Below are 144,179 nucleotides of genomic sequence, written 5' to 3'. Positions count from 1 at the left end.
CGTTATTCATTACGCCGCTGACCCTGCTATTGTAGTGCTAAAAAAACACGTTTTCTACATTTATGTCTGTTTAAAAATCACTCTCTAAAAAAGACAAAGGGTTTGTGTGTCGCGCTAAAATTCCGCTTCATTTTGAATGCAAATAAAAACCGTTTTATTCCAAGAAATCATAAATTTGTCACATCCTACATACTATACTTTTTAGAGTCCAGACTGCAAACCAACAGCTGACACTGGTCTTTTACAGAACCGTTTTGAATTCCTCTACTTTGTCCCCGTGACGTCATTGTCCTGCTCGCAGCCGAGCCCAACACACGTCTGGTTCCTGTCGCTGGGGGTACACCCTGTGGTCCATGCGGGTCCTAATACCCCAGTACAAGAACGGGGACACTAAACTGTAAACAGGTGCCGTCCTTCGGCTGAGACGTAAAACCGAGGTCTTGACTCTCTGTGATCATTCAAGAGAATGGTGGTGGTGGAGGGGAGTCCCCATTACCTGTAAAGCGCATTGAGTGGAGTATCCAGAACAGCGCTATATAAGTGTTGATGATGATGATTAATATTATTATTATGATGTAAAATGCAATAAAAAATGAAAAAAAATATCAAACTTTGATTCAAAATAGATTAATGTAAAAACTGATAAAGCTTATGTTTTTTTCAGGGCTATATCTACTTTTTTTTTTTAAAAAAGCGAAGTCTGTCGCGATTGTGAAAGTTAGAGAAGGTGTACCAGCGGGTGCCTTCATATCGCGAGCGTCAGTCTCGCCCGTAGCTGCGAGAAGGTTAAAAGTGCACAATTGAGCTGTCTTTCGTCAAAGTAATTGCCGGAGCAGTAAGACGCAAAGCACCATCCAGCAGCTGTAGACGATGTTCGGGGAAGAGCTAATTCTGTTTTTAGCACAGGGAGTGAGAATGAGCTCAGTCCGGCTCCCAGCACAATCCATCCTGGTTTGGTTACAGTGCGTCTGAGGCTCTTTGGATCGTAACGTAAAAAAAAAACAATTGCTCACATCATGTGACTTCCACGAAAGGAAGGAAAAATATCACTCAAAAAAATCAGAACTGAAGATTTGGATCCTGGGCCTCAATTTGATCAAATTATTAAAATAATAATTATCAAAATATCAGACTGTGTTTCTGCAACATTTCGTGCACAGTACGCCATTTTAATCTAAAACAGTCACAACAAGGGCTTTACACGCAGTGTGGGGTATTTTCCCCTTTTATATTTTTGCCACTTTATATCGAACCTGTTATACTCCCAGAAGGGCACAGTAGCTTGTACTTAATAAAAATGTACAATTCACCACTGGTATAAACAGATGTGTGCCGTGTTTGCCTTTGTTAGCATTTGTTTAAAAAATAAGTTCACAATACGATAAAAACACAGAAAGCACAAACTTTATAATACAACGATACAAAATCAATACCAAATCATTATGCCAATTAAGTACCTATCCTTTGAAAACAGAGAACACCTTTATATCTACAAAAAAACTTGACATTGGTATGTATTTTTGGATTACAAAGCAGACAGTGTAGTCCCTTAATTCAAAGATCAGATCTTGGCCAAAACAAGACAATAAGACGTGGGCTGAATTCGGAACAGGAACCTCTGCTTCGTCGTTTATTGAGCTATTGATCAATGTCTGATTGAAACAGATTCGCTTTTTTAACTCTTTGATTAAAGTACACAAAAAGCACCTTCCTTCGAGCCCGAATCGAACCAGCGACCTAAGGATACCCCGCTGATTTTTCTACAGTCCCTCGCGCTACCAACTGAGCTATCGAAGGAATGTCATCTACTACTTTCTGGCACATACTGCCCAATGTAGTGAAATGTTCCGGGTGATTTAAATCCCACTTCAACATCAAGTTTCCAACTCGTTTCCTTAGTCTTGTTTACCTTGAATTTAAGCCACGAACCAGGATTCTACTGTATAAACTTCCAGGGATATTACAAAATGTTTGATGGGGCATCAATCATTCCAGTCGGAAATTGACTCCTTTTTTATTCTCGAGGGATCATATTAAACATTTCATTAGTATCGAGAGGAGGATCACCATGAGACACAAAACAAACAGTTTCTTTCTGTCTTTATTATAAAGTAGCGTTTGTGCTACATTAATAATATTTTCGTGGAAATAAAGAAGTTGTAAATTTTAAAATTTATATTTGAATCGAAATGTGGTTTTGAGTTAAATATTAGCGCGTTCATGTAATTAGTTTGTGTTTGTCATTACTATATATATATTGCCATGTTACTAGAATTTGTAACTGAAGTTTACTAGTTGTGTTTTTTATGATGATTAGACATTTGTTGATTACAATATTGTATATAATCTATAATTTGAACTACATATTTTTCATGTGTGAATATTTGTATATTTTAAGAATACATATCTAAAATAAATCATTGGCTTTATTTACTAGTTTCTACACCTATAAAAATCTTTCTTTGATGTATAATAGACCTTTAACTATATATGTATTATAATCTTCTAAATTTATCCGTATAATAGAACTCCAACCATTTATGTATAATAAACATATAATCATAGATGTCTAATTGATGTATAACGATATACGTATATTAGAATTTCATTCAAGACCAGTTACGGAGCACATTTACACGTCTAAGGTATGTGTTTAATAGTCGTATATTCTACATCTTTTGCTCACTGGGATGTGCCGATTTTAACTTAGCAAACCAAGATACACATTTTCTAATGAAGCCTTAATTAAAAGACAGTTTGTTTCTCGAAAGCGTGTTATGTAAAAAAAAGAGAAAAACGAAAATATATGGATGACAATCTTTCAAAGCTGAAGATTTTACTTTTGAAAAATTGACATTTTATGTATGCAGATGCATTCGCTGGTTTTAGTACTTTGCTGTACTTCCTGAATCATTTTCAGTATTAAAAAGTGGGTGTAGATTTTTCTTTCAGGTTAGGACGCGAGTGTGTACATGTGTTTGATTTTCGTTTCACTGATTCTCATTGAAGATTTGGGAATTGACGAAAGAATCAGTTGCCTCGGAAAGCAGAAGGTTTGGTTCTCAACGATATTGAAGACACGCCCATGTAGAGCAGCGGGTGATGTTTTGTACTATAAAAGACCAAGTGCTCAAAATGACGTCTGAGTTTACCGTTTAGACTTTTCATCTCGGGCGCACTTTTAGAAAGCAAAGATAGAGCAGTTGTGTTGAATCGCTACATGACAGCTGTCAGCAGAGTGGCGCAGCGGAAGCGTGCTGGGCCCATAACCCAGAGGTCGATGGATCGAAACCATCCTCTGCTATGTACACTTTATGCACGATTGATAAGCACACCATCAATTTAATGAAGTGCATTAAAACTGTTTTTTTTCTCTCGTGTGTATGCAAGCTTTACACTTAAGGTACTCTTTCATCTTTACCAATAGCAGATGCCCAAGTGTATCTTTGGTTGTTCTGCGATCCTTCATAGTTTCCTCAATTCCTTCAAATGAACATCCATATCAAAGCAATTATGTATATATATTACAATTAAGGTACATATTAAAAATATCAACGCACATTTGTATAATGCTCATTTAATAATGATTGTCAAGGATTGTCAAGTTCTCCAACAAATCTGTGTACTAATTTTAAAATATTTTTGCTAAGGATACAACGGGTGTATAGATGAATTCTCCCAACAGCCAGTTAAAGAAAAATTCCACACGTGAAGATGGTTTTCTTGGACATTGACTAATTAAGGTACTTAATTGTTTACTTGTTGTAGTTGCACACGAGTAAAACACGAATATTTCCTGCAACATTCAAGAGGGTTTGCGAAGAAATCCCTTCAATTTTAAGCGGAGATTATGTTTACATCATCACAATCTGAAGCGCATCCCTGAGTGCGTTTGACCCACCAGCCCTTTGTTTAACAGCTGCACAAGGACACATTCCCGTTGCTTTTTACAAATCACTCGCATTTTTTTGCAGCATTTCTTCTGTCCTGAGGAGCAAGATTTGTATTTTATCTTTCAGAAGTTGTATGAATTTCTTGAAGTTCAGAAACAGCTTGTTCCAGAAAAGAAATGAACACTTGCTTCAAAGTAAATCAAGACGTATGTGTCTCTTGCTGTGTGTGCTCTTATCTGTCCATCTCTCTCTCCTCTTCTCTCTGGCAGTCTGTGCAGAGTATCTGAAGAGGATGTAACACCACTTGGAAAAGAAGAAAAATTCTCAGGAAAAATTCTCAGGCAGAATAAAAAATCATTATTCTCTTCTCAGTCAGATTCACAGCTCAGACTCACACTCAGACAGGATCTCAACTCCGTACTGCTCTCTATCCTCACAATCCAGAACCAGAAGATATTCAGACAATCAGTGCTGCTACATGAACAATATCAGACAGAACAGCCTGGACTCATGTCACATTTCCCCCTTTTATCCTTCCTCCCAGCCCTCTTAGAGACATAAAAGAGCTCCTGGTTCTCCTCTCTGTGTACTGGGCTCAGGGGTCACTGATCTGGCAGTTGTGGGCTCTGATCCAGGTCGAAAGCAAGAAGGTTCTATTAACGCTTTCCAGGACTTCCAGCCCTTCAGTATTACTTTCTTTACTGTATGTCAGCCTCCCAAAATGTTTATAAATGTTTTATAACACATATGACTGTGGAATTATCTTATTATTTATATATAGTATTTATGTAATAAACACCAATAGTGACTCTATGATCAGTATATTGATTATTTGTAGCCGATGGTCCGATGGTCGTGTCTACAATAGTGACCATTTGACCAGTCTGTAGCTCTGAGCAGTGGGACTCAGATCACACAGAAGACCTGTCTGTGTGTGATTCCATACCAGCCCTGGGATTCAGCTACTCTCACAAATGTCTCATAGACCGTCTTATACATTTACAATTAGATGAAGTCATGTAACAGTTTTACAGATAATTTAAATAATCAGACAGCAGTTTTGGCAGTGGATACATCTCCACATGGGGGAAAGAAACTGAAATATATGTGCTCACTGTAAAGTAGGAAGAGGTGGTCAGACAAGCAAAACAACTTTGCAGATAATGTGAAGTGACATTGTTTTGTGTCAATCAGCTCACAGATTTCACTTCATGTGCCTTAAGCTGTGCAATTTGTATGGTTGTTGAATGAGATTGATTTCTTCACAAGCCCAGTCAATTGCCAGTGGAGAGCTTGCCGACACACACCTTCATGAAGACTCTCTTTAAGATTTCATTGTCACGTCGCCTCCTTTGCATACAATAGTAGCTCCGACACTAAGAGAAAGGATGAGAAATGGCGTTTATCAAGCGATTGCAGTGTTTGTTTGACTGAGGATCCTTGTGTGCTGAACTGGCCTCTTGAGAAGTGTAGTGCAGTAAAACAGAAGGTATGTGTCACTCAAGATTTTTTTAAAGCAACAAAAAAAGTGCTCGGAAATATTTTACAAGAATGAAACCTTACATTCACCTAAATAAACATTCACCCTCTACATTAGCAGAGAACAGTAGGACAGAAGGTTAGTGTCACTGGACACTGTGTTAGAGAGGCCAATCTCTTCTCCCTCATTATGCAGGCTTACCCACTCATGATGAACTGTCCTCCAGCGATACTCAGCTGCTATAATCGACACAGACATGACGTTCATGTACATATTATACCTTAATATGGCACTTATTTACAATAATTTGATCAAAACAACTGGTGAAAAAATAATAATCAAATATATCTTTCCTTCTTTTAGTAGATAAAGAATTAGTCCAAAAAAGAAGCATTTATTCCTTTCCTCTCCTACCAGCCCTTACGAGTCACCCAGTTTTTAATTTAGAGCTGGATTAAAGCTCTAGTCTCTTTGGGGGTGTGAGTTGGAATCCCACTGCTGCCAAATATCTCCAACTATCTCAGTGTTAAGAAGCAAAAAACACACATTTGCTGCAGAAGGAACAGGAGAATTTGTGCCATTCAGCCTTATAGCGTGATGTCATTTTCTCATTCTCATTTTTAGATGCTTGTGATCGAATCTATGATTCTTATGAGTGTGCTCACCCTCCATAAAGGTAGCACAGATATTATGTGCCACGTTTTCAGAGAATCGCATTAAGTGCAGGTCAGAAGAAGGCGACAAAGTGTCCGCTAGGCAGTTCAGCGATTTCAATGGTGTTTTCTGTTGTTTAGGTCCAGAATGACACCTGTTACAACCAGGAAACACACAGTGTCAGGCATCAAGAAGACTTCCCAAAACCATGATCCTCTCCAGACATTTCCTGCAACAAAGCCAGGATATGGTCTTCAACAACACGAGTGAAAAGCTAATTCCCAACCTTTGCAATCCTTTGCAAAGAAGGACCGCATGTGCTCAATGTTAAATGCACTGTTCATTATTAATAATAATAATCTTTACATTATATAGCACCTTTAAAGCTGGCTTTTCAAAGCGCTTTACAGAATCACAACAATAAAGTTAAAAAAATACACAAGATAAGCAGGATGAGAATACACAGTTAGAGGAGACAATAGATGGTGGTATTAAATGCAGTAGGAACAGAGGGGTAAAGAATAGTTCATTAAAGGCTCTTCTAAAGAAGAGGGTTTTGAGTCTGGATTTGAAGGAGTTTAGAGAAGGTGACTCTCTGATATCCTCGGTGATAAAGATCCAGAGCTTTGGGGTAAAACAGGAGAAGGCCCTGTCACCCATAGAGTGTAGATGGACGGGGGAACAGATAGGAGACCAGAATTAGAAGAGCGAAGGTTGTGAGGTGGGGAGTAGGGCGATAACCCAGACAGGTACTGAGGTGCCAAGCCATGGGGAGCCTTATAGGTGAGCATGAGGATTTTGAAGTTGACAGGAAGCCAGTGCAAGGACTCCAGGACAGGAGTAATGTGATCACAGTCCAGTGCTAATTTCTTTCTTGTGGCTGCTGGTTCATTTTCAACTGTGGACTCTTAAGAAGTCCTTTATTTGACTTGATCAACACCAATCCCTAGAGGATTTTGAAAGGTTGAATCAAAATGATACATGACTCTGGTGGGACTTGAACCCACAACCTTTGAATGACTTCATTCAATCAAGGCCTAGAAGTCCAATGCACTCACCATTGCGATATAAAACAGCTACAGAAAGCTGTAACTCATGCTTCTCCCGTTGTCTTTAAATTAAGCTCCATAAATATTGACAATGAGTGGCCTGTTGTCTACGAAGAGATACCGCTGGGATTCGCACCCAGGGTCTCCTGGTTTTTAGTGAGGCGTCTTAACCAGCTAAGCAACGGTGACAAACCTGCTGAATGTTATCCACAACTTCAAACACCTGTGAGAAACAGGCACCTGCAGTGTTTCGTCTGCTGGCTCAACAGATAATCCTTTTCGAAGTTTAAGGAGAGGATTTCTTTGTCAATTCAATTAAACATTTTAGAAATGCTGAACGATTGATGTGTTTCACGTGCAGAAATATTTTATCGTTACGTACTTTTTCTATGCAGTTTAGTTCTCCTTCAACTCCGCCCAACAACAGAGGTCATTTTAAATACAGGAGTAAAGGCACATTGCACATCTGCAAAACATCACGTACAGGTTTAGGGAGAGCGACATCAGTTATTGGAAGGTTGGAAGTTTCGGGTCACTTTTTTATTATAGATTCAAGCAGCCCTGAATACCTTTTCAAGAAACATTTCAGAATCCCAGTCACATCCTGTATGATTGCTACACAGGTCTACAGTATACAATCAGAATACTGTTTGTGCATTATATAAAACACACCGCCCAAAGCATTTCTAAAACAGAAATTACATGTTTCTGAATGCGCCCTCCTTTATAAATAAAATAAAAGGTCTGAAGCCTGCTCCAAAGAAGCACTATATTCAGAGCTGACAAAGATGTGATAGGAAACATCTCGGAAAACGAAGATGCAGTCATTTCCACGCGTCGCACAACAAGAGCTGAACCCACCCGACGTTCTCCAAAAGAGTAAGGTGTTGGGAGTGTGGCTGGGTGGTCTATGTGCTGGGTTTGTGCTCCATTTTCTTCGCTGGGTTAGGTTTGAATCTTGCCGCTGCTAAGTGTTGGTGGGTTAAGACCTTCCTTCTATTGCGACTTCAATGGGTAAAAGCTTTGCTTGACAGTCTGTCGAGAGACTGAACTAGGTGTTTCAAGATAGTCTTTGTCAGCTTAACATCAAGGCATGAAAAAGCCTCATTTTGTGTTCCCAACAGCAATGCTCTTTGGTCCCTTCAGCATTATGCAGGGAACAACATCTGCCGTGATCACTTTTGAGTCAGTGTGAATCGTAGTGTGCCGCAATTGTTTTTAAAATTGGTTTTGTAGGCATGGTGCATTTGTCTGTGAAACTTGAAGGCTGTGCTTTTTCACGCAGAATCATCGGCAGGAGCAAAGCTTATTCAATCTTTGCGCACAGCGCTCCATCAGAAATACTTTGTCCAAGTTTTGAAGAGATTGTGGGATTCTCTGCACGCGTTCACATCACGTACCTCAGACAACACCACCATTCGATGGGAAATTGATTCTGCTTCTTGCAGTTGTTCCTGTGGTTGCAGTAGTTACAAAGTCTCACTTTCCTCCACCTTCTGCTATAGTATTCACTGGGTGAGCTTCATCATTTGGCTCAGAAAGGTCAACTGTGCTTCGGAAAAAATCAGCTGCAGTGTCGTTATTTTGTTGGTGAGTATTGCTGTCTTTAAAAGCACATGAAAAACACGAGTTTGTGGATTTCTCCAAATAGCAATGAATTCAGTTGTGCAGTGCTTTACTGCTTTCAGAGGGTCTTTTATCGATGCTGCTATAGTAGAGAAGTAACATAATCACAAACGCAACCATTTGTGCTGGCTGTTTCACTAAGTATTAAGCTTTTTCAACTATCACATGATTTTAACTAATTTAACATCATCTCCAGGAGAGCACCTCGCACTGCTCACTGAGCTGATGTACAGTATGTGCCCATTTCTCAAAAATTAAATATCATCTGAACTGATTTTTTCTATTTTAAATGCTTTCCTACTCTTTTAATATTTCAGTTAAATCTTGAAGTACTTTCCATTGATATTAATCCTAGTCCCGATGAACGATTCCGGGACATGGTGTACCTTAAATAATGTTCTAATAGGTTTCAGTTTGGAAAAGTGCGCTCTCCAGAAGCTACCGAAACCTCTAATGGTCGCACAAAGCTTAATGCATTAGCAACGTTTGGGGTTGAAAAAGAATATTACTTGCTATGAATACGAACACTGTTACAGGAGGCGCGTAAGGACTATTTTAGCTCAGATCATCAATTTATCTTACATTTCTACTCCATTAATATCGCTATTGAGTCCTAAAGGTAGGTCCTGGCAATACTTCATGAGATCTTCTTAAGAAAACGTAAAAAATATATTTCCAGTGCTGAACAAAAAGTAAAAAATACCGATTATGTGCAACTGATAAAATCTCTCTTCCAGGGATGTTGTAGCCACATGCAAATTACTTTATCAGCTTTAAAAGTTTCCTTTGCATTTATAAGACGATCAGCATGACACTCAAAACATACCTCTATTCAGTAAGCGCTGAGTCTGCTGGCTGAGCTAGTTGCCTCCTCACACATAATAGCAGCCCAGAAGCTAAGATAAATGAAGAGAAATTGCTTTTAGTGGGCACTTTTCATATCCGATGAGCTTGACATCTCCCAAGGGTGACGGAGTTCTTTTGCGACACTGCTTTTCCCTTTTTTCTTCTTTCTGTACTCTGATGGAAAAAAAACGAGAAAGCATGTAAGGAAAAAATGTATTTTTTTCAAGGAGAAAATGTGCACCAGGAAATGTTTGGTTTTGAAGAAGTGATTTAACATGATACATGACCTAATTTACTGTAGCAAATGCTCACACTGCAAGGTCTGCTTTACTGCTAGAGAGAAGTAGAGTGAAGATGTCATAATTTCACTGCGTTGTTGAAGAAAACATCTTTTTCTTTGAATTCTAAATCAATCAGAATTTCAAAGTGACACACAAACCCTTTGTCTGTATTAAAGAGATGATATTTTAAAACTGATAAAAATGTAGAAAACACGTTTCTCACTTAGAAATTTTAGATGGGATGGTGTATTACTAGTTGCAGTGCTGAACTCACCATGGTGCCATTCAGTTACATGATTGGCCAGTGGTTTAATGGATAACGCGTCTGATTTTGCATCATGAGATTGTGGGTTCGACTTCTACCGGGTTCGTGTGATTTTAAATCAGACTACTCAGAAATAGATGTCCATTATGTGAATGAACCACACCTGAAAGCAAACGTTGGTCGGGTTTCCTTCTTTCCAGCATGAAATAGCAAATCGTTACAAAAAGCACCAGCTAATGTCCAATAGCGTTAGTCATTTTAATTAACATGAATATACTGTAAGGTCTTGGTACATGGGAGTGGATTTCATCCACAATTTAAAAAAGGGCAAATTATATTTACAGGCTTCAGACACTTTTTAATACAAAAGTGACCTAAAACTCTGTAACTTTCAGGTTTGTTTGAACCTGTAATGAAAAAGGGGCCTGAAACTTCCATTCTGTGATGTAACTGTCTCTAAAGTCGGATGTGATGTTTCACGGATGTGCAGTGTGCCTTTTCTCTTGTCGTGTTCAAAATGACTTGCTGTGTAATTTCCTGAATGCGTGTCCTGTACTGCTCTGTTATTTCATTTAGATTATCTATGTGGTGTACAGATAAAATCAAACTGCATGGTCTAATTTCCAGGTTCGGCACCAGCTGAACCTGAACATACATCAGCCGATCTCGACATGATTTGAGCACACAACCTTTTGATGTGGTATCAGATGCACTACTGTTGCACCACGAGGTCACTCCCCATAAGGGCTTTTAATTCCCGCAAGGAGAAAAATCAGCGTCCCTGAAAAAGATTTTTTTTTTTCATTCTCTCCTGTGAGAAGCGCCGCTCTTCCAACGAGGGTCTCTTCTTCCCAGACCACAGATTATTCTTCCTGTCCGGCTCTCACACAGAGAGCAGACACACTGTCTCCACTAATGTGTTTACTACATCTATAGATCTGACCCCCTTACAGCCCTGATATTCCTGGACAGGATCCCATATTGAGCAGTATTTCTCGCGTTCTGAACTTACAGTGTGTACACAATGTACTTTATACACAAAGTAAGTGTTTTCGTAACTCTTGGATGTTTTGTGAAAATGTTACTGGCATGCCAAAATCGCCCCCTCAACTGAACAGTCCCACCCACCTCAGTTTTGGATAAAAGGTTTGGATAAAAAGTTTTTGAACACTTTCACTTACTTAACTTGAGCCGTAAAAAATAGTTGTACTTTGTCAATGGTCAGATAACTACACTAACCCCGAATTCACAGTTACTACATCAGACTGTTTGATGTGCAGGAGGGCTATCCATCCAGGAACAGCACGTTACATAGTGTCTATGTTTTTGGGTGTCAACATTATTATGACCTTATTTGCTCAGGTGGACCAATGCCTTGCAGTAGTTTATCCTCATACTTACAATCGTTATATAACTAGGACTGTAGTTATAGAAGTTTGTACTTTCTGTTGGTTTTACAATGATTTCTTAATGATTCAGAACCTCGTTACCGTTGATGTTGTTGCAAAAATGAACACATATGGTTGATGCTCCAGGAAAAAATAATCACGTGAGTTCTGATGAACGTGGAACTGTTCTTCATCACTAAATACCAGATTGCTTGTCGTTATCTTCTAACATGAAATACTAATCAGTGGCATGCTTGTGAGAATTCACTTGGATGGTTGTAATGGCTCCGTTTAAACCGAAATATCACTGCCCCCCTCAGGATTTCAGACCCCCCCCTCCCTACAGATCATTCCCCTGGCGCCAGTCCTGGGTATAATGATGAACATAGCTGCCTTGCAAGCAGTGAATCCAGGTGTGATTCCCACCTGACCCATCGACAAACCTTTTCCAATGAATCTTTGATCAATTTAAAAAAAGTCTTGAAGCTGGTAGGCTAGGGAAGAAGCACTGTTTGAGTGCACTGAGGAAAATGTGCTACTGTGCTGTGCTGCTCCAGTAGCGCAATTTGTCAGGTTGTGGTGCTTTTATAGTGGAGTTATGCTGAGGTTGTGAGTTCACTTATCACAGGGAATAGTTTCTGTTTTCAGCCGCAGAAACTTGCTGTTTAATTTAAGGCAGTTCTTGTGTTACTTTTTCCGCTCGATGGAGCTGTATTAATGCAGGCACACCTGCTTCCACGTACACGAGGGTAATTTTCCTCTTCCACCTACAATTTCAACATTTACCTTGGGAGATGTCAAACCACAGAGCCTGTGCTGCGTGTCAGTGCCGGCTTATTGGACACCCCGTTGAACATAAAAAGCATATTGAGCTCCTTGGACATAAGCCATTTCTCGTCACTTGCTCAGCGAGCAGGCTCAGCGCACACTGAATGCAGGTGTCTCAGAGCAATTGAGATGTGTCCAAGTGGCTGTAAAAGGGATATATATGATGCCAGTGCTGTGGCTTAGTTCTCCAACGGCAGGTGTAGCGGCACGCCGGTTGGAGTATTCTCGGTCGCATTTAATGGCAACGTCAGCTCAAAGATTTGGTTCAAACCACCAAATGGAGACGGGTGTGCAGACAAGCTGACCCTGCTGATGTGGGATTAACACTAGGATGAGTGAGTGCTGTGGCTTAGGTGGTTAAAGCGCCTGCCTTGTAAACAGATGATCCTGGGTTGAATCCTAGTGGTGCCATTCTTCCTGTCTTGCTGCACAGTTTATCATTATGGACGGCAACATGCTTCTACATTAAATGTAATGGAAGTGTTCATTTAATTTTTGGAACAACTTTTTAAAAAAAAATCCATACAAATTGCAAAAGATAAAATAGTCATCTTTCTTGTCGGTGCAGAGGAATTACTGCCAGCTGGCCAAGAAATGAAACGATTTTTTTGTCTTTAGCCAAAAACCTGTGAATGTAGAAAAAAGGTGACGTGCGTTAGTTTCTATGGCACAATCAGTCATCGTATCCTTCAGTAAAACATAACGTTGGTAAATCAAAAGTCCCCACAGACGCATTTCAAATTAATCTGACCTCAACACCGTCTCCCCTAAATGTGATGGGGTTTCTTTGGATGTCCTTAAGCATCCTGATAGTTGCAGAGATTTCAAACTTTTGGCACAAGTCAAACTCCAAGAAGTTAATAGTTGAGCGCCTAAGTCAATATCACCTGGAATGTGACTATGTAAACTTAAATAGTATTCAAAATATTGCAATTTTGTTGTAGTTTAAAAAGATATTTTAGCTGGGGATTCTCAAATGATGAGGGTAGAAAAGAGAACCATTCGACACCATCAGGAATGCTTAACGTGTGATAAAAGTGTTTTTTTAATCACAAAGTGAAAATAGTGAATTTGTCTTTCATTTAGACGTTCATCAAAAGCTCTTTAAACGATGAAGGAGAGGTTTGTGTTCCGAATTCTCTTCGTGTCTCATTGTCTTGCTTTGATTTTTAAAATGTACACTGTTGACTATTCACTCTTCCTAACACAATTAAAGAGCCGAGTTTAGTTCAGAGGTAAAGCATCTCATGCATCGTATGAAGCTCTGTTTTCTATCACCAGCGTCTCCACTCTGGATTTCTTTTTAAGTGCGATATCTTTTCTGTGATTTCTTTCGTTTGAATACCCTCATGTGTGATGTAAGAGAAAACCGGCTCAGGGACGCCAAATATGTAACGTTGTGGCTCTCTGAAGGCACCAGTTCTGTAGGGTTTGGGCATTTACTGTGACAATTATTAATTGTAGCAGTAAATCACAAAGTTGTTTCTTTTGATGGCTTTAGAACCCAACCATGCGACATAACTCAAACAATGCACACACACAGGTACTAATACACGAGGATACATTTATTAATACATAGAATATGCATATAAACCTAACAGATCTTATCGAGAGGGTTATCAGAATACAAAAGATATATATTCATTCAGTTACGAAGAGTTACACATCAAGAGGACATACGTGCAGTATATCATTCATTTAGACCGTTTCGTAAATGAACTTGGTTATAACTTCTACATTAGATACTCAAAACAAGTACATAACTCTTAGGAATTAAATTGATATCAACTGGTTTGGATAACAATTGAATTCTCGAGCTGTAATGCATTGAAGTTGAATACTCATCCAATTTCTTTGGGGATTCATATCTCCTGCAGGCTCAAAGAAACAGTTGCAGGCTGTTGCTGTCCAATCCGCGCTCTCTGGCTCGGTGCCAGGCTGTGCTGTGCGGCTTGCGACGGTGCGCTGCTGATGCTCACTGACCGGCTAGTTAGTGTTGGCTTTAACTAGCAAAGTTTTCGCACAGGAGAAAAGATGACTGTGGGTCCCAGCAAGTCAGGAAGAGGACCGGTTCGGTCCTGATGAAGAGCTAGTTCTGAATAGTGATTCAGCTGTCCACAGTTCCGACCTGTTCACGAGGCCTGCTGCTGGCGCTAACCTCGGGTGGATCCTCTGGTTATTCTCTGGAAACCTCCGCTCTAGACTCTTAGAACAAAGGAAAGTTCTGGCACTCGGACACACTGGCCGTTCCGTGGTTGTCCGGGCTGAGTCTCAGGATGGTCAGGAGGCGCGCTGCGAGAATGTCCTGCCCTTGGGAGCCTTCTGCTCCTGGGCCGTCCTGCCCTGGAATTCTCCTTTGAATTCCCTTTAGAATAGTCCACAGAATCCTCTCCAGAATCCCTCTGAATCTCGTTTTTACCTGGAGGAACTTCAGCTCGTTGATTGGCTGAAAGTTCCATGGGCATCAGAGTCCCACGTGGGTTATTCAGCCCTACCAGTCCCTGATTGGTTGATCAAGGTGAGATATGAGTCATTTACTCCTGACACCTAGAAATGCAGTCCAGATGTCCATCTGGCACTCCCTAGACAGATAGGCGCCAATGGATGACCATTGATCATGATAGCCAGGCTTAGCTAAGTGCATCCCCCTTTGGGAGCTGTCCTAGGACCTTAAATCACCCTGCACTAATGGTCTCTCTGTGGCTGCACCACAGAGATGAACAGAGAAATGGGGCCTCATTTGGGAAGCTCAGAAACACTTAATTCTGCCTTATTATTAAGCCTCGCCGCTACAGTGAATTTCAGCGTTTTAAAGAGATGTAATTTTTAAAACAGACAAAATGAAAGACTTATTAACTAAATACACATAGAAAACCTGCACCTAATTGAGAAAATTTGGACTGGGGCGATGTATTATTGTAGCGGCGCAAGCTCACAGTGGTGCACTTGAGGAATGCGGTACAAGGGCCAGTGGTGCATTGGATAACGCATCTGATTATGGATCAGGAGACTGTAGGATCGTAATGCTCTTAAACCCAGTACCATAACCGCAGTGTGTTCAGTCCTACACAACCTTTCTATCGACTGAATAAACCTCCTGTTCCATCTCCATCTTCTTCCCACACATTCCGGCTATTTCACCACCGTTACTGTTGGACCACAGTCACAGATACGTAAGGGACACTATTCTGAAGAACCATCTTAAATAAATAACGTTGCAAAAGGTAACAATAAGGGTTTCTTAACGTAACCTTACATCTGGCCATACAATACAATTTCTGTACCCTCAAATAAAAAAAAATTGTACTGCTTTCTCCTGAGAAGTGTAGTGTCAAATACAAGTGTAGTGTCAAATCACAATAAATAATATATCAAATATACTAAATTAACACCCAGATATGACAGATGTGACAACACACAGCTATGACAGAACACATTGAAGACTTAAGCCCTTTAAATTTTTATTTCCTTAATTTCCATTCTCTTCCCTACCCAGGATAACTGAAAACTAACTGTAATAAAGACTGTATATGCATTACTTGTAATACAGCTATTAATAAAGATATACATGGAACCTAATTATTCATAAATAACACTTGTATTACTAAAAATGTGTTATGATAACATTCATTGTGAATATTTGTGGTGTCTGGAAAGCAATTTTGGTTAAATATAATAATAATTTTCAAGCAAGTGGTGCATAAGCTTGTTAATTAATGAGTACATTATTTCCATTACATTCAAGACAGTTCTAATGTGATCAATTGTTCTGCTTAGTCCGCTACCGAGTTGCTTAAAACCTATGAAGAGGTGGTTTAAGCTAGACTCCTAATGCAGTAACATCTAATGGGCAGCAGCTGTTTTAGGTTTGTTGCAATCGAGAACAGGTTTAGTACAGAGCTGCTGACAAATTTCAGCGGAGTTTATTGTATATAAGTTTATTGCAATTGACCCATTGTAGCTACCAATCAGCAGCAAGGAAAAACAAACTTCACTTGTGCCTTTTAAAAAAAGGGAAACAGAGTAGTAGTTTATGTGGTAATTTCAGGTACTGTACAATGTAAGAACTAAAGTTAACTACTCCCATAGTAATGCGTGGGGTCCTATCAATAGAAAAAAAAATGTTGTAACCCAAAAAAACAACAAACACAAAACGAGAATCTTCCAGGAACCTAGGTAAATCCCTGTAGTAGTCTAACAACTATGAAAAAAAAAACCAAACGCAACACCTTCAAAAGAAAAAGAACATTAAAAACAAATCTGGGGAACAACAAAAACACAGAATCTAATGTGAGAGCTTTTTCAAGTCTTCAGTGCTCCTCTCATCTCAGTAGACCTCTCTCATATATTTGTGTACAGGTCAGTTGGAGGTACACAGCTGATGGTAATTTTAGTAGGGAGCTGCGTCAAGGTTTATTCCATGCTGAAAAGAGAAGGAAACATAATGTTTCAGCTGTGGAGCCTTCTTTGATTGTGACTCAAAATAAACCTTTACTTGTTCATTTGATGTTAGTTTATCTCCATCAAATACCTAAGAGTATCTAAACTCGACAGTTGCTTTCAGTAGCTGAAAACACTGCTCCAGGTGAGGCTTGAACTCACAACCCCAGCATAACTCCGCTGTGCACTGTTGTATAAGTACCACGCGCTGATTGATTGCGCCACTGGAGCTATGCAAGTTGTGATCCTTATACAGACTGACGCTGCAGAAACACAGGGTGAAAACAGTTTCGGTTGTGGATCCATCTCCACATGGGGAACACTAAAATAGCAAGGAAAATACAAGAAAAGAAACTGAAAGAATTGTGCTAACAGCAAATGGGGACGGAGGGAGGTGGTCGAACAAGTAAATAAGCCTGGCAGATTATTTGTAGCGACATTTTTTGAGTCAATCAGCACACTGATTTCTCTTCATGTACCTTAAACTGTGCAGTTTGTATTTTCGTTGTAGATAGGTTTCTTCAGAAGTCCAGTAAATTGACGATAATGGAGAACTAGCTGACACACCCCGTCGTGAAGACCCTCTGTAAGGTGATTACACGTTTCATTTTCAAGTCGCCTCCTTTACACGCAATTGCAGCTCCGACACTGAGAGAAAGCATGAGAAATGGCAGTACAGGCTCGATGGCTTCACATCTCCTATCAATCACATAAAATTGCAGTAAAGCGCTCTAAATATGACTCTGAAGTACTGGGAAAGATGATTATTTTGAGCGTGCCTCCCAGGGTCTGCTACAAGGCTGAAGTTGGCTTCTTATTCGCGTTTTTCGTTCCGCCTTAAATGCTGCTGCTGTGATGTTATGTCGCCTTTCGCCTGTAGATGGCTCTATTCGATCAGTACTAATTCGGCTGGAAAACTGTAGACATCCTCAGTGAAAGGGAATATCCAAATAAATAGCGACTGTCCAAATTATATTTTTGTATGGAATATATTTTAGAAAATCGCAAACCAATTTTAAAAACTCACCATAACATGGACTTGCACTGGGAAAAAGGTGATTGTGCTTTCTGCTTATTGCTACGGCCCTCCCCCCTGATTATAAAAACGTCTCACAATTCTGACACCGAGGTGTGAGAGACAATGTAATAGACTTTCAAAATCCTGAAGTACAAGACATTTTAATGCACCATTTTTCAAATATGACCCTCTGATCTTGGCTTGTCAGAATACATTGCGAAAAAGTATGGCACGAATTGCAATGGCACAAATTGTTGAGAATATCACTGACCTTGCCGATATTTGCAGGGGATATGAGTGTTTTGCGCACGTTGAACTACAGCACGTAAGAATTGAGCTTCTTAGTCAATATCACCGGGGAATGTCCAATAATGACGAACATCTGTAGCTTCAAGGAAACTTCGACTCGCACATGGAGTTTTATCTTCGAATGGAGGGTGGGAGAATTCATTTATACTCTCGTTGCTCATTAGCTAAACTATTTTAAAAATATGACGCAGATTTGTTCGAGAAACTTGTAATCGTCTTAAAGAGAGTCTTCTTGAAGACGTGCACCAGGTAGCTCTCCACTGTTAATTGACAGGACTTTAGAATAAACTGTTCTCATACAAATTACTGTTTGTTCAAACATACAAATTACACATCTTAAGGAACATGAAGAGAAATCTGTGTACTAAATAACATAAAACTGTCGCTGCAAATTATCGCCAAGCTGTTTTACGTGTCCTAACACCTCTTTCTTTCCTATTTTGCAGCGAGCACAATTCTTTCTGTTTCTTCGTCGCTATTTTACTGTCTCTTCCCCCATGTGCAGATGGATCCACAGCCGAAACTTGAGGTCGGTTCCTATTACTCTGTCTGATTGAAAGAGCTGTATTAAAGGCACTCCCATCTCTGCAGGAAAGTTATTGCTGCTCTCAACACAATATACTGCAGACAAATATAGCGATACTGTCACGTGTTCCTGCTGTCAGTCTATTATGTCATGTTCATCCACACCCAGAAACATTACTGCTGTAGCACCAGAGTTATATAGGCGCAGTCCAAAGAGCAAGAATCTCTTAATCTCAGAACTGTGGGTTCAGCCCCCACATTGGGTCCCTCTGTGTCAATTTGATCCCGCCAATCCTCCTAGCATGACCTGATGGCGTAACAGTGATACCCAGTACCCAGCGTAATTCAGCTTTCTTTCCACTTGATTCAGATTTTGATCTGAAATCATCGGCCGAACAAGAGTTTGTCTAAATCGAGGGAGATTTGCTCACAAGCAAGTATTAAACACTTCAGGATTATCTGTTCGAATACCACACTTTGTCAAAACACTGCCGCTTCTTAAGCTAATAAGTAATGGTTTTTGAGCACGCATTGTATTGTTAATGCTTATATTAAAAAAGCATAAATTCACATAATGGAATTTGGACTGAACAAAGTAGTCCAGCCCCTTTACAACATTACATACCCACTGATTAAAGCTTAAAACTACAGCAGCAGGAGTAACAATAATGGCAACAACATGTTTGGAGTTCGGCATTTCATTTATACTGCGGAAACATCGTATCGGAATGAACTGCCGAGATAAAAGAGCATTTGCGGCTTCAGATCGTTTTTACAGAGCATTGCGTTGTTCTGTTCATGCTGACTACACGCTTTAAATTTGTCATTTACTGCAAGCGTTGCTTTTCCAGGTTTTTCTGAAATTCCTCGCATTTGAGCCAGCACTAAAATATTTCATTCCCGTCGCTGAATACATCGTGGAAACGGTATTTGCAACGGAATGCTGTCACACATGAAATCTTTTTGTTATTCGGTTCTGAAGTTTGAAAATGAAAATAAAACGGGGGTCACTTCATAGGCTTGAAAGAAATCCAAGCAGCATAAAAACCAGCGAACTCTCACAAATTGCATTGTGCTGCACCTTTCTTCTGCTGCTTTTATAAATCTGCCTTAAACATTTGAATGCATACCTTACTGCTGCTAATCACATTCACGTGCTTACGAAGCTTTTTTCTGTCCGTTATGTTTTTCCAAAGCGGTTTCTCCGTTTTCCTTGTACTGTGATTGTCAGCGAGCACAACAAGACTGAAATAGTGTAAAGGCAGGTAAAAAAGACAAGGTAAAACGCCTGACTGTCGGGAGTGGGATTTGAACCCGTGCTTCTATTTGGAGAGCGGAACACAAAGATTGAAAGACACAAAACTGTGAATTTGCTGTTTTAAACCGCTCCACTATCCTGAAGAAATGGGTGCTGATTGTACCAGTTGCATCCGATTTTCTGTAACTTTAGGACGATTGATACGACTGGACGAACACAATTTGTGGCGTTTAGCATGACATGGAAAACGGTACCAGAGCATTCGGGTCCGGAGTACCAGACTCAGAAACAGTTTTTACCCCCGCACTATCAAACTATTAAACTCCCAGCCTCTCTCACTCTCACCTCACCTCTCACCTATGATCTGAACCTCACAGTGCCTTCTTTCTTACCAAAAACCCAAACACATTGAAAATCTACCTCTACCATACATGTCAAAAGTTCACTCCCCATAATTTCTATCCCTTTATTTCATTCTTTTGATGCATGTTTTTGCACATAACCTGTTACCTTTTTGTTGTTTTGCACACTGCCTGTTGTTGTTTTTTGCACATCGGCTGTTGTCTCTGTCTCTGTGTTTTTTTCTTTGTACTACTTATGTCCGAGAGCTAGCTAAATAGCATTTCGTTATAATATATACCTGTATATGAGTATAATGACAATAAACTTGAATTTGAACTTGAACTTGACATAGTCTTGCAGGCAGTATATTATTTTATCGTTTACTCGTTAAAAAAACACGGTCTTCTCGTTCCAAAGTCAGATTTTTAGTGCTTTCGAACGTCACTTCCAACCTGGACTGACAGCTCACCCGATCTGTTTGTGATCAGACCATGGGGGGGTTTACCAAGCGCACGTTCCTTCCCAGTGCTGAGGCGATCATTCGGAAGATGGGTGTGAAGAGAGACAAGCTTTGTCGACTAAAAAACAAGGCAGGATATGCAAGAATAGTAATCACTGGCGACAGTTATGTTCTTTTACTATTGAGACTCCTACATTACGAGTTCTTTGAAGACATTGAAACTGAAGGAAAGCGGCGACAAATGAAACAGGCACGGGTGGGGATTGAACCGACGGTCTTCAGTTAACGAGACAGACGCCTTACCACTTGGCCACCGCGCCTTCGAGCAAATATGGGAATAATGTTGTTCAAATTATTTTTTTCTGAATCTGGTTTACATCGCCTGGAGGCAGCAACAACAATAAAAGGGATACTTAACAAGGAGATATGCTGTAGCAGTGCGAATCCAACAGATGCTCCTGAAGAGACTGGAGGTTTAAGCCAACTCCTTAGAGCGCTCGGCCGCGTTACTCTCTTCAGCTCTTGTTGTTTGACCTAGTGGTTTTATAACGCGTGGAAACGACCGCAACTTCGTTTTCTGAGATGCTTTCTCTCACGTGGTGAAATCTCGACCTCTTTGGCATCTCTGGCTATAGTTCTTCTGTAGAGCAGGCTTTCACACCTCTGCTTATAGTGCCCTTGAAGTCATTTTATTTTTACAGGAAGACGCATTCCCTAACGATCTCTCCTGTTTTAGAAATGCTTCATAAGGCGTGTTTGATTCAACGGACAAACAGTATACTAATTGTACAATGCAGATTTATGCGGCATTCGTACTGGATTTGAGTGGGATTCTGAAATACTTCTTGCAAAGGTATTCAGACTTTCTTGAACCTATAATAAAAACACAGACCTGAAACTCCCTAGCTTCCAATCTCTGATGTTGCTGTCCTTAAACTCGGACGTGATGTTCTGCAGACGTGTGCATAATGTCCTGTTTTCTTACAGTGTACACATTTTGCTGTTCACGCTCCGCATTCATCTGCTTTGTGCATTGTTAGTCCGCACCTGTAACATGTAATGTCAGCCGTCCCCTGTTCTTCTACAGTATATCTCTAGCATGACTGCGTCCTGCTGCTCGGCTTTTGTTTGAGCGAGCGCCCCGTTCAGTGTCACTTTGTCACTGTGGTCAGAAAGCATTCTTGATTCTGCTTGAGCTGCTTCATGAATTCTAGCGACTGTAAGAGCTCTTTCTAAAGTCAGCCCTTCCTCCTGCAGCAATTTATAGTCTCTTATGTGCACATTTTTCCACAAGTTGATCTCTTAACATGTCAGTTTCCAATACTCCAAAGTCACAAGATTTAGCCAGTCCTCTTAGTGCAGTCACAAAAGCATCAACTGAAGTTCTCTGCCTAAATTTATGCCGTTCCAAAACCACATTTCTCTGCGGTGTAAAGTAAGCGTCTAAGGCAGCTACAGTCTGTTCATATGTACCTTTTTCAACAGGGAGGTTGGCGAAAATCCGCTGCACGGGCACCCAGATACAGTGCAGTAATGTAGCACGTCTCACGGCATCCGGAGCTTCTGTAGATCCACTGGCTATTTAAAAAAATCTGTACGACTCCATCCATATCTTGTATTCCGCATACAAATCCGGAGCTCCGAGTTTCAGTAGAAGCGGTAGAAAAAGCTGGGCATAAGCAAAGCTTCTCGGCGCGGCTGCCATATCTTCCATGGCGCAAGCTAAACGAAAAGTCCGAAAATTCAAAAGTTCGTTTCTACCAGCAAGAGAACAAAAATCTGCAGTATTCTGCTCGCTTTGAGTCCGTCAAGCACTCATCTCTCGTCGCCATAAATGTTGTGTATCTTAATAAAGAGACGTTTTTATATTATTTTAACTATTTTGTTAACTACACAGATCACGCCCTTACACCATATATTCCCGCCTTCTACTCTCTCGTTCTGTTGTCTCGCGATTTCTACTCACTATACTACATTTAGTATGACTTCTTGTTGCAGTTGAGCTCAAAGCTGGAGATGATCTCCATATTCTACCGCACTAACTAGTCCGAAACGTAGTACACAGTACACACTTTTTAAGTGAAGTCAGGTTGTTAAAAAATTAAACCAGCGCCCTGTCACAGAAACGTACCCCGGTCTACCGCGCAACAAGCGGGGGTACTCAGCAGTATACTGTAACGCAACGGGGGCTCAGGCGGGCGCCCTTGCCGCATCAGGTCGGCCCCACACCGTCCGGGGCTCGAACCCGGGACTTCCGCGTCTCTCTGCAGCGACCCAGCCCCGTGAGCTAAAGAGAGATCTCTCCACAGCCCAGTAGCTGTAGTCCTGCTATCACAGGGAAGGGCGGTGACGTCACCTGCTCTGGTACGCCGGCTCTTACACAGTACCTGTCGGCCGTAAGCGTTACAATACTAACGAGGAGCGCTTGTCTGCAGCTGAGCGTCAGCTCTGTTTACTGTTAGCAGTCATTGCCTCATTTCCAAACACTTTTTCACCTGCTCTCAGCTTTTAAAGACAGTCATAAACGCTCAAGAAGTAATTCATGTCAGTTTGAAGTCTGTTTCTGTTGTCTCAGCTCTTGATAAAGAAAAGCCGTGCGTGGGAGACTCCCTCTCTGAAGAAGTTTGCCGTCACCCTGCGAGGGAAAAGAGCCATCAATCACCGAGGCAACCACTGAGACAGTTAACATTAAACACGTGAAATGCGAGATGTTGTGATTTTTTTCCTGCTTAAGGCTTCTATCGTTTCTATTCTAACGAGAAAGACCTCTTTATTAGAAGTGAGATTTTAACAAACGTCTCCAGGGGTAACTGCGACCTGAACGCAACGCCTTAGACCACCAGCCATCTTGCCTGTGGTACTTATAATGAAGTATATATTTTATTTCTACTCGTTGATAAGAAAAGTGAAATCATGTAATTAGGGATATGTCTTTTTTTCATGGGGAAAACTAGCCCGAGCAAATGTAAAGTTTAGAGCAGCGCTCAATAAAAATGATCAGAAACCGAAAGCGCTTCTTATACGGATCAATATATTCCGATACCACTGGTTCTGCAGAAGAAATAAGAAAAGCCGAACTCAAAGCACTGTGTTGCCATTACGGCTACTCCATCTGCAGCTGCTTTAAGATTACTCACACTGTGTTGCCATTAAGGCTACCTAGTTAAAAAAAAAAACTTATCGTCACCTTTTTGAACGTGATTGTTAGACACCCGTTAAATCTCAACCGAGGTTTCTTGAGAGATCGTTCAGCGAGCGAGTAATAAAAAACTACTTCGCTTCTAACCTCTGCTGTCGCTGTAAACTCGGACGTGATGTTCTGCAGATGTGCAGTGTGCCTTTCCTCTCGTCGTATTCAAGAGTACTCACTGTGTGAGCTCCTCACTGCGTGTTCTGTATTCTACTGTGATTTAATTTAGATGATTACGTGGAGTAGAGTGACAAGATCTATTGAACATTTTCGGTTTGTGAAATGAAACACTAAATACACTACAGTAAATACAAGTAATGGACATTTAAAATAACCACAGTACAGCTAGAAGAGTGAAAGATAAAAGACTATTTAGAATGAGATTCACAATAGACTTAAGAAAGGCACAACCGCCCGAACAGGGACTTGAACCCTGGGCCCTCAGATTAAAAGTCTGATGCTCTACCGACTGAGCTATCCGGGCTCTGAAAGAAAGTCTACACTGTCGGGATCCTCGCAAGTCACGTGTCTCTTGTGCCGAAGAGCAGTCATACCTGACCCGTCTGGGATGACCACTGACAGACTTTATCCAGAAGCGACGGCACCACTCCCAGTAGAATGAGTGAGAAATACAGCATGACATGGGTAGTTAAGGGGCTCCCACAATCCATCTTTCCTCACATTACTGATTTTTTTCAATAGCATTTTGACCTTTTTTCACATTCAGATTTTTTTCACATTTAATAAAATCTTTCAATCAACAACAGTTGGGGTTAAGGGCCTTGTTCTGGAGCCCCATGGAGTAGGATTCCTCTGCCGACCGTGGGATGTAAACCAGCAACCTTCCAGCCACAGGTGCAGATCCTTAGCCACAGAGCCACCAAATGTGCCAATTCTTTAGAAAGAAGTCCAAAGAATGCAAATTTACTTTTTTAAAATAGCTGTTGTAAATAACATCAGTGGCTATTGAAGAGTACATACAAGCACAGAGACAAGTTAATAAACTTGGAATGACTACTTACAGCTCTGGAAAGACCGAAGATATTGTTTCCGGTTGTTAAGGAACAAGTAATAGGTTTATTCCATGCTGAAAAAAAGAAAACAATGTTTCGGCCGTGGAGCCTTCTTCAGGTGTGAGAGAGAAGGCAGTAGGCAAAGGTAATGTAGTGGGAGAACAAAAGCTGGGAGGGAGGAAGGGTGAGAGGCGGGAGCAGGGGACAGAAAGAGAGGCCAATCAAGAGGTGTGAAGTCAGAATAGGTGTTGAGAGGTGTGAAATGAAACTTCCAATGAATGGAGAAAATTTAGTAGAATAGTAGTCTGTCGTTTAGAGAAGGGGGAAGTTGTGATCCTAGCTGCAGGATAAGTTTGGTTTGGTATCGGTAGTCTTTCTAATGTATGAGTTCAGAAAACCATCTTTGAGAACAAAGACGGAGAGATTAGAGTGGTCATGGCCATCAGAGGTTAAATGAGAAACAATGGTTTTTGGAGAGATCTTTAATCTTCACAGCCCTGACATGTTCTCTGAAGCGGTCTCCAAGTCCCCTTCCTGTTTCTCCAATATAGAGAGAAACTGGGCATTTACTGCAAGAGATACAGTAAATAAGGTTGCTGGAGGTACAAGATGCCATCTGGGTGATCCAGAATTGTCCTGAGGGGCCTTGAATGAGTGTGGTGTTGGATGTGTACTTGCAGGCGATACAGCGAGCTCTGTTGCAGGGGAAAGTACCTGGTGTGGAGGGTTGCTGAGGGCGGTCAAGGGAGCTGTGAACAAGAAGGTTGCGCAGATTAGGTGATTGACGATATAAGATGATGGGGCAGTCAGAAAAGAGGGCCCCAATGGAGGGATCATCCTGTAGGATGGAAAAGTTGTCGTTAACAGTCCTGGGGATAGGAAGTGTGTTAGGGAAGCACCAAAGGAATGCGGTTGTTACGGTGGGAGTTCCTGATTGGGTTGATGGTCCAAGGGGTGTTTTTGGCTCGGGCAAGGGCCCTGTCAATAACACTGCTGGGGTATCCTCTGTTGTTGAAAAAGGAGTACATTTTGAGGGTTTGGTTCTGGAAGTCGATGTCGTCGCTGCATATTTGTTGTAGCCGAAGGAACTGTGAAAAAGGGAGAGAATTTTTAGTATGTTTGGGGTGAAATTAGCTATACAAGAGATAGCTGTATGAAACCGTGGGTTTGTAATAAACAGAAGTGGAGAGTCTGGGGTAGTTGATGGAGAAGTTGATGTCCAGAAACGGAAGAGTAGTGGAAGATATGTTAACCATATATTTGAGGGACAGGTGGAAGTTGGTGAAATGGTGCAGGAAGCACTTAAGCTGATCGTTGGAGCATGTGGCGGCACTGACGCAGTCATCAATATATCGCTTGAAGAGGTCAGGGACATAGCCAGTGTAGCAAGCTAAGAAACGTTCTTCTACCCAGCCAACAAAGATATTGGCATAGCTGGGTCCCATTCTGGTGCCCATGGCAACTCCACTCACCTGTTGGTAAAAAAGATTATTGAAGGAGAATGCATTCAGTGTGAGAACCAGTGTTTCTGGTTGTTGTCCTTTAATTGATCTGCCACCAAAACATTAATCCTAAACAGTCAAACAAGTCCATGTGATGAAAACCTTTATGCTCTTTAATGTTTTTTTATGGATTGTGCATCTGCACTAATTTCCCCCCCTCCTACTCATCAGCTTTTGGATGAGAGATTCTGACCACTGTATAAGATCAGAAGCAATAGAAGAAACGGGCTTCTTTTCTGCTTATTAAACACACTCCTAATGCAAACAACACATTACAAGTACAACGCAAAGGTTGCACCAAATGGGATCAAGCAATTTAAAACATATGTTCAGGGTACAGGAAAGTTGTTATAGAGATGAATGGTATTCATGAAACAAATAATGTTGCAAAAAACTTTGCCAAAAGTCACAACCCATTTAACATTCATCAGACAGGTTGAATCAGTTGGATATCTCTTAGGTTTAAAATGCACTCAACGGCTGTATAATGCAAGCTCAAGAGTCAAAAGAACAATAGTGAACTACAGTTCTTACAATAATAAACAGCCATTTGATCTTGTGAATGATCTATCATACACCCTTGAAATGATGTTACAGATTTGGAAGTTTGCACAGCTTGTAGTCTTTCTAACTCCATGAGACACACAGACAGGGAGAGAAGCTGGGGGTCAGAGCGCAGGGTCAGCCACTGTGCTCTTGTGCCAAACAGGTCATACAAAGACCGCCATTCCTTATATCTTTCCCTGAACCTGTGCGTCACTACCTCACCTTCCAGAAGCAAAATATCGAGCTTCCACACACCCTTCTCCACAGTAACAGCTGTTGGAATAGAAATTGTAAATGACAGTAGACAATGGTCAGAGAAAAAAAAAAACAGGGGTTAGGCCTGCGGTCATGCAAGTAAAATCAAGTACCAAAACAAAATGCGTGAGCCTTGGGTCCCATTAGACTTGTGGCATGTGAAACCTGCCCTCCCCTGACTATGAAGTTTGAAGCCATCTTTCAGTTTAAAATCTTTACATAATGTTTGCAATAATATTGATGATTTATCAAATTGGACCTGTCTCTCGCCCGTTATTCTGCCTTCTCTTTCTAAAAGAGAATTAAAATCCCATCCCAATAAATATACTCAGTTCCTGAATTAGGACATATCTGTCATGTGAGCAACTCAGACAATATATATTTAAGCGTTTAAATTAGACATTCATGAAACCCAGATATACCACCAGTGCTCTCCCTGGTTTCATTACAAGGTGCTGTCGTACCTCTACCATCTTATTTTTAATTAGAACAGCTATACCATCAGATTTATTTTCTTTGGACCCACACCAGGTTGATCGGCCCAATGTCCACAGTTCTTCCATATCCTTATAGCAGTTTTTAAAGGGTAACCCACACTCCTGTAACAACACAATATCAGCAGTTACCTTCCTCACAAATGATAATATAGTCCTTGCCCTTAACTTGGAGCGAATGCTTCTCACATTTATGGACACAATATTAAGAGCCATACTTAAAGTAGGACCAGGGGAGACTAAAAGATCTGGCTACAATCATTCAAGTGTATAGACACCTACTATACAGGCCTCCCCCCCCCACTTTTGCTTTAATTGTCTCCTCCTCCACCACCCCCACAATCCATAGGATATTTCTCCACCTGCCATCCTTGAGTCTCTGGTTCTGAAGCTTGGTCAGTAAGATCACATATATTGGAGACATCTAAACCCATGGGAGAACCTACCTGAGGACTTGGAAAATGATCTTCCCTCACTCTGCTCGGAGTTAAATCATTTTCTAAATCCAATGTCTCTTTTAGACTGCACCCACTGTTCTGTACATTTCATTTGAGCACTTTCAGTCTCCACAGGTGGCAGGCTATTGGAAGAGATGCTACCAATCAAATCAGATTCCACCTCACTTTTTGCAACATTATCATTCTCTTCTACCTCAGCCTCATCTCCTTCACTCCATTCTGAACCCTCGCTCTCTTTTTCACCACTTTCTTCAACGTCAACCACATCCAGTTCCTGATCCAGAACCACTGCTCCAGCCCTAAATACCTCTTCAAACTCTTCCTGTTTTTGCATCGGTCTTACCAGTTTTGTTCTATTTGCAAAGGAATTTGGACAGTCTTTAAACACATGACCTTCACACTCACAGAGATTACATTTCCTCACGCTTGTACATTCAGTATATGCATGTCCAGTTTCCTTGCACTTACCACACACCACCTTTGTACAGGCATCCACAAAGTGACCCAGCTCCCCACATCTCCTGCACGGTTTTGGCTGCCCTTGGTAGAACACAAGGCCTCTATTTTCACATAATCCAATCAAAGAAGGAATGTGTTTAAATCCACCATAACCATTTTTTGTCTTCATGCAATGAAACAGGTACTCTCCATGAACAGTTCCAGATGCCATCATCATCCAAGACTTTCTGAAGCTCACCTTTCACTAAACAATACTTAGACAACCATGTCACAACATCTTCCTTCATCACCATCTCATTAAACATGCGAACAATCACAGTCCTATTAATCAATAATAATTGCTTACACTTATATAGCGCTTTTCTGGACACTCCACTCAAAGCACTTTACAGGTAATAGGGACTCCCCTCCACCACCACCAATGTGCAGCATCCACCTGGATGATGCGACAGCAGCAATAGTGCGCCAGAACGCTCACCACACATCAGCTCTCAGTGGGGAGGAGAGCAGAGTAATGTAGCCAATTCATAGAGGGGGATTATTAGGAGGCCATCATTGGTAAGGGCCAATGGGAAATTTGGTCAGGATGCCGGGGTTACACCCCTACTCTTTTCGAGAAACGCCCTGGGATTTTTAATGACCCCAGAGAGTCAGGACCTCGGTTTTACGTCTCATCCGAAGGACGGCGCCTGTTTACAGTATAGTGTCCCCGTCACTATACTGGGGCATTAGGACCCACACAGACCACAGGGTGAGCGCCCCCTGCTGGCACCACTAACACCTCTTCCAGCAGCAACCTTGGTTTTTCCCAGGAGGTCTCCCCTCCAGGTACTGACCAGGCTCACACCACATTAGAAAGATCCATCAGCTTCTGCCATTCAAACATTCTAATTAGGCCCACATCTTTTTTTCTCCTCTATTTTCATCCAAAATTCTTCCAGTAACTTCGCCGATTGAAACTAATGTCAAAACCAATTCCCTTCAGAAAAGTGATTAAGCATTTGACATCTAATGCCTTAATCCTTTCTGTAACACCTTCCTTAAAAAGTCCAACCGTGAAATATCACCCGAGTGAGCCGAACCCTCACCACCCTTATTCACCAAACGTGCGCAAAAGTAACGGCGCATGCCGAATCTACAGGCCGCCATGGCCGTTACAAATGTGTCAAAAGCAAACTAAACCTAAACCGAAACCTCTTCTGTGCACCAAACTCCCCAAAACCCTATTCCCTTAATCTTACACTTATACAAAAACTCCACTCTCGACTTCTGGGTTTAACCCTTTACATCGCCAACGCTGGTTAGAGATTCAGTGTGTCCCAGGCTCAGCGGTTATATAGGACAGGACTCGGTGAGCTGCAGGGGAAACTCGTTGTTCTGCGCTCCCCGTGCGGAATGCGCGTCTCCACCCTCCAGACTCGTCACACCGCCTTCATACTCTACAGCGGGAAAAAAAACTCCCTTTACTGTCTTCATACAGTACATCCCTCTTAAATCCCAGAAACACAGAAACTCCGGGGCGTTTCTGTGAGTCAGTACCGGGTTTCTCTGTTCGAGGTTACAAGCAGAAACAATAAAAGCGCTGAAAGCAGGAAGTTATTTCTGCTCGTAGGCATAAACGTACAAATAAATTTTCTGATTCCTAAAACCTAATAAAATCCATGTACAGTGCCTTGCGAAAGTATTCGGCCCCCTTGAACTTTTCAACCTTTTGCCACATTTCAGGCTTCAAACATAAAGATATAAATTTTTTATTTTATGTGAAGAATCACCAACAAGTGGGACACAATTGTGAAGTGGAACGAAATCTATTGGATTTTTGAAACTTTTTTAACTAATAAAAAAATGAAAAGCGGGGCGTGCAAAATTATTCGGCCCCTTTACTTTCAGTGCAGCAAACTCACTCCAGAAGTTCAGCGAGGATCTCTGAATGATCCAATGTTGTCCTAAATGACTGATGGTGATAAATAGAATCCACCTGTGTGTAATCAAGTCTCTGTATAAATGCACCTGCTCTGTGATAGTCTCAAGGTTCTGTTGAAAGCGCAGAGAGCATCATGAAGACCAAGGAACACACCAGGCAGGTCCGTAATACTGTTGTGGAGAAGTTTAAAGCCGGATTTGGATACAAAAAGATTTCCCAAGCTTCAAACATCCCAAGGAGCACTGTGCAAGCGACCATCTTGAAATGGAAGGAGTATCAGACCACTGCAAATCTACCAAGACCTGGCCGTCCCTCTAAACTTTCAGCTCAGACAAGGAGAAGACTGATCAGAGATGCAGCCAAGAGGCCCATGATCACTCTGGATGAACTGCAGAGAACTACAGCTGAGGTGGGAGAGTCTGTCCATAGGACAACAATCAGTCTTACACTGCACAAATCTGGCCTTTATGGAAGAGTGGCAAGAAGAAAGCCATTTCTCAAAGATATCCATAAAAAGTCTCGTCTAAAGTTTGCCACAAGCCACCTGGGAGACACCCCAAACATGTGGAAGAAGGTGCTCTGGTCAGATGAAACCAAAATCGAACTTTTTGGCCACAATGCAAAACGATATGTTTGGCGTAAAAGCAACACAGCTCATCACCCTCAACACACCATCCCCACTGTCAAACATGGTGGTGGCAGCATCATGGTTTGGGCCTGCTTTTCTTCAGCAGGGACAGGGAAGATGGTTACAATTGAGGGGAAGATGGATGCAGCCAAATACAGGACCATTCTGGATGAAAACCTGTTGGAGTCTGCAAAAGACCTGAGACTGGGACGGAGATTTATCTTCCAACAAGACAATGATCCCAAACATACAGCAAAATCTACAAAGGAATGGTTCACAAATAAACGTATCCAGGTGTTTGAATGGCCAAGTCAAAGTCCAGACCTGAATCCAATCGAGAATCTGTGGAAAGAGCTGAAAACTGCTGTTCACAAACGCTCTCCATCCAACCTCACTGAGCTCGAGCTGTTTTGCAAGGAAGAATGGGCAAGAATTTCAGTCTCTCGATGTGCAAAACTGATAGAGACATACCCCAAGCAACTTGCAGCTGTAATCGCAGCAAAAGGTGGCTCTACAAAGTATTAACGCAAGGGGGCCGAATAATTTTGCACGCCCCACTTTTCATTTTTTTATTAGTTAAAAAAGTTTCAAAAATCCAATAGATTTCGTTCCACTTCACAATTGTGTCCCACTTGTTGGTGATTCTTCACATAAAATAAAAAATTTATATCTTTATGTTTGAAGCCTGAAATGTGGCAAAAGGTTGAAAAGTTCAAGGGGGCCGAATACTTTCGCAAGGCACTGTAAGTCTCCTTTTCGTCCCCAATGCATATAACTGAATATAAATCAGTCAAGTTCAGCTACTTTTCTGATGTATATGAATACACTAGTTCTGGTGCAGCTGTTACAACAAAGATACTGAAGAACTTTTTTTTCATACGAGCTCTTGCCGTTTTTTAAATTGAATATTTTTTTCATTTCGGTAAATCACACGAAACACCAGCAACACTCATCGTAAGCATCTGACCAATCACATTCCTGAATTTTAAAACCATTTAGTATTTATTTTTAACTTGTTTTATTTATTTTTTAATTTTACACACCTGTTTTAAGTATTCTTGCCATTTTTAGCATATTGTAAGTGGATTTTTTTCAAACATTTTATTTTTTAAATCATATCAACCCATTGTAACTTCCCATTGATAATTCCTGAGCTTTATAACTGTGTATTATTTATTTTTACCTTGTTTTATTTTTTATTATTTTACAGAGCTTTTTAATATATTGTGAGCATTTTAGTGTCATTTTCAAATAGGACTATCAATGCTCTTGACTTTTAAACCTGTATTTATTCTGACATTATTCTCTCCACCTGCAGATGAGGGAGGTATTTGATTTTAAATTTGTTGATTTTGGGGGATAATGTACATTCATTTCCTTGTATGTATCACCAGTGGGAAACTTTTTTTGGATGAATTGCATTTTTGGATGAATTGCAATCTTTACTTCAAGGCCTTCAGACTGATATAGAAATGACGGGAGATTTAAATGACACATTTGATAAATCAGACAGGAACAGCATAACATCTAAAATGGCAGAACCCTCTAAAGTACTGAAAAATTTCCGGCACATTCATAATAAATAAAATGTATTGAATTTGAAGCATAAAATTTGCTTTTTTTCCCACCTCACCTCACCTAATGCTATTGCATTAACGAGGCTGAAGTTGGCTTCTTATTCGCCAGCTTCTTCGCGTTTTTCGTTCCATCTTAAATGCTGCTGTTGTGATGTCATGCCGCCTTTCGCCTGTAGATGGCTCTCTACAGTCATTTTTAAAAATACTTATCCGGATGTATTACTGTACATATCCTCAGTAAAGGGGAATATGTAAGTAGAGACTGTCCAAATTGCATTTTTGTATGAAACACATTTCAGAAACACAACTCACAATAATACAATCTGGCATGTTATTCAACGAGTAAATAAGACAAAGGCAAAACATAAGTTCACTGGCACTTTCTGCATATTTTCCACGACCTTGCCTTCTGGTCATAAAAAGTCTCAAACTCTTGGATTTTGCAAGAAATTTTAATATAGCAGTTTTAAATGGGATATTTAGAACATGGCATATGAGAATATATGGTTAACTGAGGATGAGCAGAGGGTGATCACACTTTCTGCTTATTGCTGTGAACCTACCTCCTGGTTATAAAAATGTCTAAAAATTCTGACACAGATGAGTGAGAGACAATGGAAAAGACTATCAAAATCCTGAACTTCAGGACATTGTACTGTACCGTTTTTTAAATACGACCCTCTGAACATGGCATGAGAGAATACATTGTCAAATGGTAAATGCAATGTTTGTTATATTGCTAGGGCCCTCCCTCCTGATTTTAAAATTGTCTCATATTTCTGACATCAAGGTGTGAGACACAATATAACAGACTGTCACAATCCTGAACTTCAGGACATTTTACTGTACCATTTTAAAAATATGACCCTCTGAACATGGCATGGGAGAAAATGGCATGTGAGAATGCATTGGGAAAAGGTGAATGCAATTTCTGCTGATTACAAAATCGTCTCACAATTCTGACACTGAGGTGTGAGACACAATGTAACAGGCACTCATAATCGTGAAGTACAAGAGATTTTACTGTTACGTTTTTTTTAATAATGACCCTCTGAACACAGCATGTGGGGATTTATAGTCAACAAAATAGCACACATTCTGCCAAATTGCTTTGTCCCTCCTTCCTCGTTACCAAAACATCTTAGTATATCGACACTAAGGTAAATATCGGAGTCAACCGATACTGATCAGGGTCTGCTGCTGCTGAGCCCGCAGCCTTCACCATAAGGTCCAATTCCCCAAGCCTGCTGACCATATATGTCTATCCCTTCTCGTCAAAACTCGTATTTTCACAGGGTACCCTTCAGAAATCGCAGTATAGAATGAAAAAAAAAACCTCCAATAGATCTCGGCCGCTGTTGGTGATTTTCCTTTAAAAACAAATGAATGTCTTGAAATTTTACGGAGTGTATCACTTTCACCGAGACCGAGAAGTCTCCACGACCGGTCTTGTACCGCAATGAAATACAGAGCCCGTAGGGGGCAGTAGGCTTGCAAATATAGCTCACTGTGTATATAATGAAGAAGCAGAGATTAGTTCCTCGTCTGCATGTTGCAGAGCCTTACGCTACTCGTACCAGCAGCTGGGGTTTGATCCCTGCACGGGCGATTAGTTGAAAGACCATTTAGCCGGCTGGCTTTTATGTTTCACACTAAATTGAGATCTCGAAACCAAAATAGTTAGAAATATGGAACACAACCGTTGTTCCCCAAGAAGGAAAGCTGTTTTGTACTGACGTCACTCCTTTTGATTTAACCCAGATTGTGAAGACAACTCCGCCCTATCAAAGAAAAATGTTACTCAAAAGTTGGAAAGCACACTCTTAACCCATCTTATATCTGATTCCCGCGATCCGTTCAAAGCTGCTTAGTGTTTCGCAAGCAAATCATTTCAGGGAAGAAACTCAGTTTAGTGAACTACTTTTGTATTTTCACTCATTGAATTTGATATTTGTACTCTCTTTGCATTCTCAGCAATAATAATTCAAAATTACAGTTCGGATTTATTGGAAAACTTCACAAGCATTGTTAGGTTAGGACTTTAAAATTGTATTTTAATATCTTGGTATATTTACCTTCATTTTAATATAGATATAACCATAAATGTTGTTAAGCATATTGTACTTATGTCGTACTTTTTAAACATTTTAGCTGAGGACGCACAGCGACTATTATACCTTGTGATACATGCAAGACATCTGTAAACAAAGATGTAATTACAATAAAATTGGCAATTAACAGAAAACCACAATTTGTGTAATATTATTCCTCGATATCGATGATCAGTTGAAGGATTTGAAGAAACTATCAAAGAAACAGCAGCAATAGCAGATGATTGGTTTTGAACCCATCTTTACACCTCAATAATCCATTTGTCCTCAAAAAAAGAAAAGACAGGCATGTTTCGAGTCTCATAATTATCCTCCTCTCGATCCAAAAGAAACATATACCTTTGATTGCTTCTGTAGTATTTTGGATTTTCTTACAAAGATCTCACGAAGTATTGCCAGGATCTATATTTAGCGTTCGGTAGCGATAACACTGCTGATATTGATTGAGTAAAAATCTATGATGTATTGACAGCTTTATCCGAAGCGAGAAGTCCTTGAACGCCGCTTATGAAGTGTTGGGATCCATACCAAGAAATGCCTTTTGTTTTCTCACCCAAAATACTGCTATTGCATTACACATTACATGAACATTACCAGTTTTGGTAGCTTCTGGGTGCGATTTTCCAAAACTGAAACTAATTACAAAATTATTTAAGATGAACCATGTCCAAAAATTGTAAATCAGGATTAATATAATATCAAATGAAATTACTACAGAAGAAAATGTTTAACTGAAATATGAATAAGACTATGCAAGCCTACAAAATAGAACAATTCAATATTTATAACTTATTTTTTTTATATTTTGAGAAATGGGCTCACAAACTGGAAGACACTAACGTTTCTCTTTGTTAGAGTATGTGAATAACAGTTTAACCCCAAATGTCTGTAATTGTGATTTTGTTAAAATTCCAAAAAAGCATCTATCAATACTAAGAAATTATTAAGAAAGGAAGAAATTGTATTTCATAACCTGTAAGACATGAAGACATTTACAGGTTATATCCTTTGCTTTGTCTTTTAACGCAAGCGTTAAAAACCAGCAGTACTGATGATTTTCATGGACTGATGCACACTTGTTCTGTACAACTCCAGTGATAAAACCTTGTCTGTAAAAATTGTAGAATGTAAAAGGGCGAAACAACGCTCCAACCACAGGAATGGTATCATAAAGGATCATTTTCTTATTTAATACATCCTTTTGAGATGCCTTGTCAACGCACACAGACGTTAGAGCTGAACAAATATTTTGTACACAAGACGGCAGTGCGATATTAGTTTTCCTGTCTTCTTGATGGATTCAGAGGTCCTTGCTCACCACATAACTTTACAGCTAAGGAACAGTAGCTTGGAAAATACCCAACTCAACAAGTGAGCATGTTGGTTGCTCTTGCTCTGAATGCAAGGAGCTGTTTTTTTTTCGCATTAATCATTATTAACCAGAAACAGCTGCACAACTGGTCGCATTTGTGATTATGTCACTTCTCTGCTTCAGCAAGGTCAATAAAAAACTCTGAAAGTAGTAGAGAAAAACTGAATTAAAATCATATTAGCAATTCTGAGCGATATCTGCATACAGGCAATCCAATAAGAACATTGAAATCTTTGAATATCATCTCTCTATATATTGCGCTGCTTTTTACTTGGAGTAAAACTATTGGATTGGAGGAATGCTAACCGCTGGGTTAAAATGTATTGTTGTTATTTGGAGAAATCAATGAACTCGTGATTTTATATGTTTTAAAAGACGGTCATGCACACAGAAAAAAGACAGTGCTGATTATTTTTCTGGAGACGGAGCACTGATGACCTATCCGAGCCAATTGATAAAGCCCACCCAGTGGATACTCTAGCAGAACGTGGAAGAATGTTCACCATTGTAACCAAGGCAACCACAGGAACAACATCAAGAAGCACAATCAATTCCCCATTTAAATCTTTCGTGTAAGGTATGCTATGTGAAAGTATGAAGTAAATCCTCTGATCTCTTTTGAACATGGACAAGGTATTTCTGATGGAGCGCTATGAGCAAAGATTTAATAAACTACTCCTGCCGATAATTCAGCTTGAAGAAGTAAAAGCCTCACAAACAAAAGCAGCTCGCTACCACAGCCAATATTAAATGTACTTGGTGGCACATTACCATGTGCACTGGCTCAAAAGTGATCTCAGCAGATGTTATTCCCTACGTAAAGCTGAAAGCGCTGATGAGCATTTCCATTGAGAAAAAATAAATCTGCCTTGATGTTAAACATAGAGAGCCTGTCTTTTAGACGTTCTCCCTCTAAACACCTTGTGCAGCCTCCCGACAGACTAACAAAAAGCGCATTTTCACCAACTCAATTTATAATACGCCCCTCAAAACTCACAACCAAATAACAATCCATCCGTATATTTGAATTCCAAGATCCATTCAAGGCAACTTGGCTCTTCGCAAGCAAATAATTTCAGGGAAGAATCTCAGTTTAGTCAACTACTGGTGCATTCAGCACACACCTTGCTTTTGCTTGTCAGGGTGGCCGAGTGGTCTAAGGCGCCAGACTCAAGGATGTGTGTCTTTTCAGCTGGCTTGGGTGTTCTGGTCTCCAAATGGAGGCGTGGGTTCAAACCCCACTCCTGACTGCTTCTGTTTTTACCTCTCTTGAATTGTTCCAGTGCTAGCTGACAGTGAATGACTGAAATATAAAAGCAGCAGAAGAAAGCAAGCAACTCAGTGCAATTTGTGAGTATTCTGCACTGTTAAAATGCACAGGTTTTCATACTTTTTGGAATTTGTAGCTCAAGAAGTGACTCCTGTTTCATTTTCTATTCACCAACTCGATTTGCATTCCGCCCCTCACACCTCACAACAGAATAACAAACGGCTTCATGTGCCACACCATTCCCCTGTAGATTCGGTTTGCACTATGAATTAGGCGACCCCAAATGAAATATTTTAGTGTTGGCTCAAATGTGAGGAATTTCATGAACCCTCAAAAAGGAACGCTTTCAGAGAATGCCAGCAATTCAAAGCGTGTAGGCAGCAATTCTGCAATTTATTTTATCGGGGCTGGTGCTTTCCGAGTCGATGGCTCCGCATTAGAAATGAGAAGTGCTGAACTCTAAACATGTTCTTGCCATTACTGCTACTCCTGCTCCTACTCCTTCGTCCTCGAAAAAAGAAAAGACAGGCATGTTTTGAGTCTCAAAATGATCTTCTGGATCCACAAGAAACATGTAAATTTGATTGATTCCGCAGTATTTTGGATGTACTGTACTTATAACTTCCATCGAAGAGAGATTTCATCAGTTGCATGAAATTGAAACTTTCGACTTTTTGTCTGGTATTGAAAATATGTTAAAAAAAAACATAAACAATTTTCTAATGAACAACTCATGAAGTATTGCCAGGATCTATATTTAGCGTTTGGTAGTGATAACACTGCTGATATTGACTGAGTAGAAATCTATGTTGTATTGACAGCTTTATCTGAAGCAAGAAATCCTAGAACGCCATCTATGAAGTTTTAGGATTCATACCAAAAGATGCCTTTTGTTTCCCACCCCAACTGCTGCTATTGCATTACACATTATGTGAACATTACCAGTTTTGGTAGCTTTGGGGCATGATTTTCCTAAACTGAAACTTATTACAAAATTATTTAAGATGAACCATGTCCAAAAATTGTAAATCAGGACTAATTTTAATATCAAATGAAATTACTACAGAAGAAAAGGTTTGATTTATATAACTTATTTTTTTTATTTTTTGAAATGGGCTCACACATTCAGATTCGTTCTCAGTGGTTCTTGCTCACCAAATAACTTAAAAGCTGAAGAAGAATGCTACGAAAAATACTAATCAAAATACAAAATAATAATCATTATTAACCAGAAACAGCAAAAAAACTGGTCACATTTGTGATTATGTCGCTTCTCTGCTTCAGCAAGGTCAATAAAGGACTCTCTGAAAGTAGTAAAACACTAAAGAACTGCAAAACTGAATTCAGAATCATATTAGGAATTCTGAGTGATGCCTGCTTACATGCAATCCAATACGGATGTTGTCTTTAAATAAGAATTCTCTATGTTTCCCTGCCTTTTCCCTGGAGTGAAACTATTGGATTGAAGGAATTCTTATCACAGGTTTACAAGGTGTCGTTGATATTTGGAGAAATCTATGAACTCGTGATTTTTATATACTTTAAATAACGGCCATACGCACAGAATAAAATGACAGTACTGATGATTTTTTCCTGAGACGAAGCACAGATTATCTTTCCAACACAGCTGATAAAGGCAAGCCAATAGATACTCTAGCAGAACATAAAAAAACAGAATCAATTCCCCACTTAGATCTGACATCTGAGGTATGCAATCAGGACTCTGTATTAGCTACTATTGATCCATGCAGGACACAGCACAATTTGAGCCACCACTTAGACCTGGTGCCCTCTTGTCTTGGATGAGATTGGCACAGCGATTGATTACTGGGGATCATCTTCTTCATCCCTGAACTACCTCACTCACACCGAGATCCCTGGCTGTAGTCCCCTTTACCTAAAGTGGGGTCTCCCTCACTGTCATCCACACTGTATCCAGAAGGTGCCGCATCAGAGAGGAGTCTCCCTGTGAACAGAAGAGCAGGTCAGTAATCTCGCTGTCATTCTGACACATACTGGCTTGTCAGAGACTATTTCTCTTCCAGGTAGTGTTTATTTCTAATGACAAAGGCTAATGCAGGCTGGTACAGAGTGTACTACCAAGTCTTATTTATGATAACTCACCTGACACTGTGTCTGGGCTCTGGGGCACAGTTACAGCATCATCATAGTACTCTGGAGCCTCTTCTTTCACAGAAGTCATCAGCTCTCCTGAAGCACACAGAGACAGTTTTACTGTTACACATCAGATATAAAATACAGGGGATCAGGCAACCTGATTATATAATACATTTCAAACCCATTCCATTTTTTTAAATTGAGATGGTGACTGACAACAGTGCAGCCTGTATCAGAACAGAGAAGGCAATGCTTTGTATCCTTGTGAAATATTTGAAGAGGAGCTGGACACTGGCAGCAGAATAAACAGACTCAGTGTGATGTGGTCTGCAGTACATAGAGGAGAGAGACTCAGAGTTTCTGGGATTGGTACAAGGTTTCTCTTTGGGACTGGACTGAAATAACCCACCTGACAAGGCATCTGGACTCTGAGGTATAGTTACAGCATCGTCATAGTACTCTGGGGCCTCTTCTTTCACAGAGGACATCAGCTCTCCTAAAGCACACAGAGCAGAGCTTCACTGTCACTGTCACACATCAGAACACTGATTCACTCGGCGTCAACATGACAGAACAGCAATCACTTGAAAACAATGTTCCACACTCCGTAAGCAAGAACTTCAGTGTTTGCAGTCACCCGATATGCCGATAGTCAAAGGAGCGCAAAACACGAAGCGTCAAAAGACAAGATGAGTTGATGGAAAGAGGGTTGAATTGATGAGCACAAAAGTTCAGCTCGTACAATAGGCAACGAAGGTCCCAGCGTCGTCATCGCACTTGAAAGGACTGCCTTGCAGACCAAGGGCAGTGGGCGGTGCCTGGCAAGAGGGGCAGAGGCGTTAAGACATGATGCCGAGAAGCATGAAGCGCGGGGGATTAGCTCAAATGGTAGAGCGCTCGCTTCGCATGCGAGAGATAGTGGGATCGATTCCCGCATCCTCCAGGTCTGAGTTTGGAGCTCTGGGAGCCCGGTGCTCTAATTTAGCCTCTGCGACTTCTGATAGGTGCTCCTCCGTTGTGGAGAGAATGTCCTTCAGTTGTCAAGCGTTGAAGGGCCACACCTCCTTCCCAACCTCAGTCTGCACTGAGTGCGTCTCCAGCATTTTCTCGTCCAGTTTGTCAGCTTAGCAAGTGAGAAGTATATCCGAGTGAAAACAGTGCTGATAATACTCTCACAAATTGTTAGAAGACGTGCTTTTGATCATCGATTGCTTAACAATCACATTTGTTCGACTTGAGCCATCAAGCTCGTAGTTTTCCTTCAAATCTTGAAAGCTCTCAGTGAGAACATCATAGGCTGCAGGACGCCCCGTAACTTGAGTACTTCAACAGAAAGAAGAGCAGACAGCTCCACAAATATGCGAGGCGCAGAGAGCGCAAGGCGAGCCGCACACGTTTCGGTGGCTGAGAGAGGGCAGTTTTTGCTTTTGCATTTCCCAAGTAAGGACGCATGACAACAAGCGATCGCGGTGCTCATCTACGACATAGTGGTGATGAGTTTTCAGTACGTGTTCTTTTGAACGAGCAATGAGGTTGCCGCCTTGGAGAGCTGACTGCACGCTCTCATTGTGCCACGTGATGAGAATTCGCCAGGCTCGTTCAGTCATTAGTCACATTCCATCGTTTGCCATAAGCAGACGCTGCGAAGTGATGTGGATATCAGTTCCCAGTCTTGTGGAAGAGGAGGAAAAGAGCACACGAGGGCTCGTCCGGGAGTTGAACCCGGGACCTCTCGCACCCTAAGCGAGAATCATACCACTAGACCAACGAGCCACGGCAACATTGGCTATTTCAATCTGTCAGTGAGCTTGAGGATGGGGGAGAGGCGTCATTCGCTCGTCCAGTCAGACCTTCATCAATAAGTCAAGAAAGCCGCAATTACACGGTTGCCTTGCAGACGAAGGGCAGTGAACTTTGCCTGGTAAGAGGGGAACAAGTGGCACTAGGTGACGCCGAGGCATAAGCCCCAGCAAGCGGGTTTGGCTTGTATGGTACAGCGCTTGCCTTGCATGTGGGAAGTAGCAGCATCAATTCCTGCGTTCTCTAGGTGTGTGCTTAGAGCTTGATGTGCTGAAAGGTGTCTTTTAGCCTGTGGTCATGCCTTTCATGGAGAGCATCGTGCAGCTGTCAAGCATTTCGCAGCCACGCCCCCTTTTCATCTTCTCTCTGGCTTAAGCGTCTCCGCCACTCTCTCTTGACATTTCATGTCAGCATGTCAGAAGTCCGAGTGACATTTTTAATGGCTGAGTGAGGGCACGATGCTGAAGCAGAGAGGCCACTTCAGCCAGAGAGACTTGTGCTAGGTGAGATCTGAAAGACGGACTCGCAACAGAAACAGACCAAAAAAGTATCGGTGAGATCAAAAGGCAAATGCAACATCCAGCAGAGGGCGTCGCAAGATTAGTGTATAGGTGACTGAAATTCACGTGAGGCAAACTTTCCGACACATGCACTGCAGCCGGCCTCATTGGCGTAGTAGGTAGTGTGTCAATCTCATAATCTGAAGGTCGTGAGTTTGTTCCTCACATGGGGCAGGGTTGCTTCCTCTCTTGCTCTTTTCAGACTCTTGTGCCAACTGTTCACTCATAACCACGTCTGGAATGCGTGACCTTTACACGGGCGAGAAGCAACGCCGCATCCCTTTCCTAAAGAACATTCACATTCAGAAATAAGTCAAGAAATTTGCCATTACTTTCGCTCGCGCTGCTGTCGGCCTGCCCATGTTGCCAAAGAAAGATTCACTCGGCGTCAACATGACAGAACAGCGATCACTTGAAAACAATGTTCCACACTCCGTAAGCAAGAACTTCAGTGTTTGCAGTCACCCGATATGCCGATAGTCAAAGGAGCGCAAAACACGAAGCGTCAAAAGACAAGATGAGTTGATGGAAAGAGCGTTGAATTGATGAGCACAAAAGTTCAGCTCGTACAATAGGCAACGAAGGTCCCAGCGTCGTCATCACACTTGAAAGGACTGCCTTGCAGACTAAGTGCAGTGGGAGGTTGGTGTTTTGAGACGGAGGCATTGGGATGGTGGGCTGAGATCTATTCTTCTTAAGGAATTCTTCATCGTGAAAGATCGGTCCACAGGTCATCCAAAGAACTCAGGGAATCATGTGCTACTGAAGGGAGTGAAGTGCTGAAACACATGACATGCCCCCTTGATCTCACATGCACAATTCTGCTGCAACATGCACAGCTACCGTCCACACCAGGCAGTGGGGCTTCAGCAGAATTTGCTACACCACCTGCAATTACATATCCAGCTGCACACATATACATGGCCCCTCTGTCCTTTTCAGGATCTCAAAAAAAGCAAAAAGCATAGCGTGGTTTTCCTGCCACCTGATTGACCTCATCTCCCTCAGAATATGCCCCGCCACATTCATTGCTGAAGCAGGACGTAGGCTAACGGACATGTCAGAACAGTGAGGTTCAACGATCTCTCCAAAATATTGTGGTTGTAGTGGAAGAGATATGTTTTAAATTGTACCTTGGTATTTCAAACTCTCTCTAGAATGTTTTCCATTTCTATTTTATTTTGACAGGAACTGTTAAAAGGCTAATGACACTAGATGAAAAGAGAAGAAAGAAAACACAACGTTTCAGCCGTGGAGCCTTCTTCAGGTGTGAGGGCTCCACGGCTGAAATGTTGTGTTTTCTTTCTTTTCTTTTAAGCATGGAATAGACCTATTACTTGTTCCTTTGCAGCCTACACATGGTGACGCAGCTCCCCACCTGAACTGCTAATGATACTAGATGCCTGGTAGTTTGTGGTACTTGGTTATTGTCTTATGTTTGCTCAAACTGCATATGTGTTGTAGCGGCGAGGCTTATTAATAAGAAAGAATTAAGTGTTCTGAGCCTTCCCAAATGAGGCCCCATCTCTGTTCATCTCTGTGGTGCAGCCACAGAGAAACTATTCATGCAGGCTGATTTAAGGTTTCCTTTGATAAGGGACAGCTCCCAAAGGGGGATGCACTTAGCTAAGCCTGGCTATCATGATCAATGGTCATCCATTGGCGCCTATCTGTCTAGGGAGTGCCAGATGGACTGCATTCCTAGGTGTCAGGAGTAAATGACTCATATCTCACCTTGATCAACCAATCAGGGACTGGTAGGGCCAAGTAACCCACGTGGGACTCTGATGCCCATGGAACGTTCAGCCAATCAACGAGCTGGAGTTCCTCCAGGTAAAAACAGGCAACACAGAGAGCCTGTAGTAAGATTCAGGAGAATTCTGTGGACTTTTCTAAAGGGAATTCAAAGGAGAATTCCAGGGCAGGACGGCCCAGGAGCAGAAGGCTCCCAAGGGCAGGACATTCTCACAGCGCACCTCCTGACCATCTTGAGACTCAGCCCGGACAACCACGGAACGGCCAGTGTGTCCGAGTGCCAGAACTTTCCTTTGTTCTAAGAGTCTAGAGCGGAGGTTGCCAGAGAGTAACCAGAGGATCCACCCGAGGTTAGCACCAGCAGCAGGCCTCGTGAACAGGTCGGAACTGTGGACAGCTGAATCACTATTCAGAACTAGCGCTTCATCAGGAACGAACCGGTCTTTTTCCTGACTTGCTGGGACCCACAGTCATCTTTTCTCCTGTGCGCAAACTTTGCTAGTTAAAGCCAACACTAACCAGCCGGTCAGTGAGCATCAGCACCACACCGTCACAAGCCGCACAGCACAGCCTGGCACCGAGCCAGAGAGCGCGGATTGGACAGCAACAGCCTGCAACTGTTTCTTTGAGTCTGCAGGAGATCTGAATCCCCAGAGATTGGATGAGTATTCAACTTCACTGCATTACAGCTAGAGAATTCAATTGTTATCCCAACCAGTTGATATCACTTTAATTCCTAAGAGTTATGTACTTGTTTTGAGAATCTAATATAGAAGTTATAACCAAGTTCATTTACGAAACGGTCTAAATGAATGATATATTGAACGTATGTCCTTTTGATATGTGTAACACTTTGTATCTGACTGAATATATACCTTTTGTATTCTGATAACCCTCTCGATAAGATCTGTTAGGTTTATATGCATATTCTATGTATTAATAAATGTATCCTCGTGTATTAGTACCTGTGTGTGTGCGTTGTTCGAGTTATGTCGCATGGTTGGATTCTAAAGCCATCAAAAGAATCAATTTTGTGATTTACTGCTACAATTAATAATTGTCCCAGTAAATGCCCAAACCCTACAGAACTGGTGCCTTCAGAGAGCACACTACAGTGTGATTGCATATTTTTGTGTATTTTCATATGTCAATATTTAATTCACTCACATTCCTTTATGCTTGGAAGGAAGGCAGATTGGATTTGGCACAGGACGCCTGCTCATATATGTTGATCTTTGTTGGGCTGGAAAAACAATGATAAAAAGTGAATGAAAAAAGATCTCTCCAACATTTCCCTTCTCTTGGCCATGGTTACACTGCCCTTTCTTTCCATCTTTTGTCCTTCTACAAAGATTCCAGGGCTCTTTATCCACCATAATATCAGAAGCCAAAAATAACCATCTAATGTGTAAACAGCATTTGTAATGTTGGTAGCTGGAAGAGGTTAAGTATGTTTGCAAGACCTAGTTGATTACACCACAGACTTACCTTGTTTTTTTTCTCTTTTAAAGGCTGTGCTGGACTGTACCACTATCATAGAAGATTTTTTTCAAGACACATCGCAGTTCCATAGTAGAGTTTATCAACAGTAGAATTCCATAGGACATTATTTATCAACATCTAACATTACCCAGTGTGAGACTCTGCCAGTAAACCTCAGAGCATTGAGTTCTCCACTAGTGAAGATGGCTTTCTGAAGTCATGAAATCCACTGCTGGGATGCCTGAGAGACAGTGATTGAATCCTGGCTGGAATTAGGCTCTCTGTTAGTGTTGATCTGTGGGAATTATGTGGTAAAAAGGGAAAACTCCTTTACTTTAGTCACTTTGAAAGTTCAAATGTACAGATCTTCAGAAACCCCAGTCTGAAGGGTGAAGCAGGTTCTGCTCAAGGAGTTGCCTGCGTTTTGCTCCATTCAATCCAAGCAGATAGTCCAACATTTGCCTTTTCTTGGCCATGATTACACTGCCCTTTCTTTCATCTTTGTACTTCTACAAAGATTTCAGGACTCTTAATCCACCATAATATCAGAAGCCAAAATTAACCTTCTAACATGTACAAATCATTTGCAGTGAAAGGAGGTGGAAGGGTTTAAGAATGTTTGTAAGACCTGGTTGATTACCACACATAGACATACTTTGTTGTCAGTTTTTTTTCTCTTTGAAAGGCTATAGGAGGGGTTTGATGGACTGTACCACTATCATAGAAGATATTTTTCTTCTAAGGACACTTATGTAGCGGCAAGGTGTATTTAAAATACAGGAATTAAGTTTGCTGCTCCCTTGCCAGTCCCTCTCTCCCTCATCTCAGTGCAGCTGGATACAGAGAGGCCATTCCATCTGGTTCACATTTAAGGTGTTTTGCTAGCTGATAGAGTTTCCTGATAAGGAACAGCTCCCAAGGCTGAGATTCATCAGCCACCCTAATAAATGGTCATCTCTGGCGCCTTACTGTCTGGGAGATTCCATGGGAGAGGCTCATCCCAAGGTTTACAACCCTAAGGTCAGAGGTCACTGTTACTCATCCTCCACCTCAATCAGCCAATCAGGAACTGGTAGGGCAGGGTAACCCCACGTGGGTCTCGAATGCCCGCGGAACTTTAAGCCACTGAACTACCGTAGTTCCTCCAGATAAAACAGGCAGCACAATGCCCAGAAGGTGCCCCTAACAAAAAGATCTGCCCAAGGTTAGCCCAGCTGACAGCCTCGTGAACCACCGGTACTCCACCGCCAAAGCTCGCCTGATCAACGAGTGAACTACGGTCGGAACTGTCGACAGCTGAATCTCAGGATTCAGGGCTAGCGCTACATCGGGAACGAACTGGTCTTCTTCCCATCTAAAGAGTGTGACTGGCTTGGACCCGCAGTCACTTTCCATATGCACAAGCTCTGCTAGTTTCAGCCAACACTAACTAGCCGGTCTTCAAAGAGCATCAGCAGCGCATCGCAGCAGGAATCTCTCCCTCCTCTCCTTCTCGCCAGCCGCACCGGCCACTGCCTGGCACCGAGCCAGAGAGTGCCGATTGCACACAGCAACAGCCTGCCACTACTTCTTTGTGTCCGCGGGAGATCTGAATCCACACAGATCGGATGAGTATTCAACATTCTGCATTACAGTTCGAGAATTCAATTGTTACCTCAACCACAATTGATATCAATCTAATACCTATGAGTGATGTACTTGCTTTTGAGTATCTAGTGTAGAAGTTGTAATCCCAGTTCATTTACGAAACAGTCTAAATGAATGGTATACTGAATGTATGTCCCTCTTGGTTTGGAACTCTTCATGATTTAATATATACCTTTTGTATTCTGCTAACCCACACTCTTAAGATCTGTTATGTTTATATGCACATTTTATGTATTAATAAGTGTATTAGTATCTGTGTGTGTGCGTTAATGAGTTAACTCACAAGGTCGGTTTTCTAATAGCCATCAAAGAATCATTTTGTGACTTACTGCTACAATTAATAATTGTCCCAGTAAATACACAAAACCCCTACACATTCATGGAAACCAATATTTACCTGCTAATCCAGAATGCAGCAGAGAACAGTTGGACAGAAGGTTAGTATTTGTCGATACTGCATCACAGAAGTCAGTCTCTTCCCCCTCATTATGCAGGCTGACTTGTTGAACGATGAACTGTCCTCCAGTGACAGTCAGCTGCAATCACTGACTCAGACATGGTGTTGATCCATTGATGGCACTTTGGCTGATTTGGTTAACATGCTTTCCTCTTAAAACAGGAGATGCTGAGTTCAAATCCCAGCAGTGCTTGTCTTACAAAATGAATCACTATGGATGATTACGTACAGCTTGATTTTGTTTAACGCAAGTTTTCATTTTCTTTCTGGAACAACTTGCTTTTCATGAAATTCATACAGCTTTTGAAAGATGAAATACAAATCTTGCCTTGTATATCGCAGGCTGGTAAGAAAAAAGCATTATTTTCTTTTTTTAAGCTTGCAAATGGAGAAAAGGGACACATGTGAGTCTCTGTTAATTGAAAGGTTAGTGGTTTGAGCCCACCCAGAAATGCACTTCTCATTATTGCAATGTAAACCTCATCTCTACTTATTCGGATTTCTTAGCAAAACCTTAACCCACTTGATATTTGCAAGACATGTGAATGTTTTTGTTAAACAATTAAGTATGTAAGTCAATATCACTGGGAATGGCCAATAATGACCAACATTCAAGGACATCATATTCAGCCAAGGACTGAACGGCTGGCAGAAGAATTCATTTATGCTCTTGATGCATCCTTAGTTAGAATATTTAAAATTACGACACAGATTTGTTGGAGAACTTGACAAGCAAAAAAGACAGTTGGACAGCATGATTATGTTAGGACTGTACATTTGTATTTTAATACTTTTGTATATTTATCTTAATTTTAATATACATGTAACCATAAGTGCTGTTCTATGTAAATAAATTTTGTTGTATTTTATCATATTTTAGCTGAGGGCACAAGGGGGTATATTATACCTTTCGAAACTTCCAAGACAACTACAGTATAACAGAGGCTCATACTTTAATATAATTTGCTTTAAAAGAAAACCACAATTTGTACGATATCATCCCTCAATATCGACGTTCAAATGAAGGATTTAAAGAAGCAACAGCGATAGGAGAGTACATTGATTTTGGACCAATGTTTGCATCTGAACAATCCTTCCTCCTGGAAAGAAGAAAAAACAGGTATGTTTTGAGTCTCATGATGATGCTCTTCTGGATAAAAAAAACAGTGCAAATTTGTTTCGGATGTATTTTAGATAAAATTATAACTGTCATCGAAGAGAACTTTGATCAGTTGAATGCAGTTGAAACTTTTGACATTTTATATGATGACAGGACGTACATTTAGGACTCAGTACCGATAACGCTGCTGCTATTGATGGAGTAGAAATAAGTGTATTGGCAATTTTATCTGAGGCAAGAAGTACTAGAACACCTCCTATAAAAATGTTAGGATTCAGAGCAAGAAATATTTTTCCACTTCACCCAATGGTATTGCATTAACGAGGCTGAAGCTGGCTTCTTATTCGCCAGCTTCTTCTTCTGCCTTAAATGCTGCTGCTGTGATGTTATGCCGCCTTTCGCCTGTAGATGGCTCTTTACAGTAATTTTTAAAAGTACTAATCGGGATGGATTACTGTATTTATCCTCAGTAAATGGGAATATGTAAGTAGTGACTATCCAAATAACATTTTTGTGTGAAACACATTTCAGAAAATTGTAAACCAATTTTCAAAACTCACAGTAACACAAACACAATAAGTAAATAAGACAAAACAGAAGTTCACAGGCACTTTCTGCATATTTACCACGACCTTGCCTTCTGACCATAAAAAGTCTTAAAATCTTGCATTTTACAAGAACTTTTTAATATAAATGGGACGTCTAGAACATGGCATATGAGAATATATGGTTAACCGAGGATGAGCAACGGGTGATGGCACTTTCTGCTTCTTGCTATAAACCTACCCCCTGGTTATAAAAACATCTAAAAATTCTGACACTGAGGTGTGAGAGACAATGGAACAGACTATCAAAATCCTGAACTTTAGGAAATTTTACTGTGCCATTTTTTTAAATATGACCCTGTGAACATGGCATGTCCCTCCTTCCTCATTATCAAAACATCTCAATGTTCCGACACTATGTACATTGGTAATTACAACACTTCACTGTTGCATTTCTGAGTTGTGACATTGTGAACATGGCATGTTAAAGTATATAGACAATCTAGATCAGAACAGGCTTAATGCAATTCATAGTGATTTATCATTTTCTTACTTTCTAAATGAAAAAAAAAATTCAGTGATTATGACACTTCGGTATGACATAAAATATGCTTCAATGACAGAATAAATAATCATGGAAAAAATACCCACAGTAGACATTCATATTTGTGATTATAGGAAATTTAAATATCAGGTGAGTAGCTGCGTCAGCATGCGTAGGCTGCAAAGGAACAAGTAAAGGGTTATTCCATGCTGAAAAGAGAAGAAAGGAAACACAACGTGTTGGCCGTGGAGCCTTCTTCAGGTGTGAGAAAGACAAGGCAGTATGCAAAGATCATTTTCTTTTTATCTTTGCTGACTGCAGTTTATCTTTGATGACAACATCAAAGACATTAAGGAATTCTTACGGCTAACAGCTCCACATCAACTTCCTTCTATAACTAACCTCATCAGATCTCTCAACTCCCAACTCTTCCAGTTTCTCACTTCAGAGAAGGATAAAAAACTCAATCATCCTCTACAGAGAAAAACCATCAACACCCCTACCACCTCCACCAATCCTAACCTTGTTGTTACTATACCCTCTGACCTTTCCCTTTCACCCCTTTGCATCCTCAGCTAACATATTTTAATATTACAACACAATTACAACAGATTGTACAGTATTTACAGTTTAAAATTAGGGTAAATATGTCAAAATATCAAAATCCAGATGCACAGTGCTAACAAAACAATGCTTGTCAAGCTCTCAAACAAATCTGCGTTGTATTTTTAAAATATTTCAGCAGAGGATGTGAGGGGAGTATAAATGACGATTAGACGATCATTTTCCTTGGGTGAATATGGTTTTCTGGGGAGTTGCGATGTTGGGCATTATTGGACATTTTTGACACGTGTTGAACAGTCGCATCTCCTACAAATATTAAAATGGCTATGGTTTAGCTGAGAAATCCAATCGACCTATGCAAAAACAATGTTTACATCGCAAAAAAAAACACGTCCCTGGGTGGACTTGAACCACCAACCTTACGGTTCATAGCCGAACGCGCTAACCGATTGCACCACAGAGACTGACTGGTGGAGTCTTTTCTCGAATCAAAAAAAAATCTCTTACCGTTCTTTTTGCCAGCCGGTAATATTTCTTCTGCACTGATAACCAAGAACTGAATTTCATGTTTCGCAAGCTGTGTGAATTTCATCAAAAAACAAGTTTTCCAGAAAGGAAATGAACACATGCATTTAACGAAATCAAGCCCTTTGTGAGTGCCCAAAATGGTAAGATCTATACTACAAGATAGGAAGAAATACACGGCTGGGATTTGAACATAGGTTCTTTTGTTTAATAGAAAGGTGCTTTAACCAACGAAGCTATGGTGACAAGATAACCATCACCTTTAACAGCTACTTGGACACACCGCTCTGAGACATCTGCGTTCAGAAAGCGCTGAAACTGCTCTCAGAGAAAATTGCCTCTTTTACATACAGTAGCAGCCCCGACACTGAGAAACGAAGAGAAATGGCTTTTATTGGGCATTTTTCATGTCCAATGCGTTTGACATCTCCCAAGGGCGACAGAGTTCTTTTGCGACACTATTTCTTCTTCTTTTTTCTTGCTGTACGTTTTGATAAAAAACGAAAAATCGTGCAAGGGAAAAATGTATTTTTTTCATAGAGAAAATGTGCACCAGGAAATGTTGTGTTGAGAAGAAGTGATTTAACATGATACGTGACCTAATTTATCGGAGCAAATGCTCACCCAGCAAGGTCTGGAGAAGTTGGAGAGTCTGGGGGATGTGATAATTATACGGTGTGGTGGAAGAAAACAGTCTTTCTTTGAATTCTCAATCAATCGGAATTTCGGAATCGGAATCGAAATTTTAGACGTGGCGGTGGATTACTAGTAGCGACGCTGAGCACACTATGAGGGAATTCAGGTTATGTGAAATGCCAGCGGTTTAATAAATAACGCATCTGATTTCGGATCGTAAGATTGTAGGTTCGACTTCTACCTGGCTCGTTTAAATTTTATTCGAGCTCCTCAGTAATATCTTTTATGTAATGAACCGCACCTGAAAGCAAACATTGGGTCTGTTTCCTTTGTTTTCCAGCATGAAATAGCAAATCGTTACAAAAAGTACCTGCTATTGTCCAATAGCGGGTTTTTTTTCAAATTACATTTTCAGGCTTCAGACACTTTTTAATAAAACAAAAGTGTCCGGAAACTCCCTAACTTTCAGGTTTGCTTGAACCTGTATTAAAAGAAGTTATTTTAAACTTCCGGGATTCCATTCTCTGATGTAGCTGTCTCTAAAGACAGAGGTGATGTTTCGCAGATTTGAACTGTGCCTTCTCTCTTGTGTTCAAGGGTATTCGCTGTGTGAGACCCTAACTGCGTGTCCTGTAGGGTTCTATTGTGTTTAGATTATCTATGTGGTGTACAGATAGAACTCAACTACATGGTGTGAATTCCGTGTTCAGGACCAACAGAACCTGATAAACTAATAGCAGACCTCGACGCGATTTGAACACGCAGCCTTCTAATGTGGAGTCAGACATGCTACCTTTGCGCCACAGATATCAGCAATTTTGAAATCCCCAAAGGAGACAAATCAGCTTCACAAAAAATTCTCCTGTGAAGCGCGCCGCTCTTCCGAAGAGAGTCTCTTCTTCCCAGACCACATTTTATTCTTCCTGCGCAGCTCTTGTGCAGGTGTTGTTCTCGATAACAGATCCAGGAACACTGACTGTTTTTCTATTTTTTTTAAATCAAATACCCCATGGTGCAACGGTAGCACGTCTGACTCTAAATCCCGAAGTTATTTTTCAAAGTATATCGGAGTCAACTGACACTGATCAGGTTCTGCTGCTGCTGAGCCCGCAGCCTTCACCATAAGGTCCAATTCCCCAAGCCTTCTGACCTTATATGTAAATCCCTTCTCGTCAAATTTCGTATTTTCACAGGGTACCCTACAGAAATCGCAGTATAGAATGAAAAACTCCAGTAGATCTCGGCCGCTGTTGGTGATTTTCCTTTAAAAACAAATTAACCTCCGGAAATTTTACGGAGTGTATAACTTTCACCGAGACTGAGAAGTGTTAAGCTGTACATGGGTTTTTGTGGCTCGGTTGTTAACCAAAAGGGTGGTGGTTTGAGCCCTCTCAGGGACACTATGAGCCTTTTAATGTACACACCAGTCTCACTTCATCTCCACAGCCGGTCTTGTACCACAATTAAATACGGAGCCCGCAGCGGGTAGTAGGCTCGCAAATATAGCTCACTGTGTATATAATGACGAAGCAGAGGTTAGTTTCTTACCTGCATGTTGCAGAGCCTTACGCAACTCGTACCATTAGCTGAGGTTTGATCCCTGCACGGGCTATTAGTTGAAAGGCCATTGTAAATGATGTGTAAGAGATTTATCCAGCTGGCTTTTATGTTTCACACTAAATTGAGATCTTGAAACGAAAATAGTTAGAAATATGGAACACAACCGTTGTTCCCCAAGAAGGAAAGCTGTTTTGTACTGACGTCACTCCTTTTTATGTAACCCAGATTGTGAAGACAACTCTGCCCTATCAAAGGAAAATGTTACACAAAAGTTGGAAAGCACACTCTGAACCCATCTGTATATTTGATTCCCGCGATCTGTTCAAAGCTGCTTAGTGCTTCGCAAGCAAATCAAATCATTTCAGGGAAGAAACTCAGTTTAGTGAACTACTTTTGTATTTTCACTCATTGAATTTGATCTTTGTATTCTCTTTGCATTCTCAGCAATAATATTTCAAAATTACAGTTCAGATTTATTGGAAAACTTCACAAGCATTATTAGGTTAGGACTGTACAATTGTTTTTTAATATCTTGGTATATTTACCTTCATTTTAATATAGATATAACCATAAATGTTGTTAAGCATATTGTACTTTTGTCGTACTTTTTAAAACATTTTAGCTGAGGACACACGGCGACTATTATACCTTGTGATACATGGAAGACATCTGTAAACGAAGATGTAACAATAAAATTGGCAATTAACAGAAAACCACAATTTGTATAATATTATTCCTCGATATCAATGATCAATTGAAGGATTTGAAGAAACTATCAAAGAAACAGCAGCAATAGCAGATGACTTTGGTTTTGAACCCAACTTTACACCTCAATAATCCATTTGTCCTCGAAAAAAGAAAAGACAGGCATATTTTGAGTCTCATAATTATCCTCTTCTCGATCCAAAAGAAACGTTGATTGCTTCTGTCCTTTTTTGGATTTTCTTACGAAGATCTCACGAAGTATTGCCAGGATCTATATTTAGTGTTCGGTAGCGATAACACTGCTGATATTGATTGAGTAAAAATCTATGATGTATTGACAGCTTTATCTGAAGCGAGAAATCCTCGAACGCCGCTTATGAAGTGTTGGGATTCATACCAAGAAATGCCTTTTGTTTTCCCACCCAAAATGCTACTATTACATTACACATTATGCAAACATAACCAGTTTTAGTAGCTTCTGGGCGCGATTTTCCAAAACTGAAACTAATTACAAATTATTTAAGATGAACCATGTCCAAAAATTGTAAATCAGGATTAATATAATATCAAATGAAATTACTACAGAAGAAAATGTTTAACTGAAATATGAATGACTATGCAAGCCTACAAAATAGAACAATTCAATATTTATAACTTATTTTTTTATTTTTTGAGAAATGGGCTCACAAACCGGAAGACACTAACGTTTCTCTTCGTTAGAGTATGTGAATAACAGTTTAACCCCAAATGTCTGTAATTGTGATTCTGTTAAAATTCAAAAAACCATCTATCAATAGTAAGAAATTATTAAGAAAGGAAGCAATTGTGTTATTTCATAAACTGTAAGACATGAAGACATTTACAGGTTATATCCTTTGCTTTGTCTTTTAACGCAAGCATTCAGGATCCAAGCCCATGTTCGGACGGTTGTGTTTCTCTTGTAATCATCAAATGGCATTGTTTTGTCCGTCAGTTCCTTCTCGAGTTGTACCATGGATATTTTATGCCATCAATACTTTTCATGCTCTTTTGCATTTTCCTTCACATCCGGAAAAAAACACTCAAGGCGTTCTTGTCACTGTGCTACACAGTACAGGACACACAATGAGGAATTCGCGCAGCTTTCAGCTCAGTGCGGAATCCAGATGGAGGACTCGCTCGGTGAATGATCTCTCAGGAAAACCCGGGTGAGATTCAACATCCCGGGTGAGGTTTTTCTGCAACAGCCATGACAAGTGTGAAGACGTTCTCTGGATTTCCTGAATGTGACTTTAAATTAGTTCACATTCTTTGGTAGTTAACAGAACTAAATGCTTTGGAGGTACATTTAAAACTGCAGAGAACACTGTAGCACTTCGAGTTTAATTGTGTAAACCTGGCTCTCTATGAGCACGAGCAAAGAGTTCTCACTCAACAGAAGACAGCAATGTGAGCACAGTAACATAAAGCACTTGGAGATGCCTGGGATTGAACCCAGGACCTCATACATGCAAAGCATATGCTCTACCACTGAGCTACATCCCCCACATAAAAGGCTGTGGAAGTGACTTAGAGATGTGCAGGTGCTCACAGAACACAATCCATCTTTTGCATCTTTTAAGTGCTCTTGATTAAACTATGCATAGAAAAACAGCAGTACTGATGATTTTCATGGACTGATGCACACTTGTTCTGTACAACTCCAGTGATAAAACCTTGTCTGTAAATATTGTAGAACGTAAAAGGGTGAAACAATGCTCCAACTACAGGAATGGTAACAGAAAGGATCATTTTCTTATTTAATACATCCTTTTGAGATGCCTTGTCAACGCACACAGACGTTAGAGCTGAACAAATATTTTGTACACAAGACGGCAGTGCGATATTAGAATTCCTGTCTTCTTGATGGATTCAGACTCCTTCTCAGAGGTCCATGCTCGCCAAATAAGTTTACAGCTCTAGCGGCAATGCTTGTTAATAAGACAGAATTAAGCGTTGCTGTGCTTTCCTAAATGAGGCCCCATCTCACTCTCCCTCTCTGTGGTGCAGCCACAGAGAAAGTATTCATGCAGGCTGATTAAAGATGTTTTCTTTTGATAAGGGACAGTTCCCAAACGGAGATGCACTTAGCTAAGCCTGGCTATCATGATCAATGGTCATCCATTGGCACCTATCTGTCTAGGGAGTGCCGAATGGACATCTGGACTGCATTCCTAAGTGTCAGGAGTAAGTGACTCATATCTCACCTTCATCAACCAATCAGGGATTGCCAGGGCGTGGTAACACCACGTGGGTCTCCAATGCCCGCCAAACTCTCAACCAATCAGCACACATCTGTGTCTTGGTCAAAAAGGGAGCAAAAGAGTAGCTCGGAAAATACCCAACTCAACAAGCAAGCGCGTTGGTTGCTCTTGCTCTTAATGCAAGGAGCTGTTTTTTTTCCGCATTAATCATTATTAACCAGAAACAGCTGCACAACTGGTCGCATTTGTGGTTATGTCACTTCTCTGCTTCAGCAAGGTCAATAAAAGACTCTGAAAGTAGTAGAGAAAAACTGAATTAAAATCATATTAGCAATTCTGAGCGATATCTGCATACAGGCAATCCAATAAGAATGTTGAAATCTTTGAATATCATCTCTCTATATATTGCGCTGCTTTTTACTTGGAGTAAAACTATTGGATTGGAGGAATGCTAACCGCTGGGTTAAAATGTATTGTTGTTATTTGGAGAAATCAATGAACGCGTGATTTCATAATCACGTTTTAAAAGACGGTCATGTGCACAGAAAAAAGACAGTGCTGATTATTTTTCTGGAGACGGAGCACTGATGACCTATCCGAGCCAATTGATAAAGCTCACCCAGTGGATACTCTAGCAGAACATGGAAGAACGTTCACCATTGTAACCAAGGCAACCACAGGAACAACATCAAGAAGCACAATCAATTCCCCATTTAAATCTTTCGTGTAAGGTATGCTATGTGAAAGCATGAAGTAAATCCCCTGATCTCTTTTGAACATGGACAAGGTATTTCTGATGGAGCGCTATGAGCAAAGATTTAATAAGCTAGTCCTGCCGATGATTCAGCTTAAAGAAGTAAAAGCTTCACAAACAAAAGCAGCTCGCTACCACAGCCAATATTAAATATAATTGGTGGCACTTTACCATGTGCACTGGCTCAAAAGTGATCTCGGCAGACGTTGTTCCCTACGTAAAGCTGAAAGCGCCAAAGAGCATTTCCATTGAGAAAAAAAAAATCTGCCTTGATGTTAAACATAGAGGGCCGGTCTTTTAGAAGTTCTCCCTCTAAACACCTTGTGCAGCCTCCCGACAGACTAACATAAAGCGCCTTTTCACCAACTCAATTTATAATACACCCCTCAAAACTCACAACCGAATAACAATCCATCCGTATATTTGATTTCCAAGATCCATTCAAGGCAACTTGGCTCTTCGCAAGCAAATAATTTCAGGGAAGAATCTCAGTTTAGTCAACTACTGGTGCATTCAGCACACCACTTGCTTTTGCTTGTCAGGGTGGCCGAGTGGTCTAAGGCGCCAGACTCAAAGATGTGTGTTTTTTCAGCTGGCTTGGGTGTTCTGGTCTCCAAATGGAGGCGTGGGTTCAAATCCTGACCGCTTCTGTTTTTACCTCTCTTGAATTGTTCCAGTGCTAGCTGACAGTGAATGACTGAAATATAAAAGCAGCAGAAGAAAGCAAGCAACTCAGTGCAATTTGTGAGTATTCTGCACTGTTAAAATGCACAGGTTTTCATACTTTTTGGAATTTGTAGCTCAAGAAGTGACTCCTGTTTCATTTTCTATTCACCAACTCGATTTGCATTCCGCCCCTCACACCTCACAACAGAATAACAAACGGCTTCATGTGCCACAGCATTCCCCTGTAGATTCGGTTTGCACTATGAATTAGGTGACCCCGAATGAAATATTTTAGTGTTGGCTCAAATGTGAGGAATTTCATGAACCCTCAAAAAGGAACGCTTTCAGAGAATGCCAGCAATTCAAAGCGTGTAAGCAGCAATTCTGCAATTTATTTTATCGGGGCTGGTGCTTTCCGAGTCGATGGCTCCGCATTAGAAATGAGAAGTGCTGAACTCTAAACATGTTCTTGCCATTACTGCTACTCCTGCTGCTACTCCTTCGTCCTCGAAAAAAGAAAAGACAGGCATGTTTTGAGTCTCAAAATGATCTTCTGGATCCACAAGAAACATGTAAATTTGATTGATTCCGCAGTATTTTGGATGTACTGTACTTATAACTTCCATCGAAGAGAGATTTCATCAGTTGCATGAAATTGAAACTTTCGACTTTTTGTCTGGTATTGAAAATATGTTAAAAAAAACATAAACAATTTTCTAATGAACAACTCATGAAGTATTGCCAGGATCTATATTTAGCGTTTGGTAGTGATAACACTGCTGATATTGACTGAGTAGAAATCTATGTTGTATTGACAGCTTTATCTGAAGCAAGAAATCCTAGAACGCCCTCTATGAAGTTTTAGGATTCATACCAAAAGATGCCTTTTGTTTCCCACCCCAACTGCTGCTATTGCATTACACATTATGTGAACATTACCAGTTTTGGTAGCTTCTGGGCATGATTTTCCTAAACTGAAACTTATTACAAAATTATTTAAGATGAACCATGTCCAAAAATTGTAAATCAGGACTAATTTTAATATCAAATGAAATTACTACAGAAGAAAAGGTTTGATTTATATAACTTATTTTTTTTATTTTTTGAAATGGGCTCACACATTCAGACTCGTTCTCAGTGGTTCTTGCTCACCAAATAACTTAAAAGCTGAGGAAGAATGCTACGAAAAATACTAATCAAAATACAAAATAATAATCATTATTAACCAGAAACAGCAAAAAAACTGGTCACATTTGTGATTATGTCGCTTCTCTGCTTCAGCAAGGTCAATAAAGGACTCTCTGAAAGTAGTAAAACACTAAAGAACTGCAAAACTGAATTCAGAATCATATTAGGAATTCTGAGTGATGCCTGCTTACATGCAATCCAATACGGATGTTGTCTTTAAATAAGAATTCTCTATGTTTCCCTGCCTTTTCCCTGGAGTGAAACTATTGGATTGAAGGAATTCTTATCACAGGTTTACAAGGTGTCGTTGATATTTGGAGAAATCTATGAACTCGTGATTTTTATATACTTTAAATAACAGCCATACGCACAGAATAAAATGACGGTACTGATGATTTTTTTCTGAGACTAAGCACAGATTATCTTTCCAACACAGCTGATAAAGGCAAGCCAATAGATACTCTAGCAGAACATAAAAAAAACAGAATCAATTCCCCACTTAGATCTGACATGTGAGGTATGCTTTGTGATCGCTTGAAGTAAAACCCACGATCTCTTTTGAACTTGGACAAGTTATTTCTGATAGAGCGCTATGCAGAAAGACTTTATCAGCTCTACCTCTGAGGACGACTCGACTTGAAGACGCAGAACGATAAAAGGAACACAACCGACATCATAATTGAGGGCACACTGTGATTTTCACTGAATCAAAAGTGATCTTGGTAGACAAACTTCCCTGCTGAAGGTGGAAACGAGAATTTGTGTTGAAAAGACTAAACATTTTTTTTCCCTGCTTTGATGTTAAGCTGATAAAATAGCTTTTGCTCCATTTATCAAAAAAACACATGTCCCCCCATTGGATTCCTAAACAGTAGGAAGGTGGTTCTAACACAAAAACACCAGACAGCAATGGGATTGGATTCCACACCTCCGAAAAGACTGAAGCCTTAAGCCAGAGCCTTAAACCACTGAGCCACATTACCTGCCTGGATAAAACAGGGTGGCTTTTGCTCTTGTCGCCCGACTTAGTGGCGTTATGACCGTGGAACCAACTGCACCTGCTTTTTCTGAGATGCTTCCCCTCTCATGGCAAGATCTCGACTTCTTTAACACCTCTGGATATAGTTCTTCTGTGAAACAGGCTTCACACCTCTGCGTACAGCGCCCTTGATGTCATTTTATTTTTACAGCAGCCGCATCCGGAAAGTTGTGTCTTTTATTTTTTATTTGAACAACAAAACTACATACAATACAAAAAAGAGCACATATAACGTATCAAGAAAATCGTCAGCGGTACATGCTATAATACAATTACACTTTATGAAAAACGATTACACAAGGTAAATAAAGATAAGGTCCACACAGCTTGTTCTTACATTTCGAAAGAGTCCGTAAATACCCCTTTATGTCTATTTTGAACTGTTCAAACGTAGGACTCTTCCCAGACCATTTCACTCTATACCACATTCCTAAACGAGGATGCATCTCCTGTTTTAGAACTATTTTGGCCGTGTGGCTTATACAACACACCCACAGTATTCTAATGGTGGACTGCAGATCTGTGCTATAGTTCAGTCGAATTCGAAGGATCCAGCAATCGTACTGGATTTGAATGGGATTCTGAAATGTCTCTTGCAAAAGTATTTGGGTTTGCTTGAACCTTTGATAAAAAAAAGTGATCTGATCTGAAACTACCCAGCTTACAATCTCTGAGGTAGTTGTCACTAAACTCGGACGTGATGTGGCACACATGTGCCGTGTGCCTTTACTTTTGTAAAAAACTGGTATCGGGAAAAGTTTCTTAATATTTCTTTTGATTAGCATGCAAGAAAATGTGATCATTACCTATGGAATTTCCCGCCAGCCTGGAGCTTGAATTCACAACCTTGAGATTCAGTGTTCAAGAGTCACAGAAGAGGTCGGCCTGGTCTTCAGTTTGCCAACAATAAGCTCCGGCAGTGCTCCTCTGTAAAGCAGATTGTTCAGATCGGTTATGTGGGACGGCACTTCGATATTAAGATCGTTTGCAGCACACGCATGGTTTCCCCCCTTCACGCAAAAAACATAGACGAAGGAAGCTCTCTTGTCTTGGGCTGCTGACTCCCGGATTTAAAGCGCTCTGGGTGCCAGCTAAGTCTCTAACAAGCACACTATAAAGACAGGAATTACACTTTGCTCACGTCACGCATGGAATGGCGAGGCTACTTGTTCCAATATTATCTAGTCACACCTCATATGGTGCCGATTCCTGGTTTTCATTAAAGAAAGAGCACTGCAAACACCGTAAACAGTGCAAAACGTGTGATGAAAGAAGTCTTTTCCCCCCTTTGTCTAAAGCAGAACACAGCGGAGTCATGCCGAGGGTTGTGAGATCAAGATTTCAGTGGAGCACTGTCGTCTACGTCTTTAGCTACATGAGTAGAACATCCTCTTGTACACGGAAAGCAGATTGAGATCCTCTGACATGAAAAGTGCCAGATAAAAGCCATTTCTCATCCTTTCTCTTAGTGGTGGAGCTATCGCATGTACAGATGCAGCCATTCAAAATGAGCGGTAAAAACCCGCAGTGCAGTAACCAACCCGCAGGGCACCGTAGGGCACCGCGGTAAGTGATTGGCTGGCCAAAATGACCGACAGGGGCACTCGTGGTGCATTGGTTGGTAGTGAAAAGATTTAATCATTCAATGTCTTTACTGTGCACATTTCAATCCACTTAGTTTTGAATATTTATATGGAATTTTACCACTAAAGGGAAATTTTAGTAGCTGAGCATAAAAAGAAGAGGAGCATAACGCATCTGAAGGTCATAAACGATATTAATTTTGGAACATAAACATACAGTATATAGCTGGTCTTGGTACTTTAAAGAAAAAAATACACACCAGTATTCCATTTCTCCCTAAACATTTTAAGCTTTGAAGTCTTTAACTAACGTGATACCAGAGTCAACAAGCATACTTTTAGAATTTGATTAAAAGGGAATATAATATGGAATCGCGTATCTAAAGAATTTAATAACGGTATGATTATATCCGTGTACTGCGACAGGGCTGTGTAGGGCTGTTTTGCCTGCCTGTTCATGCGACCTGTCTTGTAGCCTACTGGTCTAGGTGTGTGACTACCAACTGGCAGGTTGTGTGTTTGAATCCAGCTGGTTCTGGACTTTTCATTTAACAAACATTTCTTCGAAAAAATAGAATAGCGATATTATGGACAATCAATTGACTTTTATATTTCAAAATATCGCAACATGATCGATATTTGCGATATTTTGAACATATCTTCCCTTCTGACAGCGGTTCCTGCTTCTAGTGTGTGTGTGTGCAACAGAGTAAATTTTTATAGAGAAATGGAGGCTGGACAGTATGTGTTACAATATAAACATTTATATTGATTTAAATCGTGTTCTGATTTAAATCGCAAACGCGTGTTTAATTATGTGTTTTTTAATCATAATCAGGCTAATGCATTTCTACATTTTCTGTATGAACCAGCTTAGAGGTTCATACAGAAAGACAGCTTGTGTTTAAATTGAGTGTAAGGTAATTTATGCTTCTAAAGTCATGGTCAGCATTTATTATTGTACTGTGCTGTAAACTTTTTCTGTGCCTAGTCACATTATTTTATTGCATTTTTATTGCGTTATTAAATCCGGTGGCGCTGTGTGTTAGTTTCCTGACTCCCATGTTACATGGTCTGTGATTGAATCCCATAGAACTATGACTTTATTTTTTAACAAACATTTCTTTGAAAAAATGAAACGTTTCCCTTGGTCAGAGATTAAATAAAACCTCACTCGCACCAAACAAATTTATATTTCTAAATATCACAAAATACGTTCATTGTCTTCCAATCAAGTCGAGTTGACATTGGAAGCCTGCCACACCCGGACTGTTAAACCAACGCATTAGCACGTCAAAGCCCATCGAGGGTATTGAGCCAGTATTGGCTTTAGTATTCCCCCCTCTCCCCTCAGTTCAATTCAAGGTGTTTTATTTGCATGACAGATGGGTACAAGCAGTGTTGGGTATGTATATTGTAACGCTTACGGCAGACAGGCACTGTGTAAGAGCCGGCGCACCAGAGCAGCGTACCGAGGGAGCGTCTGCATTTCTAACTTAGTTTTTAAAATTAGTCAAGCAATATGAAGCATCTCCTTTTACTTAGTGCCTGAGCATAAAAAGAATAGGAGCATACTGCAACGCATGTGAAGTCCATAAACGATATTAATTTTGGAACTTAAACATACAGTATATGGCTGGTCTCGGTACTTTAAAGAAAACATACACACCAGTATTCCATTTCTCCCTAAACATTTTAAGCATCGAAGTCTTTAACTAACGCGATACCGGAGTCAACAAGCATACTTTTAGAATTTGATTAAAAGGGAATATAATATGGAATCGCGTATCTCAAGAAATTAATAACGATATAATTATATTCATGTTGCAAAAGAACTGCAACGGACATAAAAACTCCCTTGCTTTTAACAGAGCGTTCCATAATTTCTAACTATGAAAATGCCAGGTGAAAGGATTTGTAAACATATTTTGTTAAAGCAAGTCAGTTTTTTCTGCAACACATAAAAGACATTTTTCCAAGAAAGTTTAGCCTTTGTCACTAATGAAACCACTAAATAAAGACATAAATATAGAAATCTTAAGATTTGTTTTATTTAATGTTGGTAGCAGGATGAACTGTCAGAGTGTATATTTTGTCGCAGAGTTGCTGCAAGATGTTAACAGTGAAAAAGGTATTTAGAAATGAGTTATTTCAAGATGAAAATTTTCAGAATAATTGCAAATCTAGCAGGATAGAGAAAGCACAGAAAACTGGCAGTTAGATTGATCAGATTAGTATGAAAAGTCATTTAGCAAAGGGAATTAGAAGAGTGACAAACTAGTATACTTTAGATCTTTTTTTCTGAACCAGGGACAATCTGATCATGTTTCCCTATAACAATAATAAAAAACTTTATTTGATATATCACCATTAAAGGTGGCATCTCAAAGCAATACAGTAGATGTAAAAACAGATAAAAGGACCACAGATTACAAAGTAAATGCATATAAGAAAGACAAGCAGTTAGAGGTGCTACCAAAATTAGAAAATGAAGCAGATACAGACACTAAGTCTTCTGAAAAGAAAGGTTCTGAGGTTAGATTTAAACTGGCCCTGGTGTGTGTGTGTTTGTGTCTGTCTGTCCTGTGATGGACTGGCGCTATGTCCAGGGTGTATTCTGCCTTGTGTCTGTCGCTTACTGGGATAGGCTCCAAATCCTCTGTACTGGATAAAGAGATTAGAAATGGATGGAAGTAAAGGCACTGTGTGGATGGAACTATACACAGTGTTAGAAACCCACTATGAAATGGCAGCATCTCACTGAGAATAAAACATTTTATACTGCTGGCTTAAGGAAACAGCCTTTCCACCTCTCTTGCACATCAGTATCCATACCTAGTTATTTAAACAAATTGCCTCTAATTATAAACATCTTAATATGCTGGCTCTGTGGATCCGCATCAGCTATGTTTGCCCATTCCTTCAATTCATGTGCATCCAACACACAGTTCAACGCTAGCAACTACACAAAATCTAAAATATGAGCTCTACTTGCCACTTACAGTACCAACAGTACCAGCTAACTTTAGTAGTGACATTTTCATGGATCTTTTTAACAATAAAATTTACAACATCAGACTTCAGACACAATTAAACAGGCCTCAAAAAAGTCTGGTACAAACATTTTCAGCATGGAATAAACCGTTACTTTAATGGTATAAACCTTAAATGGATTCATATTCTCAATAAGATTTGGTGCTCAGTAACATGACTTAGAAAATGACAGAAGACATACGTATCATGCTTATCCTTCTATTTTTCATAATCGTAAACTCCTTAAGGCAGTTACATTTTCTCTGTTCTGACCTGGAGTTACAGAGAAATTTAAATTCTAATAAGAGATTTGTAATGAGGAAAGTCATACCAATCACTCATACAGTACCAGGATTTGCAATTACAATACAAATACTTTCTTTCTGTATGTGTTTATTTTGCAGTTTGAGTCTATGGCATTCCTTTGGGGGTCCATACTCCAAGGCATGACTTTTTTATGTATAAACATCAGTATTTACTGCTATTAATTACTGTACGATTTATAGTTGAAATCTGAGCCTAGATATAAAGTTAGATATAAAGTTAAAATCTCGACAAAGCAATGTAGGAAATACAGAGAAAATAAATCCTTTCTGACATCTAAAATCAGTTTCGATCAAGGTCTCTAAAACGAACAAGAAAAAGAAGATTTTCGGAGGGCAATTACGCTGTGTTTATATAGAATAAGTGATTTATGAGCAATCTAATTTCTTGTTCGTTTAAAACAGTGAAATGTCAGCTGCAAAAGATCACACCAGAAACAGCACTCTCTCTGCCTGTCATAGACGTTCAGGAAAGGCTGAATGAAGTCATGTCAAGTACAATAATTCGGAGATCAACAATAACAGTTGTAGGACAGTATATAAGGAGGATAAGGATTTTGAAGTTGACTCGAAATCTGATAGGTAACCAGTGCAAGGACTTGAAAACAGGTGTAATGCATCCCTGATAGGATTCTTGCTGTCATATTCTGAACATATTGAAGATTGCTCAGTGTGGATTTAATTTCCCCAGTGAACAGGATGTGCATTTATTAATTCTAGAAAAAAAGCCTTTCTTGATTTCTCTAGTTCTTAGTTTCTCTAGTTCCCTTTAAAATAAACTATTATTCCACAATGCAGAGTATTACATGCCCAGTATTTACACATGATATTTGTGATTTAAAGAAATTAACACAAGCAGCTTTTGGAGATTTAAGTGTTGACTGAGTTATTGCAGGATAAAAGACTAGAGATGTTGGCAAGAAGAAGATAGTTTGGGGAAAGCTGAGGAATACACTTATAACAAGAACACTTCCTAATGGGGTTAGGCATACTTTTGATGAAGATGATGAAGTTAACAGACTATATGTTTACATAGATACTGAAATAAGGATTGTATTTTAGATTATGTGTAGTTGCTGGCATTGAACTGTGTGTTGGATGCACATGAATTGAAGGAATGGGCAAACATAGCTGATGCGGATCCACAGAGCCAGCATATTAAGATGTTTATAATTAGAGGCAATTTGTTTAAATAACTAGGTATGGATACTGATGTGCAAGAGAGGTGGAAAGGCTGTTTCCTTAAGCCAGCAGTATAAAATGTTTTATTCTCAGTGAGATGCTGCCATTTCATAGTGGGTTTCTAACACTGTGTATAGTTCCATCCACACAGTGCCTTTACTTCCATTTCTAATCTCTTTATCCAGTACAGAGGATTTGGAGCCTATCTCAGTAAGCAACGGACACAAGGCAGAATACACCCTGGACATAGCGCCAGTCCATCACAGGACAGACATACACAAACACACACACACCAGGGCCAGTTTTCCCATAAACCAATTAACTTACCAGTATGTTTTGGAGTGCGAGAGGGAGTCATATCACACATATGGAGAAAAACCATGTAACCCAGAGAGAACATGTAAACCCCACACACACAGGATGGCAGGAATTGAACCTAGGATCCCAGTGCTGCAAGATAGCAATGCTAACCACTTTGCCACCATTATAAATGGATAGATATCTTAGTTATCATTCTAGTTCACAGGTTTGGATGCATAATTTAATTTTGAAAGCCACTGAGACATCAGGTACTACTGTTGTATTTATGAAAAAGAAACAAAACAAAAAACATACTAACAACTGTGCCATCCTACTCCTTAGTTAATACATTTTATTATTCATAAACAGTTAACATTGTTAGCAAAATATTTTGAATTATATTTAACCCTATTTTTTCTTTAGTTTTGTATTTAACTTATTATATGATAGTCAGACTTAATGTATATTTGAACAATGAAAATATATTTTTACAAGATTTTACATTAAGCACTTAAAATTAATATGGTTAATAATAGTAAACTGTAACATGCTGTAACAAGATCGGTTAAACTGCGAAGAAAATGCTTTCAGAGAAAATGTTTCAGGTGTGAAGAACATAGATCTCCAATGCAATTTCAATCAAACCTGTTCCCACACACCCTGCCCCCACTACCATTAGAATATACACAAAGCACTCACATCTTTCGAGCTAATGATCAGGTGACCCAAGAGAGAGCGAGAGAAACACCAAGGGGTGCGGAACCAGGGAACCATTTACATGGAAAACGGGCGATCTCCCCAGACTGTCCGCCCGTTTCACTGTTACCTGGATACCTCTTTATTTAGAACTCACTAACACTGATTTTTAGTTTAGAAGGATTCAAGTAGGGTTTTAGATGAAAGGCAGCGACCTTAATCAAGCCCAAATCACAATTGAACCCATTCAGAGCCTACATTACATTTTAGCGTTTCATTCTGAGCAGAAGACCCTCACACCTGAAGAAGGGGGAGGTGTTTTTCGCTGGAAATCTCGCCTGCTTCTACTTTACAACCGGAGTGCTGGCTGTGACGAATTAAACCGGTATTACAGGTTTCAATCACAGACCATGTGACATGGGAGTCAGGAAACTAACACACAGCGCCACCGGATTTGATAACGCTATAAAAACGCTATAAAATAATGTGACTTGGCACAGAACAAGTTTACAGCACAGTACAATAATAAATGCTGACCATGACTTTAGAAGCATAAATTGCCTTACACTCAATTTAAACACAAGCTGTCTTTAGCCCTCTAAGCTGGTTCATACAGAAATGTAGAGATCCAGGCTCAGAACACACAGCTTCATTAGTGAATACATATGCAGGACAACTAGAGAAGATGTTTTACAGAGGATGGATTTTTAGAAACATCCCATCAGTGACATCACTGAAGTCAACTCCTAGGTACTGTAACTGTCGTGTGGATAGTTTCACAAGAATCAGACAAAGGTTTAAGCATCGCTTGTTCTAGATAAAACTGCAAAAAAAAAACAACAACCCATAATGTACTTCTTTGCGGCTCTGTTTGCCCAAATCATATATTCACAACGTGAAATCTAGAAAATAATATTACGTAACCAAAATCCGCAATATGGAAACAGAACCTGTGTAATTGTTGATAGATGATGTACTCGTAACATTTTTTCAAGACGAGCTACAACATTTAAAAAATGACTTGTATGTACTTGATATCTCTAATCAATCCACGGGTCCCAGCACAAAACGAAACTAAAACGCATACCGTTTCGCGCTTCTTATTAGTTGCTCAAAAGTAATTTGACCGTATGAAATGCATAATATAAACCTAGAAACATATACGTGAGCAGTACTTAAGCACTGTAGTATCGGTGTTAAGACATATCTCTCAAATACTGTAAATCAAGTTAAAAATATCTCAAGACAGATTCTGGTCATAATGAAACCATGTTTCGTGTATGTTTTCTTTAAAGTACCGAGACCAGCCATATACTGTATGTTTATGTTCCAAAATTAATATCGTTTATGGCCTTCACACGCGTTGCAGTATGCTCCTATTCTTTTTATGCTCAGCTACTAAGATTTCCCTTCAGTGGTAAAATTAGATATGAATATTCAATACTTAAACGGGCACAGTTAAGACATTAAATATACATATACATACTGTATACAGTACAGTTTGCATACGGTAATATGATTATGTTCCTAAATCAATCTCTTTTATGAGCATGTGTAAGGCATGGTGAATCGATTCTCAAAAATTACTGTACTTTGCATGATTGGAAAAAAATGTGTGATTGCGAAATGCTGTGGTGTTACTTTTACAAAGACGGTCAATGAAAAAAAGAATGTGGACCAGGGCAATACTTTGAGTTTACAGCTTGTCCAAGGTCATTTATTATTAATACTATTATTAATATCTTCGTTAAAGACTTTGATGGCTACAGCTCAAACATGAGAGGTTGAGCTTTATTAGCTCCACCTTGCGGAAATTCCGGATACTATTATTTTGCTAGCGGTATTTACCGGTAACTTGCGGTATTTACCGGTAACTTGCGGTAGACTGCGTACAGCATACCTGAAAATAATGCGGTATCGCCTGCGCATTTTGAATGGCTGCATCTGTAAATGAGGCAACTTGCAAGGCGAGCAGGCTCGGTGCACACCGAACGCAGATGTCTCAGAGCAGTTGAGACGTGTCCAAGTGGCTGTCAAAGGACGGCCCTTCGCCGGCGCCGTGGCTTAGTTGGCTAAAGCGCCTGTCTAGTAAACAGGAGATCCTGGGTCCGATTCCCAGCGGTGCCTTTCTTCCTGTCTTACTGTACAGAATTTATCCTTATGGGCAAATCCCATGCCTTTTAATTCAGGTGAATGCAAGTGTTCGTTTCCTTTCTGGAACAACTTGTTTTGAAAGAAATCTATACAGCTTGCGAAAGATGAAACACAAATCTTGCTTATCAGTGAAGAAGAGGTACTCCCAGCAGGCCAGCTAATACCAGCAGTGTTTTTTTTTCACCCTAACCCAGAGAATGGAGAAAAGCGAGGCGCCTGTGGCTCTGCAGTGTAATCAGTTCGCGAGTTCGGCGGTTAGCTGAAAGAGTGGTAAATGCAGCTTGCCCCAGCCCGTTCTTATTCTTTTAAAGAGGATAAAAAATTAACTTCGCCGCCATTACTACCAGCTTTAAAAGACTGCCATGGGCACGGAAAAAAACACACTACAGATGACTTTTCTGGAACCGAAGCAGAGATTCCTTTACGAACCAACTGATAAAGTTCAGCCAGTGAATACTGTTAACAGAATGTGAAAGCACGATCAACTTTGTAACTGCAACCACAGGAAAACCAGCAAGAAGCAGGCTCCATTCCCCATTTAAATCTGTCGTGCGAGGCATGCTTCTTGAACGCATGAAGTAAATGCCACGATCGCTTTTGAACTTGGACAAAGTACTTCCAAAGGAGCGCTATGCGCAAAGATTTAACAAGCTCAACCCCCGCCAACGATTCGGTGTGAAGAAGCAGAACATTCAAGTTTCACAGACAGAAGCGGCACGCCAGCACAGCCAACATTAAAACGGAGGGCACACTACGATTTGCATTGACACAAAAGTGATCTGGGCAGACGTCGTTCCCTGCATAACGCAAAAAGTGGCAAAGCGCTTTTGGGTTAAGAGGACGCAAGATGGTTTTTGTTTTGTGCCTTGATGTCAAGCTGAGAAAGTATCTTTAAACACTTTGCTTAGTTTCTCGAGAGACTGCCAAAAAGCATTTCCCTCCCTTTCGTCTGACGTCAGCTGAAAGGGGGTCCTGACAGAAGCACCTGGCAGCGGTGGGATTCGAACCCACGCCCCCGCAGAGACTGGAGCCTTAATCCAGCGCCTTAGACCGCTCGGCCACACTACCCGCTGTGCGCTGTCTCTTTGTCTCATTACTTGCTCGGAGGAGGTCGGGTGGGTTTTGCTCTTGTCGCCCAACTTAGTGGCGTTATGACCGTGGAACCGACTGCACCTGCTTTTTCTGAGATGCTTCCCCTCTCATGGCGAGATCTTGACTTCTTTAACACCTCTGGATAAAGATCTTCTGTGGAGCAGGTTTCAGACCTCTGCGTACAGCACCCTTGATGTCATTTTATTTTTACAGCAGCCGCATCCGGAAAGTTGTGTCTTTTACGTTTTATTTGAACAACAAAACTACATACAATACAAACAAGAGCACATATAACGTATGAAGAAAATCATCAGGGGCACATGCTATAATACAATTACACTTTATGAAAAACGATTACACAAGGTAAATAAAGATAAGGTCCACAAAGCTTGTTCTTACATTTCGAAAGAGTCCGTAAATACCCCTTTACGTCTATTTTGAACTGTTCAAACGTAGGACTCTTCCCAGACCATTTCACTTTATACCACATTCCTAAACGAGGATGCATCTCCTGTTTTAGAACTATTTTGGCCGTGTGGCTTATACAACACACCCACAGTATTCAAATGGTGGACTGCAGATCTGTGCTATAGTTCAGTCGAATTCGAAGGATCCAGCAATCGTACTGGATTTGACTGGGATTCTGAAATGTCTCTTGCAAAGGTATTCGGGTTTGCTTGAACCTTTAAAAAAAAGTGATCTGAAACTACCCAGCTTACAATCTCTGAGGTAGTTGTCACTAAACTCGGACGTGATGTGCCGTGTGCCTTTACTTTTGTAAAAAACTGGTATTGGGAAAATTAAAGTCGAAACCCAAAACAGTTACATAATTAAGAGTAAATGCCTCCTAATAGCTAGCAAACGCTCCTAGTTAGTAAAGTTTTTTGTGTTCCTGCCTGTCACGCGGGAATCTGGGGTTTGATTACCGACGGGGAGACAGCTAGTTTTTTATGATCAGATTCCAATCTTTAATGCTGTGTGTGAGAGTTTACGTAACTTTCCTTTTCTCACATTTTCTGACGACTATTCCGAAGGAGCGCCCTTTCAACTCCTAATACTTTTAAAAAAAATCTACCTGCATGTTTGATTATTTTTGTTTTATTTAGAAAAAGTTCAATATTGATCATAACTAAAGAAAATAATGATCAGAAACAAAAACAAAATGTTGAAGATGCGACTCAATCTTGAATCAGAGCTGGGTGACACGGGCTTCTGTTCTGATATGGTTGTACGAGAAACAGGAGGAATCTTTTCTCTCCTATGGAGCATGAGCTGAATCAGGAATGAGACATTTCGTGTGTTTGTGCATATGTCAACGCATGACCTACATCGTAAAACTAAAACTAAATTAAAAACTAACATTAAGTTTTCAGAGACATTCATTTATATACAAACAAGAGATAGACAAAGCAATAATTCTACATTAACTTGTCCTGCACTGATCAGACTAATTGAAATGGTCTGATTCAGAGCCTGTGCAGCTCGTGCTAATACAACATTTTCCTTTGATTTTTCTTTGAGGGCGGAGTTGTCTTTAAAATCTGGATTAAATAAAAAGGAGTGACGTCAGTGTAAAACAGCTTTCCTTCTTGGGGAACAACGGTTGTGTTCCATATTTCTAATTATTTTGGTTTCAAGATAGCAATTTAGTATGAAACATAAAAGCCAGCTGGATAAAGCTGTTACACGTCATTTACAATGGTCTTTCAACTAATAGCCCGTGCAGGGATCAAACCCCAACTGTTGGTACAAGTTGCGTAAGGCTCTGCAACATGCAGATGAGAAACTAACCTCTGCTTCTTCATTATATACACAGTGAGCTATATATGCGGGCTTACTGCCCCCTGCGGGCTCTGTATTTGATTGCGGTACAAGACTGGCCGTGGAGAAATGAAGTGAAGAGGGTGTGTTCATTAAAAGGCTCATAGCATCCCTGGATGGTCTCAAACCACCACCCTTTTGGTTAACAACCGAGCCACAAAGACTCATGTACAGCTTAACACTTCTCGGTCTCGGTGTAAGTGATACACTCCGTAAAATTTCTGGAGAATCATTTGTTTTTAAAGGAAAATCGCCAACAGCGGCCGAGATCTATTGGAGTTTTTTCATTCTATACTGCAATTTCTGAAGGGTACCCTGTGAAAATACGAATTTTGACGAGAAGGGATGGACATATAAGGTCAGTAGGCTTGGGGAATTGGACCTTATGGTGAAGGCTGCGGGCTCGGCATCAGCAGAACCTGATCAATATCGGTTGACTCCGATATACTTTGACAACTTAACTTCTGGATTTAGAGACATTTACCTTAGTGTCGGTATACTAAGATGTTTTGGTAACGAGGAAGGAGGGACAAAGCAAATTGGTAGAATGTGTGCTATTTTGTTGACTACAAGTCCTCACATGCCAGAGGGTCAATATTAAAAAAAAACATAACAGTATAATCTCTTGTACTTCACAATTTAATAGTGTCTGTTACATTGTGTCTCACACCTCAGTGTCAGAATTGTGAGACGAGTTTGTAATCAGGAGGGAGGGCCATAGCAATTCAGCAGAAATTGCATTCACCTTTTCCCAATGCATTCTCACATGCCATTTTCTCACATGCCATGCTCAGAGGGTCATATTTTTAAAATGGTATCATAAAATGTCCTGAAGTTCAGGATTTTGACAGTCTGTTATATTGTGTCTCACACCTTGATGTCAGAAATATGAGACGATTTTAAAATCAGAAGGGAGGGCCCTAGCAATATAGCAAACATTGCATTTACCATTTGACAACGTATTCTCTCATGCCATGTTCAGAGGGTCGTATTTAAAAAACGGTACAGTACAATGTCCTGAAGTTCAGGATTTTGATAGTCTTTTCCATTGTCTCTCACACATCTGTGTCAGAATTTTTAGACATTTTTATAACCAGGAGGTAGGTTCGATCACCCTCTGCTCATCCTCAGTTAACCATATAGTCTCATATGCCATGTTCTAAATGTCCTATTTAAAACTGCTATATTAAAATTTCTTGTAAAATGCAAGAGTTTGAGACTTTTTATGATCAGAAGGCAAGGTCGTGGAAAATATGCAGAAAGTGCCAGTGAATTTACGTTTTGCCTTTGTCTTATTTACTCGTGGTATAACATGCCAGTTTGTTTTATTGTGAGTTGTGTTTCTGAAATGTGTTTCATACAAAAATGCAATTTGGACAGTCTCTACTTACATATTCCCCTTTACTAAGGAAATGTACAGTAATACATCAGGATAAGTATTTTTAAAAATGACTGTAGAGAGCCATCTACAGGCGAAAGACGACATAACATCACAGCAGCAGCATTTAAGATGGAACGAAAAACGCAAAGCAGCAGCTGGCGAATAAGAAGCCAACTTCAGCCTCGTTAATGCAATAGCATTAGGTGAGGCGGAAAAATATTTCTTGCTCTGAATCTTATTATTTTTATAGGAGGTGTTCTAGGACTTCTTGCCTCAGAAAAAAAAAACTGCCAGTACATCACTTATTTCTACTCCATCAATAGCAGCAGTGTTATCAGTACTGAGCCCTAAATGTAGGTCCTATCATCATATAAAAAGTCGAAAGTATCGACTGCATTCAACTGATAAAATGTATCTTCTATGAGAGTTATATCTTTATCCAAAATACATCGGAAACAAATTTGCACGTTTTTTGGGGGGGATCCTGAAGACTGAGACTCAAAACTTTTTTTTCCTTCTTTCCAGGAGGAAGGATTATTCAGATGCAAACATTGTCCCAAAATCAATGTACTCTCCATTGATATTCAAATTCTCAAATTCTTCATCTGAACGTCGATATTGAAATATGATATCGTACAAATTGTGGTTTTCTTTTTAAAGCAAATTTTATGCTTTAAATTAAATAAATTGTATTTATTATGAATGTGCCGGAATTTTTTCAGTACTTTAGAGGGTTCTGCCATTTTAGATGTTATGCTGTTCCTGTCTGATTTATCAAATGTGTCATTTAAATCTCCAGTCATTTCTATATCAGTCTGAAGGCCTTGCAGTAAAGATTGCAATTCATCCAAAAATGCCAATTTTCCCACTGGTGATACATACAAGGAAATGAATGTATATTTTCCCCCCAAATCAACAAATTTAAGATCAAATACCTCCCTCATCTGCAGGTGGAGATAATAATGTCAGAATAAATACAGGTTTAAAAGTCAGGAGCATTGATAGTCCTATTTTAAAATGACACTAAAATGCTCACAATATATTAAAAAGCTCTGTAAAATGCAAAAATAATAAAAAAAATATTAAAACAAGGTAAAAAGAAATAATACACAGTTATAAAGCTCAGGAATTATCAATGTGAAGTTACAATGGGTTGATTGTGTTTCATGTGATTTAAAAAATAAAATGTTTGCAAAAAATCCACTTACAATATGCTAAAAATGGCAAGAATACTTAACCTTTTACTACCAGTGACATATTTAGCCAATGTCCACCTGGAATTTCCTCCCCCTTAAACATTTGTTATATCTCTGCAGCAGAACATAGCAGGAGCCTGGTTCAGGTCTTAAATTGAAGCTAACCCCCTTGGCTTTGAGTGTGTAAAGTCAAATTTCTTATATTTCTTAATGTGTCGACTCAGCAGACAAACATATGAAAAAAACCCCAAAAAACAGCTGGCGAACATTTTTTTTGGGGTCTTCAGAGGTCAGAGTTTTCAACTATATGCATGTCAAGGGCCTGGGAATGATTTGAAAACCTTGTTCTAGGTGGCTACTAGCTTGGATAAAAATTTGGGACAAATGGATCAATTAGAAAAAATTCTACATCATGTTTTGTGAAGACTGGACCTGGAATGAAATTTCACGCCTATAATAAAAAATCATAAAAATATTGAAAATAATAAGAATAAAAACCATTGCAATTGCTATAAAAACCTTAAGACACTGCTAGAGAGCCTTTACCTGCTGTTATGCAATGAAAAAAAACCTCAGAGTTGCCTTCTGGTGTGAAAAAAAGGAGCACTGATAAGAAACTGATAAAAAAATGATTGATTATCCCTTCTGAGTCAATGATTGACAGCTAAAAATGCAGCCTGAAGCTTCCAGAGGAAGTCTCACCCCCTAAGGGCTCTGAATGGCTGAAAATACAAAGAATGACAGCGGTTTTTACCAATCAAATCGCCTTATTTCTGGCGCTCGTTCTTCAAACATTTACTACGTAATCAGTAACGTTTACTAGTCTCTAGCTCTTGAGATAAATTAGTCTGGGTTATTTTGGATATATATCATGCTCCAGAATAAGGTAAAAACATGGGATATATATATATATGCTGGTTTTTGCTTTTGCGGTTTTGTTGGTAAAAATGTATGATATTGACATGCTGGGCTGGCCAGGTGATCGGGTGTTTTTATTGGGATTCTGCTAGTTCATTAATTTATTGGTTTATTGCATAATAGTGTCATGTCTGTGGAAACAAACTTTATGATTTTGTTGTGGTGATATTTGAGAATACGTGCATGTGAGAAAATTTGTGGAGCGGTTTCAAACAAACGTTGTTTATCTCGCGTTTATCTTAAAAATAATAAGTGTCATCTGGGGAGACAGGAGTGGTCCTCGGTGACCGCGATCCGGACTAAGTTAACAGGTGTGTAATTTAAAAAAAACAAGTTAAAAATAAATGCTAAATGGGTTTAACATTCAGGAATGTAATTGGTCAGATGCTTACGATAAGTGATGCTGGTGTTTCGTGTGATTTAGCGAATTCAAAAAAATATTCATTTTAAAAACGGCAAGAGCTGGTATGAATAAAAAGTTCGTAAGTATCTTTGTTACAACAGCCGCGCCAGAACTATTCAGATACTGTACATCAGAAAAGTACCTGAACTTGACTGGTTTCTATTCAGTTATGTGCATTGGGAACGAAAGGGAGACTTAGATGGATTTTATTAGGGGTTTAGTAATCAGAAAATTTATTTTTACACGTTTGTGCCTACGAGCAGAAATAACTTCCTGCTTTCAGCGCTTTTTTTGTTTCTGCTTGTAACCTCGAACAGAGAAACCCAGTACTGACTCACAGAAACACCCCGGAGTTTCTGTGTTTCTGGGATTTAAGAGGGATGTATGCAGCGGTGTTATGAGTCTGGAAGGAGGAGACGCGCATTCCGCACGGGGAGCGTAGAGCAATGAGCCGCACCTGCTGCGCGCTGAGTCCTGTCCTATATAACCGCTGAGCACGGACACAGAGTCTCCAGCCAGTGCTTGAGATTTATGATTTCAATGTTTTTTTTTCTTTTTGAGCAGAAGATGGATTTCTTCCTCTAGTTAAAGTTATTGGAGTTGTGGTTACTGTGCTAGACCGTCGGGAATAAAGATAAGAGTGCTTTCTTGATACTTCACAAGAGTATACATAATTCACGAGCTGTATTAAAAAAAAATGAACTGGAAGAAAAGCAATAGGGCTGGAGTTTATAGACTGTGATGCAAATACGAGAGTAGGAGAGGAGGGGACTAGTTCAGGAGCACAACCGGCCCTCTCCTGCCCATTCTCCCACCAGGGTCTGTTGTAACCCAGTGTGAAATTCAGTGAAATTGCAGTTCAGCTTTTGATCACTCAGCTGCTTTGCCCTGGGAATATGGGGCAAATAAAGGAGATAGCAACCAGACTAGAGGGAGAGTTTTTATTCCTAAGGGATGACTTGTTTTACAACAGCAGACAACTTAAAGAAAAAGAAAACCTGTGTTCTGCTGCTCCAGGTTGGTTCCACTGGGAACAAGTGTGGCCAGGAGCTCATGAACAGTAATTAGGGGTTGTTTCCACAAGGGGGGCTGGAGTAAGTTAGATGTCAAGGGCAATAAAACTCATTAGACCTAATTGACCAGTTAAAGTGAGTTGTTCTGCTTTCTGCACAGAAACCAGTGCTCTCTTCTCAATGTGTGGGTGAGTCTGTCAGTGATATAACAGCTAGGCAGGACTTCCACTGTGGTCTATTTCATCACCTGTGTCCCCATCTTCCAAAGACAACAGTCCAATCTAGCATAGAGTGTCCCGGACTGATAGTGACTGACAAATAGTGACCCCTTAATGGAGGAAACTTTAGCTTTTGTAGGTAATTATACCACTTGACAATGTTACAGGTGTTGGGGGGGGGAACCCCTAGTGATCCCACAGTCTCACATAGACAATGGCCAGTCTACACAAACCTCCAGTCAACACAGCCCTGACCCCTGTTATGTCACCCAGGTCAACACTGTGAGACAATGATTATTTAGGAAAATTGTAAGGAATGCATTCCAAAGCAGTCAATGGAAGTATGGAATTAAAATAGTCAAGTCTTGATAAATAGAGTATATTATCTATTTATTATACCTTTACAGATGCAGCCATTCAAAGTGCGCGTTACAGACACGTACCGCAGGTGGCGTCGCGCAGCGTGACGCAAGATGACGCGTGGCACCGCAGTACGTGATTGGTTGACCAACAGGGGCACTCGTGGTCCGTTGGTCTGTCGTAGAAAGACTTACTGTACAGTAAACGTACAGTAACTGAAGGGAAATCTTAGTAGCTGAGCATAAAAAGAATAGGAGCATACTGTAACGCGTGTGAAGGCAATAAACTATATTAATTTTGGAACATAAACATACAGTATATACAGTAGCTGGTCTTGGTACTTTAAAGAAAAAAATACACACCAGTATTCCATTTCTCCCTAAACATTTTAAGCTTCGAAGTCTTTAACTAACGTGATACCGAAGTCAACAAGCATACTTTTAGAATTTGATTAAAAGGGAATATAATATGGAATCGCGTATCTAAAGAATTTAATAACGGTGTGATTATATCCGTGTACTGCGACAGGGCTGTGTAGGGCTGTTTCGCCTCTCACTTCATGCAACTGTACCAGGAAGAGGATTTCTTTCTATTCGAAACGTGTATTTTAAAAGTTTAAGAAGTAAAAACCTTACAGCGTACACAGATTTCTAAACTGATCAGGATCGTTATCTTTGTCTTATGCATAATAATGTTCACCGCTCTGTCCAGCAAATTAATAATAAACTTTATTTTATATAGCGTTTTAAACGAATAAGTAATTAGATTGCTCATAAACCTAATCACTTGCTTTTTCTTTTTATTTAGGCTCAGATTTCAACTATAGATCGTATTATTAATAACCATAATAACAACCAACCAACAAAAACAACCATATAAACATAATACCAACCAAAAACATAGATAACGACCACAATACAAAATCAAATATATCAAACCAATATACTCTCGCAATTCCTACAATTATCATAATCCCGCCCCTTATGCAAAACCAAACCCTCCTCCCATCCCAGTTTCTCCTCTTTATCATAAACAAAATCCACTTCAATTTTCAACATAAAGCCTTACTGCTTGCTGGGTTTTTGAGGGGGGGTGTCTTTCGCTGGAAATCCCGCCTGCTTCTACTTTACGAGTACAACCCCCTCTCTGCAGGAGTGCTGGCTGTGACGAATTAAACCGGTTTCACAAGTATTGTAGGTACAGTGTTAACTGGTAGCTGGGCACCTCAATTAAGTCGCTTTAACATGCTAATGCATTGGTGTATCACTTTATTTTTTAACAAACATTTCTTTGAAAAAATGAAACGTTTCCCTTGGTCAGAGATTAAATAAAACCTCACTCGCACCAAACAAATTTATATTTCTAAATATCACAACATGATCGAATTTAAGTCTTTTTAATAACAATGAACAGTCACATATGCGTTACAAAATAAACATTTATATTGATTTGAATTGCGTTTTGATTTAAATCGTAAACTCGTGTTTAAATATATGTGTTTAAAGGCGATATACTGTAGAAAAGCGCTGATTCTTATGGAGTGTGTTCCGCCGGGGATTCAAAAAATTTATTTTTTTTAATCGTGTATCTAAGGAAAATTGCAGTATAACTTTGTTAATGCACAAACAGTGGCATGTTACATTATAATTTGGGTGTCTCCCCTTGCCAGAAAGCTCTAAATTGCATTTTGAGTGCGGTTTTTGACTTTTTCTAAATTGCAACCCATAAATAAAGCTGATAAAGCTTAGACTAACTGTATTCTAAACTGTATTACAACGTAAATTGCAAAAATGCACTTGGAATCTGTCCAAGCCCTCCTATGAAAATTATTTAAACTGCGACACGGATCACTCATCTCTAAATAAACTTTATTTTATATAGCGTTTTAGGCGAATAGGTAATTAGATTGCTCATAAACCTAATCGCTTTTTCTACATAAACACAGCGTGATTGCTCTCTGAAAATGCTTTTCCTTTATATTTAGGCTCAGATTTCAACTATAGATCGCATTATTATAAACTTTCTTGGAAAAATGTATTTTATGTAAACCATGTTTGCTATTAATTCATTTTGGGCTAAAATACGTTCATTGTCTTCCAATCGAGTCGAGTTGACATTAGAAGCTTGCCACTCCCGGACTGTTACACCAACGCATTAGCATGTTAAAGCGACTTAATTGAGGTGCCCATCTACCAGTTAACACTGTACTTCCTACAATACTTGTGAAACCGGTTTAATTCGTCACAGCCAGCACTCCTGCAGAGAGGGGGTTGTACTCGTAAAGTAGAAGCAGGTGAGATTTCCAGCGAAAGACACCCCCCCTCAAAAACCCAGCAAGCAGTAAGGCTTTATGTTGAAAATTGAAGTGGATTTTGTTTATGATAAAGAGGAGAAACTGGGATGGGAGGAGGGTTTGGTTTTGCATAAGGGGCGGGATTATGATAATTGGAGGAATTTGCGAGAGTATAATGGTTGATATATTTGATTTTGTATTGTGGTCGTTATCTATGTTTTTGGTTGGTATTATGTTTATATGGTTGTTTTTGTTGGTTGGTTGTTATTATGGTTATTAATAATACGATCTATAGTTGAAATCTGAGCCTAAATAAAAAGAAAAAGCAAGTGATTAGGTTTGTGAGCAATCTAATTACTTATTCGTTTAAAACGCTATATAAAATAAAGTTTATTATTAATTTGCTGGACAGAGCGGTGAACATTATTATGCATAAGACAAAGATAACGATCCTGATCAGTTTAGAAATCTGTGTACGCTGTAAGGTTTGCGATTTAAATCAAAACACGAATCAAAATCAAGACATTTAATATACATATACATACGGTATACAGTACAGTTTGCATACGGTAATATGCTTATGTTCCTAAATCAATCTCTTTTATGAGCATGTGTAAGGCATGGTGAATCGATTCTCAAAAATTACTGTACTTTGCATGATTGGAAACAAATGCGTGATTGCGAAATGCTGTGGTGTTACTTTTACAAAGACGGTCAATGAAAAAAAGAATGTGGACCAGGGCAATACTTTGAGTTTACAGCTTGTCCAAGGTCATTTATTATTAATACTATTAGTAATATCTTCGTTAAAGACTTTGATGGCTACAGCTCAAACATGAGAGGTTGAGCTTTATTAGCTCCACCTTGCGGAAATTCCGGATACTATTATTTTGCTAGCGGTATTTACCGGTAACTTGCGGTATTTACCGGTAACTTGCGGTAGACTGCGTACAGCATACCGGAAAATAATGCGGTATCGCCCGCGCATTTTGAATGGCTGCATCTGTACATTGTGACAAAAACAAATTTCAAGTCCATTATGAGCACACACAGCATATTAAAGATGGGTCTCTGCACTGTAAAGGAATCTTAGTAACTTTAGCTAATAAACCTGAAATGTCATTTCTTTTACTGCTTGTTCTTTAAGGTACTAACTCATTGACATTATGTAGATTAAAATAAAATTATTCACAAAGAAAAAGCATTTATCACAAATGTATCATGCCAAATAAACTCTAGTAATCAAGAGGAATTAAGAAAAGGAAACAAAACCATCCTTTGAGGATGCCAGATAGAAATGTAAACACACACTCAAACGTGGGGCCAATCTTACCAGAAATCAATTAACCCACCAATGATCTTGGACTGATGTCTGAAAACCAGAGCAAACAGTACAATATTAAGGTACTAAAGCTATTAGTAGAACAGATCTAGCTTCTCAACATAATACTTATGTCTGAACTTCATTGAATAGTGACACTTCAATCTTTCATATTCAATATTTTTCACAAAATCAACAGCTGAGAACAGACCGCCATATACCTTTATCCAGTGGTTTTCAGAGCAGAGACATCCGTGTGGGCAAGAGTTCTTTCCCTGAGGTCCACTGCACGTCAGCTAGCCACGTTCTGGCTGGGTCGTGTGTACTCCTGGGAACGTCGCCTGTAATGAATATTGGGGACTTTGTACAAATTAATAATGTGAGCATATTAATATGATTTGTGTTGAAGCCAAACATAGACAATCACTGTGAAAACTTGAATTCAACCTCCAGTGTCTGCTTTTGAAATGCTGATCATCACCCGTCTTCTGGCTTCTAGATGCACGTGTTAATGGATATTTCTTGTCTTCTTTTTTTCCCCCCCATATGCTCTTCTCTGTATCATTAAGTACTTCTGGGTCATTTCATGTACCTCGTGGCATCTTGGCTGGTGGTGAATGGCAGGCAGCTGCTCTAAAAATAACATGCCTATTAATATGATGTTGAAGACAAAACCAAAACAATACAACTTTGTTTTGCACTTTACAATTTATCACAAGCTTGTCATATTTACAGTCATCAACTGATTTAGGCTGCTGTTCCTGTGAAAAATGTCCTTTGTTTAAGAAAGATTCAATTTAAAATCTTTAGGTTTTAAATATAAACCACTGGCAATATGGTAATCACTTTTACAACTTTTAAGAAGTTGCAAGATAGCTCTACAACTATGTTGTCCTTAACTCATTCAGAAACTACCACTAATATTGTAAGAAATTGTTCTCTAGACTCTAGATCTTGTGGGCTCTGTTCTCGATGAATTGGAAAGGTGTCGTTCATGAAGTCCAGTACTCTGTCGATCTCTCTCTTACCAAGAGACTACCCATCTAACGCTGCAGGAAACTCCAGTGCCTGGTCTGGGAATGCTGGGCTATTCAGATTCTGTCAATAAATTTCAAGAATGGTTCACCTTTTTGTTTACACTGTGGCATTTCTTTGCAGTAACAATTGAGTGGGATAGTTATCTGCCTTCTATACTCTTCTGAAAATCATGTATCTTTTTAGCAGTCCCATATCCCTTCCTTATATCCTTGCTGATGAGAATGAGAAATGCTATTTTCAAGACATTAACACGAATATAATTTTTACATTAATTCCAAGGTACAAGAAAATGAATATCTTCAAAATATGCACTTTAATATACTTACTTAGTTTCTTTTTTGGAAATGGTCAGTGAACCAACCACTCCAGAGCTTGTCCTTCAACCTTGAAATTATTTCCTGGAAATGCTGTAATCACAGAGGAGCTCTTCTCCCCTCAACAATGTCCCTTTTTGTCACAGACAGAATTATGACAGGCTGTTCGTTGATTATAAATGACTTTCTTACAGCCCTTACATTGTCTTTTCTCTTTGATGGATTTATCCATCTTCTGATTTGCCTCCTTATCCGGGAGGCAGGCTCAGTGTTTTTCACGAGCATCAATGCACAGTTTTTGTGCAGGTTCATCTGAAAAGAAAAGACATCTCATGTCTCCCTCTGTCATCTGTGAGCTTCAGCAGTTGTCTTTGTGATGACCTTGCCATTGTAATCACACACCACCTCTCCCTTCTGGAAACACCTGGAAGTCACAAACTTCTTCCCCTTCACAGGATCGTCAGTGATGCTCAGGCCTTCCCAGATTTGATACTTTATCAACTTTTTAATTTGCATGCCATTTGGTGGCAGTCCTGTGTTGGGCTTCCACTTCTCAAGCACTTCAGACACTGTTGATACATTGGCTGACCAGTCCATCTTCTCCGTCTCCTTTCACAGCTGCTGACCTGGGCATTACAGCGCAGTTTAGTGAAGTAAAGATGAAACGGCTGATAAAACACAAATAAAATGCAATTAAGGTACATTCCAGATTTTCTTAAATACCGTACATGATTGGAGCTATGCAGGTGGAGGTCTTTTGTTCGGTATTAACATGGATTTTAATTGGCTTCTATGAAAATTGGCCATGGTGTGAGTGAGTCCTGTGATGGACTGGTGTCACATTATGGGTGATACAGTACTTTGCATCCACTGCTTGCCAGGATGGTTCCAGTTCTACCACAACCCTGAATTGAGTGGATGGGTATATCAATGTAGCCATCAACTTGCATGTTCCTCTTCTTCACTCAATGCAAAGGAAGCCAGCTGTTGTTTGAGGTTTTGTGCTCTTTAACAGGAATTATGACCATTTTTGTGCCCACTTGTTGAAACAACACTTTCTTTGCACCCATTCCTCAACCTGTAATAGTGAGAAAATAAAAATGAATACACCAAACTGTAAAAATCCCATATATGGAATTTCTTACTTTTGTTGTATGAAAGTATTCTTACTGTCATGTTCTTTACCACCCCGGGATGCTACAGGTGCTTCAGCTGGAGAAAGGCCTGCAGGTAATACAGTACAAGAAGCTGCTCAGGCGAGGTGATGTCTTGCCCAGTCTGTGCAACACATCTCTCTTTGCAACCATCAACACCTTCCAGCAATCCTTTGTACTTGGTTCTGGACTCTGCAACTGTCTATATCTGTGGGAGAAATTAATACTCATCAACTTTTTTTGTATTCAAATTAAAAGTACAACTGAAAGAAGTTTTAAAATGAAAATGACCTATTTTTAGTAATCTCTTGGCAACATTCTTACTGTTCTTCTTCTGAATATCCTTTAGGATACTTTGGAAGTTGATGATGAGGTTAGCCAGGCTGGGATCCTCTACTTTCACACTGATATCATTTAGGATGTAGCCCGGAAAATGGTTTATGTTCTTAATATAATTAGCAATGATTTGGTGAGACAGTCCAGTGGTCTTCATTTGGTTACAATAATTGTTGTTTTGGATAGGCCCTTTACAAAGTTTAAGGAAGATGCAGATGGATCCATAAAAACAGGAATCTGGAAACATTTTCTACCTGACAAATGTAGAGTCACTATGTTTATGGCTGAGATTTCACATGGGTGAATTTTAAGCTAAGGAGTAAAAACATGTGCTATGGAAATATCACTGCTCAATTTTAAATGCCTTTAAAAAATAAATACCTCCTGAGAGCAATCTGCCACTTCAAGATCCTTGGTAAGGTCCTGTTTAAACCCAGCCAGGTGAGGAGCATCCAGGGAGTGCGTTCTGTCCAGTCCAGCCTGGGTCACCGTCTTCCTGAGAGCCTGCTGATGGCTTTTAAGAACTGGGGGACAGTAGGAATACAAAATACACATTTAACATTTTTACTTCTAAGACAAACTAGAATACAAGTATAAAACAAAAGATACATTTGGAAAAAATAGAAAGTTCTCCAGAACTCACATCTTCCCCTTCCTCTTCCACTTCAGTCTCTGGCATCTCTTCCTCCTGGACAGCAGCCTCTTGCTCAGGGCACCTGGACCACCGGATATATAATTTTAACATACCCTCACATAAAGGTAAAGGTTAGAAATGAAACAGAAGAACCCTTATAAATTATAAATATCTTACCTTGCTGATGTGTCTTCAGGATTCCACATAAAACAGTCCATGGACCCATGGACTCCGCCAGTCTCACATTCTCACCACACATGAGCCCTATGCTCTTGTAATCCCCGACCTGCCCATTCCTCAGGTGATTCAACAAGTCCTTCCTGGCCTGGAGAAGGACCTTGCTGATCTCCTCTGCTGAGGCTCATTTCATACACACCCTCTTTAGGTGAAGAGGAAACTGGTCAAATGTCTTCAGGCAGGTCTTGCACACCAGAGGAATCCTCATGGGTCTCTTTTGAAAATAAATAACTTTTGTGTAAAGGAACAAGTCAAGACTGTTTCAGTTTCTTAACCGAGACTTAATTTTCTCTCCAATAGCTTCACCATATTGTTTATTGTATTTTTATCAGAATTATACCTTGCTCTAAAATAATGACTTTATAAAACAACTTAACTCTTACTTGGTCTTGTTCGCAGTCTTTCCAGTAGAAGTCGTTGTAGAATTTAAAAACTGCTGTGATAATTTGATCTGCCCGAGTGTCCTTCCCTAACCCAGTATTGATAGCTTGTGTACTGTAGGGTCCAAAGGTGGTGTTCTGCAATTTCCTCCCATAATGTTTCTTTGATCAGTTGGAAGCAAGTGTGAAAGCTTCCTCCCAGTGGGGAAGCTCAAGATCCTCTAGTTGTATGACAGATTTTGCTCTTCGAGGATCTGCAGTGTGGTGTGAAGCCAATTTTTGGCATTGCTTACCAGCTTCAAATATGTGAGTTTGGGTGGCTTGGCAGGTTTTATGAGTTCCTCGGTCTTCCGTCGTAGGCTGGCGGGTGCTCGGTTCTCCCGTCCAATAAAACTGCTGTGTTTTGTAAATGGTGGACTGTTTGGATCATTTTGTAGATGATCCTGGTTCCTTGTTGGAAGGTATCCTGTCTGTTTGACATGTTTGTTGTGTAGGCAGTGTGGAGGGTGACCGTACGGTTGCGTGCGTTGTCAACTCTGGATTGATCCATACTTACCATTTAAATGCCTAAAGCTTCGTTGACACCGTTAGGTTTCCACTGTTAGGCAGCTTTACCTCTGTAGAATCTGTGGCTCCATAGGAAGACAATCTTGCCTTTCTGTGTGTCGGTATGTTTTTGCCTGGGTCTTCTTCAGGCATTGTTCTGGAACACTGTGTCCATGCTGGCCTGTTTTTATCCTGTTTTGTAAGGGGCAGTGTGTTGTAGTTCCTCCTAGGGGGCTAGTTTGTATCCTATGGTCTGTGTTCCTTCTGTACGTTTCTGTATGAGTAGGTGCAGTTTCAGTTGGTGAATGGGTTTCTGTTTTCCTTGGGGGGGATTATGCATGGACCATTAACATCTCAATAGGCAATCAGGGTCTTTTGTTTTCCTCCCTAGTAGGACTGTGCAAGCTGTGCGAGTTTCCATAGCTGATTGGTTTCAGTTATTCTTCTGTTTGTTGCGTGTTAGTATGGTGAAGAGTTCCAGTCCCTGTAGGATCTGGCTAGTTAGGAGAGGGGAACAAAGCTCCTTCTCCCAGATTTTATCCGAGAGGGGACCATCTGGGACAAGGAGAGCACTCTCCTTCCAACGACTAAAACCCTCCTGGTTTTTCTGATGTTCAGGTCTTGTGTAAAGATAGTATTAAGTCTTTTGATCCACTCCCTTTCCTTTTTCTTTCTTTCTATCTCTGTCCAGTTGGGGTTGCTTTCCAGTCCCGTGGTTCCTGATGTACCTGTGTTGTGTCAGCTGGGTTCGGATGGAGTTACCCGTTCCCCCCCCACATAGGTCACCCCGCACTTTTTGCACTGGATGCTGTAGATGGCGTTATTGATGTTTTCTGAGAGTGCCCTTTGCAACTGGAAGATTTCTTTAGTTTCTTTGTTTTGGATCGTTGTTTTCTGTTATGAAATGTTTGGCTCTTGGTGTATATGATCTGTTGTGTACAGGTTTTAGCTTGCTTTGGACTAATTAATGCTGAAGGTTTTTGTTTTTTTCTGTGTGCAGATATGATTTTGTGCTCCCTCAGTATGTTTGTGTTTTCTAATATCATGGTTTTTGGTTGGTTTTTATGCTGAGTTGAGAATATGATGTGTTGAGGGGTATTTTTCTGTCATCTGGAGTTTTTCTATTTAGAAATGTTCGTGCCACATTTTTGAGGAAACTTTGTGTGTATCTTCTCTGGCATAAAGCTTGGAAGAGTGTGTATTTGGCTTCCTCAAAGTCTTGTTGTTGTGTACAGATTTTGTGGAAGTGTAGGAGTTGTGATTTTACCAGTCCTTTTAAAGTATGTTTTGGGTGGAAGCTATCCTTGTGCAGTAAGCCGTGTGAATGTGTCTTTGAAAAATACCTTGATGTCCAGTTTGTCTGTGTTGTTGAAGGAAGAAACCTTGTATGTGGTGGTGTCTAGGAAGTCTATCAGGCTACCATGCTTGGTGTATTTGAGTTTAATGGACCTGTGGTGTGTGTTGAGGCTGTTAATGATTTCTTGTAAGGCTTGATATGTGCTGCCTATATGTTTATTTTTTATTTCTTTGCCCTGGGATGGACTGGTGTCCTTTCCAGGGTGTAGCCTGCCATGTGTCTATTTCTTGCCACGTTTTAAAGTAGAGTTACAATCTTACTATTTTTTCAGTTTTAAATTGACATTTACAAATGTATATTGAAGCAGCTACCCACCTGAACTAAACTATCTCAGCATGTGTAGTCTGCAAAGGAACAAGTAATAGGTTTATTCCATACTGAAAAGAGAAGAGAGAAAACTCAATGTTTCGGCTGTGAAGCCTTCTTCAGGTGTGAGAAAGACAGGGCAGATTACAAAGATTAAATAGCACAGAAGAACAAAAGCTGGGAGAGGGGAGGAGGCAGGAGCAGCAGAGAGGCCACTCAGGAAGTGCAAAATGGAGAGAGGTGAAGAAAGGTGTGAAGTCAAAACCTGCAAGAGAATAGAGAAGATTATTTTAAAATAAGTCAGTCATTGAGAGATCCTGGCTATTTGAGGTGAAAAGAAAAACTATGGGCTTGGAGAAATCTTTAACCTTCCCAGCCCTAATATGTTCTCTGAAGTGTTCTCCTGGTCTCCTTTCGGTTTCCCAAATGTAGATAGCTGGGTATTTTTTGCAAGAGATACAGTAAATGAGATACAGGATGTTGTCAGGGTTATCCGGAATTGTCCTGTGATGCCCTGAATGTCGGTAGATATGTATTTGCAAGTGATGCAGCGAGTGCTATTGCAGGGGACGGTGCTGAGTGCGAGGGAGCTGTGAACAAGAAGCTTATGTGGTGGTCAGCGATAAGAGATGATTGGGCGGTCGGAAAAAAGAGTACCAATGGAGGGATCGTCCTGTAAAATGTAGTCATTGTTAATGATGGTCCTGGGGATAGAAATTGGGTTAGGGTGGTAGGGAAACACCGAGGGAATGCAGTTGTGAGACTGGGAGTTCCTGATTGAGTTGATGATCCGAGGGCTGTTTTTGGCCCGGGAGTAGAATAAAGCGACACCTTTCATCAAACTTTTTGACAGGTACCACGCCCCCTTTTTCAGCCAATGGGAGGCCGCCATGGGCAGATGTCCTGCCCCCTTATCGGCCAATGGTGCAATGTTATGGGTGGATGTCCCGCCCCCTCCAGAGCCAATGGTGTGTCATAATGAGTGTTGTTGTCCCGCCTTCCACCCCGAGCAGCCCCAGGCCTCAGGGTACAAATGCCCACCACCGCATCCCCTTCGATTTATAAATAAGTGTGTGAAAGCGCGTATTAGCGATGAGGGATGGAAGGTGATAATGTCTGCTGCAGGTTTGAATGCAATCTATTATAACCCTAGGGAATCGGCGGTGTGGGAAGTCTGGTGAGGGCCGCGAGTTTCCGGGATGTGAGCACACACACACACACACACACACACACACACACACACTGACTGAGTAAAGTGTCACAGAAAGAACTCGCAGGACAAATAGCATGTGAAATGTGAACCACTTTATTTCATCAGTAGGTTTTAAATTACAGAAACATCCCAGTATACACTTTTAAACTTTTCACACACATTACAGACTACTGCTTGCAATCGCCAATTAAATGTTGGTGCAGAAAATTAGTTGTAGCTATCGCCCCAACATTGTTCAGAAACTCAGCAGCATCTGAAAAAGCATTCATAACGCCCTTTCTCTCGCCATTTCTATAGCCGTGAACACCGAACTGGGCGACCCTAACAGAGAAAATAAATTAGCCTGAGTGATCAGAGGGACGGTGTTACCACAGGATCTATGTAAAATACGTTGTGTTTTGGAATACACACCGCTGAATCCGCCAGGCTTCAGTTTCTGATCTGAAAACATCAGAATCGCAGTAATTTCACTCATGTTCTTTACATGCACATCTATCTCTTTAACAAATTCAAGGACATTAGTATTCAGTTAATTGATTTTCATTTCAAGCTTTGCAGAAAGAAGAGTGTAAAGCACTTTTTGTAAGAATTCTTACGTATACATTCGAAATTTTTCATTCTTCTCACGATGGCACACCTGTGTCTGTAAAACAGAGTGAAAGCTCTATTCACATTGCGAGTATTTCACAGCCCTGGTTTTACATAGATCTTTTTTCTTTTCTGTAAAAATATGTATAAATAAGTATAAAATAAGTTTTGCAACGCACCAAAAGTCACGTGTAGTATTTTTCCATCTACCTTTACAAGTAAGGAGCGTACATACTCATATGGCGAGCGGTCGTCAATTATTTTTCTCAGCAAGTGCTTTATACTCCGCTCAGTATCATCTGTAAAAGTATAGGCACCCAGGCCACTGGCGATGTACAGAACAGCCGATAAAATTCGGGCTAAACTGAGACACTTATAAATTTCTAATGCGGCAAACAACACATCTTTGTACTGTAACATGACCAGGGGAAGGGTCATTCATAACAGGTATTTTCGGAATGACCTACTTAAAATACTAGATATGGACCTTAGCAAAATGGCTGCCAAAAAGAATCAGCTGACCGGTACATGGAAAGGGTCTACCCTGAGAAACAATGAGACACAGCTGAGCCACATCAGGAACCAAAATATAAGTGCCCCGGAGGCAGTGAACAGGGCGGAAGCCGATAAGGTGAATGCGGTTTGGAGGAAAAGAGAGGAAAGAGGTGTATGTTAAAGATCGGGCTAAAGAATAACGGACTACTGAAAGGAGAAAAGGTTTATGGTTTTTGGATTACGGACACTGGATAAGGATACATCGCGGATTGGCTTTATTACGGACTTTTGGAACTCGGATCGGATCAGGATTAAGGGAACGGATTACGGACTGTATTTGGAAGATAGTTGGAGGAAGAAAAGCCACGAAACTCAGGAAAGAAAAGTGTGGTGTGAGTACTACTTTCATTTACATAAACTTTCCCCCAGAGACACCACAGTACCCATCCGCGCACCCGACAACTAGGCATGTGTGACCCCGTTGACCTGGATGATTAATCAAACGGGCCGCGCATTCATCAACCACAACCCCCTTTAAACAATGGTTGAAGGTGCAACATACCACCGACTTTACAATCTGATCCATAGCATCGGGCTCATTAGAGCCATCGATAGCTAAACTAGGTTGAATATCATCATTAATCACATTTTGGTGAACACACATGAACAGACACGAAACATTCAAGCTTGATGGTAGTTTGAAGATTGATGCGTCGACCTCTTCATTATTCTATTAAAGGAAAAAAGAAAAGGAAGGCTTAACAAAATAAATAGGCATGCTTTTTACCTAAAATATTTACAATTGTAATGCCTCTTTTGTGTTAGAGTTTTTCGTTTGCTTCGAACTTGCTGTGGTTTAATATTTACCATTTGTAGCAACTCTTCATCAGTCGTTGACGGACCCCCAACACCTGAATCACCGTCAGAGTTCACATGACAGCCACTGTCACACACCACTGAGTGCTGGGTCAGCTTTTGCTAAAAAGAAGACAAAGTGTTGAAAACGAAATACGCTAAACGCAGATTGAAAATACAATTCCACTATCAGAAAAAATATTTTAGCAACCTACTTCTTCAGTTTGCATAGCAGAGGAATCCGATGATTCACTACTCAAAGAAGCCATCTTCGCAGCAGTCAATATCGGGGCCTGACAGCTCAGGTGTCACACTTCAAAACCGGCAAGTCGGCTAATTTAAGCATAAACTCCAAATTTGTAACCATGCCTACATAGCTCAAGACATTTTTCAAATGGTTGTGATGTTTTAGAACGCCCCACCATATCCCCCACCCCAAAATCACACGTGTTTTATCGAAAGTGAAAAGTAATCACGTTGAATTAAAATATGTAAGCTTATTTCAATGACAAATTCTCAACAACTTTTCAAAAGTTTGAAATGATTTTCCACGTACCGTGAACGTAAAGTCTTTAAACCTTAAAAATATTAACATGCAACCCAAGCCTCAAATGATGTGTTTCTCTAGAAAAGAAATTACATTGAATCAAAAAATGTAAAACTTATTTTATCTTTTGAGAAGAGCGTTGTAGGGCAGGTCTTTATATTTTAGTGGATAGGTCATAAAAGTGTTAAAATAATTGAATAAGACACATTTAGCAGCGATAAATTATACGCACGAGCAAAAATTGATATTTATAACGCTTATAGATTTTAACAATATAACAGACTTTACTAAAATGTTTACTTTTAAATTAAATATTACATCACAACATGTCCACACCCAGGCACCTGCCGTTAAAGGTTATGGGATGTAGAGATACAGTATATAAGGTTCATGATGAGAATAAAAAACGCTCATGCTAATACACAAGCACATGTGTCTCACCAAAGCTGACAAATAAAAAGCCAAAAAGCCACACTGCACGTGTTAACAGGAGAATGAGCGAAGATTGGGTGCCTCGTGCAATTAAAGGCTTACAACACCTGGTATTCCCAGGCGATCTCCCATCCAAGTACTAACCAGGCCCATCCCTGTTTAGCTTCCAAGATCAGACGAGATCAGGCGTGCTCAAGGGGGTGTGGCCGTAAGCAAGAACAAGGCTCGCTGGCACCCTTCTTATAGAGAGGACAGCTCCGTCACCTCTTTTACGACGCTGCTTTTTTTCCCTTGCGTTTTTCTCTTCTTCCCACATTCTCTCTCTTCACTGCCTTCGTCCCCGCTCTATTTCACATCAGCCTTTCACTCTTGCTTCTTTCCAATGAGGATGGAGCTGCGGGAGAAAGGGCGCTATAGAGGATCGCTGTGGAGAGCTGCTGCTGTGCTTTGACATCTGAGCTCTGTGGAAAACGATCTCAATACAATTCTGAAAAACGCGACTCCCCGAACGCCAGCCGAACAAGTCTCCACAGCCGAAGCGCTGTGTCTCTTTTCAGCTGGCGATAAACCTTTCCTCGATCCTTTGCTGACTTGTAAAACTGTTCATGATCAGAATAAAAAACGCTCACGCTAATACACAAGCACCCGTGTCTCGCCAAAGCTGACAAATAAACAGACGGACAAGCCGCACTGCACGTGTGAACAGGGGAATGAGCGAGCGAGCAGGGATAGGGCGCCTCCTGCGCTTAAAAGCCTACAGCACCTGGTATTCCCAGGCGGTCTCCCATCCAAGTACTAACCAGGCCCATCCCTGTTTAGCTTCCAAGATCAGACGTTCTCAAGGGGGTGTGGCCATAAGTGAGAGCAAGGCTCGCTGGCACCCTTCTTATTGAGAGGACAGCTCCGTCACCTCTTTTACGACGCTGCTTTTTTTCCCTTGCGTTTTTCTCTTTTTCCCACGTTCTCTCTCTTCACTGCCTTCGTCCCCGCTCTATTTCACTTCAGCCTTTCACTCTTGCTTCCTTCCAATGAGGACGGAGCTGCGGGAGAAAGGGCACTACAGAGGATCGCTGTGGAGAGCTGCTGCTGTGCTTTGACATCTGAGCTCTGTGGAAAACGATCTCAATACAATTCTGAAAAACGCGACTCCCCGAACGCCAGCCGAACAAGTCTCCACAGCCGAAGCGCCGTGTCTCTTTTCAGCTGGCGATAAACCTTTCCTCGATCCTTTGCGGACTTGTAAAACTGTTCATGATCAGAATAAAAAACGCTCACGGTAATACACAAGCACCCGTGTCTCGCCAAAACTCACAAATAAACAGACGGACAGGCCGCACTGCAAGTGTGAACAGGAGAATGAGCGAGCGAGCGGGGATAGGGCGCCTCCTGCGCTTAAAAGCTTACAGCACCTGGTATTCCCAGGCGGTCTCCCATCCAAGTACTAACCAGGCCCATCCCTGTTTAGGTTCCGAGATCAGACGAGATCAGGCGTGCTCAAGGGGGTGTGGCCGTAAGCCAGAACAAGGCTCGCTGGCACCCTTCTTATTGAGAGGACAGCTCCGTCACCTCTTTTACGACGCTGCTTTTTTTCCCTTGCGTTTTTCTCTTCTTCCCACGTTCTCTCTCTTCACTGCCTTCGTCCCCGCTCTATTTCACTTCAGCCTTTCACTCTTGCTTCCTTCCAATGAGGACGGAGCTGCGGGAGAAAGAGCGCTATAAAGGATCGCTGTGGAGAGCTGCTGCTGTGCTTTGACATCTGAGCTCTGTGGAAAACGATCTCAATACAATTCTGAAAAACGCGACTCCCCGAACGCCAGCCGAACAAGTCTCCACAGCCGAAGGGCTGTGTCTCTTTTCAGCTGGCGATAAACCTTTCCTCGATCCTTTGCGGACTTGTAAAACTGTTCATGACAGAATAGAAAACGCTCACGCTAATACACAAGCACCCGTGTCTCGCCAAAGCTGACAAATAAACAGACGGACAAGCCGCACTGCACGTGTGAACAGGGGAATGAGCGAGCGAGCGGGGATAGGGCGCCTCCTGCGCTTAAAAGCTTACAGCACCTGGTATTCCCAGGTGGTCTCCCATCCAAGTACTAACCAGGCCCATCCCTGTTTAGCTTCCGAGACCAGACGAGATCAGGCGTTCTCAAGGGGGTGTGGCCGTAAGCGAGAGCAAGGCTCGCTGGCACCCTTCTTATTGAGAGGACAGCTCCGACACCTCTTTTACGACGCTGCTTTTTTTCCCTTGCGTTTTTCTCTTCTTCCCACGTTCTCTCTCTTCACCGCCTTCGTCCCCGCTCCATTTCACTTCAGCCTTTCACTCTTGCTTCCTTCCAATGAGGACGGAGCTGCGGGAGAAAAGGCACTACAGAGGATCGCTGTGGAGAGCTGCTGCTGTGCTTTGACATCTGAGCTCTGTGGAAAACGATCTCAATACAATTCTGAAAAACGCGACTCCCCGAACGCCAGCCGAACAAGTCTCCACAGCCGAAGCGCTGTGTCTCTTTTCAGCTGGCGATAAACCTTTCCTCGATCCTTTGCGGACTTGTAAAACTGTTCATGATCAGAATAAAAAACGCTCACGCTAATACACAAGCACCCGTGTCTCGCCAAAGCTGACAAATAAACAGACGGACAAGCCGCACTGCACGTGTGAACAGGGGAATGAGCGAGCGAGCGGGGATAGGGCGCCTCCTGCGCTTAAAAGCTTACAGCACCTGGTATTCCCAGGCGGTCTCCCATCCAAGTACTAACCAGGCCCATCCCTGTTTAGGTTCCGAGATCAAACGAGATCAGGTGTGCTCAACGGGGTGTGGCCGTAAGCGAGAGCAAGGCTCGCTGGCACCCTTCTTATAGAGAGGACAGCTCCGTCACCTCTTTTACGACGCTGCTTTTTTTCCCTTGCGTTTTTCTCTTTTTCCCACGTTCTCTCTCTTCACTGCCTTCGTCCCCGCTCTATTTCACTTCAGCCTTTCACTCTTGCTTCCTTCCAATGAGGACGGAGCTGCGGGAGAAAGGGCACTACAGAGGATCGCTGTGGAGAGCTGCTGCTGTGCTTTGACATCTGAGCTCTGTGGAAAACGATCTCAATACAATTCTGAAAAACGCGACTCCCCGAACGCCAGCCGAACAAGTCTCCACAGCCGAAGCGCCGTGTCTCTTTTCAGCTGGCGATAAACCTTTCCTCGATCCTTTGCGGACTTGTAAAACTGTTCACGATCAGAATAAAAAACGCTCACGCTAATACACAAGCACCCGCGTCTCGCCAAAGCTGACAAATAAACAGACGGACAAGCCGCACTGCACGTGTGAACAGGGGAATGAGCGAGCGAGCGGGGATAGGGCGCCTCCTGCGCTTAAAAGCTTACAGCACCTGGTATTCCCAGGCGGTCTCCCATCCAAGTACTAACCAGGCCCGTCCCTGTTTAGCTTCCGAGATCAGACGAGATCAGGCGTGCTCAAGGGGGTGTGGCCGTAAGCGAGTGTAAGGCTCGCTGGCACCCTTCTTATAGAGAGGACAGCTCCGTCACCTCTTTTACGACGCTGCTTTATTTCCCTTGCGTTTTTCTCTTCTTCCCACGTTCTCTCTCTTCACTGCCTTCGTCCCCGCTCTATTTCACTTCAGCCTTTCACTCTTGCTTCCTTCCAATGAGGACGGAGCTGCGGGAGAAAGGGCGCTATAGAGGATCGCTGTGGAGAGCTGCTGCTGTGCTTTGACATCTGAGCTCTGTGGAAAACGATCTCAATACAATTCTGAAAAACGCGACTCCCCGAACGCCAGCCGAACAAGTCTCCACAGCCGAAGCGCCGTGTCTCTTTTCAGCTGGCGATAAACCTTTCCTCGATCCTTTGCGGACTTGTAAAACTGTTCACGATCAGAATAAAAAACGCTCACGCTAATACACAAGCACCCGTGTCTCGCCAAAGCTGACAAATAAACAGACGGACAAGCCGCACTGCACGTGTGAACAGGGGAATGAGCGAGCGAGCGGGGATAGGGCGCCTCCTGCGCTTAAAAGCTTACAGCACCTGGTATTCCCAGGCGGTCTCCCATCCAAGTACTAACCAGGCCCGTCCCTGTTTAGCTTCCGAGATCAGACGAGATCAGGCGTGCTCAAGAGGGTGTGGCCGTAAGCGAGTGCAAGGCTCGCTGGCACCCTTCTTATAGAGAGGACAGCTCCGTCACCTCTTTTACGACGCTGCTTTATTTCCCTTGCGTTTTTCTCTTCTTCCCACGTTCTCTCTCTTCACTGCCTTCGTCCCCGCTCTATTTCACTTCAGCCTTTCACTCTTGCTTCCTTCCAATGAGGACGGAGCTGCGGGAGAAAGGGCGCTATAGAGGATCGCTGTGGAGAGCTGCTGCTGTGCTTTGACATCTGAGCTCTGTGGAAAACGATCTCAATACAATTCTGAAAAACGCGACTCCCCGAACGCCAGCCGAACAAGTCTCCACAGCCGAAGCGCTGTGTCTCTTTTCAGCTGGCGATAAACCTTTCCTCGATCCTTTGCGGACTTGTAAAACTGTTCACGATCAGAATAAAAAACGCTCACACTAATACACAAGCACCCGTGTCTCGCCAAAGCTGACAAATAAACAGACGGACAAGCCGCACTGCACGTGTGAACAGGGGAATGAGCGAGCGAGCGGGGATAGGGCGCCTCCTGCGCTTAAAAGCTTACAGCACCTGGTATTCCCAGGCGGTCTCCCATCCAAGTACTAACCAGGCCTGTCCCTGTTTAGCTTCCGAGATCAGACGAGATCAGGCGTGCTCAAGGGGGTGTGGACGTAAGCGAAAACAAGTCTCGCTGGCACCCTTCTTATAGAGAGGACAGCTCCGTCAGCTCTTTTACGACGCTGCTTTTTTTCCCTTGCGTTTTTCTCGTCTTCCCACGTTCTCTCTCTTCACTGCCTTCGTCCCCGCTCTATTTCACTTCAGCCTTTCACTTGTAGCGGCAATGGTTGTTAATAAGACAGAATTAAGTGTTGCTGTGCTTTTTCTAATGAGGCCCCATCTCTCTGTTCATCTCTGTGGTGCAGCCACAGAGAAACTATTCATGCAGGCTGATTTAAATATGTTTTCTTTTGATAAGGGACAGCTCCCAAATGGGGATGCACTTAGCTAAGCCTGGCTATCATGATCAATGGTCATCCATTGGCGCCTATCTGTCTAGGGTGTGCCAGATGGACATCTGGACTGCATTCCTAAGTGTCAGGAGTAAGTGACTCACATCTCACCTTGATCAACCAATCAGGGACTGGTAGGGCCGAGTAACCCACGTGGGACTCTGATGCCCATGGAACTTTCAGCCAATGAACGAGCTGAAGTTCCTCCAGGTAAAAACAGGCAACACAGAGGGCCTGAGAGACTATTTCCTGGACTTTTCTAAAGGGAATTCAAAGGAGAATTCCAGGGCAGGACGGCCCAGGAGCAAAAGGCTCCCAAGGGCAGGACATTCTCGCAGTGCGCCTCCTGACCATCCTAAGACTCAGCCCGGACAACCACGGAACGGCCAGTGTGTCCGAGTGCCAGAACTTTCCTTTGTTCTAAGAGTCTAGAGCGGAGGTTGCCAGAGAGTAACCAGAGGATCCACCTGAGGTAAGCACCAGCAGCAAGCCTTGTGAACAGGTCGGAACTGTGGACAGCTGAATCACTATTCAGAACTAGCGCTTCATCAGGAATGAACCGGTCCTCTTCCTGACTTGCTGGGACCCACAGTCATCTTTTCTCCTGTGCACAAACTTTGCTAGTTAAAGCCAACACTAACTAGCCGGTCAGTGAGCATCTGCAGCACAGCACAGCCTGGCACGGAGCCAGAGAGCCCGCAGGAGATCTGAATCCCCAGAGATTGGATGAGTATTCAACTTCAATGCATTACAGCTTGAGAATTCAATTGTTATCCCAACCAGTTGATATCAATTTAATTCCTAAGAGTTATGTACTTGTTTTCAGTATCTAATGTAGAAGTTGTAACCAAGTTCACTTTATGAAACGATCTAAATGAATGATATACTGAACGTATGTCCTCTTGATATATGTAACTCTTTGTAACTGATTGTATATATACCTTTTGTATTCTGATAACCCTCTCGATAAGATCTGTTAGGTTTATATGCATATTTTATGTATTAATAAATGTATCCTCGTGTATTAGTACCCGTGTGTGTGTGCGTTGTTTGAGTTATATCGCATGGTTGGATTCTTAGGCCATCAAAAGAATCATTTTGTGATTTACGGCTACAATTAATAAATGTCCCCGTACATGCCCAAACCCTACAGAACTGGTGCCTTCAGAGAGCACACTACATTTATTGGCGTCCCTGGACGGGCTATGGTAAGACTGAAATGAGTCAACCAAGCGGAATAATTCAATATAAAACACCGCGGGTTTCATACTCGACAATACAGTGTGCTGAAAGCCGAAAGGAAAAAAGTTCCCCTTGCTCTTTAAGCAGTGCTTGATTGTTTTGTGATCTTTTGCGATCTACTGGGTTGATTGCATACTTGATCTTGTGGTTTTCTGTGGTAGAACTGTGATTTCGTACTGAAAAGTAATACTCTTTAAGTTTAACGATGGTTGCTAAAAGGTCTGAATTCAAGTCGCTATTAAGCACTCTCTCTAGCAGCGACAGGTCTGACCACGATCTCCGTCATATCTCCATCAGCGGAGAAGCTAGGAGAATAAACCTCCATTCTCTGAGAGAGCTAGCGAAGGACATGGAGAGATTTGACCCTGCAGTGTCAGAGAATAATATCGAGAGTTATATTCAAGACCTCAGGTATACCCTGCAGTACCTGCCAAACGCTACAGAACAGGAAAAAGTGTTTCTGGTCAGGAAAACTAGCAGCAGAGCTGTACATGAGTGGATGGCTAGGCAGATGAAGAAAGTCTGTGATGACTTTGAAGAGCTGTGTCAAGCACTTATCAGAATACAGTGCGTTTATTGACCCGACTGCCGCGATAGCCGCCGCCCTTAACATTAAGCACGAGAGAGCAGAGTCCCCTCGCGAATATTACGAGAGACTTAGATGAACTTATTTTGCAGGGCGAAATGATGAGGGTTGTGAAGAGAACACACATTTCAAGGGTTTATTCATTGCGAATCTCCACCCGTCAGTCAGAAAGATGATCTTAATGCATACAGATGCACAGACCATGAAAATGACTGATATTAAGAGATTCGTGCAGAAAGCCTGGGAGTATGATGTCCAAAGTCGCTCTGAGCAAAAAGCTGTTAAAGCGACTGTGTTCGCCGTCAGAGCCAGCAGGGTTAATTCCCCCCTGCTTGAAGGAGCACAGGCTCCTGAGCTGGCTAAGCCCCGTTCCAAAGCAGGCACACAGGACCACACCCAGCGTCCTAAGTTCCATGAGAACACCGGGGAAGAGAAAGGGCTAGATAAAGCTGAACAAAAGGATTCAGTAGCCGCCCGCCTGGCCAGGCTTGAACAAGTTTTATTAGGACAGAGACAACCGCTCCCCAAGGCTGCCGGAAGCGTGAATGAGCTGATACTCTCCACTGGAGGAGGCGGAGACCCCCTCTCCCTCCCTCAGTCTATCTGATTGAATGGAAGGGTTCCTGCCTGGATGAGGTCAGCCACTCCCAAGCGAGTGCTGACTCCACCCCTGAAGTCACAGAGCAGGCAGTAAAACAGAGAGGAAAAGCAGGAAGCTTTTACCTCAAGGCTGCCATGGGAGATGTCTTACACAGTGAGACATTGATTGACACTGAGGTTGAAAGGTGTTTGATGTCATACAGCAAGCTCAAACGGGTAGAAAAAGAAAAGGGCATGCGACTCAGAGAGGAACCTTTGGTGGATCACCAGAAAGGCAAGGTGTGGAAACAGGTCAAGGCTCCTAAGCCTTCTGTACAGAAGGAAGGGGGGCCAAGAGGCAGACTGTGCTCACACAGTGCCCACCGAACACAGAAGCCTATGTGGAGATTCCTTCTGTTCCCTCTGGACAAGAAATAAAAATATTTTCTTGTTCCCCGGATATACAGGGAAGTCATGTCCCGGCTGAGGTCACAACAGCCTCCATGCCACAGAAGCGGTGCTCCAAGCAGCCGCCTGATCCACCAGGTAAAGCACACCCCTTTTACATCCCTAAAGAGGAGCAGATCTCCCCACCTGGCGATGAAAAGGAGCTTTCCCTGTGCACCCTGGCACCCAAGAGGGGTCAGGACCACCACCCTGCAGTGGTGGAAGGGATCCAGATGGCAGGAGAGCAGGTTGGTGATGTAGCCCTCACCCTTAGCCCTGAGAGGTCCTCTATTAGTGAGGATCTGCTTGAGCAGCTGTCACGGGGCCACCGCCAGGTGCCCCTGGTGCAACATTCACAGGTTAGAGAGGAGGTCCAGCTGGACGCTGAGACTACTGCACTGTGGACACACCTGATCCCAGATGCCGATTCCCTCTGCTGTGACCCAGGGAACCTGCAGTCAGGTAACATTATTTCTCACAACTACCAGATAGTGAGTGAGACTGACCTGATTGTTCCTGCCTCAACGGCAGGGTTTCCAACACACCCAGTCCCCCGGAAGGGACAGGGAATGAAAGCCGAGCCGGTTTTCTTACAGCCACCAGCTCAGTCTGTCAGTCTGAGTCTGACCAACAGTGGTTCAGCCAGACTGGAGCTGGATGGTCAAGCCACCCGCCTGTTAGTGCAGAACACGGCAAAGGGGGGTGTCAGAACCCCCGCCCGCACTGACATGGGCCTGGTGGGTGATAGTGAGTTCAAAGACAGTGAACTAGCTATCCCACTGCTGGGGCAGCTCCCTGAACCCCTAGCGAGGGAAGGGGGGAGCGAGCAGGTGCCCTACACCCACGCCCAGCGAACGATTGTAAACATGCCGATAGAGGGATTCCTCAATCAGGAAGTTTGCAGGGTAGACCTGAACAGTGAGACTGGGGTAACAAGTCCAGATCACTCAGGTGCTCCAGATGATCACTCAGCCGAGGTTCAGGCATGCTCCACCGCTGCACCACCCCCTGCAGGGTTCCTAGAGCACAGGCATGAACAAATCGAAAAAGCAGATGCCCTGGAAATGGAGGAGGAGCATCAACAGCTGCGTCAGATCTCCCCAGATTTCCAGGATGTTGGTGCCCAAGATGCCACATGGCATACTGAGAAAGACACCATGTACATACTGCGCCAGCTTAGAAAGGCGACAGTCACTCAGAAGGAGATGACTGAGATCAGCCACCCTAAAAGACTTTTAGGAGGACTGATCGCTGCTGCCACTGTTGTGCGTTTGCTATTTTTGGTAGGTTTGTTTGCTACTGGCACTCTTACCCTGACTGCCCCAAGAAGGCAGGTGTCAGAGATGCCAGAGGGTAGTGACAGACTGTATCAACAGCAGCAAAAGTTGGAAAGCTTAGGGAAAACCCTACAGGCAACTTCCTATGCAACAGGGTTAAACCTTATCCCCCAACCAGTGGACATGATTGCCGGTGTTATACAGTGGGTTTATGCTTGTGTGCAACAGGCCAGAATGTTGACACAAGACCTGTTAAGGGAGTTCAGTGCCACTGTAGCCAGTCTAGCCATGGCACAATTTCCAACCCACTTGATTCCACTCTTCTCAGTAGAGGAGTATGTGACATTAACCACCCCATCGCTCAGAGCTCACCCAGAAGGCAATCCAAGATTGAATTTGGTTCCAAATCTTGAGATGGGTATGGCTACCAAAGCTATCCATTGGCTGTGTCTAAATGATTCACCAATGAAGGGTGTAAAGCTACTAACGAACAGAGGGAGGTTAATGAACCCCATGAAGAGCAGGTGGGAAGTAAATGGCTGGTCAGCACACCACACTTAACTGTCACTATGACTTGTGACAGGCATGATACAGCTACCACAATGCAGCTACCTAACCAACAGTCTCCTGCAAGTTCCCAAGGAGGCCATAGTACAGCATGGTAACTTAACACTGTACGGTCTGGAACCAGACAACATAAGACCAAACTGGAGGTCGTGGATGCCTTCAGGTGCCACACTATTGAATTGGATAGAAATCCAAGAAACACTACGCCCTGAAGAGGTACAGGTAGTTAGTTTGCTTTAATGGAACAAACCTCCAACCCACCCTGGCAGGTGCCCAACACAGGTGTCGTGGTTTATCAGGGGGGCTGGGAAAAGGAACTGTTGTTATTGTAACACTACTGCCGGGTAGCTGGGTCATGACTGACAGTGTACTCTGAATGCTGTACTCTTACATCAAGATGTACTCCGGGTAGCATGAATGAGTCAAAGGTAGCATGTCAAAAGAAAGGAAGTTACTTCTTCCCAAATATCTGCCTACAGAGGTATCAGATATTGACAGTGAACTTCCTGATGTGTAATGCCTAGACTGAGATGATGTCTCCTACCGTGTTTATACATACTCCAGATTTTATTCATCCTGTTTGTTCCCAATGCTGGTTCCGTTATGAATTCTCGAGGAGTAATGTGGACATTTAAGGTTAATGTTCTAATGACAAGGGACATCACTTAACTCTGTTTTGTTTTGAAGGCAACAACGCCTCAGGACCTCGTGACCTTCAAAAAGGGGGGATATGTAGCGGCAATGCTTATAAATAAGACAGAATTAAGCGTCGCTATGCTTTCCTAAATGAGGCCCCATCTCACTCTCCCTCTCTGTGGTGCAGCCACAGAGAAAGTATTCATGCAGGCTGATTTAAAGATGTTTTCTTTTGATAAGGGACAGCTCCCAAAGGGGGATGCACTTAGCTAAGCCTGGCTATCATGATCAATGGTCATCCATTGGCGCCTATCTGTCTAGGGAGTGCCAGATGGACATCTGGACTACATTCCTAAGTGTCAGGAGTAAGTGACTCATATCTCACCTTGATCAACCAATCAGGGACTAGTAGGGCCGAGTAACCCACGTGGGATTCTGATGCCCATGGAACTTTCAGCCAATGAATGAGCTGAAGTTCCTCCAGGTAAAAACAGGCAACACAGAGCTCCAAGACTATTCTAAAGACTTTTCTAAGGAGAATTCTAAAGGAGAATTCCAGGGCAGGACGGCCCAGGAGCAGAAGGCTCCCAAGGGCAGGACATTCTCGCAGCGCGCCTCCTGACCATCCTGAGCCTGGACAACCACGGAACGGCCAGTGTGTCCAAGTGCCAGAACTTTCCTCTGTTCTAAGAGTCGAGAGCGGAGGTTGACAGAGAGTAACCAAAGGATCCACCCGAGGTTAGCATCAGCAGCAAGCCTCGTGAACAGGTCGGAACTGTGGACAGCTGAATCACTATTCAGAACTAGTGCTTCATGACTTGCTGGGACCCACATTCATCTTTTCTCCTCTGCACAAACTCTGCTAGTTAAAGCCAACACTAACTAGCCGGTCAGTGAGCATCAGCAGTGCATCGTCGCAAGCCGCACAGCACAGCCTGGCACGGAGCCAGAGAGCCCGCAGGAGATCTGAATCCCCAGAGATTGGATGAGTATTCAACTTCAATGCATTACTGCTCGAGAATTCAATTGTTATCCCAACCAGTTGATATCAATTTAATTCCTAAGAGTTATGTACTTGTTTTAAGTATCTAATGTAGAAGTTATAACCAAGTTCATTTACAAAACGGTCTAAATGAATGATATACTGAACGTATGTCCTCTTGATATATGTAACTCTTCGTAACTGACTGAATATATACCTTTTGTATTCTGATAACCCTCTCGATAAGATCTGTTAGGTTTACATGCATATTCTATGTATTAATAAATGTATCCTCGTGTATTAGTACCTGTGTGTGTGCGTTGTTTGAGTTATATCGCATGGTTGGATTCTAAAGCCATCAAAAGAATCAACTTTGTAATTTATGGCTACAATTAATAATTGTCCCCGTAAATGCCCAAAACCTACAGAACTGGTGCCTCGTGAGAGCACACTACACTGTGAAGGGGAAGAAGTTTGTGACTTCCAGGTGTTTCCAGAAGGGAGAGGTGGTGTGTGATTACAATGGCAAGGTCATCACAAAGACAACTGCTGAAGCTCACAGATGACAGAGAGAGACATGAGATGTCTTTTCTTTTCAGATGAACCTGCACAAAAACTGTGCATTGATGCTCGTGAAAAACACTGAGCCTGCCTCCCGGATAAGGAGGCAAATCGGAAGATGGATAAATCAATCAAAGAGAAAAGACAATGTAAGGGCTGTAAGAAAGTCATTTATAATCAACGAACAGTCTGTCATAATTCTGTCTGTGACAAAAAGGGACATTGTTGAGGGGAGAAGAGCTCCTCTGTGATTACAGCATTTCCAGGAAATAATTTCAAGGTGAAGGACAAGCTCTGGAGTGGTTGGTTCACTGACCATTTCCAAAAAAGAAACTAAGTAAGTATATTAAAGTGCATATTTTGAAGATATTCATTTTCTTGTATCTTGGAATTAATGTAAAAATTATATTCGTGTTAATGTCTTGAAAATAGCATTTCTCATTCTCATCAGCAAGGATATAAGAAAAGATGGAAAGATGGCGACGGTTTACAGAAAGCTCTCTCGTTGTGTGTCTGTTTTAATGTTTATTTATACGTTAATACTCTTGTTTTGTGTTGGACGCTCAATGTCTGTCATTACTTATGATAGACAAACGCTTTTAAACCTGAGGACAGACTCCTTAATGTCATCAAACAACTTTTTTCACGTACCGGACCCCACCTGCTGGATCGGACAAAGATGCGGCAAACAACAACAACAGGTGGGCAGACGCCGGGGGAGACGAGGCGGCGTACTAGCGCGACCACGAAGGCGTCCGCACAGACCACCGCTGCCGTCTATTTTGTTAGCTAATGTTCAGTCACTGGACAAAAAGATAGATGAGCTACATTGTCGGATCAATGCGGAAAGGGACCTGAGGGACTGCTGTATTTATGCCTTCACTGAAACCTGGCTGAATGCATGCGTCCCGGACACCGCCATCCAGCCAAAGGGGTTCACCGTTTACCGCATGGACAGAAACCACCAAGCAACCGGCAAACACAAAGGAGGAGGCGTCTGCTTCCTGGTCAACAGCAAGTGGTGCACCGACGTGAAGGTAATCTCTAAATCCTACTCGCCGAATCTAGAACACCTGACCATAAAATGTCGACCCTTTTATTTGCCGAGGGAGTTTTCCGCCACTATCATCACAACCGTTTACATTCAACCTCAAGCCTGCGTGGAAGCAGCACATAGCGAACTCCACGACATTATCAACAAGCACGAAAACTCCCACCCAGAAGCCGTCTCAATTGTAGTTGGCGACTTCAACCACTGCACTCTGAGGAAAGTACTGCAAAAATACATTCAGCATGTCACAGTACCGACAAGAGGAGACAATATTTTGGATCACTGCTACACAACAATAAAAGGAGCATACAAAGCGCTTCCCAAACCGAGTTTCGGTAAGTCGGACCACATCGCTCTCCTGTTGCTTCCTGAGTACAAACAGAAGCTGAAGACCTCCCCCATTGCGAACAGGTCAGTGCGTTGTTGGTCTGAGGAGGCGGAAAGCAAGTTAATAGACTGCTTTGATAGTACAGACTGGGACGCATTCAGAGCTCCCGACCTGTTATTATATGTTCTTAATATAATTGCTAATTATATTAAGAACATAAACCATTTTCCGGGCTACATCCTAAATGATATCAGTGTGAAAGTAGAGGATCCCAGCCTGGCTAACCTCATCATCAACTTCCAAAGTATCCTAAAGGATATTCAGAAGAAGAACAGTAAGAATGTTGCCAAGAGATTACTAAAAATAGGTCATTTTCATTTTAAAACTTCTTTCAGTTGTACTTTTAATCTGAATACAAAAAAAGTTGATGAGTATTAATTTCTCCCACAGATATAGACAGTTGCAGAGTCCAGAACCAAGTACGAAGGATTGCTGGAAGGTGTTGCAAAGTGTTGCAAAGAGAGATGTGTTGCACAGACTGGGCAAGACATCACCTTGCCTGAGCAGCTTCTTGTACTGTATTACCTGCAGTCCTTTCTCCAGCTGAAGCACCTGTAGCACCCAGGGGTGGTAAAGAACATGACAGTAAGAATACTTTCATACAACAAAAGTAAGAAATTACATAGATGGGATTTTTACAGTTTGGTGTATTCATTTTTATTTTCTCGCTATTACAGGTTGAAATTACAGGTTGAAATTACAATGGCAAAGAAAGTGTTGTTTCAACAAGTGGGCACAAAAATGGTCATAATTCCTGTTAAAGAGCACAAAACCTCAAACAACAGCTGGCTTCCTTTGCATTGAGTGAAGAAGAGGAACATGCAAGTTGATGGCTACATTGATATACCCATCCACTCAATTCAGGGTTGTGGTAGAACTGGAACCATCCTGGCAAGCAGTGGATGCAAAGTACTGTATCACCCATAATGTGACACCAGTCCATCACAGGACTCACTCACACCATGGCCAATTTTCATAGAAGCCAATTAAAATCCATGTTAATACCGAACAAAAGACCTCCACCTGCATAGCTCCAATCATGTACGGTATTTAAGAAAATCTGGAATGTACCTTAATTGCATTTTATTTGTGTTTTATCAGCCGTTTCATCTTTACTTCACTAAACTGCGCTGTAATGCCCAAGTCAGCAGCTGTGAAAGGAGATGGAGAAGATGGACTGGTCAGCCAATGTATCAACAGTGTCTGAAGTGCTTGAGAAGTGGAAGCCCAACACAGGACTGCCACCAAATGACATGCAAATTAAAAAGTTGATAAAGTATCAAATCTGGGAAGGCCTGAGCATCACTGACGATCCTGTGAAGGGGAAGAAGTTTGTGACTTCCAGGTGTTTCCAGAAGGGAGAGGTGGTGTGTGATTACAACGGCAAGGTCATCACAAAGACAACTGCTGAAGCTCACAGATGACAGAGGGAGACATGAGATGTCTTTTCTTTTCAGATGAACCTGCACAAAAACTGTGCATTGATGCTCGTGAAAAACACTGAGCCTGCCTCCTGGATAAGGAGCCTGTAGTGGTTTGATGGGTTTACTGAGACAATTATCAATTGTAGCAGTAATCACGAGGTTGTTCGTTGGGGCTTTTAGAAAATCAATCGTCAGAACAACTAACAACGCACACACACGGGTTCAATACACGAGATACATTTATTAATATAAACTGTGCACCAAACATATACTAGTCTGCTTGGATACAAGCGGCAGACCTTACTGTGAGGGTTATCAATATACAAGGTATATAATCTCGAAGAGATGCAAACACAAAGAGATACACAACAGAGAATATATTTCAATATATATCGTTCGGTTACCGAATCGCTAATCAGTGTTATTACCCACTGTTACTCTAAACTCGGAAGTAAATACATTACTCATGAATTAAATTGATAACAACTTGTGTTGAGGTACAATTGAATTCTCGAGACGCAATGTAGAACATGGGGTTTACTTATCCATTGTGTATGGATTTGGAATTTCCCGGCACGAACACCAAACCAGCTGACAGGCTCTGTTGCAGCGGTTGTCCAATGGGCGTTGTGTCGGCGTCCTCTGGCTACCGGCCAACCAGTCGAGGTGCAGCTCGGAGTAGGAAGGGCGGAGGAATCTGACTGTGGCGCACAGGGCAGTCGTTGCTCCGAGGGGATCTACCAGCTGGCTAGTAGAAAGTCTCTATGCACAGAGTGTGACCGCGAGTCCTCACAAGTCACTCTTTTGCCTGGGAAGAAACTGGTTCGTTCCCGGTCCAGCGCTGCTTCTGAATAAGCTATTCAGGTTGTCGACGAGGGTCCAACTGTAGGCTGCCGTTGATCAAGCGGAGCATTCACGTTGGTAGAATTCTGAGTACGTACGGGATCCTCGGCCTCGCGCTTAGAACAAAGTCCAAGTCCTTTTGCAGACAACAGCAGTTGTCACGTGATTGTCTCTGAGGATGCGCGAAAATGGCCAAGGAGAGCTCAGAACTGAGCTTGCGCTCCCTTTTTGATCAAGACCCAGATGTGTGCTGATTGGTTGAGAGTTTGGCGGGCATTGGAGACCAACGTGGTATTACCACGCCCTGCCAGTCCCTGATTGGTTGGTCAAGGTGAGATATAAGTCACTTACTCTTGACACTTAGGAATGCAGTCCAGATGTCCATTCGGCACTCCCTAGACTGATAGGCGCCAATGGATGATCATTGATCATGATAGCCAGGCTTAGCTAATGGCATCCCCGTCTGGGAGCTTGCTTCTTATCAAAAGAAAAACATCTTAAATCAACTTGCATGAATTCTTTCTCTGTGGTTGCACCACAGAGATGGAGGGTGAGATGGGGCCTCCTTTAGGAGCATACCAACGCTTAATTCTGTCTTATTAACAAGCATTGCCGCTACATATCCCCCCTTTTTGAAGGTCACGAGGTCCTGAGGCGTTGTTGCCTTCAAAACAAAAACAGAGTTAAGTGATGTTTGTTGTACCACGGTGGGTTCTACCTCTCGAGAATTTGTACAGGAAATAGTGTTGGAAAGAACATTGCGTATACCTGCTCTCAGTTATAAGGTACCTAGGAATGAGGCATTGGGCATCATCATTAGCCCTAGACCTTAAACTTCCGGCAGTTCACTATCAGTATCGGATAGCTCTGCAGCAGGCAGACGTTTGGGAGTGGTTACCTGATTTCGGTGATAAACCATTGCTCCCTTTGTCTCATTCAAACTACCCCACAAGGCTTTGATACGAGAGAACAGCATCCAACACATTACCCCAGCCATGATCCAGCTACCCAGCAGCAGTGTCAAGATGACCACGTTTATTGTTCCTAGCGCCCCAGAGGATCCACAACGACTGTGCTTGGGACCTACCAGTGTAGTTTTTAAGTTTGTGTCGTTAAGAACAAATTCGACTACCTGTACACCCTCAAGACTTACTGTCTCTTGGATTCTCTCATCCAAGTCAACGCTGTGTCCTCTGAAAGCGTCCACAATCTCGAGTTCCGTTTCATACAGTTCTGACTCCAGGTGATACAGTGCTAAATCGTTGAGATGCACTATAGCTCCTTCAGGAACTTGTAGAGAAACTGTTTGGTTGGGTAGCTGCACTTCGGTAGCTGTATCATGCCTGTCATAGGTTATTGTAACCGTTAACTGTGGTGTGCTGACCAGCCATTTCTTTCCCACCTGCTCAACCTGGGGTTCATTAACCTCACTTTTGCTCGTCACTGTGGCCTTACACTTTTCAGTGGCAGCCCCCTTTCTGATACCACACAACCTCTGAGTTGTGTCCCTAAGGAATGGCTTACTCGGGCATACCCAGTGGATATCCTTGGTTGATATACACAGTTCCAGGTTTGGAACAAGATACAAATTTGGATCATCCTCCTGGTAAGCTACGAGCGGTGGGGTGGTCAACTTCACATGCATGTCTCCCCTCCAGAAGCCAACGTTCGATATAGACTTGAGTCTATAGATATCCTTGCTACTCACGATGGGAAAGTTCAACAGGAAACCTATTTCCTTGGCTTCGGGGTTGACATGTATAGGAATGGCACTGCCTAGACTGTATGCAAGATGTACCTGCAATGGCTGCACCATCTCGGAAGTGGTTGTCTTCAGTACTTCTTCTACTAAGGACAGTGGAACCAAGTAGGTTGGAATCTGTCCCATGGCTAGGCTAGTTACCGTGGCACTAAGCTCCCTAAGCAAATCCTGCATCAGCATCCTGACCTGTTGCACGTAAGCATAATCCCACTGTAACACGTCGACAATCCTGCCCACGGTGTGGAGGGTGTTATTTAACACTGCTGCATGAAGGTTTACTGCTAATATTGTGCCCTGGAAGGTTTTCCCTAGGCTTTCCAGCCGCTGCTGCTGTTGATACAGCCTGTCCTGAATTTCTGGCATTTCCTTACGTAACCCAGACACCTGCCTTCTCAGGGTGGTCAGGGTGACAGTGTTAGCAGCAAACAGACCAGCTGAAAATAGCGAACCCACGGCGGAGGCCGCAGCAATCAGACCCCCCAAGAACCTTTTGGGGCGGCTGAGGCCTGTCATCTCCTCCTGGCTGACTGTTGCCTTCCTCAGCTGGCGGAGCATGTGTATAGTGTCTAGCTGGGCATGCCATACAGCATCCTTAGCCCACTGCCTGCCATGATAGGACACCCTACTGTTCATGTTGATGTGCTTCCGAAACACATCACTTGGGTCCAGCCGCACATACACTCGCTGAGTATGTGTTCTGCAATTTGTTAACAACAATCCGGGAGCGTCCTGCAGGACTATGCTGGTAGGAGGACCGGGTTCCACAACTTCAAGGGGCTGTGTCGAGGCGATCCACAGCACTGTCAGGACCAGCCGTGGCAGTTTTAGGATTCCCATTCTGGAACACAGATGAGGCACATGGTACAGTTCCACTATAATTTTGAATATATTTTCCTAGGAGGACCTACACTACAGTACCTAACTACCTGCAGCTACAAAAGGGCACCCCCCTCTTGATCGGGTTTAGACTTTTAACCCTATTCTGTGTCCTCCGGCGCCATTTGAGGTGGGCGATACAACCGGAGGTGGTTGCGATGCACCCACTTGTAGACCAGAGATTGCCTTCCTTTTTCAATCCGAATTCGATAAGCTACCGGTGATACCTTATCGACATTCTCGTGGGGTCCTGTCCAACTGGGTAAGAACTTCCGGGCCACCCCTGTGGGTTTGGCAAATTGGAAGTACAGGACCTTGTCTCCTACTTGGAGTTCCTGGTTAACTGCCTTTCGGTCATAGTATGCTTTCCTACCCTCTGCACTCCTTCCCAGATTGTTCTGGGCAAAAGCAAAGGTTGCCTGCAGATGTGCTCGCAAGTCTGACACATACTGATGGGCCGTAGCAGCCCCCGTCGTGCTCAGGTCCTCCACCCCATAAAGACAGTGTAGGGGAAGAGTCATCTTCCGACCTGTCATCATCTCAAAAGGTGGGACCCCTGTAGAGCAATGGGGCATGGCTCGGATGGCCATCAGAACCAGGGGCAGCTTAATGTCCCAGTCCCTACTGCTGGGGGAGACAAACTTTTTTAACATACTAACCACCGTTCGGTTTGCCCTTTCTGCCTGGCCCGAGGATTGAGGGTGGTAGGAGATATGCAACTGGGCCTTGACCCCAAGCATATTCCACAGGGTTGCCATTACTGTAGCTGTGAAATGGGTTCCCCGATCCGAGTCCACGGTCAGGGGGAGTCCCCATCGACTGAACACATGGTTCACCAACAGCACTGCATTTGTCTCTGCCGTGTCGTTGGGTGCTGGGAGGCACTCAATCCATTTTGTGAATGCACACGTAACAGTGAGGAAATATTTGTTCCCTCTGGATGACCTCACCAGCGGCCCCACCCAATCCATTTGTAGATTGGACCAGGGGAATGTCATGCCCTTTTTCTGGAGTGGTGCACGGTGCAAGGGCCGTGATGGTTGGAACTGGCTACACGTCAGACACCCCTTTACATACGCGGCGATGTCTTGGCCCATGTGAGGCCAGAATGCCACCTGCTGGATAGTGTCATACGTGGCCTTGATTCCCCGGTGGCCCCCACAGGGCTCGTCATGAGCGTGTTGGATCATGACCCCCCGATGGCAGCGGGGAACTACCCACTTTGGGACACCTTGTGCAACTGGTACACAAACCAACAACCCCTTTATAATTTTTAGGTTGTCTTTCACCTCTGCCAGCTCCTTCAGCTCCGGAGACTGGCTCAGCACCTGCTCCGAAAGAGGTTGACGCACTGGGTCAGCGATATGCTGATACATTTGCCCAATTGCTGGGTCCTGTTTCTGCATTTCCGCAAGATCGGTGTTAAAACCCTGTGACCCAAGCACTACAGATTGAGGGTCAGCTCCGACATCCTGTCTAGCCCTGCTTCGGGTGACCGCCTTGACCTCAGCCACGGTTTCTGGGGGTAGCCATTCCTGCTGGAACTGCCAGGGTTCACCCTCTAAGGCGCCAGATTTGGCCAGCCGGTCGGCCTCATCATTCCCGTCTTTGTCAGGTCCCTTCACCTGGGAGTGTCCCTTCACCTTCCTCCAGTAAACCATCATTCCAGCCTCGGTCGTGAGCTTGTCACTGGCCAGGAACAACTCTTTGTTCTTTACTTCCTTGCCCCGGGCATTTTTCATGCCGTTACCCTTCCAATACGGAAGATGGGACACGAAGCTATGTCGGGCGTAGTTCGAGTCACTACAGATGACAAATTGTTTAAGGCCATTTGTCAGGGCCTGCTGGAGGGTGATCAGCACCCCAGCTACTTCCGCATACTGACTAGTCTTTGGTCCTAGCTTATAGCGGGTCGGCCCACAGGGAGTATTGTCTTGCCAGACTACTCCTACCCCTGCTAGCACCTGCTGTTCGTGGCGAAAAGAGCAACCGTCAACATAGGCCATGGGTAAGCCCTGGCCCATGTTCTCATCGTAGTACCGATGATTGTTCGGTAGCTCAGCAGCGGGAATTGTTTCTGGAGCTTCCATGTCAGTGTCACAGCCGTGACACACTTGGCCCAAAGCCAGGCCCTGTCCCAGGTACATTCTCTTGCTCTGTGCATAACGTACCTCTATCTCATAGCCTTGTAGGGCCATCATCCATGCCACAATCCTGCTATTTGACACCCTGCCCGCTTTCAGTTTCTGGCTATGCAGGAATGTCACAGGTTGGTGGCAGGTTTCGATGATGATCTTTTGTCCCCCTACATAACTACGGAAGTGTTCTACCGACCAGACCGTAGACAACAGGGCCTTCTCGCAGTCCAAGAACTTTTGCTCCACTGGGCTCAGGGCTCGACTGGCATACGCCACCACCCTTCGTTCTTGGTCATATTCCTGACTCAGAGCAGCCCCAAGGCAGTGCTCTGAGAACCCTGCTTCAAGGTAGAAGGCCTTATTTTTGTCAGGGTAGGCCAAGCACGGCGCACTACCGAGTCTGCGCTTCAGCTCCATCACAGCCTGTTCTGAGGAAGGTCCCCACTCAAAGGGCACGTCTTTCTGCAACAGCTTGTGGAGGGGCCTTGCTATTTCAGCGTAATCCTCAATAAACTGCCGGGAATAATTACATACTCCCAGAAAGCTGCGCAGTTCAGACAGGTTAGTGGGCGACCTCATATTCTGGATAGCTTGGACTCTGCTGGACTGTGGCTGTATGCCTTGGGCTCCAACCAATAGACCCACGTACTCCACTTGGGTCTTACACCACTGTCCCTTAGCCAGAGACAGTTTGGCCCCTGCACGGGAGAGCTGGGTCAACACATGCCTGATCTCGGCCATGTGTTCTTCCCAGGTCTGACTCCGCATCAGAATATCGTCCACATAGACCAGGTTGCCCCTGGCGGCTGCATCACTCATGGCTTTGTGCAGAAATATGTTGAACTCCGCTGGGGAGTTGGAATACCCAAAGGGGCATCGATTCCAGGTGAACTGCCTGTTTCCAAAGGAAAAGGCCAGTTTGTACTGGTCTGTCGGTTCTACCTTAAGGGTCCAGAACCCATTGGCCACATCCACTGTGGTGAAATATTTCGCTGTTGTCACCTTGGCTAACTCCTGATCTAGGTAGATCATTGGCCATCGTGACAAAGGAACCTGTTTATTCAGCTGCCGGTAGTCAATGGTCAGACGCCACTTACCATTGGGTTTCAGCACCGGCCACAGTGGGGAGTTATAAGTGGAGTTACACTCCCTTATGATCTGACGCTCTAGTAGAGCATCCAACGTCTGCTTTATGGACTCGTATGCCGTGAGGGGAATGCGATACTGCCTGACATAGGTTGGGCGGGCGCCAGGGGCCGTAGGAATGCGCATTGTGTGCAAATCCGTCACCCCGCAGTCGTAGGCGTCCCGTGCAAACACTTCCTGGAAATCCTGGAAGATCTGACGCAGCTGCTTTCGCTGGCTTTCCGTTTCCAGGGCATCTGCCTTACCAACCTGTTCCTGTACCTGCTCTAGGAACCCCGCTTTTGACGGCATGGCGGTATCCCGGGTCGCACTCTCGGCTGAGTGGTCCGTCGGAACACCTGCGTGTACTGTATACACAACCATCTCATCCTTATCGCTAAGGTCCACTCTGCACACTTCCTGGTTGCAGAATCCCTCTATTGGCATAATTGCAATCATCCGTCGGGGGTAGGTGTAGTACACCAAGGGACCAGGGAGCTGCCCCAGTACTGGGATGGCCAGTTCGAAATCATAGAAACCATTGTCAATTACCAGTCCCATGTCAGTGCGAGCAGGGATTTTGACATCTTGTTTTGCTATGTTTTGCACCAACAGGCAGGTGGCTCGGCCATTCCGTTCCAGTCTGGGGGTACCACAGACTGCTAGGTTCAGTCTGATAAACTGAGCTGATGGTTGGAAGAAAACCATCTCAGCATCCATCCTCTGTCCCTTCTTTAGCACAAGGCGTACCGGAAACCCTGCTGTTGACGCAGGAACGATCAGGTCCGATTCGTTTACTACCTGGCAGGCCTGTGGAATCGTCTGACCTGACCGAATGTTCTCGGGGTCGCCGCTTAGAGAGTGGGCATCTGGGTTCACCCGTGTCCACAGTACACTGTTTACTGTGTCCAGCTGGGCGCCCAGTCGAACCAACAGGTCTGCACCAATACAGACCGAATGGGTCAGCTGAGGTGCTACCTGGAAGTAGTGAGCAAACTTCCTTTTTCCGATGGAGATGGAAGCTGCACAGCTTCCTTTGCTCCAAATGGACCTATGAGGTGGGGGTGCCCACCACAGAACCTGTGATTGCGTCACCAGGGTCACCTGACGGCTTCGCGACAGGTCCTCGAACAGACCTTCACTGATTATGGACTTCTCAGAGCTGAGGCTGAGAATTACATCATCAACCTGCACTTCTGCCACCTGGACCCCTCCCACCACCATGGGGTGGTAGTCCTGGTCCCCCTGAGGTACCAGGGCGCACAGAAAGGACTCCCATTCATTACCGGACAGGGAGATTCACTCTTCTTCAGGGATGAAAAAGGGGTGTGCTTTACCTGGCGGGTCAAGCAGCTGCTCGGAGCACTGCTCCTGTAGTTGGGAGACCGTGGGAGTGCTGGCCTGGGCAGGACTTCCCTGTAGTTTTGGAAAGCAAGAAGAGGCATTTATTTCTCGTCCAGAGGAACCAGGAGGATCCTCCAACTCAGCTATAGTGTTCAGTGGGCACTGTGTGATCACAGCATAACCACTGAACCCCCCTTTTTGCTGTATGACAGGCTTAGGGTTTTTGACCTGAGCCCACAATTTTCCACGCTGGCAGTCCACCAGAGGCTCCAGCCTGTCAAGCAGGTCTTGGCCAATGAGTAGTGGCTCTGTTTTAAACCTAGAGATGTAAACAGGATGCACCACGTTCATTGGCCCGAACCTAAGTGCCACCCACACTCGGTGTTTGATCCTGGCATGATCCTAGGTATAGCTGGAAATATCTATCTTACACGGTTCTACCTTAAGTCTGATGCCTTTTCCTTTCGCTGCTCGTTTGAGTTCGCTGAGTAGATCGGCTGACATCAAACTAATTTCAGCCCCAGTGTCAATCAGTGCTTCTCTATCTAAGACGTTTTCAAGAGAAACCTTGATATAAATACGCCTTGCTTTGCCTTTCTGGCTGAGATTCCCTAAGAATTGTTGGAAGCCTGCCTTTTCTTTGACTTCAGGGGCGGGGTCAGCGCCCAACTCAGAGTCACAGCCTTCTTCTAGGCAGGAACCCTCCCACCCAATCAGATAGACTGAGGGAGGGGTTTGGGATGGATCCCCGCCTCCTCCAGTGGGAGGGGGCGTGGTCCCCCTAAGCTCATTCACGCTTCCGGCATTCGGTGCGGAAGGTTTACCCTGTCCTGATCTCTCAAGCAGGGCTTGTTCAAGCCTGGCCAGGCGGGTTGCAGTCGACTCCCTTCGTCCAGCCTTATGATAGGCTCTGCCTGTGGCCTTGCCTTCCCCGTAGCGCTCACGGCGGCTCTGACGCTTAGTGCGGTCCTGCCTGCCTATTTTGCACCGGGGCTTAGCGGGCTCAGGAACCTCAGCTCCCTCGAGCTGAGGCGAGTCGTCAACCCTGCTGGCTTTAGTGGCGAACACGGCCGTTTTAGCAGGTTTTCGCTCTGAGGAAGCAGAGACTTCAGCTCCCCAGGCTTTTTGAGCCAACCTTCTAATGTCAGCCATTTTCATAACTTTTGCATCAGTGTGCATCACAATCATTTTCCTGACTGAGGGATGCAGATTAGCAATGAATAAACCTTTGAAATTCACGTTCTCTTCGCAACCCTCTTCATTCCGCCCTGCAAAATAAGTGCGCCTAAGCCTCTCATAATAGTCGCGAGGGGCTTCAGCTTCTTCGTTCTTAATATGGTGAACAGCGGCCACGGCAGCTATGGGATCAATAAAAGCCGAAAAATTCTCCGATCATTGCCTGACACAGCTCCTCAAACCTATTACAGACCTCCGGTCCTTGTTTAGACATCCACTCGTGGACCGCTCGGCTGGTAGTTTTCCTTACTAACATAGCCTTTTCCTGTTCGGACGCTTCGGGCATAAACTGCAAAGTATATCTCAGCTCATCGATGTAGGTTTCCACATTATTCCCTGACACTGACGGGTCAAACCTTTCTACATCTTTGGCTAACTGCCTCGGGGAGTGGAGGTTAATTTTTATGGTTTCTCCGTGGGCAGGGGGACGGCCGTGATCAGGAGCAGGGGGTCTATGCCTGAATTGCATCGCCCTTGCGTCTCGTGCAGGACTCGGCGATCTCCCCCATGCCGATCCGGCCACAGACCCTGGCTGGGAGAAACCTCCTCCCGGCGCGCTGGGTGAGCGCTCCGGGCTGCTAGGTGGGCTGGCCTGCAAGTGGAATCTTGCCTGTTTTGCTTCCAGTACGGCAGCATCTAACTCCTTTTGCTTTTTCTGGCTGAGCTCATTTAAACTCTCAATTTCTTTTTCTTTTTCTTTCAAGCTTGCTTCCAGGTCTCTCCTAGCTACCTCAGCCGCAGTTTCTCTAGCAGACAGGTCATCTAATTTACCTAAAACTTCCCTGAGTCTGTCTTCACTTTCCTCATTTTTCACTCTCTTTTCTCTGATTATATCCAACAACTCAACTCGCTCCGCCTTATATCTTTCTAGCTTTCCCTGAAGCTTTTGAGCTCGGACAAAGACAGTTCCAGCTGTTTAGCTAGATTTAAGGCGAAACTAGATAGGACCTGAACTGCGTTCACGGACCCTCCTGTGTTAAGCTGGTTCGCTACCATAGCTACTAAATCTACTTGCAGCTTCTCAATATCATCAAAGTTCAACTTTTCGATACCGCTCCAGTAACCAGGATTGTCGTCGCTAGAAATAGTACTTACAGTATAAGCGACTCCACTTCAGACATTTTAGCAGCCATTGTCATTACGTCAGAGAAACTTTAGGAGTATTACTTGTTTTTCCTTTTACCAAAATACAGTATGGAATCTAAACACCCGAGCAGATGGATTTCCAATCAGCACGCGTTACACTAAACGCTAGAAAACAGGGGGATTTCTTTACGCAGTTATCAGCACACCCGGTATTCGCGTATAGAAGCTGCGAGCTGTGCTGAACTTGAACTCACAGCAACATCAGTTATTCTGTGCGATTGATTCTTATTTCATTCTAAACTAGCCCGCACAGGGACGCCATTAAATGTAGTGGTTTGATGGGTTTACGGAGACAATTATTAATTGTAACAGTAATCACGAAGTTGTTCGTTGTAGCTTTTAGAAAATCAATCGTCAGAACAACTAACAACGCACACACACGGGTTCAATACACAAGATACATTTATTAATATAAATTGTGCACCAAAGATATACTAGTCTGCGGCAGACCTTACTGTGAGGGTTATCAATATACAAGGTATATAATCTCGAAGAGATGCAAACACAAAGAGATACACAACAGAGAATATATTTCAATATATATCGTTCGGTTACCGAATCGCTAATCAGTGTTATTACCCACTGTTACTCTAAACTCGGAAGTAAATACATTACTCATGAATTAAATTGATAACAACTTGTGTTGAGGTACAATTGAATTCTCGAGACGCAATGTAGAACATGGGGTTTACTTATCCATTGTGTATGGATTTGGAATTTCCCGGCACGAACACCAAACCAGCTGACAGGCTCTGTTGCAGCGGTTGTCCAATGGGCGTTGTGTCGGTGTCCTCTGGCTACCGGCCAACCAGTCAAGGTGCAGCTCGGAGTAGGACAGGCGGAGGAATCTGACTGCGGCGCGCAGGGCAGTCGTTGCTCCGAGGGGATCTACCAGCAGTCCGGCTGGCTAGTAGAAAGTCTCTATGCACAGAGTGTGACCACGAGTCCTCACAAGTCACTCTTTTGCCTGGGAAGAAGCTGGTTAGTTCCCGGTCCAGCGCTGCTTCTGAATAAGCTATTCAGGTTGTCGACGAGGGTCCAACTGTAGGCTGCCGTTGATCAAGCGGAGCATTCACGTTGGTAGAATTCTGAGTACGTACGGGATCCTTGGCCTCGCGCTTAGAACAAAGTCCAAGTCCTTTTGCAGTTGTCACGTGATTGTCTCTGAGGATGCGCGAAAATGGCCAAGGAGAGCCCAGAACTGAGCTTGCACTCCCTTTTTGACCAAGACCCAGATGTGTGCTGATTGGTTGAGAGTTTGGCGGCATTGGAGACCCACGTGGTATTACCACGCCCTGCCAGTCCCTGATTGGTTGGTCAAGGTGAGATATAAGTCACTTACTCTTGACACTTAGGAATGCAGTCCAGATGTCCATTCCCCGTCTGGGAGCTTGTTCCTTATCAAAAGAAAACATCTTAAATCAGCTTGCATGAATTCTTTCTCTGTGGCTGCACCACAGAGATGGAGGGTGAGATGGGGCCTCCTTTAGGAGCATACCAACGCTTAACTCTGTCTTATTAACAGGCATTGCCGCTACATGTGTATGTCAAGAACTTGAGTGAAATTATTGCAGATCTGATGTTTTCAGATCAGAAAAGGAAGCCTGGGGTTTCTACAGTGTGTATTCCAAAATACAGCATGTTTTGCACAGAATCTGTGGTAACACCATCCCACTGATTACGCAGGCAAATTTTTTTGCCCTGCTTGATCGGATCCCCCAGTGTGGTTCGCATGGCTTTAGACACGGGGAGCGGAAGGGGGTTATGAATGCTTTTTCAGATGCCGCAAAGTTTCTCAGCAATGTTGGGGTGGTGGTTACGTGTACCAAACTAATTTTCCGCACCAACATTTAATTGTTGAATGCAAACAGGAGCCGGTAACGCATGTGTGCTGCGTTGTTTCAGTGTTTGAAAACCCCCAGTTGAAATAAAGCGGTTCACATTTCACATACTTGCAAACTGGAGTCTGTACCTTGTGTAAAAAGTGCTGCTGCGCTGTTTCTGTGTTTGAAAACCCCCTGTTGAAATAAAGCAGTTCACATTTCACATACTTGCAAACTGGAGTCTATAACTTGTGTAAAAAGTGCTGCTGCGCTGTTTCTGTGTTTGAAAACCCCCTGTTGAAATAAAGCGGTTCACATTTCACATGCTGTTTGTCCGTGAGACTTTATGCAGTCAGTGTTTGTGTGTGTGCTTACACCCCTGCTGCTTTTGAGAGACGGCTTGTGCAGCGTATAAGCAGCCTGGCCGGACAACCACTTGACCACCCGGCTCGCGGCCCACACCAGACTCCCCACACACCGCCGTAACTACCCGATTTCCTAGGGTTATAATAGAGCGCACTCAACCCCGCGGCAGACATGGTCCCCTTCCAAACCAATACACACTTTCACACACCTAAAGCGAGGGATGCACCGCCTTGGGGCTTTGGGACCCTGAGGCTCCGGACCGACCGGCCGGGGGGAGGCAGGAGTTCCGACCCACACCATTGGCTCCTGAGGGGGCGGGACATGCACAAATAACAACACGCCATTGGCTGGCAAGGGGGCGGACAGCCAACCACCGCGGACGACCATTGGCTGGAAAAGGGGGCGTGGTACCTGTCAAAAGTTTGACGAAAGGTGTCGCTTTATACTACTCATGCTGATCGTCTTATAAATGCAAAAGAAACTTTTAAAGCTGATAAAGTAATTTGCATGTGGCTACAAAATCCCCGGAAGAGAGATTTTATCAGTTGCACATAATCTGTATTTTTTACTTTTTGTTCAGCACTGGAAATATATTTTTTTAAGTTTTCTTAAGAAGATCTCATGAAGTATTGCCAGGACCTACCTTTAGCACTCAATAGCGATATTAATGGAGTAGAAATGTAAGATAAATTGATGATCTGAGCTAAAATAGTCCTTACGCGCCTCCTGTAACAGTGTTCGTATTCATAGCAAGTAATATTCTTTTTCAACCCCAAACGTTGCTATTGCATTAAGCTTTGTGCGACCATTAGAGGTTTTGGTAGCTTCTGGAGAGAGCACTTTTCCAAACTGAAACCTATAAGAACATTATTCAAGGTACACCATGTCCCAGAATCGTTCATCGGGACTAGGATTAATATCAATGGAAAGTACTTCAAGATTTAACTGAAATATTAAAAGAATAGGAAAGCATTTAAAATAGAAAAAATCAGTTCAGATGATATTTAATTTTTGAGAAATGGGCACATACTGTACATCAGCTCGGTGAGCAGTGTGAGGTGCTCTCCTGGAGATGATGTTAAATTAGTTAAAATCATGTGATAGTTGAAAAAGCTTAATACTTAGTGAAACAGCCAGCACAAATGGTTGCGTTTGTGATTATGTCACTTCTCTACTATAGCAGCGTCGATAAAAGACCCTCTGAAAGCAGTAAAGCACTGCACAATTGAATTCGTTGCTATTTGGAGAAATCCACAAACTCATGTTTTTCATGTGCTTTAAAAGACAGCCATACTCACCGACAAAATAACGACACTGTAGCTGATTTTTTCCGAAGCACAGTTGGCCTTTCTGAGCCAAATGATGAAGCTCACCCAGTGAATACTATAGCAGAAGGTGGAGGAAAGTGCAACTTTGTAACTACTGCAACCACAGGAACAACTGCAAGAAGCAGAATCAATATCCCATCGAATGGTGGTGTTGTCTGAGGTACGAGATGTGAACGTGCAGAGAATCCCACAATCTCTTCAAAACTTGGACAAAGTATTTCTGATGGAGCGCTGTGCGCAAAGATTGAATAAGCTTTGCTCCTGCCGATGATTCTGCGTGAAAAAGCACAGCATTCAAGTTTCACAGACAAATGCACCATGCCTACAGAACCAATTTTAAAAACAATTGCGGCACACTACGATTCACACTGACTCAAAAGTGATCACGGCAGATGTTGTTCCCTGCATAATGCTGAAGGGACCAAAGAGCATTGCTGTTGGGAACACAAAATGAGGCTTTTTTATGTCTTGATGTTAAGCTGACAAAGACTATCTTGAAACACCTAGTTCAGTCTCTCGACAGACTGTCAAGCAAAGCTTTTACCCATTGAAGTCGCAATAGAAGGAAGGTCTTAACCCACCAACACTTAGCAGCGGCAAGATTCAAACCTAACCCAGCGAAGAAAATGGAGCACAAACCCAGCACAGACCACCCAGCCACACTCCCAACACCTTACTCTTTTGGAGAACGTCGGGTTGGTTCAGCTCTTGTTGTGCGACGCGTGGAAATGACTGCATCTTCGTTTTCCGAGATGTTTCCTATCACATCTTTGTCAGCTCTGAATATAGTGCTTCTTTGGAGCAGGCTTCAGACCTTTTATTTTATTTATAAAGGAGGGCGCATTCAGGAACATGTAATTCCTGATTTAGAAATGCTTTGGGCGGTGTGTTTTATATAATGCAGAAACAGTATTCTGATTGTATACTGTAGACCTGTGTAGCAATCATACTGGACGTGACTGGGATTCTGAAATGTTTCTTGAAAAGGTATTCAGGGCTGCTTGAATCTATAATAAAAAAGTGACCCAAAACTTCCAACCTTCCAATCACTGATGTCACTGTCCCTAAACCTGTACGTGATGTTTTGCTGATGTGCAATGTGCCTTTACTCCTGTATTAAAGATGACCTCTGTTGTTGGGCGGAGTTGAAGGAGAACTAACTGCACAGAGAAAGTACGTCACGATAAAATATTTCTGCGCATGAAACACATCAATCGTTCAGCATTTCTAAAATGTTTAATTGAATTGACAAAGAAATCCTCTCCTTAAAGTTCGAAAAGGATTATCTGTTGAGCCAGCAGGCGTAACACTGCAGTTGCCCGTTTCTCACAGGTGTTTGAAGTTGTGGATAACATTTAGCAGGTTTGGCACCGTGGCTTAGCTGGTTAAGACGCCTCACTAAAAACTAGGAGACCCTGGGTGTGAATCCCAGCAGTATCTATTCGTAGACAACAGGCCACTCATTGTCAATATTTATGGAGCTTAATTTAAAGACAACGGGAGAAGCATGAGTTACAGCTTTCTGTAGCTGTTTTATAGAACTACGTATTGGTTGGTTCTGTGGCGCAATGGAGAGCGCATTGGACTTCTAGGCATTGATAGAATGAAGTCATTCAAAGGTTGTAGGTTTGAGTCCCACCAGAGTCATGTATCACTTTGATTCAACCTTTCAAAATCCTCTAGGGATTGGTGTTGATCAAGTCAAATAAGAGACTTCTTAAGAGTTCCAGTTGAAAATGAACCAGCAGCCACAAGAAAGAAATTAGCACTGGACTGTGATCACATTACTCCTGTCCTGGACTCCTTGCACTGGCTTCCTGTCAACTTCAAAATCCTCATGCTCACCTATAAGGCTCTCCATGGGTTGGCACCTCAGAAACTGTCTGGGTTATCTCCCTACTCCCCACCTCACAACCTTTGCTCTTCTAATTCTGGTCTCCTATCTGTCCCCCAGTCCATCTACACTCTATGGGTGACAGGGCCTTCTCCTGTTTTACCCCAAAGCTCTGGATCTTTATCCCCAAGGATATCAGAGAGTCACCTTCTCTAAACTTCTTCAAATCCAGACTCAAAACCCTGTTCTTTAGAAGAGCCTTTAATGAACTATTCTTTACCCCTCTGTTCCTACTGTATTTAATACCACCATCTATTGTCTCCTCTAACTGTGTATTCTCATCCTGCTTATCTTGTGTATTTTTTTAACTTTATTGGTTTCATTCTGTAAAGCACTTTGAAATGCCACCTTTAAAGGCACTATATAATGTAAAGATTATTATTATTATTAATAATAATAATGAACAGTGCATTTAACACTGAGCACATGCGGTCCTTCTTTGCAAAGGATTGCAAAGGTTGGGAATTAGCCTTTCACTCGTGTTGTTGAAGACTGTATCCTGGCTTTGTTGCAGGAAATGTCTGGATGCCATTACCGGATCAAGGAGAGGATCAGGGTTTTGGGAAGTCTTTTTGATGCCTGACACTGTGTGTTTCCTGGTTGTAACGGGTGTCATTCTGGACCTAAACAACAGAGAACACCGTTGAAATCGCTGAACTGCCTAGCAGACACTTTGTCGCCTTCTTCTGACCTGTATTTAATATGATTCTCTGAAAACTTGGCACGTTATATCTGTGCTACCTTTATGGAGGGCACACTCATAATAATCATAGATTTGATCACAAGCATCTAAAAATGAGCATGAGAAAATGACATCACGCTATAAGGCTGAATGGCACAAATTATCCTGTTACTTCTGCAGCAAATGTGTGTTTTTTGCTTCTTAACACTGAGATAGTTGGAGATATTTGGCAGCAGTGGGATTCCAACTCACACCCCCAAAGAGACTAGAGCTTTAATCCAGCTCTAAATTAAAAACTGGGTGACTTGTAAGGGCTGGTAGGAGAGTAAAGGTATAAATGCTTCTTTTTTGGACAAAGTCTTTATCTACTAAAAGAAGGAAATAAATATTTGATTTTTTTTTCACCAGTTGTTTTGATCAAATTATTGTAACGCAGTGCCATATTAAGGTATGATATGTACATGAACGTCATGTCTGAGTCGATGATGGCAGCTGAGTATCGCTGGATGACAGTTCATCATGAGTGGGTAAGCCTGCATAATGAGGGAGAAGAGATCACAGTGACACTAACCTTCACTGCGCACTGACGCAGTGTCCAGTGACACTAACCTTCTGTCCTACTGTTCTCTGCTAATGTAGAGGGTGAATGTTTATTTAGGTGAATGTAAGGTTTCATTCTTGTAAAATATTTCCAAGCACTTTTTTTGTTGCTTAAAATTAATCTTGTGCATTTGAATGAATTCCGATATTGTCACCTAATTCTATACATTGTTTCATCAGACTAGAACATTTAGAGGAGCTCAATTGCATTTATGAATTGCATAGTGATAGTATTTCTTTCTGTTTAAATTCTTCAGTCAAAAATGTAGAGAAGGTGCTCCTGTTTTCACCATTATAAGAACTGTGATGCACCAGTAATATTTACTCTCATAAAAGTATTGTAATTGTATTGTTCTGTAACAATCTTGAGTGACACAAACCTTCTGTTTTACTGCACTACACTTTCTTCAGAGGCCAGTTCAGCACACAAGGATCCTCAGTCAAACAAACACTGCAATCACTTGATTGTATGCAACTACTATTGTATGCAACGGAGGCGACGTGACAATGAAATCTTAAAGAGAGTCTTCATGAAGGTGTGCGTCGGCAAGCTCTCCACTGGCAATTGACTGGGCTTGTGAAGAAATCAATCTCATTCAACAACCATACAAATTGCACAGCTTAAGGCACATGAAGTGAAATCTGTGAGCTGATTGACATAAAACAATGTCACTTCACATTATCTGCAAAGTTGTTTTGCTTGTCTGACCACCTCTTCCTACTTTACAGTGAGCACATATATTTCAGTTTCTTTCCCCCATGTGGAGATGTATCCACTGGCAAAACTGCTGTCTGATTATTTAAATTATCTGTAAAACTGTTACATGACTTCATCTAATTGTAAATTTATAAGACGGTCTATGAGACATTTGTGAGAGTAGCTGAATCCCAGGGCTGGTATGGAATCACACACAGACAGGTCTTCTGTGTGATCTGAGTCCCACTGCTCAGAGCTACAGACTGGTCAAATGGTCACTATTGTAGACACGACCATCGGACCATCGGCTACAAATAATCAATATACTGATCATAGTGTCACTATTGGTGTTATTACATAAATACTATATATAAATAATAAGATAATTCCACACTCATATGTGTTATAAAACATTTATAAACATTTTGGGAGGCTGACATACAGTAAAGAAAGTAATACTGAAGGGCTGGAAGTCCTGGAAAGTGTTAATAGAACCTTCTTGCTTTCGACCTGGATCAGAGCCCACAACTGCCAGATCAGTGACCCCTGAGCCCAGTTCACAGAGAGGAGAACCAGGAGCTCTTTTATGTCTCTAAGAGGGCTGGGGGGAAGGATAAAAGGGGGAAATGTGACATGAGTCCAGGCTGTTCTGTCTGATATTGTTCATGTAGCAGCACTGATTGTCTGAATATCTTCTGGTTCTGGATTGTGAGGATAGAGAGCAGTACGGAGTTGAGATCCTGTCTGAGTGTGAGTCTGAGCTGTGAATCTGACTGAGAAGAGAATAATGATTTTTTATTCTGCCTGAGAATTTTCCTGAGAATTTTTCCTGAGAATTTTTCTTCTTTTCCAAGTGGTGTTACATCTCCTTCAGATACTCTGCACAGACTGCCAGAGTGAGAGAAGAGGAGAGAGAGATGGACAGATAAGAGCACATACTGCAAGAGACATATACGTCTTGATTTACTTTGAAGCAAGTGTTCATTTCTTTTCTGGAACAAGTTGTTTCTGAACTTCAAGAAATTCATACAACTTCTGAAAGATAAAATACAAATCTTGCTTCTCAGGACAGAAGAAATGCTGCAAAAAAATGCCAGTGATTTGTGAAAAGCAACGGGAATGTGTCCTTGTGCAGCTGTTAAACAAAGGGCTGGTGGGTCAAATACACTCAGGGATGCGCTTCAGATTGTGATGATTTAAACATAATCTCCGCTTAAAATTGAAGGGATTTCTTCGCAAACCCTCTTGAATGTTGCAGGAAATCTTCGTGTTTTACTCGTGTGCAACTACAACAAGTAAACAATTAAGTACCTAAGTCAATGTCCAAGAAAACCATCTTCACGTGTGGAATTTTTCTTTAACTGGCTGTTGGGAGAATTCATTTATACACCCGTTGTATCCTTAGCAAAAATATTTTAAAATTAGAACACAGATTTGTTGGAGAACCTGACAATCCTTGACAATCATTATTAAATAAGCATCATACAAATGTGCGTTGATATTTTTAATATGTACCTTAATTGTAATATATATATACATAATTGCTTTGATATGGTTGTTAATTTGAAGGAATTGAGGAAGCTATGAAAGATCGCAGAACAACCAAAGATACACTTGGGCATCTGCTATTGGTAAAGATGAAAGAGTACCTTAAGTGTAAAGCTTGCATACACACAAGAGAAAAAAACAGTTTTAATGCACTTCATTAAACTGATGGGGTGCTTATCAATCGTGCTCAAAGTGTACATAGCAGAGGATGGTTTCGATCCATCGACCTCTGGGTTATGGGCCCAGCACGCTTCTGCTGCGCCACTCTGCTGACAGCTGTTATGGGGTGATTCAACACAACTGCTCTATCTTTGCTTTCTAAAAGTGCGCCCAAGATGAAAAGTCTAAACGGTAAACGCAGACGTCACTTTGAGCACTTGGTCTTTTATAGTACAAAACATCACCCGCTGCTCTACATGGGCGTGTCTTCAATATCGTTGAGAACCAAACCTTCTGCTTTCCGAGGCAACTGATTCTTTCGTCGTTAATTCCCAAATCTTCAATGAGAATCAGTGAAACGAAAATCAAACACGTACACACTCGCGTCCTAACCTGAAAGAAAAATCTACACCCACTTTATAATACTGAAAATGATTCAGGAAGTACAGCAAAGTACTAAAACCAGCGAATGCATCTGCATACATAAAATGTCAATTTTTCAAAAGTAAAATCTTCAGCTTTGAAAGATTGTCATCCATATATTTTCGTTTTTCTCTTTTTTTTACATAACACGCTTTCGAGAAACAAACTGTCTTTTAATTAAGGCTTCATTAGAAAATGTGTATCTTGGTTTGCTAAGTTAAAATCGGCACATCCCAGTGGGCAAAAGATGTAGAATATACGACTATTAAACGCATACCTTAGACGTGTAAATGTGCTCCGTAACTGGTCTAGAATGAAATTCTAATATACGTATATCGTTATACGTCAATTAGACATCTATGATTATATGTTTATTATACATAAATGGTTGGAGTTCTATTATACGGATAAATTTAGAAGACTATAATACATATATAGTTAAAGGTCTATTATACATCAAAGAAAGATTTGTATAGGTGTAGAAACTAGTAAAATAAAGCCAATGATTTATTTTAGAAATGTATTCTTAAAATATACAATTATTCACACCTGAAAAATATGTAGTTCAAATTATAGATTATATACAATATTGTAATCAACAAATGTCTAATCATCATAAAAAAACACAACTAGTAAACTTCAGTTACAAATTCTAGTAACATGGCAATATATATATAGTAATGACAAACACAAACTAATTACATGAACACGCTAATATTTAACTCAAAACCACATTTCGATTCAAATATAAATTTTAAAATTTACAACTTCTTTATTTCCACGAAAATATTATTAATGTAGCACAAACGCTACTTTATAATAAAGACAGAAAGAAACTGTTTTGTGGCTCATGGTGATCCTCCTCTCGATACTAATGAAATGTTTAATATGATCCCTCGAGAAAAAAAGGAGTCAATTTCCGCCTGGAATGATTGATGCCCCATCAAACATTTTGTAATATCCCTGGAAGTTTATACAGTAGAATCCTGGTTCGTGGCTTAAATTCAAGGTAAACAAGACTAAGGAAACGAGTTGGAAACTTGATGTCGGAGTGGGATTTAAATCACCCGGAACATTTCACTACATTGGGCAGCATGTGCCAGAGAGCAATATCTGACATTCCTTCGATAGCTCAGTTGGTATAGCAGAAGAGTGTAGTAGAATCAGTGGCAACCCTTAGGTTGCTGGTTCGATTCTGGTGCGAAGGAAGGTGCTTTTCTGTACTTTAACCAAAGAGATAAAAAAGCGAATCTGTTTCATTCAGACATTGATCAAAAGCTCAATAAACGACGAAGCAGAGGCTCCTGTTCCGAATTCAGCCCACGTTTGATTGTCTTGTTTTGGCCAAGATCTGATCTTTGAATTAAGGGACTACACTGCAGGCGTTGTAATTCAAAAATACATACAAATGTCAAGTTTTTTTGTAGATATAAAGGTGTTCTCTGTTTTCAAAGGATAGTTACTTAATTGGCATAATGATTTGGTATTGATTTTGTATCGTTGTATTATAAAGTTTGTGCTTTCTGTGTTTTTATCGTATTGTGAACTTATTTTTTAAACAAATGCTTACAAAAGCAAACACGGCACACATCTGTTTATACCAGTGGTGAATTGTACATTTTTATTAAGTACAAGCTACTGTGCCCTTCTGGGAGTATAACAGGTTCGATATAAGTGGCAAAAATATAAAAGGGGAAAATACCCCAGACTGCGTGTAAAGCCCTCGTTGTGACTGTTTTAGATCAAAATGGCGCACTGTGCACGAAATGTTGCAGAACCACAATCTGATATTTTGATAATTATTATTTTAATAATTTGATCAAATTGAGGCCCAGGATCCAAATCTTCAGTTCTGATTTTTTTAAGTGATATCTTTCCTTCCTGTCGTGGAAGTCACAAGATGTGAGCAATTGTTTTTCTACGTTACGATCCAAAGAGCCTCAGACGCACTGTAACCAAACCAGGATGGATTCTGCTGGGAGCCGGACTGAGCTCATTCTCACTCCCTGTGCTAAAAACAGAATTAGCTCTTCCCCGAAGATCGTCTACAGCTGCTGGATGGTGCTCTGCGTCCTACTGCTCCGGCAATTACTTTAACGAAAGACAGCTCACTCGGGCGCTTTTAACCTTCTCGCAGCTACGGGCGAGATTGACGCTCGCGATATGAAGCCACCCGCTGGTACACATTCTCTAACTTTCACAATCGCGACAGACTTCACTTTTTAAAAAAAAAGTAGATATAGCCCTGAAAAAAGCATTAGCTTTATCAGTTTTTACATTAATCTATTTTGAATCAAAGTTTGATATTTTTTATTTTTTATTGCATTTTACATTATAATAATAATAATCATTATTGCTTACACTTATATAGCGCTGTTCTGGATACTCCACTCAATGCGCTTTACAGGTAATGGGGACTCCCCTCCACCACCACCATTCTCCTGAATGATCACAGAGAGTCAGGACCTCGGTTTTACGTCTCAGCCGAAGGACGGCACCTGTTTACAGTTTAGTGTTCCCGTCATTGTACTGGGGTATCAGGACCCGCATGGACCGCAGGGTGTGCGCCCAGCGACAGAAACCAGACGTGTGTCGGGCTCGGCTGCGAGCAGGACAATGACGTCACGGGGACAAAGTAGAGGAAATCAAAACGGTTCTATAAAAGACCTGTGTCAGCTGTTGGTTTGCAGTCTGGACTCTAAATCCTCCGATCCGATTTTAAATCTCTCTAATACCTGAGCTGCGGCTTCTTCCGAGTATTTATTCGTATACTTATTATGTGTAAGTGTATAGATGAAACCTTTCATATATTGTTCAGTTTAAATCAAAATGCTTTACTAATACAAGAGAGAAGTATAGTATGAAGGATGTGACAAATTTATGATTTCTTGAAACAAAACGGTTTTTATTTGCATTCGAAATGAAGCGGAATTTTAGCGCGACACACAAACCCTTTGTCTTTTTTAAAGTGATTTTTAAACAGACATAAATGTAGAAAACGTGTTTTTTTTAGCACTACAATAGCAGGGTCAGTGGCGTAATGAATAACGCGTCAGGCCTCGCGTCAGAAAATTATAGGTTGGACTGCCGTCTGGCTTGTTGAGTTTATACCACTTACATTCTTTTATATAAATGAACTGCACCTGAAAGCTATAGAAAACACTTTGGGTAAGTTGTCTGCAGCCTCATGCGAATTTCGACAACTTACCCAAAACACTGTACTGTCTGGAGATCAGCTCCAGCTCTGAACTCAATTGCAATGAAAAACCATTCGTAACAAAACTGGAGAACAGCTGAACTTGTGCTCAGTTCGGTGATGAGGGTTCAGAACTGTCATTGTTGTAATTAGCACGAGCTGCAGAGGCTCTGAATCAGACCATGTCAATTAGTCTGATCAGTGTAGGACACGTTAATGTAGAATTATTAATAGGTTTATTAGTTAGTTCAGGTTTACCCACCTGAACTAATGTAGAATTATTACTTGGTCTGTCTCTTGTTTGTATATAAATGAATGTCTCTGACAACTTAATGTTAGTTTTACGATGTAGGTCAGGCGTTGACATATGCACGAGTATACGAAATGTCTCACTCCTGATTCAACTCATGTTCTATAGGAGATTGGCGATTCCTCCTGTTTCTCGTACAACCATATCAGAACAGAAGCCCGTGTCACCCAGCTGTGATTCAAGATCGACTCGCATCTTTATCCCTTTTTTGTTCGTGATCATTATTTTCTTTAGTTATGATCAATATTGAACTTTTTCGAAATGAAATGACAATAATCAAACATGCAGGCAGATTTTTGAAAAGTATTCGGAATTGACAGGGTCGTCAGAAAATGTGAGAAAAGGAAAGTTATGTAAGCTCTCACACAAAGCATTGAAGATTGGAATCTTGAGTGTAAAAAAGGTACCCGTCTCCCAATGATAGGCAGGGATACACACCATGACACTAACTAGGAGTGGTTGTCAGCTGTTAGGAGGCATTTCCTCTTAACACTACTATTGTTTCGGGTTTCGGCTTTTACAACAGAATAACAAAACGGCTTCAATTACGTCGATTAGACTCAGCGAAACTTTAACACCTATGATATTACGAGTGCTTTGCACATGTCGAACTTCAAGAAGGAACTACTACAACAGTTGTGGACATAATTCAATACCACCGGCAAAGTCCAATGCCGGCAACGTCTGAGAAAATAATGTTCACTCATGGAATTTGGTCTTTGAATGGCTGGCGGGAAAATTCATTTATACTCCTTTTGCACCCTCAGCTGAAACATGTTAAAATAACAACGCAGATTTGTTGGAGAACCTGACAAGAATTATTGGGATAGCACTGTATGTATTCTGGTTTATTTACTTTAATTTTAATATAAATGTAAACATGCATGCTGTATAATCTATTGTAATTTTAAAATATGTTAGCTGAGGATGCGAGGGGGGCTATTACACCTTGTGAAACACAGAAGGAACTGTAAAAAAGGCTGGTATTTGAATAAAATTGGCGATCACAAGAAAACCACAATTTATGTGGTATTATCATCAATATCCTTCAAAATCGACGTTCAAATGAAGGATTTGAAGAAACTATGAAAAAAGCAACAGTAGTAGCAAAGGATTTTGATTTCTGCTCTTCAAGTCAGTAGATCACCGTAGAGTTGCGCCCCTACAAACAGCACAAAGGATGAATCCCACCTCCTTTGTTATTGCTACGTTTGTGCCGGTGAAATTAGCGTTTGTGCTATTGAAAGCATCCCGGAAGATGAAGGTGCAGTCACTTCCACATGTCATGATATCATTAGATTAGACGACAAGAGCTGAAGCCCCCCCAGTCCAAGCCAGCAATGTGAGGAAGATGGGTATGGAGGAAGGTAGTGTGGCCGAGTAGTCTAAGGTGCTGGATTTTAGGCTCCAGTCTCTCTTGGGGTGTGGGTTTGAATCCCACCACTGCCAAATGTTAGTATTTTAAGACCTACAATACGATCAGTAAAAGCACTTTTTGTTAGGCTGCGGGAGGTGTTAAGAGATAGACTTTCTAAAAGACAGGCTGTCAGCTTAACATCAAGGCAGAAGAAATATTTTGTTTTCTCAACAGAAATTCTCTTTGGCACTTTCAGCTTTATGTAGGGAAAAACGTCTGCCGAGATCACTTTTGAGCCAATGCACATGATAGTGTGCCAGCAAGTACATTTAATATTGGCTGTGGTGGCAAGCTGCTTTTGCCTGTGAAACTTTTACTTCTTCACACCGAATCGTTGGCAGGGGTAAAGCTTATTAAATCTTTGAACATAGCGCTCCATCAGAAATACTTTGTTCGTGATCAAAAGAGATCAGAGGATTAACTTCATGATTTCACATAGCATACCTTACAGGAAAGATTTAAAAGGGGAATTGATTGTGCTTCTTGATGTTGTTCCTGTGGTTTCCTTGGATACAAAGGTGAATGTTCTTTGACGTTCTGCTAGAGTATCCACTGGGTGGGCTTTATCAATCAGCTCGGATAGGTCATCAGTGCTCCATCTCTGGAAAATAATCAGCACTGTCGTTTTTTCCTGTGCTGTCTTTTAAAACATATAAGATCACGAGTTTACAGATTTCTCCAAATAACAACTATACATTTTAACCCAGCGGTTAGCATTCCTTCAATCCAATAGTTTTACTCCAGGTAAAAAGCAGCGAAATATATAAAGAGATGATATTCAAATATTTCAACGTTCTTATTAGATTACCTGTATGGAGATATCGCTCAGAATTCCTAATATGATTTTGAGTTCAGTTTTGCTTTACTACTTTCAGAGTCTTTTATTGACCTTGCTGAAGCAGAGAAGTGACATAATCACAAATGCGACCTACCTGTGCTGCTGTTTCTGGTTAATAATGATTATTGCGAGGAAAAAAAAAACAGCTCCTTGCATTAAGAGCAAGAGCAACCAACGCGCTCGCTTGTTGAGTTGGGTTTTTTTCCGTGGTGCTCTTCCTCAGATGCAAAGTTATTTGGCGAGCAAGGACCTCTGAGAAGGAGCCTGAATCCGGCAAAAACTCAGAAATTCTAATATCGCACTACCGTCTTGTGTACAGAGATCTGCTTCTTCCTTTTTGAGTGTTTTGGTGTTTAAGAGCATGCTTCCTACCTCGAATGTTAGTTTCAGGAGATGTGTTACCGGATCACAGATCATCTTGAAAAGATTTGGGGATGCACTGGCTCAGTTATTTGAAGGAACCTATACCACCAACGCACTTCTGAGAAGCACCTGCACATTTTCGCAATCCTCTCTCTCACCTACAAAGTTATGAAGACACAGACGACCAACAAAAACTAATTTGATTCACTCAAGGCTTCACTCTTCTGTTGTGATGTCATTTTAATTAGTGTTAGCTGTGATGAGGTGTTGTTTCTGTCTCTTAAAGTTTAAGAGTCTGCTCCTTTCTTCCTGGTATAGAAATAACATGTTCCATCTTTGTTTACAAACACCACTGTAAATTATTTGTCCATCTCTAAAGCCTGTGTGTATTGACAAGGCAATTCAAAAGCATATATTAAATAAGAAAACGATCCTTCTTGTTACCATTCACGTGGTTGGAGCGTTGTTTCGCCCTTTAACGTTCTTTTAAAATATTTACAAACAGGGCTTTATCACTGGAGTTGTGTGCATCGGTCCATGAACATCAACTGTACTGGTGTTTTTCTATGCGTAATTTAATCGCAAGCACTTAAAAGATGCAAAAAGGTTTCAAAGAAAACATAATTGAAAGACAATCGAGTAAGGAGGTAGAAAAACGCACCCCCCCCGTTGAAGAATCAACCACCGTCGCCCATGTGACTGGATATAAAAATAAATTATTCATTTTGCCTAGTCTCTGGAAGCTTCGATGCGATTATTTTCCCTTCCTTATTTCTTCATTCCCATTAATTTACTTTGTAGTAGAAGAAACGCGAAAGTGGGAAACTGCAGGCATTCTTCGTGAAGGGTGGATTGTGTTCAGTGAACATATGAACATCTTTACGTCAGTTCCACGATCGGCACCCTAGGGGATGTAGCTCAGTGGTAGAGCGCATGCTTCGCATGTATGAGGTCCCGGGTTCAATCCCCGGCATCTCCAGGTGTCTTATATTACTGTGCTCACATCACAGTCTTCTGTGGAGTGAGAACTCTTTGCTCGTGTTCATAGAGAGACAGGTTTACACAATTAATTTCAGTCACACACGAAGTGCTACAGTGTTGCTCTGCTGTTTTAAATGTACCTCCAAAGCATTTCGTTCTGTTAACTACCAAATGATTTGAACTAATTTAATGTCATATTCAGAAAATCCAGAGAAGGTCATCAGTCTTTTAGTGGCTGTTGAAGAAAACACCTGTTGAATCTCACCAGGGATTTCTTGAGAGATCATTCAGCGAGCGAGTCCTCCCTCTGGACTCCAAACATTTTGGGTTAAACTGTTATTCACATACTCTAACGAAGAGAAACGTTAGTGTCTTCCGGTGTGTGAGGCCATTTCTCAAAAAAAAAGTTATATAAATTGAATTGTTCTACTTTTTAGGCTTGCATAGTCTTATTAATATTTCAGTTAAATTTTAACTGTAGTTTTTTTCTGTAGTAACATCAGTTGATATTAATATTAGTCCTGATTTATATGTTTTTGTCATGGTTGATCTTAAGTAATTTTGTAATTAGTTTCAGTTTTGAAAAATCGCGCAGAGAAGGTACCAAAACTGGTAATGTTCATATAATGTGTAATGCATTAGCAGCATTTTGGGTTGAAAACAAAAAGTATATCTTGGTATGAATCCTAACACATCATAGGCAGCGTTCTAGGACTTCTCGCTTCAGATAAAGTTGTCAATACATCATAGATTTCTACTCAATCAATATCAGCAGTTTTATCGGTACCGAACGCTAGATATAGATCCTGGCAATACTTCGTGAGATCATTGTAAGAAAATCCAAAATACTACGGAAGGAATCAAATTTATACGTTTCTTTGGATCGAGAAGATGATCATTATGAGACTCAAAACATGCCTGTCTTTTCTTTTTTCGAGGACAAATGGATTATTGAGGTGTAAAGATGGGTTCAAAACCAAAATCACCTGCTATCGCTGCTGTTTCTTCAAATCCTTCAACTGATCATCGATATCGAGGAATAATATATAGTTTCTTCAAATCCTTCAACTAATCATCGACATAGAGAAATAATATTATACAAATTGTGGTTTTCTGTTAATTGCCAATTTGACTGTAATTACATCTTCGTTTACAGATGTCTTGCATGTATCACAAGGTATAATAGTCGTCGTGCGTCCTCAGTTAAAATGTTTTAAAAAGTACGACAAAAGTACAACATTTATGGTTACATCCATATTAAAATGAAGGTAAATATACCAAGATATTAAAATACAATTGTACAGTCCTAACTTAATAATGCCTGTGAAGTTTTCCAACAAATCCGAACTGTAATTTTGAAATATTATAGCTGAGAATGAAAAGAGAGTACAAAGATCAAATTCAATGAGTGAAAATGCACCAGTAGTTCTCTAAACTGAGTTTCTTCCCTGAAATGACTCGCTTGCGAAGCACCAAGCAGCCTTGAACGGATCGCGGAAATCAAGTATACAGTACAGATGGATTCAGAGTGTGCTTTCCAACTTTTGTGCAACATTTTCCTTTGATAGGGCAGAGTTGTCTTCACAATCTGGGTTAAATAAAAAGGAGTGACGACAGTGTTAAACAGCTTTCCTTCTTGGGGAACAACGGTTGTGTTCCATATTTCTAATTATTTTGGTTTCAAGATCGCAATTTAGTGTGAAACATAAAAGCCAGCTGGATAAGCTTTATTAATTTCCCTCACGGGATCAATAAAGTATCTATCTATAAATCTCTTACACGTCATTTACAATGGCCTTTCAACTAATAGCCGGTGCCGGGATCAAACTCTAGCTGTTCGTACAGTACGAGTTGCGTAAGGCTCTGTAACGCGCAGATGAGAAACTAACCTCTGCTTCTTCATTATATACACAGCGAGCTATATACGCGGGCTTACTGCCTCCTACGGGCTCTGTATTTGATTGCGGTACAAGACCGGCCGTGGAGATAAAGTGAGACGGGTGTGTACATTAAAAGGCTCATAGCGTCCCTGGGAGGGCTCAAACCACCACCCTTTTGGTTAACAACCGAACCACAAAGACTCATGTACAGCTTAACACTTCTCGGTCTCGGTGAAAGTGATACACTCCGTAAAATTTCCAGAGATTCATTTATTTTTAAATGAAAATCACCAACAGCGGCCGAGATCTACTGGAGTTTTTTCATTCTATACTGCGGTTTCTGAAGGGTACCCTGTGAAAATACGCGTTTTGACGAGAAGGGATGGACATATAAGGTCAAAAGGCTTGGGGAATTGAACTTTAAGGTGAAGACTGCGGTCAGACGTGCTACCGTTGCACCATGGGGTACTTAATTTAAAAAAATAGGAAAAAAAAATCAGTGTTCCTGGATCTGTAATTGAGAACAACACCTGCACAAGAGTTGCGCAGGAAGAATAAAATGTGGTCTGGGAAGAAGAGTCTCTTCGGAAGAGCGGCGCTCTTAACGGATTTTTTTTTGTGAAGCTGATTTGTCTCCTTTGGGGAATTCAAAGGCGCTGACAGGTATGACCTCGTGGCGCAACGGTAGCGCGTTTGATTCCAGATCAGAAAGCTGCGTGTCAGCTATTGGTTTTTCAGGTTCTGCTGGTCCTGAACACGGAATTCACACCATGCAGTTGAGTTCTATCTGTACACCACATAGATAATCTAAACAAAATAGAGCAGTACAGGACACGCAGTGTGGAGCTCACACAGCGAATAGCCTTGAACACAAGAGAAAAGGCACCGTTCACATCTGCTAAACATCACGTCCAACTTTAGAGACAGCTGCATCAGAGAATGGAATCCCGGAAGTTTCAGATAACCTTTTTTAATACAGGTTCAAGCAAACCTGAAAGTAAATGAGTTTCCGGACACTTTTGTTTTATTAAAAAAGTGTCTGAAGCCTGAAAATGTAATTTGAAAAAAAAAAACGCTATTGGACATTAGCAGGTGCTTTTTGTAACGATTTGCTATTTCATGCTGGAAAACAAAGGAAACAGACCCAACGTTTGCTTTCAGGTGCGGTTCATTACATAATAGACATCTATTACTGAGGAGCTTGAATATAATTTACACGAGCCAGGTAGAAGTCGAACCTACAATCTTATGATCCGAAATCAGACGCGTTATTTACTAAACCGCTGGCATTTCACATAACCTGAATTCCCCCATAGTGTGCTCAGCGCCGCTACTAGTAATGCACCGCTCCGTTTAAAATTTCAAAGTGAGAAACATGTGTTTTCTGATTTTTATGAGTTTTAAAATATAATCTCTTTAAATATGACAAGGGTTTTATGTTTCGCACTGAAATTCCGATTGATTGAGAATTCAGAGAAAGACTGTTTTCTTCCACAACACCGTATAATTATCACATCCACCAGACTCTCCAACCTCTCCAGACCTTGCTGGGTGAGCATTTGCTCCGATAAATTAGGTCACGTATCATGTTAAATCATTTCTTCTCATCACATTTCCTGGTGCACGTTTTCTCTATGAAAAAAAGTACATTTTTCCCTTGCACGATTTTTCTTTTTTATCAAAGCTTACAGAAAGAAAAAAGAAGAAGAAATAGTGTCGCAAAAGAACTCTGTCGCCCTTGGGAGATGTCAAACGCATTGGACATGAAAAATGCCAGATTAAAGCCAGTTCTCTTCGTTTCTCAGTGTCGGGGCTGCTATGTAAAGGAGGCAATTTGCTCTGAGAGCAGGTTCAGCGCTTACTGAACGCAGATGTCTCAGAGCGGTGTGTCCAATTGGCTGTAAAAGGTGATGGTTATCCTGTCACCGTAGCTTAGTTGGTTAAAGCGCCTCTTTATTAAACAAAAAAAACGAAATTCAAATCCCCGCCGTGTCTTTCTTCCTTTCTTGTAGTACAGAACGTACCATTTTGGGCACTCACAAAGGGCTTGTTTTCGTTAAATGCATGTGTTCATTTCCTTTCTGGAAAACTTATTTTTGATGAAATTCACACAGCTTGCGGAAAATGAAATCCAATTCTTGGTTATCAGTGCAGAAGAAATATTACCGGCTGGCAAAATAAACGGTTAGAGATTTTTTTTTTAACCGGGAATTTGTGATTCGAGAGAACAACCTACAAGTCAGTCTCTGTGGCGCAATCGGTTAGCGCATTCGGTTGTTAACCGAAAGGTTGGTGGTTCGATTCCACCCAGGGACGAGTTTCTTTGGCGATGTAAATATTGTCTTCGGTCGATTGGATTTCTCAGCGAAACCATAGCCATTTTAATATTTGCAACAAATGCGAGTGTTTAACACGTGTCAGGATCACCAGGAAATGTCCAATAATGCCCAACATCGTAACTCCCCAGAAAACCATATTCACCCAAGAAAAATGATCGTCGAATCGTCATTTATACTCCAGTTGAATCCTCTGCTGAAATATTTTAAAAATACAATGCAGGTTTGTTTGAGAACTTGACAAGCATTGTTACGATAGCACTGTGCAGTTGGATTTTGATATTTTGACATATTTACCTTAAATTTAAACATAAATACTATATAGTCTATTGTAATTTTAAAATATGTTAGCTGAGGATGCAAAGGGTTGAAAGGGAAAGGTCAGAGGGTATAGTAACAACAAGGTTAGGATTGGTGGAGGTGGTAGGGGTGTTGATGGTTTTTCTCTGTAGAGGATGATTGAATGTTTTATCCTTCTCTGAAGTGAGAAACTGGAAGAGTTGGGAGTTGAGAGATCTGATGAGGTTATATATTAAAGGAAGTTGATGTGGAGCTGTTAGCAGTAAAAATTACTTAATGTCTTTGATGTTGTCATCAAAGATAAACTGTAGTCAGCAAAGATAAAAAGAAAATTATCTTTGCTTACTGCCCTGTCTTTCTCACACCTGAAGAAGGCTCCACAGCCGAAATGTGATTCTTTTCTTCTCTTTTCAGCAGGAATAGTCCTTTACTTGTTCCTTTGCAGCCTACGCATGCTGACGCAGCTACTCACCTGATATTTAACATTCCTATAATCACAAATATGAATACCACTGTGGGTATTTTTTCCATGATTATTTATTCTGTCATTGAAGCATATTTTATATCATACCGAAGTGTCATAATCACTGAATTTTTTTTTTCATTTAGAAAATAAGAAAATGATAAATCACTATGAATTGCATTTAGCCTGTTCTGATCTAGATATTCTATATACTTTAACATGCCATGTTCACAATGTCACAACTCAGAAATGCAACAGTGAAGTGTTGTAATAACAAATGTACATACTGTTGGTGACATTGAGATGTTTTGGTAATGAGGAAGGAGGGACATGCAATGTTCACAGGATCAAATTTAAAAAACAATACAGTAAAATTTATTGTACTTCAGGATTATGAGAGCCTGTTACATTGTGTCTCACACCTCAGTGTCAGAATTTTGAGACGTTTTATAACCAGGGGGAAAACACTTTAACCAAATCAGCCAAGGTGCTGTCAGAGTATTAACATCATGTCTGCGTCGGTGATTACAGCTGACTATCGCTGGAGGACAGTTCACTGTGAACAAGTCAGCCTGCATAATGAGGGGGAAGAGACTGACCTCTGTGATGCACTATAGAGTTACACTAACATTCAATCAACTGTTCTATGCTGCATTCTACCCTAGTGGTAAATATTGGTTTCCGTGCGTGTAATATTCCTTTTTTTGTCAAATATTTTCAAGCACAAAGTTTGCTGTTGAAAATAAGCCTTGTGGTTCTCAATGTTGTGATCCTTTTCCCCCAGTGTCACCCAAATTGATACATTGTGCTTTGGCAATTCTTCAGGCTATATTGTTTAGAGGAGCTCAGTTGAATTAGTTTGCGTAGATAAAGTATTTCTTTTCCCTTTAATCCTTTACAACATATTACAGTTTCAATACATTGTATCTTTCTTCCTACTAATTGTAGCGGCAATGCTTGTTAATAAGACAGAATTAAGTGTTGCTGTGCTTTCCCAAATAAGGCCCCATCTCTCTGTTCATCTCTGTGGTGCAGCCACAGAGAAACTATTCATGCAGGCTGATTTAAGGTTTCTTTGATAAGGGACAGCTCCCAAATGGGGATGCACTTAGCTAAGCCTGGCTATCATGATCAATGGTCATCCATTGGCGCCTATCTGTCTAGGGTGTGCCAGATGGACATCTGGACTGCATTCCTAAGTGTCAGGAGTAAGTGACTCATATCTCACCTTGATCAACCAATCAGGGACTGGTAGGGCCGAGTAACCCACGTGGGATTCTGATGCCCATGGAACTTTCAGCCAATGAACGAGCTGAAGTTCCTCCAGGTAAAAACAGGCAACACAGAGCTCCCAGAAGGAGAATTTCTAAGGAGAATTCCAGGGGTGCGAGACTATTCTAAAGAATTCCAGGGAAGGACAGCCCAGGAGCAGAAAGGCTCCCAAGGGCAGGACATTCTCGCAGCGCGCCTCCTGACCATCCTGAGACATTTTCAATACATTCTACTGAATCTTTCTTCCTACTAATTGTCATCATTTTTTTCTGGCTTGATCTTGTAATCAGAGATTTCAGAATATTCCTTAAAAACTAGTAAAAGAAGAGGGACAGATTCGTGCACACTAAAAAATATGAAAGGGTAGCAGGACACAGTAACCACCAAACATCTTATAGATTATGAATGTGCCTGAATTTTTTCAGTGATTTAGAGGGTTCTGCCATTTTAGATGTTATACTGTTCCTGTGTGATGTATCAAATGTGTTATTTAAATCTCCAGTCATTACTATATCAGTCTGAAGGCCTTGCAGTATAGATTGCAATTCATCCAAAAATGCCGTTTCCCACTGGTGATACACACAAGGAAATTCATGTACATTTCCCCCCCAAATCAACCAATTTAAAATCAAATACCTCCCTCCTCATCTGCAGGTGGAGAGATTAATGTCCAGAAGAAATACAGGTTTAAAAGTCAGGAGCATTGATAGTCCTATTTTAAAATTATGCTAAAATGCTCACAATATATTTAAAAAGTTCTGTAAAATGCAAAAATAATTAAAAAATATTAAAATAAGGTTAAAAGAAATGATACACAGTTATAAAGCTCAGGAATGATCAATTTGAAGTTACAATCCACTTACAATATGCCATTATTACAATTGGCCCAGTGGGCAAAAGATGTAGAATATACTTCTATTAAACACATACCTTAGACATATAAATGTGGTCCGTAATTCGTCTAGAAAGAAATTCTAATATATCGTTATATGTCAATTATACATCTAAGATTATATGTTCATTATACATAAATGGTTGGAGTTCTATTATACGGATAACTTTAGAGGACTATTGTACATATGTTTAAAGGTCTATTATACATCAAAGATAGATTTTATAGGCATAGAAACTAGTAAATCAAGCCAATGATTTGGTTTAGAAATTTATTCTGAAAATATACAATCATTCACACCTGAAAAATATGTAGTTCAAATTATACATTATATACAATATTGTAATCAACATATGGCTAATTATAAAAAAACACAACTAATAAACTTTAGCTACAAATTCTTGTAACATGGCAATATATATAGTAAAGACAAACACAAACTAATTACCTGAACATGCTAATATTTAACTCAAAAACACATTTCAATTCAAATGTAAATTTTGAAGCTTATAACTTCTATATTTCCAAGAAAATATTATTACAATGTGAAGTTAAGACCAACTTTTGCTGTTCACCATTTGCAAAGACCTCTAGAATTGTCCTAACAGTTAAAACCAGCAACTTATCATTTCCAGTGTCCAGACTTCCAGGCCCCCTGCCTTGCATACGCAATCTACAAACAAAGCATTGTGTGCTCCTTTATTTCTTTTTCTGTTGTTGTTGGGTGGGACTTCAGCACTGCAGCTAGGAGAAAATTTTATAATATTAGTACTCAAATAAATGATGATTATCTCTTCTATAAATATCTATAAACTAAATTTTGTGGATATTTTAACTTGATCAAAGTACAAATGTAACGTAAAAACATCTTAAAAATCAATAAGCAATACCTTGACAACATTGTGAACACACTCCCTCTGACATCACTGCCACCTACTCTCCAAAGTTGGTTTATTTGGAAATAATATTATATTTGAAACAATATTAGAAGCTTTTTTTACTATTGGATCTTCATTAATCAACTAATCAGACATACACATAACCCATGACCACTCAATGGAACGAACACATTTTCACATATTAACTGCACTTTTCTGCAGTATTTGCTCAGTCTTAGAATACAAAGTGACCATATTTCAAAGTTAAATTGTAGTAACATTTTAGAACATAGAACATTATGTAAAACACTTTATTTTGGCATTAAAAGATAAGTAATATTATACATTATAAACTAAAAATAAGAAATTATGCCAGAGATGGATCCTATTAATCAGATGTTGGCTGTCAAATTTTGACCCATCTGTAACCTAGAATACTAGTGAATATTTTCTACACCACAGAGAGAATATACAGTAATATTATACCAGCAGCAAAGACTCGCTTGTGTGTACAGAACTCATCCATTGTGCTTAGCCTCTTGATGTGGAACTGGGAGTCCAACAGTTCTGTACACCTTCCCACACGCCTCAGTTCATCTCTGATCTCTATCAGGAGACCCAATACCCACTTCTGAAACTCTGAAATAATTCACATTTTGTATTAACATTTGAAAGGAATTGGATCAGGATTTTCTTACACTATTGTTATATTAGCATTACTGTAGTGTTGCTAATGTGCTACATGCAATTTATAATCTTACAAATTTTAAGTTCCCACATTTGTAGTTGATTTTAAGTGATCTTCACCTTCAAACTATTTTAGGTGCCATTTATTGCTTATTAAAGTACTATTTTTAATCAAAATAATATTCAGTAAGACCAGTAAGTAGTATAAAGCGACACCTTTCGTCAAACATTTTGACAGGTACCATGCCCCCCATTTCAGCCAATGGGAGGCCGTGGTTGGCGGATGTTCCGCCCCCTTTTCAACCAATGGTGTGTTGCTATGGTCGGATGTCCCGCCCTCCACCGGAGCTAATGATTTATAAATAAGTGTATGAAAGCACGTATTAGCGATGAGGGTTGGAAGGCGATCATATCTGCCGCGGGGTTGAGCGCGCTCTATTATAACTCTAGGGAATTGGGGAGTTACGGTGACGTGGGAAGTCTGGCGAGAGCCACGAGTTCCCGGGGTGTGAGCGCCAGTCGCGGCCGGGTGTCAGACTGGTTGTCCGGCCAGCTGGCTTATACGCTGCACAAGCAGGCGCACCTGAGCTTTAAGAGAAACAGGACGCTGGTACCCGAAATGGACTGGCAGTGGCAGGCCGACTTGGTGGACATGAGAGACTACAGTGAGTTCAACGATGGTTCCTGTTACATCTTATCACGTATGAACATGTTGTCTAAATATGCCTGGGCCATGCCACTGAAAAGTCTGGAGGGGGCGGTTACAAGCGCTTTCCGAAATATACTTCAAGAGGGTCGTACTCCTAAAAAGCTACAAATGGACGAGGGAAAAGAATTTCTTAACAGGACCTTCCAAAATTTTCTCAAATGTGAGAATATTGAACATTTCGTTACGGCCAGCGATGTGAAGGTTAGTGTCATAGAGAGTTTTAACAGAACTATTAAAACTTGGATTTTTCCGCAGCACGTTTCATTTCATGCATGAGCTGATCGATGTTGCAGTAGTACCCTCCAGGTAAGGTACGTGTCCATATAGTCTCATTGCTGACAAACAGAAAATCTTCATCTTGATCAAACGTGTTTAGCGTATGCGGATAGTGCAGCTCGACCAGACCTACTTCCCAGTTCCTGTCCAGGTCAATCGCCTTTGCTAGATACTCTGTGAAGTACGTGCTGGTGTTCTTTGGAAACATTTTTGAGGATGAATTACTGGCCAGCGTAACATTGAAGCCATTGGGGTTCATTTTTCAGTACCTCTATATGTCTCTGACCTCGGAAGCCTTTACCCAACTATTGAATTTATCGCTCCAGCCTCGCCACTTTACCAAAAGCTGTTTGTTTTTACCACGCTCCCTGGCTGTTAAAATCTTTTGGATGCGATAGACGCTTTCAGCAGTGGGGTTTATCTTCTGTAGCTCTCCCGCGTAGAAGGAGCCCTTAATGTCATCGCCTGCGTAGTCCTGCAGTTTGTAATAGGTTTTCAGAGCCGGGGTCCGCTCTTTGACACTGAAAATTTCATCTGTGAAGGTCTGTTCATACCCCTTCTCAAACACTCCCTTTATTTTGGACACCCGCACATGATCACCACATTAAATGAAAACTTTGACGGTTTTCGCTTAAAGTGTTCGCCACAGACAGTTCTCCACATCTCAAAGGAGTTGTCAGTCGTAACAGAAGCCGGGGTTCGTTTAATAGTCGTGTGGTAACTATGATTATAAAAGTAAATAAGATCAGACAGATCGGCAATATATCGAAGTGTTTTTGTGTGTCAGGTACCTCCACATTTTTGTTTTAATAGTTCTGATAAACCTCTCTATCACACTACTGCTCGGTGGGGGAAGGCGGGACATCCGCCCTATAACAACACACCATTGGTTGAAAAGGGGGCGGGACATGGGGCTTTAAAGTTTTGACAGACGCTGCACACCACAGTGGGGCAGACTTGAGTTTTTCAAGTAGCTCTCGGTTACCAGCGTTGGCTAGCAAGGTGCCTGGTACATTGATTGTGAACATATCCCAACCCCTGTGAACACATCCCAACCTTTTAGCTTCTTACCGGCCGCAACTGATTGCTGTTGTGTGAGAGCTCTGACAAGATCAATCATGTGAGAGCCCTCAACGGGTGCCCCCTTGTACACAAATTTTCCTTTTTAATTCCAGGCTATTAATGGTTTATTGCGTGCCATAGTCTTTAACAATATCTCGGCATTTCTCTGGAACCACTGAGACGCGCTGTCGGTCGATGACGGCTGTTGTGGTAACGCGTGTAATAGATCGGCGGGTGCATTTTCGGGTAGTACAACAGTTAAAGTCCCCTCTTCAGAAACCTCCTGGCGTACTAATGTCAAATACCGTTGTAACACCTGACTATACAATTTCACTTTTTCATATTCAGGCAGATGCGAGTTCTGAAAAATGTCTCTCATTTCGTCATCCAACCT

General features: G+C 41.7%; 13 non-coding genes and 4 pseudogenes across 13 annotated transcripts; 4 read left to right on the top strand and 13 right to left on the bottom strand.

Moving 5' to 3' along the window:
- Window positions 1-20,910: 20,910 nt before the first annotated feature.
- On the bottom strand, window positions 20,911-20,982 carry trnat-cgu (transfer RNA threonine (anticodon CGU)). The gene has a single exon. It is a non-coding gene; the product is annotated as a tRNA-Thr (tRNA).
- Window positions 20,983-24,263: 3,281 nt separating this feature from the next.
- Window positions 24,264-24,336, bottom strand: trnak-uuu (transfer RNA lysine (anticodon UUU)). Its single transcript has one exon. It is a non-coding gene; the product is annotated as a tRNA-Lys (tRNA).
- Window positions 24,337-37,328: 12,992 nt separating this feature from the next.
- On the top strand, window positions 37,329-37,441 carry trnal-caa (transfer RNA leucine (anticodon CAA)). Its single transcript has 2 exons — window positions 37,329-37,366; window positions 37,396-37,441. It is a non-coding gene; the product is annotated as a tRNA-Leu (tRNA).
- Window positions 37,442-40,449: 3,008 nt separating this feature from the next.
- trnaa-cgc (transfer RNA alanine (anticodon CGC)) lies at window positions 40,450-40,522 on the top strand. The gene has a single exon. It is a non-coding gene; the product is annotated as a tRNA-Ala (tRNA).
- Window positions 40,523-41,280: 758 nt separating this feature from the next.
- Window positions 41,281-41,352, bottom strand: trnap-agg (transfer RNA proline (anticodon AGG)). The gene has a single exon. It is a non-coding gene; the product is annotated as a tRNA-Pro (tRNA).
- A 9,091-nt stretch (window positions 41,353-50,443) lies between these two features.
- On the bottom strand, window positions 50,444-50,517 carry trnah-aug (transfer RNA histidin (anticodon AUG)). The gene has a single exon. It is a non-coding gene; the product is annotated as a tRNA-His (tRNA).
- A 4,414-nt stretch (window positions 50,518-54,931) lies between these two features.
- Window positions 54,932-55,003, bottom strand: trnaa-ugc (transfer RNA alanine (anticodon UGC)). The gene has a single exon. It is a non-coding gene; the product is annotated as a tRNA-Ala (tRNA).
- A 14,602-nt stretch (window positions 55,004-69,605) lies between these two features.
- Window positions 69,606-69,687, bottom strand: trnal-aag (transfer RNA leucine (anticodon AAG)). Its single transcript has one exon. It is a non-coding gene; the product is annotated as a tRNA-Leu (tRNA).
- A 21,475-nt stretch (window positions 69,688-91,162) lies between these two features.
- On the bottom strand, window positions 91,163-91,281 carry LOC148805159 (5S ribosomal RNA; annotated as a pseudogene).
- Window positions 91,282-92,464: 1,183 nt separating this feature from the next.
- Window positions 92,465-92,583, bottom strand: LOC148805158 (5S ribosomal RNA; annotated as a pseudogene).
- A 536-nt stretch (window positions 92,584-93,119) lies between these two features.
- LOC148805157 (5S ribosomal RNA) lies at window positions 93,120-93,238 on the bottom strand. The gene has a single exon (XR_016090422.1). It is a non-coding gene; the product is annotated as a 5S ribosomal RNA (ribosomal RNA).
- A 537-nt stretch (window positions 93,239-93,775) lies between these two features.
- Window positions 93,776-93,894, bottom strand: LOC148805156 (5S ribosomal RNA; annotated as a pseudogene).
- A 537-nt stretch (window positions 93,895-94,431) lies between these two features.
- On the bottom strand, window positions 94,432-94,550 carry LOC148805155 (5S ribosomal RNA). Its single transcript, XR_016090421.1, has one exon. It is a non-coding gene; the product is annotated as a 5S ribosomal RNA (ribosomal RNA).
- Window positions 94,551-95,087: 537 nt separating this feature from the next.
- Window positions 95,088-95,206, bottom strand: LOC148805154 (5S ribosomal RNA). The gene has a single exon (XR_016090423.1). It is a non-coding gene; the product is annotated as a 5S ribosomal RNA (ribosomal RNA).
- A 537-nt stretch (window positions 95,207-95,743) lies between these two features.
- On the bottom strand, window positions 95,744-95,862 carry LOC148805153 (5S ribosomal RNA; annotated as a pseudogene).
- Window positions 95,863-132,956: 37,094 nt separating this feature from the next.
- trnaa-cgc (transfer RNA alanine (anticodon CGC)) lies at window positions 132,957-133,028 on the top strand. Its single transcript has one exon. It is a non-coding gene; the product is annotated as a tRNA-Ala (tRNA).
- Window positions 133,029-137,152: 4,124 nt separating this feature from the next.
- Window positions 137,153-137,226, top strand: trnan-guu (transfer RNA asparagine (anticodon GUU)). Its single transcript has one exon. It is a non-coding gene; the product is annotated as a tRNA-Asn (tRNA).
- The last annotated feature ends 6,953 nt before the right edge of the window (window positions 137,227-144,179 follow it).

Source organism: Atractosteus spatula, unplaced genomic scaffold, assembly GCF_055471065.1.
Source record: "Atractosteus spatula isolate fAtrSpa1 unplaced genomic scaffold, fAtrSpa1.hap1 Scaffold_83, whole genome shotgun sequence".
Lineage (NCBI taxonomy): Eukaryota > Metazoa > Chordata > Actinopteri > Semionotiformes > Lepisosteidae > Atractosteus > Atractosteus spatula.
The sequence above is the reverse complement of the archived record's forward strand: the minus strand, read 5'-3'. Positions and strand labels throughout refer to the sequence as shown.